The sequence below is a fragment of the Rana temporaria genome, chromosome 1 (genome assembly GCF_905171775.1).
Source record: "Rana temporaria chromosome 1, aRanTem1.1, whole genome shotgun sequence".
Taxonomy (NCBI): Eukaryota; Metazoa; Chordata; class Amphibia; order Anura; family Ranidae; genus Rana; species Rana temporaria.
The window spans coordinates 294,736,652-294,880,830 of NC_053489.1; the positions used below are offsets into that span (position 1 = coordinate 294,736,652).

The window sequence follows — 144,179 nt, forward strand, 5'->3', positions numbered from 1 at the left end:
CTGCCACCTTGATCAGGTTATTATTATTGGATATTAAAAGGCAGTTCAAATAAGATGTGGGTAGCACAAGGAATAACACCAACAAGCCCACAAACAGGTCAAGAAGGACTTGATAGACTCAGAGAGCAGCTTATGGCATCTTATGCCCAAAACTTGTATCTGAGGAGAATGTCCACCTATGCTTTAACAGAGAAGGGAGGAACCCTATCTTTCCAGTGGTCATACTTGCGGCCCTTCAGCTGTTGTGGAACTACAAGTCCCATCATGTCTCAGCCTGTGGGAGTCACGCTTGTAACTGTCAGCCTTGCAATGCCTCATGGGACCTGTAGTTCTGGAGAGCCACCAGTTTGACACCTGTGCTTTAGACTATAGGCTCTAATGAAAACATGTCTGATCCACCTAGCAAGGTAGAGTGAGAGGCAGGAAGACCCTTGTGGAAACCTTCAGGAAGAAGGAATACAATTTCCTATAAACAGCACTGCGTAACTAATGCTGCGTACAGACGGTCGGAATTTCCGATGGAAAAGGTAAAATGGGGGACTTTCGTCGGATATTCCGACCGTGTGTATGCCCCATCTGACTTTTTCTGTCAGAATTTCCGACGGACTTAGATAGAGAGCAAGTTCTCTATTTTTCCAACTGAAAAAAATCTGAAAATCTGTTCATCTATATGGAATTCCGACGGGAAAAAAACATGCATGCTCGGAAGCAATGAACTTCTTTTTCTCGCCTCGTCATAGTGTTGTACGTCACCACGTTTTAACGCTTAAAAAGTTCAGAGAACTTTTGTGTGACCGTGTGTATGAGAGTTATAATCTCACAGCGAGCAATGTGTTTAGACAGTGGAAAGTAATTTCACTACAATGTTTTGCAGCAGGACTGAAGCTAGGTTCACATATGTGCGATGCTAGACTGCACGCGTACCTGCAATGCATGAAAAAAATGTGCATCCCTTTTGGAGGTTTACAGCAATTAACTCCTAATGACACCTCAATGTCCCTTGCATAAAATCATGAGCCAGAACACATGAAAACAAACTACCATGTGTTTTGGTAGAAACCAATAAAAAAAAATCATCATGCACTTCTTTTGTGCAATTTTTGCTCTCAGGGCCCTTTAAAATACATGGGCTGCACTAAACAAGCACGCACCATCACACCTGCATAGGTGTGAAATAAGCCTTGAAGTAGGAGGGACAATAACCTGATCAAGGTGGCAGAGAGCCTTTTCAGGAGGAAGGTCTTGGGCCCCAAGACAACCATGTCTATGTGCAACACCAAGAAGGGTTCCCTACAAGATAAGACTTCAAACTCAGAGACTTTCCTCCCAGAGGTGATAACCACAGGAATGGCCACTTTACGGGAAAGGTCAGAGAGAGGAATATGCCTGATATGTTCAATGTGTGACTTTTGAAGAGCCAAGGGAACCAGAATGAGGTCCCAAGTGTCAGGTCACCTGTGGCCAGGTGACAAGTGCACCCTGTAGGGGTCAGGGATGCACCACAGGGAAGTGAACCCTATAGCCGACTACTGCTGGCAGGGAGGAAGCGTAACCCAAGATCACCCAGGGCGCGGAGTCTAAGACCCAGTTTTGTATTCACCAGAGCCCTTGGTGGTAGGGATGGTCTTGGCCGCAACTGGGTCCAGGTCGCGTTCCCGGGATTCCTCAAGTCACACTCCGCAGGGAGAAGGGGGAGGCAGCCAGCAGGACAAACAGTGGTGATGGACAGGCCGAGGTCAGGGCAACAGGCAGACAAGGATAACCGTGGAACATGCAAATAGTCAGGGGCACAGGCAGACAGGGAAGTCGGGGACAAGCCAAAACGGTACACGGAAGATGATCGTAGCACTCTGCAACCAGGAACTAGCAATACACTGCAGACAGGAAGTAAGCATAGGAACACTGTTGAACAGCACTGCAGACCTGTAGAGCAAAGGTTAATATAGGCTTCCTGGGATGGACTAGGGTGGAGCCATACAGGAAGAGGAAGTCATAAGAAGGGAAACCAGAACAAGATCTGCCTCTAATGAACAGATGGAGATCAGGTAGGCAGACAGACTTGATGCATATTCATGACAGTACCCTCCCTCTTACGAGGCCTCCCCCTTCCCTGCCTGGGTCCGGGTTTAGAGGGAAACTTCAGATGAAAATTCTTCAATAGACGAGGTGCAAAGACCTCTGATGCAGGAACCCAAGACCTCTCCTCAGGACCAAAGCCTTTCCAATGAACAAGGTACTGAAGAGCGCCTCTACAGAGTCGGGAATCCAGAACTTGACTGACCTCATATTCCTGATTCTCCTCAGAGACTGGTGCCGTGGTGGGGAGAGGACGAGAGAACCTATTAAGGACTAAAGGCTTCAGAAGGGAAACATGGAAGGAGTTAGAGATTTTGAGGTTTTTGGGAATCTGAAGTTTGAAACAAACTGGATTCAGCTTAGCCATTATGGTGTATGGACCAATGAATCTTGGAGCAAACTTCAGAGAAGGGACTCGGAGCTTGATGTTTCTGGTGGAGAGCCAGACTTTGTCCCCTGGTTGAAGAGAAGGCGGTTTACGCCTGCGGCGGTCAGCAAAGCCTTTGAATTTGTCGGCAGCTGCCCGGAGGGAATCATGGACGTCGCTCCAGATGGAATTGAATGACTCTTGAGCTGAAGCCAAAGCTGGAATATCCAGAGAACAGGTCATGGGAAGTGGAAGTTGAGGATGTCTTCCATAAACTGAGAAAAAGGGTGTTCTCTGCGAACTGGTATTTACATGATTGTTATGGGAAAATTCCGCCCATGGAAGTAGAGAGGACCAATCGTCATGATGAGCGGAGACTAAGGTACGAAGAAAAACCTCTAACTCCTGATTAACCCTCTCCGTCTGCCCATTGGATTGAGGATGGTAAGAAGAGGAAAAATCCAAAGCAATATTGAGGGATTTGCAAAAGGCTCTCCAAAAACGAGACGTAAATTGAACACCCCTGTCCGAAACAATATGAGAAGGAACCCCATGAAGACGGAAAATCTCTCGAACAAAAATGGGGACCAAGGCAGGAGCAGAAGGCAGACCAGGAAGGGGAACAAAATGTGCCATTTTGGAGAACCGATCGACTACCACCCAAATGACCGTATTACCGTCAGACAGTGGAAGATCGGTGATAAAATCCATGGCAATGTGAGCCCAGGGCTCCTTGGGAATGGGCAAGGGCATGAGGAGACCAGCAGGAGCTTGTGTGGAGGATTTGAACTGAGCACAGACATGACAAGCCTTGACATAGTCTTTAACCTCTGAGCGGAGATTTGGCCACCAATAGTGACGACTAATGAGTAGGAAGGACCGGAGGAAACCAGCATGGCCCGCCACCTTGGAATCATGTCCCCAACGAAGGATCTTGGCTCTTAGCTCAGTGGGGACAAAGGTCTTACCAGGAGGAATTTTTGAGTCCAGGGTGGTAGAATGGGCAACAATGCATGAAGTTGGAATGATCGGCTCAGGTTCAAGAGTGAGATCTTCGTCCAAGGTGTCAAAGGATCTAGAAAGCGCATCAGCCCGACCGTTGCAGGAACCAGGTTTGTATGTAATCGTGAAACTGAAACGGGAAAAGAAGAGACTCCACCTGGCCTGTCTGGGATTCAGACGTTTAGCATTCTGTAAGTACTGTAGATTCTTGTGATCGGTGAAGATCGTTATGGAGTGAGGAGAACCCTCCAAAAGATGACGCCACTCTTCTAGCGCCAATTTAATTGCGAGAAGTTCCCGGTCACCGATGGCATAATTTCTCTCTGCCTGAGAATTTTTTTTGGAAAAGAACGCACATGGTTGACGTCTCTTCTCAAAAAGTTGAAGAAGCACCGCTCCCACTCCCACTGAAGAAGCGTCCACTTCAATAAAGAATGCCTCCTCAGGGTTTGGTCTCCTCAAAAGAGGTCCAGAGACGAAGGCCTGTTTCAGATCGTGAAACGCAGAGACAGCTTCGGGAGGCCAGTCTTTGGCATTAGCACCCTTCTTGGTCAAAGCGATAATAGGCGCGGCAATGGAAGAATAATTCCTGATGAACTGCCTATAATAATTTGTGAAACCAAGAAAGCGCTGTGTGGCCTTGAGGCTAGCAGGAAGAGGCCAATTGGTAATGGCTAAGACCTTCCCAGGATCCATACGAAGGCCCAAGCTTGAAACAAAGCATCCTAGAAACAGGACCTCAGAACATTCAAAGGAGCATTTCTCCAGTTTGGCATAGAGATTATTCTCTCTGAGGCGCTGGAGTACAGTGCGAACATGGTTCCTGTGGACACGCAGATTTTCCGAAAAGATTAGAATGTCATCCAGATAGATGACAACAAACTGGTACAGCAGGTCCCTGAAGATTTCGTTTACAAAGTTTTGAAACACGGCTGGGGCATTACATAACCCGAAAGGCATGACCAGATACTCATAATGGCCGTCTCGAGTGTTAAACGCAGTCTTCCACTCATCACCTTCTCGTATTCGAATGAGGTTGTACGCTCCCCTGAGATCCAACTTAGTGAAAATGGAGGCACCCCTCAACCTATCGAACAATTCAGATATCAAGGGTAAGGGGTAACGATTCTTAATAGTAACAGCGTTTAATCCTCGATAATCAATACAGGGTCTCAAGGTACCATCCTTCTTGGCAACAAAAAAGAACCCTGCTCCTGCAGGCGATGACGATTTCCGAATGAAACCTCTGTCAAGGTTTTCTGCGACATACTCAGACATGGCCTGGGTCTCTGGGATGGACAAAGGGTATGTGCGACCCCTGGGCAGAATTGCTCCAGGAACAAGGTCAATGGCACAGTCAAAAGATCTGTGGGGAGGAAGCACCTCGGCTGATTTCTTACAGAACACATCCCGGTAATCGCTGTAAGCAGTGGGAAGATCCGAAGATACTGATGTGGTAGCAACCGGAAGTTCCCCCTTAGGAGTCACCTTGGAAAGACATGACGAGAAACATGAAGGACCCCAAGCCAGAATCTGCCCAGAAGCCCAGTCCACATGGGGAGAGTGGAGCTGTAGCCAAGGAAGCCCCAATACAATGGGAGTGGAGGCTTTAGGTAGAATGAGAAAGGATATCCACTCCTGGTGGAGAATCCCTATCGACATCCTAATGGGTAGTGTCTGGAAGCGAATAGGACCCCCTGGGAGAATAGTGCCATCAATTGCCGAGACTACCAGCGGCGTAGTGAGGGGTGAAAGGGTAAGCTTCATAGAAGAAGCAGTTCTCCAGTCCATAAAGTTGCCGGCAGCCCCGGAATCCAGATATGCAGAGATCGATAGGGGAGAAGTGCCTACATGAAGGGACACCGGAAGGAGCAGACGGGAAGGTGATGTTTCTGGGTCCAATACTCCACCTTCTAAATGTATTAGACCTGAGCGTTTCCCGGGCGAAGCGGGCAGGAGGCACGAAGATGGCCCTTGCCTCCACAATAGAGGCACAAGCCCAGAGTTCTGCGTCTAGCACGTTCTTCGGGTGTTAGTCTGGTCCGGCCCAGCTGCATAGGTTCCTCAGCAGGCAGAGGATGGTCCACGGGACGAAGTGAGGGAAGCACAGACTGACTACGACCTAGGGAGTGATGGTGTCTTTTCTCAATGGACCTCTCCTGAAAACGAATATCGATCTGATTGCACAGGGAGATGACATCGTCCAGACCGACGGGGATGGTTCTTCCCGCTAATTCGTCCTTCACTCGGTCAGAGAGGCCATGTAAAAAGGTAGCGACCAGGGCCTCATTGTTCCAGCTCAATTCAGCTGAGAGTATACGGAACTGAAGAGCATATTGACCCACTGAACGAGATTCTTGGCGGAGACGTAGCAGAGCACTGGCTGCTGAAGAGGCCCGAGCCGGCTCTTCAAAGATGTTCCGAAAGAGCTTTAGGAAGTTGAACAGGCTGGAAACTACCGGATCATTCCTCTCCCACATAGGGGCAGCCCAGGCTAAAGCTTCACCGGAAAGGAGGGAAATAATATAGGCTACCTTTGCCCGATCAGACAAGAAGTTTTGAGGCTGTAGTTCAAAATGGATGGTGCACTGGCTAAGAAACCCCCTGCAGGCCTTGGAGTCTCCAGAAAAACGGACTGGAGGTGGTAGCTTCAGTGAATGCGACTCTGCGACTGATGCGACGGGCGCAGCCGCTGGTTGTACTTGGGGTTGTAGATTCGGGGCTCCCAACGAGGTCTGGAGCTGATCAAAGCGGGAAGCCAGATCCTGAAGGAAACGCATCACCTGAGCCTGATTAGCTTCATGCGTCTCGAGTCTGTGAACAACGCCCTGTAATGGGTCATCTGCAGGAAGCGGCACGTCGGCCGGGTTCATGGCTGTTCAAACTGTCAGGTCACCTGTGGCCAGGTGACAAGTGCACCCTGTAGGGGTCAGGGATGCACCACAGGGAAGTGAACCCTATAGCCGACTACTGCTGGCAGGGAGGAAGCGTAACCCAAGATCACCCAGGGCGCGGAGTCTAAGACCCAGTTTTGTATTCACCAGAGCCCTTGGTGGTAGGGATGGTCTTGGCCGCAACTGGGTCCAGGTCGCGTTCCCGGGATTCCTCAAGTCACACTCCGCAGGGAGAAGGGGGAGGCAGCCAGCAGGACAAACAGTGGTGATGGACAGGCCGAGGTCAGGGCAACAGGCAGACAAGGATAACCGTGGAACATGCAAATAGTCAGGGGCACAGGCAGACAGGGAAGTCGGGGACAAGCCAAAACGGTACACGGAAGATGATCGTAGCACTCTGCAACCAGGAACTAGCAATACACTGCAGACAGGAAGTAAGCATAGGAACACTGTTGAACAGCACTGCAGACCTGTAGAGCAAAGGTTAATATAGGCTTCCTGGGATGGACTAGGGTGGAGCCATACAGGAAGAGGAAGTGATAAGAAGGGAAACCAGAACAAGATCTGCCTCTAATGAACAGATGGAGATCAGGTAGGCAGACAGACTTGATGCATATTCATGACACCAAGGGTATACAGAGGAACAAAGAGAAGAGATGTGAGCTAATGCTTGAACAAAGTCCTCCATTAAAGTGGTTGTAAACCCTTATATATAGTAAAGTAGCTTGCCGCAGGTGATACACAGAGATGAAAAACATTCTCCTGCACAAAACTGTACCTGTCTATCTACAGTCTTCTTTACATCTGTTCAAAATCCAGAATTTATAAAGGTTTTTTGAGCTGTCCAAAAAAGGGGGCGGAGAGCTGAAATTACACTCTGCAGAGCTTAAGGAGAGCTCTGAGAGCTTATTGGAGGGAAGGGGCACCCTCCCTTTACATAGCACACAGGAACAGAGCTGAGACTGTCAATCAGCTGGAGCTCGGGGGGCGTGGCTTGCGTGCAATCGTGATGGATGCCTGAGCTGACAGCTCTGACTGGCATCTGGGGATTTATCGGCTAATCCATCGTATTATCGATTATTTAATCATCTGAATCAGATATTCTGAAGGGGGAGACAACACTCGATGCAGTCCCGCAAGATGATTAAAGAGAATCGCTATAAAAAGCTGAGTGACATGTCTGATCTGTCAGCTGCAGTGGAGGATCAGTCACAAAATGGCTCCCACGGATCTGAGGTAATGCCATCCTCTTCTTATACTGATCTCCCTGATGAGATCCCGGTCCATTGGGATTCAGATTCTCATACATTTAATCCGGAGATATCTCCCCCACATAGTCCATCCTCTAAAAGCCCGGCTAAAGCTCGGATGAGATATGATCATTCAGAACAATCCCCTGTAATTTCAGCGACATCACTAAGCCAGGACCAAGTAGGCCTCAAAATGGTGTCATCAATAATCAGTTATCCTACCTCAGGCCAACCGGTCCTTGATACTACCATGAAGGATATGCTTTTATCTCTTCAATCGTCACTTATGGTGAATATTTCTACTATGTTCAACAACTTTTCTATTGAAATGAAAGGTTTGGGAGAGAGGATCCATCATGTAGAAAATAAAATTGAGAAACAATCAAAAACTGTGAACAATTTGGTTGATGCTTATAAGGACCAGATGGATGATGCGGATTGGATGCATGCTAAAATCGCGGATTTGGAGGATCGTTCTAGGAGAGTTAACCTTAAATTGAGGGGAGTCCCAGAATCTATTACCCAGTCAGACCTCCAAAAATATGCGGGAGATATGATGATGGCCTTGCTACCGGACTTATCCCCAATAGAAAGAATGATTGACCGCATACACCGCATCCCTAAACCAAAACATCTGGATGCATCCATCCCACGCGATGTTCTTATGAAAATATATATTTTTTCTACTAAGGAAAAATTGCTGGCTAAAGCTAGGTCCCAACCTAAACTCCCTGTGCCTTATAGGGAGGTCCATATGTATGCAGATTTGTCGCAGTACACTCTAAATATGAGAAGACAACTAAAAACTGTCACAAAAGCTTTAAATAACCACAAAATTTCGTATAAATGGAGACATCCTGCAACTTTGCTGATAACACACAATGGAAATAACATCGTCATATCCAAGCCTCAGGATGGGCTTCGCTTACTGCGCTCGTGGGGCATTGTTCCTGAACTTTCTACTGAGGAAAAACATGCTTTGGACGGTGTACATCTTGGTAAAGGAAACCACACTGATCATCACATCCCTGCTGCGAAGTGACACAATGAAAAAGTATTTTTGCTGTTGTTTTTTTTTCAATGCAACAATGTTCCCTGGATGCCAGTCTTTACATCCTTTTGCTGTTTGAACATTACCCTGTTGTATTGTCAGTTTCCTAATAACACCCGACATTGGTAACATTTGATTCAATTGCTTTAACATAGCTTTTTTTTCCAAGTCTGTAGGCTATATTTCAGTTTAAAGTATATCTTACCTTGAATATCCTACATCCTTGGATCTGTTTTTTTTTTTATTGAGCTACTTATTGGTACTTATTTTTTATTTCTTTTTGTTTTCATGTTTGTTTTTTTATCCCTTTGTTATTCTAGTGTGAAGCACGCTAGGTAGATATTTTCTACACTCCCAGGCTTTAGAATTTATTAGCGCATACCAATATATTGTATACGCTATTCACAATGTCTATTAATTTTCTTACACTTAATGCGAAAGGACTGAACCACCCGGCAAAACGTACTTCGCTGTGGAACACTGCTATCTCCCACAAATGTGATATACTTTGTGTGCAGGAAACGCACTTTGCTCAAGGGTCGACTCCCCAATGTTTTAATAAATCCTTTCCTTATGTTTTTAAAGCAGACTTTTCTAAAAAACAAAGGGGAGTCTTGATTGCCATCCGAGACACTCTTTCTTTTCAATTAATATCCTGCACTACTGATCCAAATGGAAGGTTTGTTATCTTAGTTTGTAAATTAGACGATGTATTATACACTATTGCAAACTTCTATGTCCCGAACCACGGTCAATTGAAATTTCATAGATCCGTGCTAAAAAATTTTTGGGAAGTACAGGAAGGTCATCTACTGTTATGTGGGGATTTTAATATTGTTCCGGATGTTACTATGGATATTTCTTCCGGTCCTAGAAGGATATCTTCCCCTCTATCCTCTTTTTTTAAGGAGAATGATCTCTTTGATATATGGAGGTGTTGTCATGCGGAGGAGAGAGACTATACGTTTCTCTCCTCGCGTCATAACACTTATTCCAGGATTGACATGTTCATATCTGACAAATGGTTATTGCAAAATGTTATAGAATCTCGCATCCACTCTATCACCTGGTCGGACCACGCACCTGTCACTATTAAAATAGCAAACAAAAATTCTAAACAGAACTCGTTCCTGTGGCGTGTTAATAATTATCTACTTCAAAAACCTCTTCATGAAGAGTTTCTCAAACAAAAAATGACTGAATTTTTCTCAAACAATGTAGGCTCTGTGTCCGACCCGACGGTATTGTGGAATGCCCATAAATCTTATATGCGAGGTTTCTTTATCCAACTTGGATCGAGAGCAAAAAAATTAAGAACTAAAAGGCTGGATGAATTATCGACAAAAATAGAGGAGGTAGACTTCAAGAATAAAAATTCTCCGTCACCTCACCTCCGATCCCAATTATTTAAGCTACGGAATGATTTGAGGTCCTTACTCCTTGAATCCTATGAACTTAACTTAAGAAAACTCAAAGCTACCTCCTACACTGCTAATAATAAATCAGGAAAGCTCATGGCTAACCGTATCAGAGGTCTTAGACTGAAAACCAGAATTCCCTACCTTTATCACCCAACTTCTGGTGAGAAACTCATTAATCCCCAATCCATTGCCGATGCCTTTGGTACTTATTATAATGAATTGTATAACCTCAAATTAGATACTGACACTCATCAACCAACATGCGAGGAAATTAAGTCTTTCCTCAGTCGAGTAAAATTACCTAAATTATCTGCTGACCATCTTGAACAACTGAATGCCCCTATTACCGAAAATGAAATCCGTAAGACCATTGATGGCCTGCCTTCTTCTAAATCTCCAGGCCCAGACGGGTATACTGGGGAGTATTTTAAATTATTTAAAGATTTGGTTGCTCCACACCTGACAACATTGTATAACCACTCAATTTCTGCCTCTGCTTTTCCAAAAGAAATGCTGTCGGCTATTGTAATCACTCTACCCAAACCTGGTAAAGAACCCACTTCTCCCTCTAATTTTAGGCCAATTTCCTTACTTAACGTTGATTTGAAAATATATGCCAAATTGTTAGCCAATAGATTGGTTAGGATTCTCACAAAATAGAAAAAGAAAAGTGTCCCATGCACTGACCTATTGTATGAAGTAACCAATAATGCAGAGAAGACCACCCTAAAATTTAAAGGGTTTTTGCCATAGCCAAAAGACCAACTGAAAATATATACAAAATGCCCAGACGGTGACCCTAAAGGGTAAGGTTACCTCTGGGCGAGAGGCTACTGTAGGCAAAATACGGACTATACTCAATTTATGCAAAAATATTAAATTTAATGGATTATTAATTAGTTACATAACATGATTAAAATCGATCAACTGTAAATACAAATTGAAAATGTGGCAGAGCTATTTGATGAAATAAGAAGCTCCCGCAATAGCGGTTGTGAAGTTATCAGACAAACAAACGTAAAACAATAACAGACATATAACAATAAGACTCAGACAGTCCGGACACAAAAAGTATCACTTCTGTGGTGACTCACCGGGGAAATTCCCTTATTAGTTAATTTAATGAAAAAGTTATAAACATATTTGTATTGGCATAGCCAAATAAATGGTGAGCAAACCACAGAGGTGACACTGCAGGGAGGGGGGAGCAGCTAACTACCCAAGAAAACCACCTTATGTGATTGATATTTTCTGTGATAGTATAAATTCCATTGGTGATGGTCTGTGCATACATCAAATGTCAGGGCCCGTAAATGGGGAGGAAAATATCCTATGATTGGAGAGCTATAGACCTATCGGCAATAAAAATGAGAGTGTCCTCAAAAGTAGCGAGTGAGACTAGAAACAAAACTGTTTATAGCATAATAAATAGTAGACCGCTAGGTCATATTTCTGGGTAGTCTCGCTCGTAGATCATAGATGTAACTGGACACAGTATCGTTTCCAGGAACGATACTGTGTCCAGTTACATCTATGATCTACGAGCGAGACTACCCAGAAATATGACCTAGCGGTCTACTATTTATTATGCTATAAACAGTTTTGTTTCTAGTCTCACTCGCTACTTTTGAGGACACTCTCATTTTTATTGCCGATAGGTCTATAGCTCTCCAATCATAGGATATTTTCCTCCCCATTTACGGGCCCTGACATTTGATGTATGCACAGACCATCACCAATGGAATTTATACTATCACAGAAAATATCAATCACATAAGGTGGTTTTCTTGGGTAGTTAGCTGCTCCCCCCTCCCTGCAGTGTCACCTCTGTGGTTTGCTCACCATTTATTTGGCTATGCCAATACAAATATGTTTATAACTTTTTCATTAAATTAACTAATAAGGGAATTTCCCCGGTGAGTCACCACAGAAGTGATACTTTTTGTGTCCGGACTGTCTGAGTCTTATTGTTATATGTCTGTTATTGTTTTACGTTTGTTTGTCTGATAACTTCACAACCGCTATTGCGGGAGCTTCTTATTTCATCAAATAGCTCTGCCACATTTTCAATTTGTATTTACAGTTGATCGATTTTAATCATGTTATGTAACTAATTAATAATCCATTAAATTTAATATTTTTGCATAAATTGAGTATAGTCCGTATTTTGCCTACAGTAGCCTCTCGCCCAGAGGTAACCTTACCCTTTAGGGTCACCGTCTGGGCATTTTGTATATATTTTCAGTTGGTCTTTTGGCTATGGCAAAAACCCTTTAAATTTTAGGGTGGTCTTCTCTGCATTATTGGTTACTTCATACAATAGGTCAGTGCATGGGACACTTTTCTTTTTCTATTTTGTGATATATGCTAGGGATTTTCTTTTGATCCGTTTCCTTGTTTCCCATGCCACATACCTCTATGTGGGAGAGCAATATATGAACAAGTTCCCTTGATATCCTTGGTATGCACACTATAGGTATGTCTATGTCTGGATATGAACAGTCCATAAAGGGTTGTTCCTTTTAACACTCATATCCTTAATTAATTATTTGACACTATTTTCACTTGGTTTATCAACATAACAGCTAGTTCTCTGCGAATAACAATACCTCTTAAAATTCCCCCACTTAAGAGCTTCCCTTCTTGTTTCTCTTTGATGGCTTTCACCCTGGGTGACGACATTGATGTAGAAATCAGGGAAGCCTTTGAGAAGGATGCGACTCAACTTCTTGATCAAGAAGAAGAAATTAAAAATGGTTTCAAAAACCATAGAAAATTATTAACCAGACACCTTAATCGGAAGTGGGACGTATCCTTCCTAGAAACTTATATTACACATAAAATAGTCCCAAGGGGTTTAAGGGACAGAACTGTCCCAGCAGAACATCTACAAAATTCCCGTTTCCTTCCCAAGTGGAAGGATTTATGTATCAACCATGGCATTGCGGTCATGACACTAATAGTTGAAGAGGAGAAACTGCAATTAGCTGAACTTAATGAACAGATCATTGAAAGTGCCACAACTTTAAATCTTATGAAAGAGGAGGAGGAATTCACCAAACAAAACGAGCTCCTTAAGAAAGAGATTGATAGAGCACAAAGAAATTTAAAAATCACTAAACAGTCTAAATACAGAAGGGACACACTTGATTTCGAGAAAGATCAAATTTTTGACCTTACAATAAGACGTGGAAGAAGTGGGTCATCTAGGAAGGGCTCTAGGTCATATTCCAGGAGTAGACGAGAGACCTCGCCTGGTAGCCAGGAAGAAGGTGAAATACCAAAGACCGTCACTTTTTTAGAGAAAGGGGGACTGGGGGAGGGCACCACTCACACCTTATCTCAGGAAACTTCCCAGCCCCCAAAAAGCTACATCTCGAAGGCAAAGGGACAGAGAGGAGGGAGGGGTGGATATCGCACACGGAGTCAGAAACTATAGACTACCAGCTCCCATTCCCCGGCGCAGATAATAAGATCATTAACCTCTCAGCGTTCCCCCTTGAAAGTAGACACCTTACATTACTCCAGAAGGGATTATCCTTCTCCCCATTAAATAATATGGAAGAGTTCACGGTCTATAAGGATATCATATTATTTCTCCGAAAAATCTTTTTTAGATCCTTATATGAGAAGGGCGACACACGAGACCCACCCCTAGACCCCGAAGACCAACAAGTCCTCGCCATCCTGAACTCCTTACTTGAGGAAAACGAAGGGGTCAAGGTTAGTAACCCAACTAGAAGGGAAGCAAAGATAGCTTTCAAATCTAATAAAATGCCACCCCTTAACAAAAATAAATGGCTAAATGTTTTCCTCGAGCTCATTCAGAATGACCTGGAACAAGTCGATTGGAAACTTAAAAGCACTGACAATTTATCAATCTATGAACGTCAGGCTCTAAAGGAACTCAGAGAAGCAAAGAATTTAGTCATTAAGAAAAGTGACAAAGGTGGGAATGTCGTCCTTATGGACGACACCAGCTATGAAGCTGAGGTGAGACGTCTTTTGGGCGACAGCAATACCTATTCAAGGATAGAGAGGAATCCTTTCCCCAAAATGGTTCAAATCTTGAACGACATGCTTGACAATGCGAAAGAGACAGGGATTCTAACTAAACGAGAATACGATTATCTCTTTGTCATTGAATATAACATCCCTACTTTTTATTGTATACCTAAAATACATAAGTCAATGGAAAATCCGCCAGGCAGGCCCATTGTGTCCGCCGTAGGAGGGCCACTAGAAAGAATTGGGAGGTATCTTGACCTCCTATTTAAGGACATGGTTTACCAACTAAAATCCTATGTACAGGATACAAGACATGTCCTTTCAAAGTTAGAATCCCTAACAGTGGAGGAAGATGTGTGGTTAGTAGGCATCGACATAGAGTCTCTCTATACATCTATCCCCCACTCTTGTGGTATCAAAGCTGTCAAAACCTTCCTTGACCAACACTTTTCCGCAATGTCACACCAAAATGAGTTCCTTGTGGACCTTCTCCAATTTGCATTAGCCAATAATTTCTTTCAGTTCGCCTCACAATACTTCCAGCAGATCAAAGGAACCTCTATGGGAGCTGCCTGGGCTCCCGCCTATGCCTGCCTGCATTTGGGGCTGTGGGAGGAGGAAGATGTTTTTACACTGCCAGAATATCATGACCATGTACGGACCTGGCTAAGGTACATAGATGACATTTTTGTCATATGGGCAGGTGACATCGACTCCTTCCACAGCTTCATCGGTAGGCTAAATGTCAACGAGCGGAACATTCATTTAACCCACACGATAGACAGGAATGTAATTCCCTTCCTTGATCTCAAAATTGGCCTCAAGGAAGGTAGAATCGTCACGTGTACCTACCGCAAAGAGACAGCGGCAAATACTTTGCTCCAGGCAGACAGCCACCACCCACCGTGGCAAAAAAACAGCATCCCCATAGGGGAATTTATCAGGATAAAACGAAATTGCTCTGATAAATCTAACTATGAGTCTGAAAGTAAGGAACTCTATAAAAGATTTAGGGAAAGAGGATATTCACACAAACAGATTAGACATGCCAGGAAGAAAGCAGCCCAACGAGATAGGAGCAGTCTTCTCACCACGAAACCCAAGATGTTAGTATCGGACAATAAGGACTCTAACCCCGTGAGGCTTATTACCACATACGGCCCACAATGGGAAAATGTGAGACAACTATTGGAAAAACACTGGGGTGTACTAGCCGGAAATAGGGTGCTCGCGAAAATTGTAGGCACAAGCCCTAAAATGGTAGCACGTAGGACCAAAAACCTGGGGGATCTCCTGGTCCATTCTGAGTTCACCAAACAACCACAGTTCTCCTGGCTATCGGAATATCCACGTAGTACCGGTATGTTCCCGTGCTCTAAGTGCCAGGTCTGCCCATATGTGGACAGAACCAAAAATTTCTGCGATGCTAAGGGTGAGAGGACTTTTGAAATTAAAGGGCTCATAAATTGTGCGACGGAAAGGGTTATCTATATGCTCACCTGCCCCTGCCCCAAGATATACGTGGGCAAAACTAAGAGACAGCTCAGGACAAGGATAGGCGAACATTTAAGGGACATTAAAAATGAGGAAAGGGAGGAAGAAAAACGAAAAAAGGTAGGATATACTGAAAAATACCGTGAAAGCCCACTAGCAAGGCATTTCTTGAAATACCATGGAGGCAGACCCGACGGTCTTCTGGTTAAAGGCATATACACACTAAGGCTACCTGCAAGACGAGGTGATTTTGACAAAGTATTACACCAGAAAGAAAAATGGTGGATATACACTTTGAAAGCTTTAGCGCCCCTCGGTATCAACACCGAATTAAGTATGCAACCGTTCCTCTAAATGTACGTCTCCAGCACTGTCCCCCCTTTAATAAGTCCCCTCATCCCTTTCTTCAGACCTTCCTGATATTTCTAACCTCTCGCAACACACTATACCACTATCAATAGGCATCACAGCAGCCCGGGCCCATTTCATGTGTCCGCAATCCTGCCAGTCCTAGATTAATTATATCTCCCACCTATTGAATGTGTGTACATATTTCTCTTTAAAAATCATTTACAGCATAACGCGGGCTATTAATAGTCCATACCCTTGGTATCAGAATGTATTCTTCGCATAATATGGAATCACTGTTTAATGTTGTCTTATGTCAATGGCCCCTCATCAAATAGATCTTAGTTAGCACTATATTATTGTTTGTGGGAACAAATCAATCTCCCTCTATTAATGCTGCCTCTAATGGGATTTCGTTTGCCAAGAACTCTGATAACATACCAGTGATTAAAGTGAGACAATGACACTAACTCGGCTTCCTATCAGCATACCATCAAGGAACCTATCAGTCTTTACAAACTACAGGAGACTAAATCAACAAACACTCAGAGATGAAACTTTGAACGTACAGTTCAGGAATGTGGGCGTGCATGGCATCATGCTTAAAAAGGAGTGATGCACGGCCCCTTACCAAGCGTCCAGACGAAGCTACGCAAGTCATTTGCGAAACGCGTTGACGTCACACGCTCAGACGTCGGACACACACACACCCCTTACCAGCTGGGACCAGGTGTGGGAGGGAGCGCTAAACCCGACAAGAAACCGATGATATCATCGTCAGCCTGCTGCATACCAGCACGTACACACGCTAGTATACCAGCACTCCAGACAATCTGATCCAGTGTCACGGAGATATTGATCTATATGAGGGTTATCCCTCGAGACGGTACCTTTTCACAAGGTGTATACAGTGTTTGATCGTGCTACTCAAAGCCTTATTAAGGAGCCATATATATGATCTATATATGTAGGATAAATCCTCTCAAAAGATATGGAGAATCTCCAACACAGCCCATCAACTCTAAACACGTGGATGTGGTAAGATCGTTCCACTAATTACTGTTTCAACACTAAACTGCCTTGATTCGAACTGGTTGCATCTTGAACTACACTTCAGAGTTGTACCTCTTTCCAGGAACGATACTGTGTCCAGTTACATCTATGATCTACGAGCGAGACTACCCAGAAATATGACCTAGCGGTCTACTATTTATTATGCTATAAACAGTTTTGTTTCTAGTCTCACTCGCTACTTTTGAGGACACTCTCATTTTTATTGCCGATAGGTCTATAGCTCTCCAATCATAGGATATTTTCCTCCCCATTTACGGGCCCTGACATTTGATGTATGCACAGACCATCACCAATGGAATTTATACTATCACAGAAAATATCAATCACATAAGGTGGTTTTCTTGGGTAGTTAGCTGCTCCCCCCTCCCTGCAGTGTCACCTCTGTGGTTTGCTCACCATTTATTTGGCTATGCCAATACAAATATGTTTATAACTTTTTCATTAAATTAACTAATAAGGGAATTTCCCCGGTGAGTCACCACAGAAGTGATACTTTTTGTGTCCGGACTGTCTGAGTCTTATTGTTATATGTCTGTTATTGTTTTACGTTTGTTTGTCTGATAACTTCACAACCGCTATTGCGGGAGCTTCTTATTTCATCAAATAGCTCTGCCACATTTTCAATTTGTATTTACAGTTGATCGATTTTAATCATGTTATGTAACTAATTAATAATCCATTAAATTTAATATTTTTGCATAAATTGGTTAGGATTCTCCCATATCTAATTCACAATGACCAAACAGGTTTTATGAGAGGCCGCCAAACTTCCGACGCCACTAGGAGAATGATAAATGTTATACACAGTGTGGAGCTGATGGGAACGCCTTCTCTGCTTCTTTCCTTAGATGCAGAGAAGGCGTTTGACAGGGTTAATTGGGACTATTTGACTTTGACTCTTCAAGAGTTTGGTTTTACAGGACCTATTCCTGAGGCAATACTAGCTCTCTACACTACTCCTACTGCCAGAGTTTTTACCTCCGGCCTTTTATCCAAGCCTTTTAATACTTCCAACCTAACCCGACAGGGATGTCCACTTTCCCCCCTAATTTTCAACATGATGATTGAACCCCTGGCAGAACACATTAGGACTAATTCCAAAATTTCGGGAATCACTATTAATAATCAAGACCATAAAATTAGTTTGTTTGCGGACGATATCATTTTAATGATAACTAATCCTTTCTCCTCTTTACCTGAAGTCCAAAAGATCCTATCCTGGTTTGGTGAGGTCTCTTTTTATAAGGAAAATACTTTGAAGTCACTCATCTTAGATATTGGAATTGATGCTGTGAATAAGAGCTTACTACAACATCAATTCCCATACACTTGGGCGGATTCCACCATCCCATATTTGGGCATTCATCTCACGAGGACCACTGAAAAACTATATGAATACAATTACCTTACCCTTAGGAGTGAACTACAAACCGACCTTCAAAAATTTATCAAATTCGAATTTTCTTGGTGGGGTAGGCTATCTGCCTTTAAAATGTTACATCTTCCACAAGTTTTATATTTTTTCAGGAGTTTGCCCATTCCTGTTCCCAATATATTTTTCAAATCCATGCAATCACTTTTGTCTAAATTTGTCTGGAACGGGAAGAAATCCAGGTGTACTCATAATAAGTTAATCAAACACAGATTGTATGGAGGAACTGGATATATTGATTTTCAGGATTATTATCATTCCTCCATTTTGACCCAACTCAAGGAGTGGTTCCTTGAACCTCCTACTACTCAATGGGGAATGATAGAGTCCAGTTACTGTACATATGGTCCTACTAGCCTGTGGTTATTTGGTTCTTTATTAGGAGTTAAAATTCCAATACACTTACCTCCTACAATGCTTGCTTCCATCCGAACATGGCAAACATTTATATCCTCCGCAAATCTAACAGGACCTGACGTCAGTGTTAGAATTCCTATCCAAGCATTATACTTTCTCACGATCAGAATGCCAATTGCTTTCTGGTACCAAAAAGGCATTAAGTATCTTGATGACTTTTATTCAAAGGGTTACATCAAAACCTTTTCATCTATCCAATCCGAATACGACCTCCCTCACACCAACAATTTTCAATATACACAGTTAGTACATTGTCTATATAAAATTGGACATATTTCCAAACAGGTTAACGTTTCTGCTTGGACCTATTTATCTTCGCCAACACAACAAAAAAAGGGTATTTCTTTATTCTATCAATTAATGCAGCAAAAGCAAATTTTTACTAAATCTGCCTCCCATCTTCTTTGGGAAAAAGATCTACAATGCTCTTTTACGAATTACCAGTGGCACGTGGCCTGTAAGGCCAATCAATCTGCTACTCATTGCACCTCCCTGTGGGAATTATCAACCAAAATCACTTTACGTTGGTATCTTACTCCGGTGATAGTTTCCAAATTTGACTCCCGAACCCCTGACTCTTGTTGGAGACTTTGCCTAAATCCAGCTAAAGGAGACATATTCCATATTTTATGGAATTGTCCAAAACTCACCGCTTACTGGGCAGGAATCTTCAATACAATATCTGACTTGACACACACGCGAGTGGCACCAGATCCGGCCTTGGCTCTTTTATCATTGGGAATAGAAAAGTTTCCATTCAATCTTCGTAGAACAATAACCCATCTACTCTAAGGCCCCGTACACACGAGAGGATCGATCCGCTGAAATTTATCCGCGGACCTGTTTCAGCGGATAGATCCCCTGGTGTGTACGATCCAGCGGATATTTTTCCGCTGATTTTTTCCCCCGGGGATGGATTTCCAGCGGATCAAGATTTCTTAACATGCTAAGAAATCTATCCGCTGGAATCCAGTCCAGCGGATTGATCCGCTGGTCTGTACAGACTCATCGGATCAATCCGTCCGATTGCATCCCTCGCATGCGTCGTAATGATTCGACGCATGCGTGGAATTCCTTATATGACAGCGTCGCGCACGTCGCCGCGTCATCATCGCGGTGACGGCGCCACACGTCACCGCGGAGGGAATTCCCGCGGGGATTTTGATCTCATGGTTAGTACAACCATGAGATCAAAATCCGCCAGAGGATTTATCCGCGGAAACGGTCCCCCGGACCGTTTCCGTGGATCGATCCTCTCGTGTGTACTAGGCCCTAGCGGCTAGGTTGTCCATTACGAGAAGGTGGAAAGATTCCAATCCACCCTCTCCCGATGACGCTATTGACCTCTTGAATTTACATAATTCATATGAAAGGATTTTAGCATCATCCCTGGGCTCTCTTCATAAATACACGATGCATTGGGACCCTTGGAACATCTGGTACAAAAACATGACATAGTTCAGCTTGCCTTTTTTTTCTTCCGCTACATTGTCTACTATTTGCTTAGGAGTTATAATGGGAGATAGCTCCCGAACACTATGATTCCCATATGGGGTGTTCGGGTGAGCTTGATCCTATATTTTATTTATTTATTTTTCCATTTGATGTTGAGATTTTGACTCTTATTTGCTAGATGTCACTAGGAAAATTATCTACCATCTTTATACAATGATTGCTGTTCTTATTTTACTTGACTAGCACTTACTTGTGTATTAATTGACATGTATTGTTTCATCCTACGTATACTGTACTACAATGTATACCATCTACTATTGTAATGCTTTAATTTTGTTTAAATGAAAACTTACAATAAAAATATATTGAATAAAAAAAAAAAAATCAGCTGGAGCTCCCTCTCAGCCACCTTTTTTCTCTGGTCAGTGACTCATGCTGATAGAGGAATGAAACAGCAGACAGAAATTACACTTGGTGCTCTTAATTCAGACAAGTACACACTATGGAGGGATAATGCTTTGTTCATTTTCATATTGTTCATATTTCAAGTCTGAGGTTTACAAACACTTTAAGGATTTGACAGTGCATCCACAGCAGAAATCCCAGTGGCTGCAGCAATGTAAGGTAAAGATTCTGGAGGAAAAGGCATAGTACTACACTTACAGCAATCATATTTGCAGGTTGGCTCATTTAAGTGGAGGAAAAGGCTTAGGTTCAATTAACTCCCCACAATCAGTTAAACAATGTAAGTCCATTGTTATGCGTACACTTTTTTGAAAGTGTGTCTGTAGATTTTATTCATTATAACACACAGCAGTCACGTGACGGCAATGCCGCTCAGTTCATACAGCTAGGGTGGCTGGTGGGCGTGTCCCCTTTCCTCCTGTCACAGGACTCTCATGAATGAGTATGCCTGTGCATCCTCATTCATGAGAAAATATATGACATAGATGGGGCTAGGAGGAAAAGGGTCTGGGCAGGGCCGGGTAGGTTGGGGCTTAGTGGAATTCCACTAGTATAGCTGCACAAAACTCTTCCCCAGATAAAGCAGATGAGAGGGGCACACCTGACAGTGCCTTTGGGAGACTTTAAGAAGTGAGATGACTCAAGTAAATCCATGCTATCTGGATCAGGTCCTCTAGGAGGGAACCCGCAGTGCAGGTCGCCCCTGGAACAGTTAGTGGATTGTCAGCTATAAAAGACCTGATGCAGTGGGACTGCTACCTTTATGCTTGGGATTGGACATGAAGTACTCTGTAAACAAGAACAACTAAGAGAAAACACTAGGTAAAACCCTTAGTTTATTCACAACTAACTGCTTGAGAAGAGGTTAAAAGCAAATAGGTAACTGTAGCTGGCAGCAATGACCAACTGAGGTGAAACAGTTTATCTTTTGCAGATAGGAGCAATGGCAAGAAGCTACCTCATGTTGAAGGAAAAAAGGCAGGAACACAGAGGGGAGTGAGTGCACTACACAGAACAATGTAGCATGTTATTGCTCATTATGTTCACCCTTTCTGCATAAACCGGTGAAAAAGGGGCTTACCATAACACCCATAGGCACAGGGGGCCAGATCCACAAAGCAGATGCGCCGACTTAACTCGAGATACGCGGCGTAATTGAAATTTACACGGCGCGTATATTTGCGCCTGATCCTCAAAACGAGATACGCCTTAAAATCATGTTTTTCCGTCCTACCTAAAAAAATTACACCGGCGCTTTTATGTGCGCAAATTACGCTAGAAACTCCGCTGTTTTGATAGGCAAAGATGCAAATGAGGGAGATAGGGCGATCCACAAAATTAAGTGTGTGCGCCGTAGATTACGCCCTGTGCGCTTCTGTTAGTTTCAATGTGTAAATTTACACTTTATAAAAGCAGCCCTAATTTTACACATGCCGTGTAAAGGTCAGCTAAAGCAACACCATTAAGGAAGAGCTGAGCACACACACTTGCTGGACTACAATCTGTATGCCAACATGCCAGGGGCATCCATGCGCATAGCTAGACTAGTGACTTCAGTGACCGAGGGTACCCCCTCTTCTGAGGGCCCAGCAGCCAGGAGACGCCTCGCAGAATGCATCTTTGCACAGTAAACACACACATTAATCATGGCACAATGAGAATGCATAAATGCACACCACTGTGGTCCCTAGCACAGATATATCACATGCACATCTAACTGGATTAGATCCAAGTACCCCCCCCAATTGGTACTTGGGAGCAGTAACGCCATGCCACAGCTCCAATTCTGTTACTGTGCATTCATACACCATTCAGGGACCTGGGATCACTTCTCCCTGGAGCAGTAACGCCATGCCACAGCTCCAATTCTGTTACTGTTCATTCATACATCATTCAGGGTCCTGGGGATCCCTTCTCCACCAAAACTGAGGGTGACACCCTTATTTAATCAGGAATGCCACCCCCCACATTCACACATCATTCACACACATAAACCAAATCATAAGTACAGTATACCAAACAAAATCATAAAAATATAAAAAAAAATCAAATAAATAAAAAAATAAAAAGTACCCCTGCAAATTAATTTTGGTGGCGATTGCTCCGTCTGGGCTGCCCACGGACACGGCCACCTGGAGGATCTTCATGGGGGGGGGGGTGTTAGCAGGGGAGGGAGTATCTTCATGGGGAGGTGAGTGAGCAGGGGAAGGAGGAGCCTCCCCTGGTGTCTGTCCTCCTGCTGGCCTGCCCTCCAAGGCCACTGCTATCCTTGTGAGACAGACAGTGACGGCAGCCGTATTGGCCTGGCCAGCCCGGGTATTGTCCTGGACAGCCCAGGTATTGTCCTGCACAGCCTGGGTCAGGGCAGTCACCTCCTGGGCCACGCCTGTTGTGGCGGTCTTCAGGTCCCACAAACATGTGATGACCGCCAATGAGTTTGTGGCCCCATCACCGAGTGACTCCTTCATTGCACCCAGGCTGTGCTCCATCTGGGTCAGAGTGACTTTTATCTGACCCAGAGTGCGGGTCTGTCCTTCTGCAGACTGGCCGGCAGACGCTCGGCCACCCCCCTGGTCTCCTGGGTCGCCATCCTGCCTGCCCCTGAGGCTTGTGGCCTGGGAGGAGGGGGGAGAGTGACTCTTGTGGGTTGCGGCCTGTTGGGGGAGGAGCTACCCCTGATGGTGGCCTGACTGCTGCCAGCCTCTGGGGTAGCCTCAAAGGTCATCATATCAGAGGCCAAAAGGACTTCCCGGCCAATTTGAAGATCTTCTTCCTCCAACCCCTCACCCTCCTCATGAGGGGAGGTTTGGCCACTCCCCTCCCCTGGGGACTCCTCAGCAGCCTCTTGTCCTTGGGGTGGTGCAGCAGCCTGGCCTGATGGGCCAGCAACCTCCTGGCCTGATGGGCCTGCAATCTCCTGGTCATCTGTGGAGGACACAAAACAATCACAGGTTTGAGGATCCACACACTTGGCACATCTTCCCTTCCCCCACCAACACATGCTAATCACCAGATAGAAAAACCCAAAACGTACCTGTCCTCACAGGAGAACCTGTTTGATAGCCACGCAGGCCCACCACCTGCTCTGGCTGGAAACACCGGGCCACTGCCCATTCCTCCTCACTCAGACGGATGGGGCAGGGTCCCCCTCCTCCAGTGCCCCTGGCATGGGCATTGATCTTAGCCACCTTGTTCCGGACCACGCTCTTTAGATCGTTGATCTTTTTTTGGATGCCAGCGGGGGTCCTCGTCTCCCCCCCCCCGCCGCATTGATTTGATCCGTTATCTTCTTTAGAATTGCCTTCCTTTGGGCCGGGGAGGTGTTCCGGCTCTCAGGCCCATGTAAATAGCGCCCATATAGGACGATGGACCTAGCAAAAATTTGCTTCTCAACCTGATTAAAATTGAGCTTCCTGCGCTTGGGTGCCATCACAGACACCACTCAGCAACAAGAAGAAACTCACAGGACAAACAAACAAAAATACACACACAACAAACAAACAAAAACACTCACAGAAGAAACACACAAAAAGCAAAACACACAAGCAGACAGCTACTACAAATTCAAAAACAAACACGCAAAAAACAAACACAAAATATAATCAGAAAAAAACGAGAAAAAGAAAATACACTAAGCAGAAACAAACACCAACTACTATCTAATACTCCTTCAAAACTTCTCTATCACACACAACTCACCAACAAACACCGACAAACATTCAGAGCAGAAGCAACTTTCTCTAGGAAGGGTAACACAGGGAAATACTTTTGCAAGGGAAGTGTGTTTGACTGGGGCTATTTATACACAGGGCGATCCTCAAACTAAGTACGCTTGGCCTTTTACCTATCTCACTGATTGCGCCGAGCAAAGTTCTGCACATGCCCAGTGAGCAGCAGATTCGTGCGTGCATGCGCAGTACGGCCGGCACTTCATTTGCATGGGGTCACGGCTCATTACAATGAAGCACACCCACTTCCTTCCCACTTGCAATAACCCCGCCTTACGCCTTAGGATTTAAGTTACGCAAGCGCAATTTTGTGCGCAAATGCGCTGTGGATACGGCAATTACGACACCAACTTAGGGCGCCGTAACTTAAATGACAGAAGTTTAGAGTAACTTAATTTGCGGCGCTGGCTGTGGATCTGGCCCAGGGTTTCCATGATGTCCCTATACCTTTGCGTGTTTCCGCCAAGTGGTGAACTTTCCTTTCACAACCTAAGAACTTGCTGATGGGTATTCTGATCTTAAACCAAATTGGGGGGTTGGGCAAAGACAATTTTGAAAAATTTATACTCTGGCATTTGAATAGGCCTTTTCTTTTTTTTTCTCCTCGATTGTTATAATGTGGACTGATACCACAAATAAGTTTGATAATTTGGACTAATGCCATAAAAAAAGTACAGAAAAGGTAGTGCTTGCAAGAAATAATGAGGTAAAAAAAACAGTGACTCTTGTTTATTTACTACATGCAGATGAGTCTGCATTAATGCTAAACAGTACACTGATCTGCAAAATACTTAAAAAACTATACATTATGTAAACAAAACATAAATAAGACAATGCTCTTTATACATATGGTTTAGTTAAGAATGTTAAAAGATAAAGAATATATACAAGTTTATATTTCGCCTAAACGTTCAGAACGCATAAATATTCATGAAAAAAATTGGTTTTCTTTACAAATGTAAAAAGACAAATACTGTTCTAGACAAACTCCAAGACGTATTGTGCAAATAGCTAGACTATCAATGTCAAACTATAAAATGGTACTGGCTGTTGAAAATGTACCTTCTTGTTCACAGAAAAGAAATTGAACTTTAAAACAAAACTTTAGGTTAACCATTTAAACTCTTCATGAACAACATAGGAAACAACCAAAAATACATTGTCAGTTTCGTAAAGTAAGTGCTACATAGTTTACTGTTTTCCCCATATTAAAGTCTGATTTACGTTGCTACAGTGTACGGCTTATCCGTTGTTAAGGACTGATGCCTAAAACTATCAGTATCTTCCCTCTTGCTCTCCGACACGGCAGATGCAGGCAAGAGATTGTTAGGAGGGCTTGCAATGTTCAACATAACTGCCTCCGTCAATGGTGTACCTTTGGATAATGGTGCCATGTTGGTTGCTTGTGGATAACATCCCCTTTGTATACAATGATCAAGAAGTGGTTGAAGTGCAGTTGTGGATGGGGTTTTGTTAACTGAAGACAGGGAGCATGGAGAGAAATCACCAGATGTTATATTTACAATCTGAGATGCAGGCTGTATATTATGTAGAGACCTGGACAAATCAGGTGCAGCAGCGCACGGATATGATTGTACTGGGTAACGTGGTGGTGACATGTTTTGTTTTAAAGCAGGTTGTGGTGCTGCTGTAGTACTAACAAGAGGAGACCCATGACACACTTGTGCGCTACCATATAAAGGAGGTCCTTGCTTAGCATTAGTTGACAGGAGCAGCACGTGACTGCCAGCTCCTAGACCTTGTGGAGGCACAATAAATCGTGTACCATTAATTGTGATTTGCGTTCCAGGAGCAAGCGGTGTGCTAGTGTTAATAACCAGTTTATGATGTGCTGAAGGTGCATTTATCTGTGGCCTAACTTGATTTAGAGTAGATGCAGGCAATGATGGCAAGGTCTGTGAAGAAGTATGCCAAGGCCCAGTTTTACATAATGTGGGTAGACAAGAAGATGACATTGCGGCTGAAGGGTTGGTCACATTTGTTGACACTACTTTATGAATGCTTTGAGATATGGAGTTGTTAATTTCACTTTTCTCTCTCAACGTTGGCAGATATGTAGATACAATAGGATTTGTGCCTGAGCCTGAAATTGGCCCAGGCAAAGTTGATGACACCAGCCGCTGCAATGATGACGATGCATGCTTTGTCATTGGATTAGTTGACAGCAGAACAGATGATGAAAGATGCCCAGTTTTCACAGTTGAAATGGCAACAGTACTCCCTAAACTTGTTGTAGGCAATCTGCTAGACACAGATGATAAAGTCTTTAAGAAGTCATTCCTTTTTCCTTCAGTGGCACTATACTGGACTGTATTGGCAGGTGCTACTACAGCACATGCCGCTGAACCCTTTGTAGAAGCTACAGTATAATCACAAGTAATATTTGAACTTGTTACTTGTTCATTGTATGCTTTTGAAAGAGTAGACGGCGTTATCACAGCAGAGTCTTTTCGAGTGCCTGCATCTCCTTTTCCCAATGTATTCTGCAAAATGTTAATTGGTAGAATATTTTTCATGCCAGCAGTATTATTAACAATAGTCTGCCCTATGGTTAGACCAATCTTTACATCTTTAACTTGGGAAACAATAGGTGGGGAGCTCATTTTTATTTGGGACCCCATGGTGGAAGGAATTAGGAAAACCTGCTGCTGTTCAGGAGGCCTGACATATGTTTTACCTATATTAGTATTAGTAACTTGCCTTGAGGCGGGTGATGTCATATTTGCACTTGAGGAACTGGCTGGAAGTTGGGTATTAATAAAAACAAACTTTTTTGATGGTACCTGTGTCAATGTTGGCGAAGCAACAATTCCCACATTTTGTGAAGTACCCGGTGGATGTATTGAAGGTGCTGTAAGTAACATGACTTGATGTATGGAAGATCCACTCACAAAATCACTCTTTGACTGAGTAGTACTGTCAGGCTGTACCACAGAAACACTGGCTGTCTTGGTTTCAGCTTGATTTAAATCTGTTCCAGCCTTCCTAATGACACTACAGTCCTGCCCAGTACTATAGCAGGAATTAGGAGTTACAGTCCCTGCTGCTGTATTAATAACAGAATTTGTAGAAGGACAAGTGCTTGCTTGTGAAACAATTGGAAGAAAGTTAGATTGCATAGGGTTACCAACAGTCTGATTAGTTACCCTAGGAGCAGGATGCTGCACTTGTGCCCAGTTAGTGTTTGATTCTGTCACCTGGTTTATACCAACAGATGCTGATGAGAACACTGGTTGGGTTTGTGATGTAGTAGTTACAGGAGTGAAAGTAGAAGTTGCTGAGGGTTTAGTTTTTGACATTAGGAATGACTGCAGCTGTGGTGTAAAAGTGAATATAGGACTTGGAGATATAACAGAAGGACCCTGATCTTGGCTTGATTGTACTTTTACAACACCAGTGTTACCACCACGCGTCCTCACAAGAATTGATTGAGAATCTCTAATGCATACAGTTCTTAATTCTTGCTTTGCTTCAGATATTTCCCTTTGAGGTGCTGGAGACGAGTTTGTCATTTGCACAGCAGGATTGCCTGTGCTTGATGTAACACGTCCAAAGTCAGACTTAATATGTAAGGACTGGCTGTAATTGGATGATACCACTGTTGCTAGAAAATCTGGAGCTCTGTTTTTATATGTTTCACATGTTGACATTGATGTGCTGTTTGCAAATGTGGATACTTGTGGCTGGGAAACTGGAAGAGTAGCACATTTAGTGGAACTTAAATCACTCTGCATTAAAGCTAATGGCAATGCCCTAGAACCAGTGTGGCCTGTGGTGGAACTGGACAATGGCACATTAGGAGCACAATGCTGTAGAGCTACATTACATTGACTCGGCTGGTTTACTTGGGGTGTTCTGTCATCTTTTTGCTGTATAAAAAGATTTTTGGGTAGAACCAGGACTTGCTGCATAAGCCTATCTCCAGTTTTAGCATCTACCACAGGCTGCATCTGAATCTTCACAGAAGAATTCTGAAGATCAACTGGGACACACTGTCCATCCGGGAGCTTATAAATCATCTGCAAGGGAGCTTTAAAAGGTGTCTGGCAAGAAATGGGAGATTTCACAGGGTTTGGGGCTGTAGGTGAAGATGGTGTACTTTCAGAACAAGGCACAGTATTGCTAATAGTGTGGGTTGGCTGACTCATTAAGGTCATATTCTTTGCCAGCAAAGTTTCAGTCAGCTTCGGTCCTTTATATACACTGAATGGTGAAGTACCAAAAGCTTCTCTGCTCATTTCTAGAACTCCTGCCTCCGTCTTTTGAAGATCACTGGCAACACTGTTTGTAGGTGTTTCTTCTTCTGTGGATGTAGAAGAGATCTCAGGGGTGCTTAATTTGATTTTCTTTTGTGCCAACATGCCTTCATCTTCAACATCTACTAATCTAAGCTGACGCCTACTACTTCTCCTTGTTTGGGATTTTGACAGATATTTTGAAATATATTCCTTCTTATGTATCTTGCCTTTCTCACAGGTGTCTGTCTCAGCATGCTCTAGTTTATCTGTAACACAGAAAATAAAACAATATTATGTTATAATGCTGTCTAAACATATATTCCATTTGCCCAATTGGTTTCATTGAGCACAACATAAGAACCATAATAGCTTTTCCAATTCCTGTATACTGACAAATTAGATATTGCAAGGTGAGGCAGTGAAAATGTCACGTTTGTGAACAATTCATTTTACATATTAAAGGGGTTGTAAAGGTTTTTTTTTTATTTTCTAAATAGGTTCCTTTAAGCTAGTGCATTGTTGGTTCACTTACCTTTTCCTTCTATTTCCCTTCTAAATGTTTTTTTTCTTTGTCTGAATTTCTCACTTCCTGTTTCTCCTCAGTAAACTTGCCCCCATCATCCAAGCTGTTCTGGCTGGGGGCTAATTAGCCAGAACAGCTTACTGAGGAGGAACAGGAAGTGAGAAATTCAGACAAAGAAAACAAATAAACAAAATTGTATGGAGGGAAATCGAAGGAAAAGCTAAGTGAACCAACAATGCACTAGCTTAAAGGAACCTATTTAGAAAATAAAAACAAACCTTTACAACCCCTTTAAGCAACCTACAGTATATATTGTTCCTTGGGAGACACTTTGCTTGTTTCTATATGTAAATAAAGACACAGCTTACATAGTGCCATTCCTTAAAGTATTTTCATGTGTTAGTTATGATTTTTATTTTATATAATCCTGAGTTAACTGCTGTATTTTGTGTAGACTTACGAAAGGTGTAGTGCACTGTACATTATTGGAATAATTAGCATAGTGCAATAGATACTGTATGTTCTTGATTATGTAGAGACTGCATTTTAGTTTATTAACCATGTCTTAAGCTGCTCTGTATGCAAGCAATGTTCACGATTGCAAAGCTGCAGTCCATTATACTGTATTTCTTTTCCCTTTTTTTTTTTCTTGTGTACTGTTTTTTTTTTTTCTCATTACTTTTTTTTGTGTTTTTCTTTTTTGTATGCAAGTTTTTTTGTAAAACCTACAAAAATTTCAATAAAAACGATTTGATAAAAAAAAAAAAAAGTATTTTCAATAATAATCATTACCCCATATCTGCCAGATGCAAACTTTTACTATTCAACTACAATTTTCAATTTTCCAGTGTATGTTTGAATCTGACTTGTTGTTTGAGACAATGCAGGCAGTTATTTATAATGCTTTGATAAATGAGATTAAAGTAAATGTAAAGCTAAAAAACAAAAAAAACAAAATCAAAACCATTAAATACTTACCTGCTCTGTGCCATGGTATTCAACAGAGCAGCCCCAAAACTCATTTTCTTGGGTGTCCCGCTGGAGCTCTCAGCTCCTCCACTTGTTGGTGTGCCTCCATAGCAAGCCACTTCATATTTTGGCCAACCTGCAGGCTTGATCCTAAGCGTGCTTCCTGCTTCGATAGACAGCTCTATCTGCCCACAGAATTTGATTGACAGCAGCAAGAGCCAATGGCTTCCATTGCTGCCTCTGTTAGCAGAGAGAGCCGCTGCAGATGGGCACAGCGCTGGATCGTGATCTGGCTCCGGTAAGTCTAAGGGGGGTGAGGGTGCAATACACATACAGGGACATTTTCTTACATTATTGCAGCGAATACAATTTTCATCGTTTTCATCGGACCAAACCGATCGTGTGTGGGCCCAATTGGTTATTTAACCATAAGTTAAAAAAAAGCAATCTTGTTTTAAATTTAACCGATGGATACCTAACCGATAAAAAAAAAAACTATCGTTTGTAGGCACGTCCATCAGTTAAAAATCCAGGCATGCTCAGAATCAAGTCGACGCATGCTTGGAAGCATTGAACTTCGTTTTACGTCACCGCGTTCTGACTCGATCGGTTTTTTAACTGATGGTGTGTAGGCACGACTGACCATCAGTCAGCTTCATCGGTTAACCGATGAAAACGGTCCATCAGACCGTTCTCATTGGTTTGACCGATCGTGTGTACGCGGCATAAGACAAAAAATGTCCAGCCTTCAAAATCACATTAAGGGCCTGAATTTGTCCGTAAATAGCTGCTTTTATACATCACATCTTGGAACTTTCTCTTGTCAAGGTGTGTTCCTTGTCTATTATGCGTTTACAGTTTATACCGCAACAACCAAGGTTAACCATTTGCTGAAAGGGGGAATATGCTTGCTTTGCAGTGATTCAACGGTCCAAAAATCATACATCTTACATCATATATTTACATCAGCACTATATTACTAGAGGAACTTTTGCTAGGACCTTAAATGCACAGTATTTAAAAATAAATATATATATATATATATATATATATATATATACATACACATGCGCACACACACATATATATATACAAAGACACACACACACAAACACTACCGTGCAAAATAAGTTTTACGCAGGTGTGTAAAAATTCTGTAAATGTTTTCAGAAATAGAAGTGTTAATAGTTTACTTTTATCAATTAACAAAATGGAAAGTAAGTGAACAGAAAAGAAATCCAAATCAAATCAATATTTGGTGTGATCACCCTTTGTCTTCAGCATTAATTCTTCTAGGTATACTTTCACACAGGTAGGTTGTTTTAAACATCTGCTGTATTCAGTTTCCTTGACCGACCACTGCATGCATCTATGGTCCCTAACATTGCCAGTCTCTTTGTGCTTCTTCAAAAGCACTTCAACAGAACATATTGAAACCCCAGTCTGCTTGAAATCTTTGCCTGGGAGAGACCTTGCTGATGCAGTAAAACTACTACCTTGTGTCTTATTGTTATGCTCAGTCTTGCCATGGTGTATGACCTGTGATGTTAATTGGTCTTCCAACCTCACTGTAGCAGAGTTTGGTTGTTCCTTACCCAGTTTTAAGCAGCTGTTTCTATTTAGTTTATTATAGTGTTTCAGCCCATATATGAAATTCATGATCATTAGCACCTGCTTGGTTAATCCTCCCCCCTCCGGTGCCACATTTGGCACCTTTCAGGGGGAAAGGATACCTGTCTGACAGGTATCCTGTTCCCACTTCTGGGAGCCACAGCCCTGGCTATCGACATCACCGCTCGGCTCCCTCCTCCTTCCCCTGCCATCGGGCCAGTAGGAGAGAGGAGTGGAGCCTTGCACATGCACAGTAGGGTTCCCGGAGTGAAGCCATAAGGCTACACTCCTGGGTTCTCTTACCCACAATGGTGGCGGCAGCACCCGACAGCTGATGGAAACATGGCGGCAGCACCCGACATCGCTGGACTCCAGGACGGACAGGTAAGTGTCCAATATTCAAAAGCCAGCAGCGGCAGTATGTGTAGCTGCTGGCTTTTAATTTTTGCAGCGGTGGGCGGAATTATGCTTTAAGGCATGTCTTGAAAGATACTAGTGTACCTATGTTAGCTCTCAACTGAACTAGCAAACCATCAAACTGCTGGTGTCATATCTGATCACATAAGCAGCACCACAGCAACTGAAGATAAAAGTAAGGCTAAAAGGGAACCTCCTGTGGCTGTAAAGGATTAGAGTGTTTAGTTTCACTTTAAGCATGCTGGACAGGAAAACGTGACACAGGAAAGTGCAGAACAGCAAAATTGAATACTGGCGATATTCCCCTAACTATAGAGTATTGCAGGACTGTCTGAAAGTAAAAACAAAATGAACGTATTTTAAATACTCTGCCATTCAAAACAGATCACACACATGTATATTTAGCTGTTTGGCTACAGTTTTGTTTTAAATCATACCATGACAATTGTTCTCAATTTCCTTGTGACAGACTTCAGATGATATAGGTACAGAAATTGGAGATTTGCTTGGCTCACAATTACCACGAGAAGATGATTCTCTAAGAAAATTGTCGGATTCTGGCAGCTTTTGGAAATCATCATAGTCTTTTCTCAGACGTGCACTGCAAGAGGACACATAAAAAATGTCAGCAACTACCACTCGTATGTGTTAATGCTGCTACCAATGCAACCAGAACTGATGTCTTATACTACATGATACAAAAGGTGAATAGCAGATCTGAATGTAGATACCAACTATATGTAGAATACAGCTCTACTGTATTGACAATTTAAAATAAAGTAAAATGCAATATCCACCTGCTAAACAGGAGAATACATACTATCTTTTGAGTAAGCAATGATCATATATGCTAGGTTTACAGTGTGTTGTTACCGATTTTTTTGAAAAGCCTTCAGTAGCTTTGGTTCCCATGGCAACAGTTCATTTAGCAGACGTGTCAAGGTGCCATGAAGCTCTTTTACAGCTTGTCTTCTTAAGTGCCATTTTCCCTAAAACAATAATTGAGGTATAAATCATTGCAAGAAAATGAAAAATATATATACATCTCCTGTTTGCAACCCTTTAAAAAAGGGGAACAAATCTGCAGGCAGCAACAAGTGGCTACGGCCCAGAAATGACCTTAGCTGTCAAATGCAACAGACAAAACTAAACTGAGAGATCATTATACAGACATTATACAGACAATGCATGACTTACATGTTATAACAATATACGTAACAACAATATCAGGTTGACAATGTTTCTGTGGATAAGTATTCACAGTTTATGAAACACAAGTACTTCACCAATATTATAACGACTTCCATACTGGGCACTTTTGCCCCCTTCCTTCCCAGGCCAATTTTCAGCTTTCAGCGCTCTCGCACTTTCAATGACAATTGCGCGGTCATGTAACACTGTGCCCAAATGAAATTTTTATCATTTTGTTCACACTAATAGAGCTTTCTTTTGGTGGTATTTATTCACGACTTGCGATATAAGTGGAAAAAAAAATTAAAATTTTAAAAAGAAACAATATTTTCTACTTTCTATTTGAAAAGAAATCCAATAAAATCAAATTTGGTCATAAATTTAAGCCACAATTTATTATTTTGCTACATGTTTTTGGTAAAAAAAATCCTGTTAAGTGTATAATAATTGGTTTGTGTGATCACAGACAGATGTATGCAGATGATCATGTACAGATGTGAGCAGATGATCACGGACATATGTATGTAGATAATCATTGGGACATATGATTTTACTGGGACATATGTGGGGGACAGGTGTTTTTACTGTGTTGGGACATGTGTGGGGACGTGTGTGGGAGACACTATTTTGATGACATGTGTGTTTACACTGTGGGGACACTGGGCCGGTAATCAGTGTGTAAAAAAACAGCTCATACACACTGATCACCGGCTGGCTACAGCGATCAGCCCTCCTCCCTCCACTGACAACTTCCGTGTGAAGAGAGGAGAGCCGAACGCCTGGGTGACACAAGCACATTGGGATAGCGCCACTGCGTGGGCACGCGTGCGTGATCCCCCTCCTTTTGAGAGATGTTTCTGAACGTCCACTAATAAGGAGGAAGCACCCACCCAGCCGTATATGTGCAGTGGCCAGGTGGGAGGTGGATAATAAAATGCAGGGCTAGACAACTTTTTACCAGATATTGGAACAAATAGGAACAGATATAGGAATTAAATACATATTGGTGAATTGTATTAGCAGTTTTTTATGTCGTCAAAAATGCTCTCACCGATTTCTTTTTGTTGTTTTCCAATGTTTTGAGCTCTCCATCAATTTTCTTAATCAGCTCCCTGAGGTCATCAAGATTCGTGCAGACTAGCTAAAAAGAGAAAACACTTATTATAAGGCATGTATATATAGATTAAAATCCTGACCTCTCAAGCACACAGCTGACAGGGTCTCTTACATACACAGTGCCACTTTTCTAAAGGGAAGTATTAAAGCATGAATATAGAAGTACAGGATCATCTAACTCGTTCAGACACACAAAAACTGACCTGTTATGCAATTATATTTATATTCCTTGATTTGCTGACTTAGGCCCCTTTCACACTAGTGGGCTGGCCGGGTGCGCCTGTCAGTTTCTCTGGTGGACCCGATCCGACCCTCCAGTCTCCTCTATGGAGCAGCGGGGGGTAAACGGACATGTGTCTGCGACATCCGATGGCGGTCTGTTTACATTTGACTCCACATGTGTCTGTGTTCGCTCTGCAGACACAGACCAGCCATCCCTCTACTCAGCGGGGATTAGGAGAGCCTGCTCTGTGTAATGTATTTGTACAGCTCCACTCCAGTTTAAAATTGTACAAGTAAGTTGTGCCCACAAGAAAGCTGCTGTTTCCCTTTGTAAAAAGCAAAGTCTCTCTGGTTTTGTTTAATTTTGTTATTGGAGCCAGAAATTATGGCAAAGCCCTACCAACCAGCCATTGGCTGAAAGCGCTGATTGGAAGCCGGTCGGTAGACTTTTTATGGTCATGAGCAGCTATTCGGCTGGCTTTAGTCAGACCGCTTGCAGTACACATGGGGCAAATGTCAGCTGGTTTCTATTGAACCAGCTGATACAGACCAACATTCGGCCCATTTGTACTAGGCTTTAGGCAGACTGTACATCAGACTATGTGTGTGGCTAGCTTTAGGCAAGACAATTACCGTATTTATTGCGGTATAACGCGCTCCCGCGTATACCGCGCACCCCTAAAGTGGCCCCCTAACCTGTGGAAAAAAAGTTTTTTTTGTACTTACAGTTTTGGTGTCTTGCGCGGTGTCCATCGGCGGCCTCGTCGGGACCGGCGTCCTTCTGCGGCTTCGGGTGTCCTATTCGGCGGGTCCGGCGTCCGTCTTCGGCGGGTCGGGTGTTCTCTTCGGCGGGTCGGGTGTCCTCTTCGGCAGGTCGGGTGTCCTCTTCGGTGGGTCCGGCGTCCTTCTGCGGCGTCCTCGCGTCCTCCCCGCTCATTTCCCGCCACGAGTTTGAATACTGCGCCGGCATATACCGAGCGCAGTACATTTGGGTATCTTCGGGCAGGCTCGGCAACTGTCGCGCTGACGTCCTGTACGCTCAGGACGTCAGTGCGAGAGACGCCGAGACTGCCCGAAGATACCCGAGTGTACTGCGCTCGGTATATGCCGGCGCAGTATTCAAACTCGTGGCGGGAAAGCGGGTATAGGCGTATATCGCGCACCCACGATTTTGCCCTGATTTTCAGGGCAAAATAGTGCGCGGTATACGCCGATAAATACGGTACTAGTTAAACAAAGTAGAGGTTCATGTTGAGTGACAGAAAATTACCTCCGCTACACTGGCAAATTAGACATTCTTAACCCCTTCAGGTCAGAGTCTCATGCAGTGCAGACATACCTTTGGATCTGTGCAGTGAGGTGGTTGCACCTGCTGTCAGAGGAAGGTTAGCAACAGGAGCTCAAATCGGCGCACATACCTAGGAGTAGGACGTGTGGCTCTTGCTCCAGGCAGGCAGGTTTCTCGCCAGTCAGCACCCAGGATCCAGCATTACGGTGTCCAGGACGGTAAAACCACTTTGGATTCTGCAGTCTCCTGTCTTTCCCCGGTCATCTCAGCCCCCCCAGGGTTTCCCCCATATCCAAACACTAGCCGACTGCAGCCACGGGGCTTTCCATGCACCATCTGTCAAGCCTAGCTGGTAGGACAGACAGTAGTGGCTGTGGCCGGCAGTAAACCCCCTTCTTTCTCTGCTCCTTCATCCCCTCCTTCCGCCCGCAGGTACCGCAAGTCTGGAGGCACAGATACCCAAGGATTAGGCTCATCGAGGTAAGCCCGCCATCTCCCGATCGCCACAACGATCAGGAGATTGCGGCCGCCTGCATTGACCACTGGAAAATGAGCCCCTACCCTGGACAGATCACCATGCAATAAAATTCAATATCACCACAAACGACCCCTTAAAAAAATCAATAAACCTGGTGACAACACACTGGACAAGATCTCAGAAGAAGCTCCAATCGGAACTCTTCAAAACTACATTATACAACAAAATAGAAATAATTAAACAACATCAAACAGCGACAGAAACACTCAACTCCATCAACAAGGCCCACATACAGACAGCTGACATAGTAGCAGAAACGCAGAACGCGCATCCGGAAAAACAACTCCAGCTGGTTTAACGACAAGCTCACGTTGTTAAAGCAAGAGCGTAGAAGAGCGGAAGCAGCCTGGAGAAGAAGCTCAACAGAGGAAAACCACATTATTTACAAGGTAATAACTAAGAAATATCACAAAGAAATTTTCAAAGCCAAAAAAGATCATTTTTCTAATATCATCACAAAAGCCAATGAACCGCCCTTGCAAACTCTTTAATTTAGTCGCTCAGTCTATGAACCCAGCCTGCCTAGAGTAATAATACCCCCTACACATAGGCACCCCAAAAAAGGGGGGGTGTTCCCTACTCTGTGGCCCTACCCTCCGTAACGAGGGCCACACTGAGGCGGGAGAGATCCCGCTAGGAGTTATACGTTCATACTTCAGCCGTGGGCTCTATCAATGCTTGGCCCTCAGCTGAGTATACAAAAACATTCCACAGTTGCCAAGTATTGGTGAATGTTTCCTGTCTGTTATGCTCTGTGAGGACTAGGTCCTCCATGCGTCGTATTTCCTCCACCTTCGCGATCCACTGAGGGATGGTCGGTGGAAGTGTAGTGGAATGCAGGCCTTAGCTGCATCCAAAAGATGTCTTATTACAGATTTTTTGTATACTTTCTCCGGGATGTTAGATGCATGCAGGAGGAAGAACGCAGGGTCAGCCGGAATAGCGCAATCCGTGAATTTCTGGGCCACCTCACAAATCACTCGCCAGAAGCGACCCAGGCTGGGGCAGGACCAAAAGATGTGCAGTAGCGTCCCCTTATCGGCTCAGCAGCGCCAGCAAAGGTCCGACGTCTCCGGGAAGAATTTGTGGAGTAGTACTGGAGTTCTGTACCATCTTGACAGGAGTTTGTAACTAGTTTCCTGGGTCTTGGCGCAGATGGAGGATTTATGCGTAAACCTCAGGATGCGCTGTCGTTTGGCCATATCGAACCGACACTGCAATTCCTCCTCCCATTTAAGTATACCCGGAAGTACAAGGTCCATGTGCAGAGCGTTTAAGAGACTGTAGGCTAGGGAGAGCGTATGCGATGTGATACCCGAGGTGTTGCAGAGGTCCTCCAGTGTTGTGAGAGGCTGGGTGTTGGCGGCCGGAGGTGTCAGAGAGCGATCTCAGGAAGTCCAAACAAAACAGGCCTGCGGGATCAGAAAGCTCCGCAATAGTGTTCCAACGCCCCCTACGCTAAAGTGGGAGGCCTGGTATAGGCCCGCCTCGCTCGGCCGCCGAAAGACCACATCCCGTATGCCTGGCGTAAATCGGGGGTTCTCTAAAATGGGATACAAAGGTGAGTTGGTTGAGGATACCAGCGACTGTAAAATGAGTCTGGCGCAGACCCGTATTGTGTTGCCAATCAGTGGATGGCGTTTGGACTCCACGGAAACGTTCAAGGAGCACCAAGGCGCTCTGTTAAGGGGAATTTCACTCTGGTCCTGCTCCATCCGCACCCAAAGCTTAGTCTCCTGGTTGCGACACCAGTCCACAAGCCTGCCTATGTGAACTGCTCAGTGGTAGGCGCGGATATCCGGCAGTGCAAGGCCCCCCTGGCATTTGGGTAAAACTAAAAGTTTAGTCGAGAGCCGCGGGTTCTTTTTAGCCCAGATAAATTCAGTGAGTGTGGACTGCACCTGTTTAAAATACGATGCAGGGACGCGTATAGGCAATGCTTGCATAAGATAGAGGAATTTCGGGAGGATTGACATCTTCACGATGTTGCAGCGGCCCACCCAGGAGTGTAGTCCCGTATGCCATTTATTCAGCAGTACCCTAATCATCTGCAGTAGGGGAGGGAAGTTAAGATCGTATACTTGTGAAATTGTTCGGGGGATATGTGTGCCCAAATATTTCAGTGCGGTAGTCATCCACTTTAGTTTGAATCTGGCTTGCAGGTGTGTGAGTTGTACGTGCGGTATCCCCACGCCCATGGCTTCGGACTTGGAGTAGTTGATTTTCAAGTTGGAGAGTACTCCATAACGTTCGAATTCCCCTAAAAGGGTCGGGAGGGAAACAGTGGGGTTGGTGAGGGAGAACATAAGATCGTCGGCATAGGCCGACGCCTTATGTTGGGTACGGTGTATTGTCACACCTGATATATCCGTGTTAAGTCTCACGTGACAGAGAAATGGTTCCAACAAAATGGCAAAGAGGAGGGGTGACAGCGGACAGCCCTGTCGCGTTCCGTTAGTGATCGGGAAGAGGTCAGAAGACACTCCATTAGCCCGGACTCTGGCCGTTGGTGACACATAGGTCGCCGATATCCAGTTCATCATTTTACTGCCCAGACCTACATGTCTTAGCGTAGCGAGCATGAAGGCCCAGCTAACGCCTTCTCTGCGTCGGTGCTCAGGAAAATACTATGTCACAGTAGCGTATCTCCTTTACGCTACGCCGACGCAGCGCAGAGAGGCAAGCATGGAATTCACAAAGCACTTACTCCCAAAACTGCGCTGGGTTTCCTAGGCGTAAGCCGGAGTAGGTGGAAGTGGGCGTGAGCCATGCAAATGAGGTGTGACCCCATGCAAATGATGGGCCGAGCGCCAGACAGATATGTATAACGAACAGCGCATGCGCCGTCCGTGGGCGCATCTCAGTGCGCATGCTCACAATCACGTCGGAACAACTGCCTAAGATACGCCGGATCACTGCCTATGGCGTGAACGTAACCTACGCCTAGTCATATTCATGTCCAACGTAAACTACGTAAAATACATGGGCTTGTGTTCCCTGGTGCAGCCCTTTGCATGGATGCTGCTGAGTTACACCTCCTTTATGGGGCATAACTTTACGCCGTACGTACAACTTACGCGCACCAGTCGTAGCCTGCGTCGGGCGCAAGTAAGATCTTGAATCGGCGTATCTCCCTCATTTGCATATTTGAATAGAAAATCAATGGGAGCGCCACATACGTCCAGCGTAAATATGCGCCCACTCTACGCCGGCGTAGGCAAGTTACGTCGGTGGAATGAAGCCTGTTTTTAGGCGTATCTTAGTTTCGTGGGCACGGCGCACAGATACGACGGCGCATATTTGCACTTACGTGGCGTATCTTGAGATACGTCGGCGCAAGTGCTTTGTGAATCTGGGCCCATGTGTCTTAGTACAGGTGGTGGAGTAAAGCAAGTTCATAAGCTTAGTGGTGTTGTCCCTTGCTTCCCTCGTAGGGACAAAGCCCACTTGATCTAAGTGGATAAGGCGGGGGAGGTGACATTGTAGCCTGGTGGCGATAAATTTGGTGAATAATTTAAGATCCGTATTAAGGAGGGAGATAGGACGATAACTCCCGCAAAACGTCGGGTCCCTGCCCTCTTTGGGGACAACGGAGATCTGCGCTTGTAATGTAGAGGCGTGTAGTGTTTCCCCCTCGGTAAGTCCATTAAGCATCTTCACCAAGTGATCACCCAGAGAGGGAAGCAGTGTCTTGTAGTACTGAAGTATGAGACCATCTGGTCGCCTTTCCCAATTTGGTGTTGCTCACTGCGAGCTGGAGCTCAGCTAACGTGATGGGGTGTTCCAATAGAGCGCGTTTCTCTTCAGGAAGGGTGGGCATGCGTGATGAGGTTATGTAGTCTACCATATGGTCTGAGGAAGGAACCGTCGTGGAAAGGTTGTAGAGCGACTCGTAGAATGACTTGAATTCCTGTGATATGTGCTGAGGCATAGTTATTTTCTGGCCCATCGGGGAGTGCACAAACGGTATATAGGATGCCGATTTCTGGTCGCGTAGGGAATGTGCTAAAAGCCTACCACACTTGTTGCCCGACTCGTAAACTTTTTTGCGGGTAATTTGCAGCGCCAACTTAGCCTTAAAATTAAGTAGGTCAGTGACATGCGCGTGTACCGCGCTTAGCTCTGCCTTCAGCGGGCCCGTCTGGGATTGTTTGTTCCCAATTTCCAGGACTTGAAGTTTGTCTAGTAGGGATGTCAACTGGGTCGTCCTCAGCCGTTTAAGTCTCGCACCGTGCTTTATAAGAGTGCCCCGGATCACCGCTTTATGAGCCTCCCACACCAGGCCCGCCCCACTGTCCGCGTCGTTGTTAGTACGGAAATAATTGGTTATTTCACTAGTCACGTCAGCCAGTATCTCGGGATCATGCAGGAGACCCTCATTGAGCCTCCACGGCCTCCTCTGACCTCTATAAAAGTTGTCAGGGCATACTGCATGGAGACCACGTAATGGAACCCAATGAGACTCATCTGACAGCCTGCAGTTGGTTGTGGGGAATAAAAATTTAATCTATGCGCGAATACATGTTGTGTGGGCGAGAAAAGAAAGTGTAGTCACGCTCACCAGGGTGGAAGAGGCGCCAGGTGTCAATAAGCTGTGATGCGTGTAGAGCTAGATATATGGCCTTACGCGCGCCCCGGGAAATCGAGGAGCATCCCGTAGAGGTGTCCTCGTCGGGGAGCAAGGGGGTGTTGAAGTCCCCTCCTAAAATGAGCTGGCACTCGGAAAATTTACGAAGGGCGGCTAAGTGTTTTTTAATGAAAGTGTCTTGTTGACTGTTCGGAGCATAGAGGCTGGCAATAGTAACCTTTGTGACGCCTATCAGGCCTCGGAGGTAGAGGAATCTGCCAGCGGGTCCGTCCGGACCGCTGACAGGGTCCAAGGTAGTTTTGCTGAAATCAGGACAGAAACTCCTCTAGATTTAGCCTCCGAGTATGCGGAGTGGTACACTGTCGGGTAGAATCTATTCTTGAGGACTGGAAAAGTATTCACCCTAAAATGCGTCTCCTGCAGGAGCACAATATCCGCGTTTAGGTGTCTCATATCATTAAGCAGCATCCGCCGCTTCTCAGGTGTATTAAGCCCCTTCACATTTAGCGTGACTACCGGGATCTCGTCCATTGTCGTAGAGGGCGTCAGAGGAGGGGCGGGCGACAAACAGGGGAAGGAGGGGGTGGGGAAAGGGAGAGCAAAAGGTAGGAAAAGGAAGAGATTGAGAGAGATGAAGAAAGGAAGTAGCCCCCTGTGGGTGACCAGTCCCGCAGGGAATGTAGAGCGTGCCCGCTGAAGGGGTAAGCCCGCAGCGGGTGCTGACCAGCTTAGCTGGCTAAATAAAGTACGCAAAATTTTGCAAGAACGCTCCCCAGTGTCACCTGGGTACCGAGCGTCGTCCTAGGTGGGAGTGTGTTCAGCAAGGGCTCATGGGGTACTCTCAGACCCTTCCCGACCACCACATGGAAAGAGGTCGCGGGCCCCCCGAACGGGGACCCCACGACCAGATTGCGTGTGGAGAGTAAGAACAAATAGATATATACAGGACATTCAAATCACCCATCACATCAACAAACTTCAACTGCAATACATGTAAACATATAAAACCCAGCAACCAGGTCGACCGCCAACCCAAATATAACTCCCCAAGGCACACCCACCCCAACCCCCCGGGCCAGAAGAAAGAAAATGAACAAAACAAAAAATGCATAGGCCCCTTACCCAGGTCCCCCCGCCCGACACCAACCCTGCACCCCGAGGTGGGCATGAATATGCACCCCCCCCGGGGGCAGGCACTCCAGACAGACCATAGCAGTCAGCTCCCCACCCCACCCCCCCAAGACAGCAACCAGTCTCGTGTTCCGGTAGTGTGGGGGTTCAGGTCACGTTCCTCAAAGGCCCAGATCCCTCCAAAAAGAGTACAGATTATTGGTGCCCCCTCCCCACAGTCCAATGAATCCCACATCAGCCCATAGTACTCACGCTACCCGAATCCACGCCGTCGTGCGGCTCTTAAAGCTCCCAGGCTTTAGGGGGGGGGGGGGGGAGTCACAGCCCGGGGTTCTGGTGATATGGGGCCACAGGTGCGCCCGAAGACCAAATGAGAGAAGGGGAACAGGAAGGCAGGACAGATGGGTCCAGACGTTGCGTTTCCACACTTTGATGGCACGGGGGAGGGGGGAAGCGGAGCATCCCAGATTCAACAATGTCTGCAGGGTTATACAATGTCAAAGGCCATGGGCCTGTCCATCTGAGCAAACTCGTCCAACCAAGCAGGGGGGGAAAGGGAGGCAGGGGGGAACCACACCCCCGATAGCGTCCGGACACAATCCGGAATGGGGGGGAGAAAAACACAGCAACCCCAGCCCCCCCCCGGCTCCTCAGGTCTCAATCAGGTCTCCAGAATCGCAGGGGCGGCAGCAGGGTGGGGGGCCCACGATGCAAAGCATCCACAATAAACAGAAAGGACAGGGCAGGGGGGCACACCAAACTCAGCCCGGGTATCGGGGAAGGGGGGACAACAAAAGGCCGAGGCCATCTCCGTCTGAGGAACAGGGCAACTAAAATGTATAAACAGTCGACAGGTAGCCTGGGCACAATGTCAAGCAGGGTGGCTGGGAAGTACTCAAGACTCACGTGCCTCCACATTGGATGGGGCCCTCATCCAGCCTCGGGACCTCTGAGAGCGTGCAGGCAGGCTATGACGACCGGCGTTTGTTTAGGGATTTGTCGCAGCCAGTTCGGAACCGGAACTGGCTCCACTCCCATGACGTCGAAAAGCTCAGGTAGGTCCGCTGGTGTGCGCAGGGTAAAGGAGGTCTGGTCTGTATGAAAAGTAACCGCTAACGGGTATCCCCAGAGGTAGGTGCAGCCACGTCTCCTCGCCAGTTCCAGCACCGGTTTCAGCATCGCGCTTCGCTGGAGTGTGGCCCTGGACAGATCCGGAAGGACCTGAATACTCGCCCCGTCAAAGTCCAGGTCACCTAGGTCCCAGGCCCTCCGCAGAGTTGCCTCTTTCTGTGCGTATCGATGCAGCCGGCACAGGACATCACGCGGTCCGTAGATTTGGGGCCCAGCATGCGGTGGACCCGGTCCATCTCCAGCGAGGGCGGCGGGGTCTCCAGCAGCCGGTGAAAGATGGCCGTTACAGTCGCTGCAAGGTCTTCAGGGCCTGTGGCCTCAGGAATGCCCTGCAGCCGCAGGTTGTTGCGGTGGCTACGGTCCTCTATTTCCTCCAGGTGCAGCTGCATTTCCTGGGCCTTCCGACGTGTGGGATTCGCAGGTCCGCTCAAGTGCCTGCACCCGGGACATCAGCGTGGCAACAACCGTTTCCCCAGACGTAATCCGGTCCGCGACTGAGTGCAGCTCCGTCCGCACCTCCTGAATGTCCCTGCTGTGCTCTTCCGCAGGATTAGGGCCTCAATGTCAGACCTCGTGGGGAGGGCCTGAAGCATACTGCGGAGGTCTGCGTCCAGCCGGCTCTGGCTCAGAGTAGGGTCCGCCATCTCCATCTGGAAGGTTGTCGGCGTGGCTGCTAGGGGATCCGGCTCCTGTGAGGGAGTCGGTGCGGCCATCTGGGCTGTTGCAGGGGTCTGCTCCGTGCGGGATCCACGTGGCGCCGCCACTATGGCTCCCGGTGAGAATCTCAGTGGGCTCCTGAAATAAGCGTGAATGCTGGATTGCGAGCTCAGCGAACGGGACCCCCGGGATGCCGATCGTGTCCTGCATCTGCTAGGGGTGGTCATACCGTGTCCACATGCGGGGAAGATGTAGTGGCGGCCGTTGTAAGCCGGGTCAGGACGGGAGCTCCTCTATTGCATGTCCTCACTCGGCCATTGCTAAGCCTTGCCCCCCCCAGACTTGGATTTACCCTGGTTCTCCTTCTTCTTGGAAAACCGATCTCAAATAGTGAAACTAGGCCCTTTCACTTCTGAAAAACGCACAGTGTCATGCAGAGTCCCTCAGGGATCCCCCATGTTGCCTGTACTATTCAATATCTATCTCCTCCCTCTTTTTGAAATCATCAGTAACCAGAAGTTACTCTACCACTCCTACGCGGATAATACCCAACTCTACTTTCGCATCAGCAACAAAAGGGATCATTATCTCGGACTAGAGAAATGCCTTACTTTGATAGAAAATTGGATGATGGAGAGTTACCTTAACCACTTGCCGTCGCCGCACCGTCATTATACGTCCACAAGGTGGCTCTCCTAGGCGAGACCACGTAAATGGACGTCCTACCTCTTAGCCGCCACTAGGGGCGCACGCGCGCCCCCCGCTCGCCCCCGACTCCCGTGCGTGTGCCCGGCGGGCGCGATCGCCGCCGGGCACACGCGATCGCTCGGTACAGAGCGGGGAACGGGAGCTGTGTGTGTAAACACACAGCTCTCGTTCCTGTCAGCCGGGGAAATGCTGATTTTCTGTTCATACAATGTATGAACAGAAAATCAGTGTTTCCCCTAGTGAGGCCACCCCACCCCCCACAGTAAGAACACACCCAGGCATACTTAACCCCTTCCCCGCCCCCTAGTGTTAACCCCTTCACTGCCAGTGGCATTTTTATAGTAATCTAATGCATTTTTATAGCACTGATCGCTATAAAAATGCCAATGGTCCCAAAAATGTGTCAAAAATGTCCGAAGTGTCCGCCATAATGTCGCAATACCGAAAAAAAAATCGCTGATCGCCGCCATTACTAGTAAAAAAAATATTAATAAAAATGCCATAAAAATACCCCCTATTTTGTAAACGCTATAACTTTTGCGCAAACCAATCAATAAACGCTTATTGCGATTTTTTTTACGAAAAATATGTAGAAGAATACGTATCGGCCTAAACTGAGGAAAAAAAATGTTTTTTTATATATTTTTGGGGGATATTTATTACAGCAAAAAGTAAAAAATATTCATTTTTTTCAAAATTGTCGCTCTATTTTTGTTTATAGCGCAAAAAATAAAAAACGCAGAGGTGATCAAATACCACCAAAAGAAAGCTCTATTTGTGGGAAAAAAAGGACGCCAATTTTGTTTGGGAGCCACGTCGCACGACCGCGCAATTGTCTGTTAAAGCGACGCAGTCCCGAATCGCAAAAAGTACTCTGGTCTTTGGGCAGCAATATGGTCCGGGGGGTAAGTGGTTAAACTCAATAGCTCAAAAACAGAACTTCTTCTGCTCCACGCCAACCGAAAGAGAATTCCTGCAACAACATGGACACCCCCGCCCATTCTGGGACAAACCATCATCCCTAGCACCAAAGTCAAAAGTCTTGGAGTCACTTTTGACACCCACATGACAATGGATGCACAAATAAGTTCAGTAGTCAGCGGATCCCACCATCTGCTACGCCTGCTACGCAGACTTATTTCCTTTCTCCCGAAAGAAGACACTGCAGTCGTGGTGGGAACAATAATCAACTCCAGACTCGACTATGCAAACGCCCTTTACCTCGGACTCCCAAAGTACCACATCGCTTGTCTATAAGTCGTTCAAAATACGGCGGCACGACTTGTGACTGGGAAAAAACCCTGGGAATCAATCTCGCCCTCCCTGAGATTCCTTCACTGGTTACCACTAAAAGACCGAATTACATTTAAGGCACTTTGTCTGATGCATAAGTGTGTTCAAGGAAGTGCCCCCCCAATATCTATGCGAAAAATTTAAATGCCACAACCCCCATCGCGTTCTCTGATCCACAAACCAAAAACGACTCCAGATACCCAAGGCCAGATACAAGTCCAAAGGAGAACGAAGATTTGCAGTCCAAGGACCTAGACTGTGGAACGCACTACCAACCAGCATCCAAATGGAGGTGAATCACCAGGCCTTCAGAAAAAAAACTCAAAACACATCTATTCTGAAGGCAAAAAAATAAAGTAAGGAATGGATACATAGGGCAAGATTCACGTAGAAGTGCGGCGGCGTAACGTATCGTAGATACGTTACACTGCCGCAAGTTTTCATCGCAAGTGCCTGATTCACAAAGCACTTGCAATGAAAACCTACGCTGGCGGCCTCCGGCGTAAGCTCGCGTAATTCAAAGGGGCGTGTGCCATTTAAATTAGGCACGCTCCCGCGCCGGACCTACTGCGCATGCTCCGTTTCGAAATTCCCGCCGTGCTTTGCACATAGTGACGTCATTTTTTCGAACGGCGACGTGCGTAGCGTACTTCCGTATTCCCGGACGTCTTACGCAAGAAGGAAACATTTACAAATTTCGACGCGGGAACGACGGCCATACTTTATACAGCACATACGTGTGCTGTGTAAAGTTAGGGCACCAAAAACGACGACTAACTTTGCGACGGGAAACTAGACTAGCAGCGACGTAGCGAACGCGAAAAACCGTCGTGGATCGCCGTAACTCCTAATTTGCATACCCCGACGCTGGTTTACGACGCAAACTCCCCCCAGCGGCGGCCGCGGTACTGCATCCTAAGATCCGACAGTGTAAAACAATTACACCTGTCGGATCTTAGGGCTATCTATGCGTAACTGATTCTATGAATCAGTCGCATAGATACTCTGAGAGATACGACGGAGTATCTGAGATACTCCGTCGTATCTCCTTTGTGAATCTGGCCCTAAGCGCCCTAAAGCGATTCAGTTCGCATGTGCTGCGCTATATAAGTTTCTCACTCACTCACTTCATCTCCATTCTGAAGAGAAAGAAAACACATGGCAGGCTGCATAGTGACTTCTCATTGTGACAGCCAAAGGTTAGTATGAGACCAAGGGCTCTCGGCGAGAGCGGAATGCTCCCAGCTCAAACACAGGAACACATTATATGCAGTGTCCAAGTTTAAATCCCAGCTCCTGGACGCCGCATATATGTGTTACTAGGGTTAATATTCTTTTTAGCGCATTGTTTAAAGGCTAAATAAATGTATATGATTTAAAACTGAACTCCAGACCCTTGTATTAAAGTAGAACTACAGGTAAATTATTATTTTTTGGATAGGGTAAGGGACCCTTGGATTATAATTGTTTTGCCATCTGTGTCCAATGGGCAATGGGGGTGGTTTCCTTTCACTTCCTGTCCCATAGCCAAAACAGGTAGTGAGAGGAAATCCCTGCAAATTAACTGCTTCACGACCATCGCACGACGATATACGTCGGCAGAATGGCACGGGCAGGTTGAAGAACGTATATATACGTCCCCTTTAACCTCTTGACCACCGCCCCATGTCAAAAAGACGTCCTCTTTTTAAAGTTGAATATCTCGATAACGGCAGCAGCTGCTGCCACAACCGAGATATTCATCTTTTCAGGGGGCGGTGGTGTACACGATAACGGCGGTCTCCGCGGCGGATTCGCCGCGAGATCGCCGTTATCGGTGGCGGGAGAGGGCCCCCCGCCGCTCTCCCGCGCCCTCCGCCGCTTACCGGAGCCGTCGGTAGCGGCGGAGGGGATCGGATGTGTCCGGCAGCTGAGCGGGGACGAGACTGAAGGAGAAATTTCCTTCACCCGTCCTCATAGCTCTGCTGGGCGGAAGTGACGTCAAAACGTCAGTCCCGCCCAGCCTCTTAAAGAAACATTTTTTTTTTTGTCATTTGAAAAAATGACATTTTTTTTTTTTTTGCATTTAAGTCTAATTATGAGATCTGAGGTCTTTTTGACCCCAGATCTCATATTTAAGAGGACCTGTCATGCTTTTTTCTATTACAAGGGATGTTTACATTCCTTGTAATAGGAATAAAAGTGATCAATTTTTTTTTTTTTTTTTTTTCAGTGTAAAAAATTATAAAACTAAATAAAAATAAATAAGAAAACCCAAAAAAAAATTTTTAAAGCGCCCCGTCCCGACGGGCTCGCGCGCAGAAGCATACGCGAGTAGCGCCCGCATATGAAAACGGTATTCAAACCACACAAGTGAGGTATCGCCGCGATCGTTAGAGTGAGAGCAATAATTCTAGCCCTAGACCTACTCTGCAACTCAAAAAATGCAACCTGTAGAATTTTTTAAACGTCGCCTATCGAGATTTTTAAGGGTAAAAGTTTGACGCCATGCCACGAGCGGGCGCAATTTTTAAGCGTGACATGTTGGGTATCATTTTACTCGGCGTAACATTATCTTTCACAATATATAAAAAAATTGGGCAAAATGTATTGTTGTCTTATTTTTTAATTCAAAAAATTGATTTTTATCCAAAAAAAGTGCGCTTGTAAGACCGCTGCGCAAATACGGTGTGACAAAAAGTATTGCAATGACTGCCATTTTATTCCCTAGGATGTCTGCTAAAAAAAATATATAATGTTTGGGGGTTCTGATTAATTTTCTAGCAAAAAAATTGTGATTTTCACATGAAGGAGAGAAGTGCCAGAATTCACCTGGTGGGCAAGTGGTTAAGAAGCGGCATTGTGGAAGCGTGCGCCCGCCACGAGCCTGACCACGGGCTTGATGTCCGCAGGGATACCCGCGATCGTCTCACGGTGAGGAAGAAGGGGGAAATGCTGATGTAAAAAAGCACTTTCCCAGTCTTCCTAGTGTCAAGGACGCTGGTCACCTCTTCCTGTAATCGGAAGCGGTGATCAGTGTCGTGTCACACACAGCCCATCCCCCCTACAGTTAGAAGAAATCCCTAGGACACACTTAACCCCTTCAGCGTCACCTAGTGGTTAACCCCATTCACTGCCAGTGTCATTTTCACAGTAATCAGTGCATTTTTATAGCACTGATCGCTGTAAAAATGACAATGGTCCCAAAAATGTGTCAAAAGTGTCCGCCATAAAGTCGCAGTCATGATAAAAACTGCAGATCGCCGCCATTACTAGTAAAACAAAATAACAATAATAAAGATGCCATAATTCTATCCCCTATTTTAGATGCTATTAGGCAGATTCAGAACGACTAAGCCTAAGTCTGAATCTGCGCCGACGCAAATGTAAGCGTATTCTGGTAACCAGATATGCTTAAATTAGTCTAAGACACGAGCGGCGTAAGTGTCTTACACCGTCCCATCTTAAAGTGTAATTTTTAGGCTGGCCGCTAGGTGGCGCTTCCATTGCGTTCGGCGTAGAATATGTAAATCACTAGATACACCGATTCACGAACGTACGCCCGGCCGACGCAGTACAGATACGCCGTTTACGTAAGGCATTTTCAGGCGTATAGTTATTCCATCAAATAGCTGGACTAGTAATGTTAAGTATGACCGTCGTTCCCGCGTCAAAATTTGAAAATTTTACGTCGTTTGCGTAAGTCGTCAGTGAATAGGGCTGGACGTAATTTACGTCCACGTCGAAACCAATACGTGCACACTGGGATATGTACACGGACAGCGCATGCGCTGTTCTTAAAAAACTTCAATCACGTCAGGTCACACTTCATATACATAAAACACGCCCCCCACATCCTCATTTGAATTAGGCGCGCCTACGCCGGCCCCATTTACGCTACGCCGCCGTAACTTAGCAGGCAAGTACTTTGTGAATACAGTACTTGCCTTGCAAACTTACGGCGGCGTAGTGTAAATACGATACGCTACGCCGCCGCAACGATGCGCCGCCGTACCTGAATCCAGCTATATAACTTTTGAGCAAACCAATCAATATACGCTTATTGTGATTTTTTTAACAAAAATATGTAGAAGAATACGTATCGGCCTAAAGTGTGAAAAAAAAAATTATTTTTATAGATTTTTGGGGGGTATTTATTATAGCAAAAAGTAAAAGATATTGAATTGTTTTCAAAATTGTCGCTCTATTTTTGTTTATAGCGCAAAAAACAAAAAATGCAGAGGTGATCAAATACCACCAAAAGAAATCTCTATTTGTGGGGAAAAAAAGGACGTAAATTTTGTTTGGGAGCCACGTCGCATGACCTTGCAATTGTCAGTTAAAGCGATGCAGTGTCGAATCGCAAAAAATAGGATTTTTGTACTCACCGTAAAATCCATTTCTCTGAGTTCATGGACGGACACAGCAGCCTTTGACCTTAGGGTATTATATCCTTCCTTCCTGGAGAGATTAGGCAGAAAACAGCACTTTAAGTGTTAAAACACTTTCCTTAGTACAGCTCCTCCCAGGGGGCGTGGTCCCCCGGGTATAACCCACACTCTGCCTCAGCAGCTCCAGTTCGTAACAAGCAGTACAAACAAAAAGGAGGGGTGGGTGCTGTGTCCGTCCATGAACTCAGAGAAATGGATTTTACGGTGAGTACAAAAATCCTATTTTCTCTTCCGTTCATGGACGGACACAGCAGCCTTAGACCTTAGGGACATTCTCAAGCAGCGTCAAAAAAATTTGAGGGGTGGGAAAACAACACAGCAAACCAAGCTACACCCCAAACAAAAACCGGAGTTTCTCAACGGAGGAACTCCAACCTTAAACTGCCGCCTGTAACACCTTGCGGCCGAAGGAGGCATCCGAAGATGCACTCACATCTACCTTGTAAAATTTTGAGAAGGTGTGGATTGACGACCAGGTCGCTGCCTTACACACCTGTAACACAGAGGCTTGATGACGGAAAGCCCAAGAGGCACCGATCGCCCTGGTCGAATGCGCCGTAACTTGAAAAGGAGGCGCCCGCCCCTTCAGGGCATAGGCCTGAAGCACAACCTGTATGATCCACCTAGAAATGGTGGCCGACGAGACCGCCAGACCTTTTTTAGGACCATTCACCGACACAAACAGTGAGTTCGACTTCCGGAACGGAGCCGTAGCAGATAAGTACACACGTAGGGCCCGAACCACATCCAGGGAATGTAAAGTGGCCTCCTTCGGGTTTTTCAGCCGAGGACTCAAGGATGGTAACACAATGTCCTCATTAATGTGAAAAGCCGAAAAACAACCTTTGGGAGAAAAGACAGCTGCGGCCGCAGCACCACCTTATCCTCATGGATGACCAAGTAGGGAGCCTGGCAGGACAAGGCCGCCACACCCGTCTGACTGAGGTAATTGCTACCAGAAAAACCACCTTCTGTGAGTCAACAAAGGGATCTTCCGAATGTCCTAAAAGGAAGCTTGTTGAACCCCCGAGAGGACTAAATTCAGGTCCCATGGGGGCAGTGGAGGACGCACAGAAGGGGCCACATGCCGGACCCCCTGCACAAACGTACGCACCAAGGAGTGCGCTGCCAAGGGTCGCTGAAAGTAAACAGCTAGAGCCGAAATCTGACTCTTAACCGTACTCAAGGCGAGAGCCTGATCCACTCCACGCTGTAAGAACAGCAGAATCCGGGACATCACGTATGTACGGGGGTGCCATTTCATCTCTTCACACATAGAGATGTAAGCCTTCCTTCGTGAAGTAGACTTCCGTGCACGCAGCATGGTAGAGACCACCGAGCCTGACATGCCCCGGTCCTTCAGTACCTGGCTCTCAACAGCCACGCCGTTAAAGCAGGGTGGAAGATTGGACCCTGCGACAGAAGATCTTCTCTCAGGGGTAGACGCCAAGGGGCGTCCGCCACCAGACGCACCAGTTCCGGTAATCCAGAGATGAAGGGAGCTTGTCCCAACGTGACAAAATTTCCTTCTGTAGCACTCGGGTGTGGAATTGGGCATACGGAACTGCCTCGAAAGAGGCCACCATCAGACCCAGAACCCTCATGCAGAATCGAAGAGATGACCACTTCTGGGTCAACAACTGCTGCACCGCAGATTGCAGTGTCTGAAGTTTCCCTGTTGGGAGAAAAGCTCTCGCCTCCGCGGAATCCAGGATTAACCCCAGGTATTCCAGTCGCTGAGACGGAACCAAGACTGACTTCTGGATATTCAGAAGCCAGCCGAACTCTCGGAGAGTCTGACACGTGATAGGCACGTCCTCTTCTAACTCTGAGCTTGAGGAAGCTCTCAGGAGAAGGTCGTCCAGATATCCTACGATATCGATCCCGCGCTGCCTCAGCAGGGCTAGGATCGGGGCGAGCACCTTGGTGAAAACCTGTGGTGCCGAGGCCAGGCCAAACGGTAGTGCCACAAATTGAAAATGGTCCTCCCCGATCGCAAAGCGCAGAAACCTCTGGTGCTTTGTGCATATGGGAACATGTAGGTATGCGTCCATGATATCCAAGGACGCCAGAAAGTGAAGGAGCGCTGCCACCACCGAGCGAATCAACTCCATCCTGAATTTTTGCACTTTGACAAAACAATTGACGGCCTTGAGGTCCAGGATTGGACGGACACCCTTCCTTCTTGGGGACTACAAACAGATTGGAGTAAAACCCCTGAAACCGTTCCATCAAGGGAACCGGCACAATCACTCCCCTGACCAGAAGATCCTGGACAGCCCCTGACAGATCCTTCCGGCGATCCGGAGGAAGCTGGAGGTTGGAAGGAAAAAATCTGTTTGGTGGACAAGAGAGAAACTTAATGCGGAAGTAGGTTTGTCCGCAGGCTTGTTAGGCTTGCTGTACCAGGTGTGCTTCTGCCCTGCAGCGGGGGTCTTAGCACCTTGAAAACCTTTTCCTGACGCACTGGGCGGGCGAAAAAAAACACTTGGGGGTAGTAAAAGAGGGCCCTTGCTTACGGCGAGGCTCCTTGCCCTTCCCAGACTGTGGGAGCAGTGTGTTCTTACCACCTGTGGCATCCTTTATGATGTCATCCAGGGACGCCCCAAAAAGCTGTTCACCCTTAAAGGGTAAATCCACCAAGGCCTTCTTGGAGGACTGGTCCGCAGACCAACACTTCAGCCACACAAGGCGGCATAGTACCACTGCGTAGGCCCTGGAAAGCAAGGGAAGCGTATCCAGGGCCGACTCACAGACAAACTTCAGACCCTGAACCAACTGTTCAGCCAGGTCCACACAGGTCTAGGAAGCACCCTGCACCTCCAGCTCCTGTAGCAAAAACTTTGCCCGTTCGGTAAGTGCCAGAGTCCCGGCCAAAACCGGTCTTACTGCCGAACCCACTACTGTGAACATGGAGCGGGCCACAGCCTCCACTCTCCTGTCTTCGGGGTTCTTAAAGGCGGGAGCCCCTTCCATAGGCAACGTGGTGGCTTTGCTCAATCTGGACACGGGAGGGTCCACTGACCGTAGAGAGACCCACTTTTTTAAAAAGTCCTCCTCAAAGGGATAACGGGTCGCAAAGTATTTTGGAACACAGCAAAAAACTTTCTGCGGCATATCCCATTCCTTGTATAACAACTTGTCCAAATATGGAACACAAGGAAACACTCTTGCGGTGCGGGGTGGCTTGCGGAACCCAAAAGGGACCGGCACATCCGATGCCTCCGCCAAATCCTCAAGTTTCTGAGTATCCCGCACCACAGAGATAAGAGCTCCAACAAATTCCTTATCATGCACTGACCCTGAAGCAGAGTCATCCTCAATGTCCGCGTGGGTTAAGCCCGCATCATCTGACATGACAGAACCAGAGCCAGACGTAATAGCAGGGCCTGATTCTGTGTCAGAGACATCCCCAGAAGCAGGCTCAGGGAGGGGGGTGCTTTTTACCCCCCTTCTGGCAACTAGTCGCTTCGATCCTGGCGAGAAACGCCTCAAGGACTGCCGTCATAGCCTCTACAGAGGCGGCAGGGGCATTAAGGGTTAACTCAGGCATTGCTGGGGTAGAAGCTCTTGGTTCAGGCTCCATGTTGCCCCCACCGCTATGCCTCCCTAGCACTGCAAGGCAGAAAAAAAAACACTGGTCACCTCCCGGCTGCAAAACAGAAAGCAGGGGACCCTGAGGCCTCGTACACACCACCGGATCTATCCGCTGGAATTGATCAGTTCCAGCGGATAAATCCGGTCGTCTGTACGGCCTAGCGGATATTTATCCGCGGAGATTTGTCGGCCGGATCGATTTCAAGCGGATATAAATTTCTTAGCATGCTAAGAAATTTATCCACTTGAATCGGGTCCAGCGGATTGATCCGGTGGTCTGTACAGACTCACCGGATCAATCCGTCCGCTCCCCTCCCTCGCATGCGTCGTAATGATTCGACGCATGCGTGGAAGTACTTACCTTCCAGCGTCGCGCGCGTCGCCGCGTCATCATCGCGGCGACGGCGCGACACGTCACCGCGGAAGAATTCCGCGCGGATTTTGATCCGATGGTGAGTACACGCCATCGGATCCAAATCCGGAGGAGGAATCTCCGCTGGAAACGGTCCGGCGGACCGTTTCCAGCAGAGATCCCCTCGTGTGTACGGGGCCCCAGGGAACTCACCACCCCACCCGCTTGCAGTGTGAGCTGAAGCGCTGAGAAGTTCTGGCTGCACTGCGCTGTCCCTCAGGGAGAGATTCGCGGTCTTTTGCTTCGGTATTTCAGGCACTAGAGGCCAAGACTTTTCCAAGATGGCCGCCGTCTGATGTAAAAAACACCATGCGGCTACAAGAAAATGGCCGCCGAACAATGCAAACCGCGTCTGCGGCAAAATGGCGGCCATACACAGTTTAAAAACACAGTGACATAGTAAAAAACACGGCCAGCACATACAGCAACTCCCCAAACGCCACAAAAAAAACACAGCACCCTACAACACACGGTTCCTGGTAGCGAGAGAACCCCAGGAGGGCCCCCCCCCCTAACAGCCGCCACCCAGCATGGGGAAGGAGGGAGAGGAAGGGAGAGAGGAAAGCAGGGCGGACCCTCATTCGACCTCCCCAGGGAAGCACCAGCCATACCACCTTGCCAGGGCAAGGGGCCTACTTACCCGTCCTGCGACCACCGGCTGGAGGCATTCCTGACAGAACCAACGCCCGCTAAACGGCATGGCTGTCGGCCAGACACACTGTGACAAGGCCATGGAGATCGGTCATATGTGTGCCCTGGAACATGTAGTTCCCCGGCCACCCCTGGAGCAACGGGGCATGTCGTGGACGACCCAGAGCTGAGGGCCGGGGGACCACGCCCCCTGGGAGGAGCTGTACTGAGGAAAGTGTTTTAACACTTAAAGTGCTGTTTTCTGCCTAATCTCTCCTGGAAGGAAGGATATAATACCCTAAGGTCAAAGGCTGCTGTGTCCGTCCATGAACGGAAGAGAAAGTGCTCTGGTCTTTGGCCAGCGAAATGGTGCTGGGCTGGCTAAGGGAATGCATTGGGGCCCCCAGGTCACTAGTGGCTCCATTGGAAGATTTCCGCCTCTATTACTGTTCTGGGGATGGGGATGTGGGATTTTCTTTTACTTTCACAATGACGGTAACCAGGACATATAGGGAGGGTGAATCTCCCTAAAAGGGGCAGAGGTAGCCATAAAAACAGGCAATCTAATCCATCTACACTCTATCCAAAACTAATAACAAAAAAAATTGCCTTTAGTTATAGTTTAAAAACTGTAGTTGAGAAAAAAAATGTTCTGTGCAACAGCTGCAGCCAAATGTCAGAGTTCCCCTCACATTTATGCCCCATGCACACGAGACGCTGGTAAACGCGTGTTCAGTTGGACAGCTTTTTCAACTGCTCCTGAACATTCAATGTTATCCTATGTGTCCATGCACACAGTCACGTTTATTGCCGCTTTTAGGCAGTTGCGTTTAACCTCGTTTTTCCAGAAGCAAAAAAATGGGTTCAGATGCAAAAGTTTTCGCATTTCAGATGCAAAACGATGCTAAACGCGGCAAAACGCGGTACCGGCATTTTGCCACGATTTTGTCTATAGGCGTTTTTAAAGGTGACCTATTTTTTTACATTAGAAATCTCAAAAATGATGGCAAATGATGAAAAACCATAAAAAAAACCTAAAGAAAATGTAATTGCTTGCATTGCATTGTGGACAATCCACAACTTGTGGCAGGTGACGTGGCAAGTGGACAATCCACAACTTGTTGCAGGTGACATGGCAGGTGACGTGGCCAGTGGAAAATCCACAACTTGTGGCAGGTGGCGTGGCCAGGTGACGTGGCAGATGACGTGGCAAGTGGACAATTCACAACTTGTGGCAGGTGACGTGGCAAGTGGACAATCCGCAGCTTGTGGCAGGTGATGTGGCAAGTGACACGCTAAATACAAGTAAATACAAGTACACTGCTGCTCTCTCAGCTGCTACTCACTCTGGTCTCAAAAAATGGCTGAAATGGTTAAATAATACTGTTTTTTGAGCTTAGGGAGGGTCTTATGATGTTTCTTAACTAAACGCTTATAAACGCAAATGCGGTAAAACACAGCGAAATTCGCGGCAAAACGGGCGTTTTTAAACCGGCGTCCCGTGTGCATGGTGCCTTAGACTGGGTAGGTCTGTTTCTGAGGCATGTGGTGTGTGACTTTCTATCTGCTTGGTGCATCCCCTATCAGCTTCAAACTTTTTGAATTGATTTAGTATTTTTTATGCAACTCCTGGATTGTAGACCTTTGGAGTAGTAATGTTGCTTTAGAAATATATTAAAACAAAGTGGCTGCTGCAACTGCAGTCATATATTACCTGGAATTCTGGAGTAGCAGATGAAGCCACAGCACTTTTCTTCTTCTTTACAACCATGTTTGTAGAAACTGTTTTTTTTCCTTCCAAGAATTAATAGAGAAATACCCTCATAAGTATTCTGTTACATCAAACTGGTCAATTCTTACACATTTGTTAATATCAAATAGTCAGGAAAAATAAAACAAATCATGAAACATGTTTTCAAATGTAAAAAGGTGCTTTAGATGCTGCAGAGTCAGGCATTCCATTATTCTGTGTATCTACTGTGCAATGCTGTGAAATCAATATGGCGCAACCAAAGATAATGCCTATTTACACATACTAAATAGCAAATACATTTTCCAAAACAAGACTTACAATAGCCAAAGAGACAGGTAGCAGATATACTCACCTAATTTTCCCATCTCGCTGACACTCTGACTCTCTAAGATGCTCTTTTTATGCCCAATTATTTTACTGACCTGTTGCCAATTAACCTTCTTTGTAAGTACCACTTACTTTGCCAGATTTTTGTTGCCCTGTCCCTACTTATTTTGGACATGTTGCTGTCATCAATTTCAAAATGACCTAATTTTTCTCTTAAAATGGTCAATTTCTCAGTTTAACCACTTAAGCCCCGGACCTTTAGGCAGCTAAATGCCCAGGCCAGCTTTTGCGATTCGGCACTGCGTCGCTTTAACAGACAATTGCGCGGTCGTGCAACATGGCTCCCAAACAAAATTGGCGTCCTTTTTCTCCCCACAAATAGAGCTTTCTTTTGGTGGTATTTGATCACCTCTGCGACAATTTTGAAAAAAATTGAATATTTTTTACTTTTTGCTATAATAAATATCCCCCAAAAACATATATAAAAATATTTTTTTTCCTCAGTTTAGGCCGATACGTATTCTTCTACCTATTTTTGGTAAAAAAATGGCAATAGGCGTTTATCGATTGGTTTGCGCAAAATTTATAGCGTTTACAAAATAGGGGATAGTTTTATTGCATTTTTATTAATTTTTTTTTTTTTACTACTAATGGCGGCGATCAGCGTTTTTTTTCGTGACTGCGACATTATGGCGGACACTTCGGACAATTTTGACACATTTTTGGGACCATTGTCATTTTCACAGCAAAAAATGCATTTAAATTGCATTGTTTATTGTGAAAATGACAGTTGCAGTTTGGGAGTTAACCACAGGGGGCGCTGTAGGAGTTAGTGTTCACTTAGTGTGTGTTTACAACTGTAGGGGGGTGTGGCTGTAGGACTGACGTCATCGATCGAGTCTCCCTATATAAGGGATCACTCGATCGATGCAGCGCCATAGTGAATCATGGGGAAGCCGTGTTTACATATGGCTCTCCCCGTTCTTCAGCTCCGGGGAGCGATCGCGACTATAAACGAATAGCCACGCCGTTGTCCTGGATCACTCCCCGCGGGAATCCGACCGCCGCATGTAGGGGGGGGGGGTCACCGATCGGACCCCCCACCCGCTAGAAGGCAAGGACGTACATGTACGCCCATTTGCCTGTACGTGCCATTCTGTGGACGTACATTTACATGCGGCGGTCGGGAAGTGGTTAAACATTTGATGTGTTTTCAATTGTGAATAAAATATGGGTTTATGAGATTTGCAAATCATTGCATTCTGTTTATATGTAGATTTTAAACAGCGTTCCAACTTTTGTTTGTAAATAATCGGTAAATAATTGGATCTTGGTGATATTTTGAACTGTTTTCCATTAGTATCAAACAGCTTTAATCATTTTAATTGATCTGACAGCCTATTTACATGGAGAAACAGTCTGCTTTTTTATATCATTATGTGCACCACACTGAACATGGACCAAATAAAGCAAAGGAAAGAGTTGTCTGAGGAGATCAGAAAGTAAATTATGCATAAATTATGCATGTCAAATGCAAAAGCCATATACAACCATGTCTCAGCAGCTTAATGTTTCTGGGACTACATTTATTACCCTTCACGCCGACCGTACGCAAAATTTGTGTTCATGGCTTGAAGAGGTTAAACATGGGTGATGCCTGCAGCTGAAGGCATCACCCCGTTACGTTTTTTTAGAACCAGCGGTTAGCTTTTTAGTGATAACAACCGATCCGGTTAAAGGTCGCTCGGCTGGTATCCTGTAGGAGCGGTAGGGGACGTCTACCCCTCTCCCACTGCCTTCCGCCGATCTTCCCAGGCCTCCTGTTCCCCTGAGAGACCCGAGCCACCAGCCGGCGCATCCACCGCCTAGGCTAAGATGTTTACATTCCTGTGACAGCAATAAAAGTGATCAGAATTATTATTTTTTTTAAAGGGATGTTCAAATCACACATGTGAGGTATCGCCGTGATTGTCAGAGTGAAAGCAATAATTCTAGCAAAAGACCTCCTCTGTAACTCTAACCTGGTAACCGTTAAATTTTTTAAGCGTCACCTATGGAGATTTTTAGGTGCCGTAGTTTGTCGCCATTCCACGAGTGTGCACAATTTTAAAGCATGACATGTTAGGTATCTATTTACTTGGTGTAACATCATCTTTCACATTATACAAAAAATTTGTCTAACTTTTGTTTTTTTATTGTTCACGAAAGTGTATTTTTTCACAAAAAATTGCGTTTGAAAGACTGCTCCGTAAATACCATGTGACATTAAATATTTCAACGATTATTGCCATTTTATTTTCTAGGGTCTCTGATAAAAAAAAAAAAAATATATATATATATATATATATTTATATATATTTTTTGGGGGGGGTTCTAAGTAATTTTCTAGAAAAAAATATGGATTTTAACTTGTAAGCAACAAATGTCAGAAATAGGCTTAAACATTAAAGGGTTAATATTAATATTATTAAAACATTTAGGGTCCATGGGAGTGTATCTAAGCACCCTGAACATTGCCACAAGAGGAAAATCGACCCTTAACCTATACAATTTTCTTTAGATTTACCAAAACCATATAATATGAGCTCAAACCTAAACATTTTCGGGGCGTGGCCTGACAACGCATGGAGTAGGACGCATTCACGAGGAGCTCAGTCCATTACTCCTTATACATCGTGATCCTGTGACTGCTAAAAGACCCCTTTCATCCTAACTTGACTCTCACATAGCCTGGGATCACCGGCAGCATGTCCCCGCTGAAAAGCCAGAAGTCTGCGGCCGTGGCAAAGCTAGATCAATACCGCCACCAGGACAGAGAGGAAGGAGATGAAGATGGCGCTTCTGTGAGGGCGGGAGGTGAGCGGCCGGCGGGAGATACTGACAGGCTGCTGGAAGCAATCACTCTCTGCCGTACATCACTGACGGCCCAGATTGGGGAGGTTCAGGTAGATATCTCCCTAATTAGGCAGGACCTACACAAGCTCTGGGACCGGGTCAAGACGGCAGAGACCAGGCTGAGCACCGTGGAGGAAGCTGTCCCCCCCTTGCAGGAAAGCACAGACCGCATGAAGCGCCAGATTCATCAGCTATTTACCAAGCAAGATGATAAGGAAGAAGGAGAACAGGTTAAGGAGGTGCAACCTGCGTTTCATTGGTCTGCCCGAGGGTGCGGAAGGTAAAGACCCTACAACATTTCTTGAGCAGCTGCTTCTCAACACCTATGGCAAAGAAGCCTTCTCTCCCATGCTGACGGTATAGAGAGCCCACCGCATGCCTGCAAAACCGCTGCCACAGGGAGCTCCCCCTCACACCTTTATAGCTAAGCTCCTTAATTATAAAGACCGAGATGCAGCCCTGAGACTGGCTAGAGAAAAGGGCAACATACCGCTGGGAAACGTTAAAATTGCCATATTTCCGGATTTCTCTGCTGAGATCCAGCGCCGTCGACAGGGATTCCTGGAGGCCAAGTGTAGGCTGCGCATTCAACACCTCAAGTACGCCATGCTCTTCCCCGCACGCCTTAGGGTGGAACAAGAGGGACGAGCGTATTTCTTTGAGGATCCTGAAGAGGTGATCGCTTGGTTGGAACGTCGTGCTGTGCCTGAGAATGCAGACTGATACTACTGTGAGTACAGCTATTGTCACTTCCCCTTCTACTCTTGGCAGTAGGCTAGCTCCTTTACCACGTGTATGGCTGTCCAGTACTGCGCGCCATGTTTAAGCACCAACCCGAACGTATACTGTAACTTTTTGTTCATGTACCTACGCTGCCCCCTAAAACAGGGAAAAGGGACAAATTATTAATTTTGCTTTTTTTTTCACCCGGCCTTTCCCCGTCTGCTCTTTTGGATGGTCCAAGGTTTTATGCCCCTTAGCCCACTGCATTGTAAGACTCCTTGAAGATGCCTGCCTATATGGAAGCTCGAGTTAGGCTTATCTTGCTTTGAGAGTCAAAATGGGAACTCCACTCGGGGGGGAGGAGGGGAATCTGATTTTATCTTGGCTTTGCAAACTTTTTTTTCTCCATTTCCCCTTTCTTTGCCCCCCTTTTTCTTTTTTCTCCCCTCCCGTTTTTTTTGTAATCCTCCTGGGTCTTAAGTGACCAACATGTTGTAACAGAGGCCGGAGCCTCAGGTTTGCACTAGTCCTACCTACCACGTGCAAAGTGCAGTGAGACTTTCCCCCATCTGGCACTAGGGAAAATGGTTATGTTGCATGGAGTCACCGTAGAGCGGAACACCGAGGAGCCGATGTATTATGGGACCCCCCAAGAGCGGAGAAGACCTCCCGGAGAGCGGAGAAGACCCCCGGAGAGCGGAAGAGAACCAGACGACGGTGAATAAGCCCCCCCTGCTAAAAGAGCTAAAGAAGACAGGGGGGCCCCCGGAGCAGACTAATAAATTATTTTTAAAACCCTGTCGTGTTTATTTACTTTTACACTTTGCCTCCAGGTGAATGGGTAGGGGTACGATGTACCCCATATTCATTCACCTAGGGTGGGGGGCCGGTATCTGGGGGCCCCCTTATTTGAGGGGGCTCGCAGATTCCGATAATCCCCCCGCCCGCAGACCCCGACAACCAACAGCCAGGGTTGTCGGGAAGAGGCCCTGTCCTTATCAACATGGGGACAGGGTGCTCTAGGGTGGGGGGGCCCCGCAGTGCGCCCAACCCCCCCCATGTTGAGGGCATGCGGCCTGGTACGGCTCAGGAGGAGGGGGGCCGCTCGCTCGTCCCCACTCCTTTCCTGGCCGGCCGGGTAGCGTGCTTTGGATACGGGTCTGGTATGGATTGTAGGGGGACCCCCTACATCGGTTTTTCGGCGTAGGGGGGGTCTCCTTACAACCCATACCAGACGTAAGGGCCTGGTATGCTCCTGGGGGGGGACCCATGTCGGTTTTTTATTTAAAATTTGGCGTGGAGTTCTCCCTCTCAGGAATGCATACCAAATGCCGCAGCTAGAATTGGCGGGAATCCAAGTCGGATCTCCCGTCGCTTCTATGACGGCTTTGTCTCCATCGCGGCAAGCCAGCTCAGCGCTGGCTCCCGCGATGGGGCTCGTAGGTGGTCAATCTCGCAGAGAAAGGGAGCGAGATTGACACAATATCGCGGTCACCTACTGTATGTGCCCAGTAAGCAAGTGGTTAAATTAGGCAAATTATCAAATATTAAAACTAGTCCTTAAATGAATGATCAGTAAATTACAGGTGAAACTACAAAAAATTTGAATATCGTGCAAAAATGCATTTATTTCACTATTGCAACTTAAAAAGGTAAAATTAATATATGAGATAGACTCATTACATGCAAAGCAAGATAGTTCAAGGCGTGATTTGTCATAATTGTGATGATTATGGCTTACAGCTCATGAAAACCCCAAATCCACAATCTCAGAAAATTCAAATATTACATGCAATCAATAAAACAAGGATTGTACATAGAACAATATTGGACCTCTGTAAAGTATAAGCATGCATATGTACTCAGTACTTGGTTTGGGCCCCTTTTGAAGCAATTACTGCCTCAATGCGGCGTGGCATGGAAGCGATCAGACTGTGGCACTGCTGAGGTGTTATGGAAGACCAGGATGCTTCAATAGCGGCCTTCAGCTCTTCTGCATTGTTTGGTCTCATGGCTCTCATCCTTCTCTTGGCAATGCCCCATAGATTCTCTATGGGGTTCAGGTCAGGCAAGTTTTCTGGCCAATCAAGCACAGTAATTTCAGGGAGCTGCGGTGGCTCAACGCGATTGCCACTGCGCTGACAAGCCATTCACCTCTGCAGCTAGGGGTTCGGATCCCGGTCTCGGCTACATGTGAATTGAGTTTGGTGGTCTCAGCCCGGCTCCCGGTGGGTGTGCTATGCGAGGTAAGCCTGCGCTTAGTACGCCCACCCCCCTCCCACAAAAACCGCCACACTTACACGCACTCTAAATTGGGTTAACATGCACGCACTTTGACCACACAGTCACTAAAAAAAAAAAGAGAGGCGAAGGACTAACGGGGCTGGTTGAGCGGGCTAGATCCTCTCACTCCCTTATAGGGAGTCCCTCTGCCCCGTTGGGCTTCAAAGCGGCAGCAGCCCCATAGAGCTTGTCTGCGGAAGGAAGCTTGAAGTGCTACAAAATCTCCTGGGTGACGGCTGCAATGAGCCTGGACTTAATGAAGCACAGTGGACAAACACCAGCAGATGACATGGCTCCCCAAATCAACAACAGACTGTGGAAACTTAACACTGGACTTCAACCATCTCGCAGTGTGAACCTCTCCATTCTTCCTTCATACTCCGGCTCCTTAGTTTCCAAATGAGATGCAAAATTTGCTCTTATTAGAAAAGAGGACTTTGGACCACTGAGCAATAGACCAGGTGTGTTTTTCTTTAGCCCAGGTAAGATGCTTCTGACTTTGTTTGTTGTTCAGGAGTGGCTTGACAAGAGCAATACGACATTTGAAGCCCATGTCCAGGATCCGTCTGTGTGTGGTGGCTCTTGTTGCACTGACTCCAGCCTCAGTCCACTCCTTGTGAAAGTCCCCAACACTTTGGAATGGCCTTTTCCTGACAATCCTCTCCAGGCTGCGGCCATCACTGCTGTTTGTGCACCTTTTTCTTCCACATTTTTCCCTTCCACATAACTTTCTATTAATGTGCTTTGATACAGCACTTTGGGAACATCCAACTTATTTTGCAATTACCTTTTGAGGCTTTCCCTCCTTATGGAGGGTGTCAATAATGGTTTTCTGCACAACTGTCAGGTCAGCAGCCTTTCCCATGATTGTGATTCCTACTGAACCAGACTGAGAGACCATATAAAGGCTCAGGAACCCATTGCAGTTGTTATGGCTTAATTAGCTGATTAAAGTGGGACACTTTTAGGTAGATTCACAAAGAGTTAGGCCGGCTTATCAGTAGATAAGCCGACCTAACTCAGAATCTAAGCCGCCGTATGTTTAAGCGTATGCTCAAACAGAGATACGCTTAAACATATTTAAGATTGCAATTTTTCGGATGGCCGCTAGGTGGCGCTTCCATTGCGGCCGGCGTAGAATATGTAAATTAGTTTCTACGTCGATTCCCAAATGTACACCCGGCCGCCGCAGTCGCTTTACGCCGTTTCCGTAAGGCCTTAGGCGGCCTAAAGTTATTCCACCTATGAGGTGGAATAACAATGTTAAAGTATGGCCGCCGTTCCCGCCGCGAGGTTCGAATTTTTTACGTCGTTTGCGTAAGTCGTCCGCGAATCGGGATTTATGTTGTTTACGTCCACGTCGAAATCAATACGCCCGTATGACGTACTTAGCCGCAATGCGCACTGGGAAATGTAGGCACATGCGCAGTAACAAAAAACTTCAAAAACGTGAGGTCAAGCCTCATTACCATACAACACGCCCCCCTCCAACCCATTTGAATTAGGCGCCCTTACGCCCGCCGCGTTTACACTACGCCGCCCTAAGTAAGGAGGTAAGTGGCTTGAGAATCATGTACTTGCCTCTCTTACTTAATGCGCGTAGTGTAAACACGCTAGGCTACGCCGACCTAGTTTTGCGCGCCCCTACCTGAATCTACCCATATGAGCCTAGAATATTGCACCTTTTCACAATATTCAATTTTTCTGAGATTGTGGATTTGGGGTTTTCATGAGCTGTAAGCCATAATCATCACAATTATGGCAAATCACGGCTTGAACTATCTTGCTTTGCATGCAATGAGTCTATCTCATATATTAGTTTTACCTTTTAAGTTGTATTAGTGAATTAAATTAACTTTTGCACGATATTAAAATTTTTCGAGTTTCACCTGTATGTGACAGGTACTTTTCAATCGTGCAGATCACAAATTTATGCATGTGATGGTGGTTCACTATGGTACTGCACTCACCAGAAAGCTCTACCCTCTAGGGGGTATCTAGAGGATAGCTCACCAGATCCAAGCCTTTATGTATCTCTCCTCTCCTCCTTTACAGTGCCTTGAAAAAGTATTCATACCTCTTGAAATGTTCCACATTTTGTCATGTTACAACCAAAAACGGAAATATATTTTATTGAGGTTGTATGTCACATGTGTCAAACACACGACCCGCAGGCCGAATATGGCCCTCCAGGACATTTCATGTCACCCTCGCACCTCTCCTGCAGCTGTAGGAGAGCTCTGTCCCTACTCTGGTCCTCCTCCAGACCCTTACTTTCTGCTTTCAAGCAATGCATCCAGCTTCTTCCTAGCAGCAGCATACGGAAAGAGGATGCACTGTGATGTAAGGGACAATGGGGGAGGAGATGCGCTGGACATCTAATCTTACAGATACAACTGGCCCTTTTGAGGGCAATCATAATGCTGATGCGGCCTACGATAGAAATGAGTTTGACACCCCTGTGTATATGATAGACCAGCACAAAGTGGCACATAATTGTGAAGTGGAAGGAAAATGATAAATGGTTTTCAAAAATGTTAACAAATAAATATCTGAAAAGTGTGTCGTGCATTTGTATTCTCCCACCTGAGCTGTGAATCTATGCTTCTCCCCCAGAGTTACCATTGGCCTCTTGGCTGCTCCTCTGATTAATGCTTTCCTTGCTCGGCCTGTCAGTTTAGGTGGACGGCCATGTCTTGGTAGGTTTGCAGTTGTGCCCCCACTCTTTCAATTTTCGGTTGATGGATTGAACAGTGTTCCCTGAGAAGTTGAAAGCTTGGGATTTCTTTTATAACCTAACCCTGCTTTAAACTTCTCCACAACGTTATCCCTGGGCTGTCTGGTGTGTTCCTTGACCTTCATGATGCCATTTGTTCACTAAGGTTCTCAAAGCAAACCTCTAAGGGCTTCACAGAACAGCGTTATTTATACTGATATTAAATTACACACAGGTGGACTCTATTTACTAATTAGGTGACTTCTGAAGGAAATTGGTTCCACTAGATTTAATGTTAGAAGAGTATGAGGGATGAATGTGAGGCAATTAGGACCCTACAAAAGGTATCACCATCCCATATAAAACAATTACTGAATGAGAACAAAAATGGGGTGGGACTTTACATGTACCTTGCAGGGTCTAATAAATACACATACCAAACAGGCTTAAAAAAGAAACTAATCTTTAATTTCCATATACAAATAGTTAGCTTTAAAAAAGTTGAATACAACTGGTTAAAACCACAGTTACTGTAAGTCTATCCAGGATGTGCAGGTCCTGGCTGAAGAATCGAGAAAACTGGCAAGTTTACTGACATATAATCACACGCATAGGTTGGACTTGATGGACTTGTTTCAATCTCACCTACTATGTAACTATTTGTATATGGAAATTAAATATTTGTTTATTTTTTCAAGCCTATTTGGTATGTGTATTTATTAGACCCTGCAAGGTACATGAAAAGTCCCACCCCATTTTTGTTCTCATTCGGTAATTCCACTAGATTTTAGTCAGGGGTATCTCTATTTGTAAAAAATCTTTGAAAACCATTTCTCATTTTCCTTCCACTTCACAATTATGTGCCACTTTGTGTTGGTCTATCATATAAAATACAAATAAAATACAATTACGTTTTTGTTTGTAACATGACAAAACATGGAAATTTCAAGGGGTGTGAATACTTTTTCAAGGCACTGTAGATCCTTTAGTGCTGGGTTTCTCAACCCGTGGCATGCGTACCCCTGGGGGTACATGCACCACGGGCAGGGGGTAAACCAAGTTCTCTGTCCCCCGAGTCTCGCCTCCCACGCACACAGTCCCTGGCGGCTTGCTGTAGCCTGTTGCGCGGGACTGTGCTATCAACGGGAAGCAGTCCCCAGGGAGATCTCTGCACCTCCTGCAGTAGCCCTGGATCGGAGTAGGAGACCGGGCAGGAGTCGCGTGACAGGCCTGAAGATGTAAAACTGTATTTACAAGCTTCATTTTAGAAAAACATTTACTCTGTGCGTTATACCTCAGTATAACAGAGGGGCTGGCTGTGACAATTGGTAATCTTTTACTTTTTACTAATAGCGGCAGGAGGAGAGGGGGCAGAGACAGAGACACAGATATGGAGCTGACAGGCAGAGAGGAAGGGGGGGTGAGGACAGAAGAGATCTGCGATTGATGGAGGCACGTAAGCTGACTACTGTAGTCAAGGCTCAGCAGCCATGATTATCGTGGTCAGCTCACAGAGGGGGCCACAGGAAATGGCAGGATCAGTCAGGTTTCTTTTACAGTTCAGAGAGGGGCAGATTAGAAAGCACAAGCATTGTGCTGTTTAATCTGCTATAAGGGAACAGAATCTCTTTTTTTTTTTTTTAAAGCTACACTTTAAATAGAGCACCAGAGATTTATATTTCTTTCACTTTTATTAACCACTTAAGACCCGGACCAATATGAAGGTAAAGGACCTGGCCAGTTTTTGCGATTCGGCACTGCGTCGCTTTAAGTGGCAATTGCACGGTCGTGCGATGTGGCTCCCAAACAGAGCTTTCTTTTGGTGGTATTTGATCACCTCTGCGGTTTTTATTTTTTGCGCTATAAACAAAAATAGAGCGACAATTTTGAAAAAAAAAACAATATTTTGTACTTTTTGCTATAATAAATACCCCCAAAAAGATAAACTTTTTTTTTCCCCTCAGTTTAGGCCGATACGTATTCTTCTACATATTTTTGTAAAAAAAAAAAATGCAGTAAGCATTTAACGATTGGTTTGCGCAAAATTTATAGCGTTTACAAAATAGGGGATAGTTTTATGGGATTTTTATTAATATTTTTTTTTTTTACTACTAATAACGGCGATTTTTAGGGGCAGCAGTTCTCACAAAAATAATAATTAACCAACAGCCATCTGTGCGGAACCCCCTCTTTTGGGTTTTGATACGCTTTAAGGATATTATATTTGCCATTGTCATTTGTTTTATCCAACATATTCTGTTGAATCGCAAGAAAAAGGGAAGCAAAGTCTGATTGTTTATGAAATATAAAATAAACACTGATGGCTGTGGATGGCTTACTTCAGTAGAAAATTGTGGGTTCTTTTTTCGTGGAAAGGTACCAACAAATTTTTCCACGTTTGTATGCATTTGTGTATATACATTAATATTAATTTTTAATCACAACGGCTACCTCGATCACAACCTGAAAAAAAAATAAGGCAAGATAGTGTTCACTAAATAATTTTTACAAAACTTACCAGACTTGTGCTTCTTGTGCTTGGCTCTTTTTTTGTTAAGCAACAATTTGTTATGCATTTCAGTCTTAAAGGATTTAAATGTGTTTTGAAGATTTTCATATCTACCCTGTGTATTTTCTGCCAAAAGATCTTTCATTTTTTTCTTTTTCTTCTTCCTTTTTGCTCTCCGAAGTTTCAGTTTTTCATGGTTCAGTGCAGAATGATCTAAAATAATATCCATTGCCACTCGGTGGCAAAAGCCTTCAGTGTTGTTGGTGTGGTTGCCATTCACATGGACTTGAAAAGTTTTAAGTGCATTTTCTTTCAGTGGACTAGTGTCAGCTTTGAGAAGGGCAGTATCTGAATATTTCTCTACATTTTCCAGAACCCTGATTTCTCCAGGACTCAGAGGTTCTCCGTAACCCACTAGTTCTCCAGGGCTACTAGGCTTTTCTATGTTCTCTTTGCAAGAGCCAGGCTTATTTATTACACAAGGATCTCCATCTTCATGCTTCCTGATGGTCTTTGCATTATGCTTTGTGCTACTCACACAACTGTCCATATGACAGTTTCCAGGGTAGGCAACATCTAGCTCCACATTAGTCCTTGAGGATGGAGCTACTACTGGCTTAACGGTTTTAAACTGACCGTTTTTCTTTTTTGTAAATTTACGTTTGGATCTACGGAATCTTGCTCGCTGTATTCTTTTAATTTTAATTGGAGGGATAGGAAACTCGGGGGCTTTCAATGGCCTTTGTTTGTATACTCGCACATCTGCACCACAAAATTGTGGGAAGTGAATATAGGAATTTTCTTGAACATCATAACCTAAAATCACTTCTCTACATTCATGGATTGGCTGTCCAAGTACCGCATCCTGTACTTCGATCTGTGTTTCATACACAAAGTCACAAAGACCTTTAAGTAACCAGACCTTCTGCTGAAATGTCAGTTCATGAAATGTTTTTTGCTCAAGAGGATTAACTTCCCCAAGGACCTTAAAGAATTGAGAACACAGTCCAAGCTTCTCAGCACAATTCTCAGGGTTCTCTGACTGACCTATAACTGTATACCATTGCTGAACCTTCTGCCTAAGTGCTGCTTCCCAAGCTCGATATAGGAGATTAGGCCTACGGTGTAAAGTCGGTCTGCGATGTGGAGGGCTTAATAAAGAAGTCATTATCTTTGACAAAAATACATTGCACTGAGGCATGAAAAAACATCTTTCTAGTTCATAAAATACTATTTCAGGAAGATTTAATATTTGTTGTGCTAAACAAAGGAAATGACCTATGGCTGGTATTTCCCACATTATCTCCATGCATGAAGGTGCAGCAAGAGCCAGGAGGTTTTTGTCCCATTCATCCATTTCTTTTTGGCTAGCTTCCTCTGCTTCCTTGCGCTCTTGTTCCTTAAGTCTGTGTAGACATAAAAGACAAAATACAACATGTCTGTATATGTTTTTTTGCATTTCTGTTCATACACCATTGTACCTTTGTATAAATAATCCTGCATGTGGTCTTCCACCCCCATCCCCCTTCACTATTATAGCATTTATCAGACCTCAGATGAAGCACAATCCCACTTTACATTGCCCAGCTTTCTGCTAAGTAGACAAGGTTTACATTGAATTCTCCTCTGGTCGCTTGTGCTCCAGTGATCAAGCATAACTACAAGTTCCATAGAGATGAGAGCTTGGAGTCACACCTGAATGGGTCAGACTGCAGATAAACATCAGCAACCGTAAAAAAAACAAATAGGCCACCTTTTAGAGAACAGACAGCAATTTAACGTGTTCATGACCACGCTATAGCCGAATGGCAACTACAGCAGGGTCGCACTTTTCCAGGAGACCGTCATATGACGTCCTCCCGCACTCACATTTCCTGCCTGCCCGCCCCCCGCGGCATGCATCGGCAGTGATCTGAGATCGCCGTGTCCTTCTGACGCAGCTGAACACAGATCGTGGTAAAGAGCCAATCACGGTCGGCTATTTACCACATTATCAGCTGTGTCCAATCACAGCTGATCACAATGTAAACAGGATTTGCCAGTTATCAGCAATCCTCTCCTTACGCTGAAAGCAAATCCACACAGGGGACATCTACACTGATAATCAGGGCACTGATCATCAGTGTCCTGATGATCAGTGCAACCCCAACAGTGCCGACCAGTGCTGGCAATCAGTGATGCCTCGTCAGTGCCCACCCAGCAGTGCCGCCTCAACAGCGCACATCAGTGATGGAGAAAAAAAAATGAGTTTTTTTTGTTTGTTTAGAAAAAAAATAGAAAAAACCCCAGTGGGGATTAAAAACCATCAAAAGACAGTTCTGTTTTTTTTTTTTAAAAGATACAAATTTTTGGGTACCATGTTGCATGACCACGCAATTGTCATTTGGCCAATTGGCCTGGGTAGGAAGGGGGTATAAGGGCCCAGTAGGCAAGTGGTTAAACAATGGAACACCCGGTATATCATTTTAAGATAATATTAGTATCAGTAATTAATAACTGCTTTTATTACTTATTCTAAATGCTCTGGGTAGATTGAATGGTATGTTTTGTTGGTAGTCTTCAAAAAAAAAAAGAAGGGAAGAACAAAGCATTTGGAAGGTGCACCAGGTCTTTAAAACTGCTGGCTAAGGGAATGTTAAAGTAGAACTCCAGGCAAAAATATAATCTCAGGATTTCACCTCTGTATCGCTATGCTGCGAAAACAAAGCTAAATGGCAAGTCTAGGAGTTGAACCTTGTCAACCTCTTTCATTCAAGTCTATTAATGGAACAGGGATTGGCAATGTGTGTATTAACACCTGGTCCATCTAATCCAAAATAGACAGTCAAAAAGAGAAAACCTGGTGCTCAAGGTACGGTAATACCCCTCTGGATTTTTAAAGACAGACCAGGTAGTATAATAAAAAAATTATTTATAATGAACATACAATAAAATTGCAGTAGTAAAGGGGTAGAAAATACATGATAAAAGTGTATATATGTAATAATGACAAGTAAATGCAATACAACCTTGGCATGGATCTCAGCTGCCCTGTATACAATGTTGGGCTAGCGAGAATACATACTAGGAAATGACGCCTAACATGTTTCGGACCCTGTAGTCCTTCCTCAGAGGCTTATTGTCATTTTGAAAAGATCGTAAGTGATCTATAATATAAATATAATTAACATTAGTACAAAATAGTAGATTGATTACAACATGTTTCAGTACTGAATTAACATGAAAGTTTTAGACATCACAGCAAATGAGATTGTACTTACATGGATGAGCAAATCACTGATAAAAACAACCAGGGAAAGATGTTATTCCTAACTGGATTTCCGTGGACTGGCAAATTCAGCCGAAGCAGGTCCCAGACAGCACTCAAAAGGGGGACAGACCCACAACTGGGGCCAAAGGAAGGAGAGGGGGAAGCACCCATCCCAATTGCAAGAACTCCAGGCTAATGGAGAGCAAACTCCTGCCAAAATGCCGACCACTGTGTAATAAGGTGTGGATGTTGCTGCAGAAAAGTGCAGTTGATGCATCTCTCTATCAGTGGTTCTCAACCTGGGGGTCAGGACCCCCCTCGGAGTTCAAATGATGATTAGCCAGGGGTCACCAGATCCTGGGCTGTTACCGAAGCCCGCACCACTCTCTCTCCCAGCCTTTTTGCGGCTGCCCACTCACCGTTTTTGCAGCCGCCCATTCAGTTCACGGCATGGCTGGGGGGGCAGAGACTAGAGGTCAGCTGGCTGGTGAGGAATGTGAAGTGGGAGGGGCTGGAGAAGACCCTATCTCCTGATTTCGACATAGGTGTCAATGCTACGAGACACCACAAAGTCGGAGACACAGTGAAGCCGGAGACAGTGAGTAACACTACCTGTGATTATAGTTGCCATTAAAAGTCCCCACTACAGTACTCAGATCAGCAGATGACCATGATCAGGAGCACCTAAGTTGGCCAATCAGAACTCCCTGCAGCACTGCCACTCATCCCTAATCCCCCCCCACCAGCACTGCCACTCATCCCAAACCCCCTCGCCAGCACTGCTGCTTATCCCATACCCCCCACCTACCCACCAAGGAGTAAGAGAAGGAAATAAAATAGAGAATACAAGAAAGGGAGAGGAAAAGAGGGGGAGGAACAAATAAAAAGGGAGAGAAAGAGCAAGAAAGACAGCTAGAGAGGGATGGGGGTAAAAAAAATAAAATAAAATTAGGATAGAGAGAGATAAAAGGGAAAGAAAGGCGAACAAAGAGTGGTACAGCCTAAAATGTACCATAAGGGTTTTAATACTGTATAAGTGGAAGGGTAGGTCTCGGGAAGCGCTAAATGTTCGTGGGTTAGGAGCGCAAACTACTTGTCTTGCCTTCGGTGCTGTCAACCCACACTACGAAAATAAGTTTACTGTTATGCCGCGTACAGACGGTCATTTTTTGTGATGAAATAAAATGACATTTTTAAAAATGTCAATTAAAATGATCGTGTACGGGCAAAATGTCATTTTATGTCTTCTGAAAAATGACAAAAAAAAAATTCGAACATGCTCGAATTTTTTGTGTCGTTTTTCAAAATGACATTTTTTGTGTCAATGAAAATGATAGTGTGTGGGCAAAACAACGTTTTTAAACCCGCACATGCCCAGAAGCAAGTTTTGAGACGGGAGGTAAAACTACCATTCATAATGGAGTAAGCACATTCATCACGCTGTAACAGACAAAAAAGCACGAATCATCTTTTACTAACAAGTAACCAGCTAAAAGCAGCCTCAAGGCGAATAGAACTTCCCCTTTAGAGTGCCGTCACTTTGTTCATCATTTTTCAAAATGATGGTGTGTATGCTACATCGTTTTTGAAAATGAAGTTTCAAAAATGTCGTTTTTTTTCATCACTTCAAACGTCATTTTTTTTTCATCACAAAAAATGACCGTCTGTATGGGGCATTAGAGGTCCCAACAACTTGGGAAATTTTATCAAAGTGTCACGGCACTAGAAAGGTTGAGAACCACTGCTCTATATGGATGTAAAATTAAAGAGAGACAACAAAGGACAATGAAGCCTATCTTAAAAATCAAAAAAAAAAAATCAAAGGACAATGAAGCCTATCTTAAAAATCAAAAAGTAACTAGCCAAAGTTGATTAAAGGGGTTGCAAAGGTTGGAGTATTCTTTTTTTAATATAACAAACATATCATACTTACATCCATTATGCAGTTCCTTTTGCATAGTGTGGCCCCGAACACCGTTTTCTGGGGTCCCTCGGCGGCTCCTCCCGGCATTAGATAACCCCACCTAGGAGAAGCGCTCTCCCGGGGGGTTACCTTCCAGGCACGCTCCCAAGTCCAGCATTTGCGTCCATAGACAAGAATGCCAGACTCGGCCCCGCCCCTCGGCGGCCGCGTCATTAGATTTGAGTGACAGCAGCGGGCGCCAATGGCTGCGCTGCTATCAATCTATCCAAACAAGAGCATAGGATGCATTAAGGTGAAAAAACACGAGCCTTTACAACCCCTTTAACTGATGTGTCAATCAACAGCGTAAATATGTAAAGTAAAATAAGTAATGTCAAAGACAAAGTAAATAGAGGTTTGAAGAGTAAGGCCCCTTTCACACCTGCGGACCGTATGTCTGCTTTTTCATCCATCAGTTTGCGGATGAAAAAAGGACATACATTGGTCCCTATGAGATTGCGGGTGTCAGCGGATGAACATCTGCTGACACCCGATCTCATCCGCCTCCACAATGATCCGATTCTGCAGACGGAAGAAAACCCTTCCGTCTGCGGATCGGATGAACACGGACACACGGTCCATGTTCATTTGATCCCCCCATAGGGGTATCGCCCTGTCATCCCCTGGCTCAGCGGGGATCAACGGAGCGATCCCCGCTGAGCATATGGAGGCGGATTATTACTGATCCGCCCCGTGTGAAAGGGGCCTAACGATATTGCATGCTGCTAAAGTACTTCTCTCTGGTGGCCTATATGAGATCGTCCCATCACAGCATCGCTGTGGATGTCTGGGGTGTGGGTGAATATATAGCTAGTGAGGCAAGCTGAAATCAATTGCATAATGACAATCTAAATCAGCTGTAGCCGGTATGACAGATCATAGGGCCAAACCAATGGCAGCATCAATCCGTCAAGGAGTCCCCTGACGAGCGGAGCGAGCAAGCCCACTCTGGGCGCCGCTGCGTCACAGGCACGCATGCAGCCTACCTGTCTGCGCCTCACAATGGAGCGCAAACAGAAAGGAACCTGTCAAAGGCAGGTTCCCAAAGGCAGGGAGGTCCCAGGTATGGCCACCGAAGTGACCGGAATCAAGAGACCCCCGCGTGTCGGCCAGTGGGGAAGGGCACCACAATCTCGACACCAAGAAGTTAAGGCCGCCCAGGCATTGATTCATCCTCCGAAATACCATCGGCCACAAATGTGAACAGTCCGGTGGGGATGGTGGTCAACAGGGAGAGGCTCATCCATCAGTCTCACAATAGATCACTGGCATAAGAAAAAAATGACAGAGTGATAAATCTGTTGATAAAAAAGATAATGATAAATATCAGTTAGCAAATAGTTACTTGACAATGTTGTATTTTGAAGTGGAGCATGAAACACAAAGAAAAAAGAGGTAGCATAAGCAAACATACATAATTCCAATCATTACAGTGCCAGTGTGACCATAAGTGGAATATGTGCCCCTGTGTATGGCACAGATAATGGTAAGTGTATTGGTCTCTCCGAAACATGTATACTATATTACTCCACCTAAATGTCCAGTTCACATACGCCTGACTGAAAACCCTCCAGATATGAATGCTGTGGTGGTGATGGGACGATCTCATGTAGGACACCAGAGAGAGGTACTTTAGCAGCACACAATATCGTTACTCTTCAAGCCTCTATTTACTTTGTCTTTGACTTTACTTATTTTACTTTATATATTTACGCCGTTGATTGACACATCAGTTTGGGTAGTTACTTATCGATATTTAAGATAGTGCTTCAATAGTACCCTCATTGTCCTTTGTTGTCTCTCTTTATTTTTACATCCATATAGGAGACACATCAACTGCACTTTTCTGCAGAAACAACCACACCTTATTACACAGTGGTCGGCATTTTGGCAGGAGTTTGCACTCCATTCGTCTGGAGTTCTTGCCCCCAGTTGTGGGTCCGCCCCCCTTTCGGGTGCTGTCTGGCACCCGCTTCGACTGCATTTGTCAGCTCACAGAAATCCAGTTAGGAATAACATATTTCCCTGGTTGTTTTTATCAGTGATTTGCTTATCCATGTAAGTACAATCTCATTTGCTGTGATGTCATCTTATGTGTGCAGACATGCATTTTTTTTGTTCAAAGTAAAACTTTCATGTTAATTCAGTACTGAAACATATTGTAATCAATCTACTATTTTGTACTAATATTCATTATATTTATATTATAGAACACTTAGGATCTTTTCAAATGACAATAAGCCTCTGAGGAAGGACTACACGGTCCGAAACCTGTTAGGCGTAATTTCCTAGTATGTATCCTCGCTAGCCCAACATTGTATACAGGGCAGCTGAGCTCCATGCCAAGGTTGTATTGAATTTACTTGTCATTATTACCCTTTTATCATGTATTTTCTACCCCTTTGCTACTGTACTACCTGGTCTGTGTTTAATAATCCAGAGGGGTATTACTGTGCCTTAAAGCGGTTGTATACCCGCTGTCATTTTTATTTTATTCAAACCTTTATTTATTTCAAACCTGAAAAGCAAAAGCCATAATCAGCCAGTATGCACCGCATACTAGCTGATTATGAAATACTTACTTTGGAACAAGGCGAGAGGAACTTACCTGGTCCACGCCGAGGGAGATGTCATCTTTCCTCTGCGTGTCTTCCGGGTATCGCCGCTCCAGCGCTGCGATTGGCTGGAGCGGCGATGTCGTCACTCCCGCGCATGCGCGCGGGAGACTTCTCTCCGGCAAGGTCTGGCAGCTGCCGACCCTTTAGCCAAGGATCCCCGCTGTGCATGCGCCGCTGCAGTCAGCGGCGCAGCGCGGGGGGAATATCTCCTAAACCTGTAAGGTTTAGGAGATATTCTTTATACCTACAGGTAAGCCTTGTTATAGGCTTACCTGTAGGTTAAAGTGGTAGTACAGAGTTTACTACCACTTTAAGCACCAGGTTTGCTCTTTTATTCCAGTCTATAGCAACTTGACAAAACACATCTGTGGTGTTTATTAAATATCAGTAAGTTGGGGGGGGGGGGGGGGACACTTGGAGGGCATCGAAAAATGTGCATTAACGCTATAGGGTGCATTGATTTGCATTAGTGTCAGCATTAGAGTTTTTTGCAAGTATTAACTTAGCCTTGGTCACCTTTTCTTCCCAAGACTGCGATTGGACAACAGAAGAATGGCAGCACATTGATAAGAACATTCCTTTGCTCTCCTCTCTTAAAAGAGAAGTATGTTTTTTTTTGTTTGATGCTGTCAGTCAACATGGCTTCTGATCTACTTCTCAGCGCTCATTGGAGCGCTAAGCAGTGGAAGGGCGGGGAGAGGTTGTCTCAGTGGCTCGCTGAGACTGTCATCAATCAGGGCAGCTGGTGGATCCCGACTTGGAGATCGTGATGACGCGCTGCCCCGACTGATGGCAGTGACGTCAGCGGAGAGCGGACTTCAGACCACTCTCCGCTGAAAACGGGTCACAGGAGTGCAAAACAAATTGCACTCCCGTCACCCTTAGGAGAAGCCCAGCCTAAAAAGCTCAGGCTGGACTTAAGGAGAGGAGGTTCAGTTCAATGTTAAGCCGGCCATAGATGGTTGGAATCTCGGCCAGTTCAGCAGGAACCAGCTGAGAATCGAACCATCTATGGGCATGCAGATTGTACCAAAGTTGATCAATCAACTTGGGTACAACCAGCATGTCAGACTTTTACATACAATTATTTGCCAGCAGCTATAGCCGCTAGCAATAGTTACTGTGTTCTCCCCGGCAGGGATGGCTCCCTGAAACCCCCCCACCTCCGCCGGGAGAACACAATAGTTCCACAGGAGGAATTCCCCCATCAACACTGACTGTGTTGATGGTGGAATTGAGCAATTTTCTTTCCTGCAACCTGTGGTTGAATGAAAAAAATATCAAATAATCTATGGCCTGTGTTAGGATGACAAATTTTGTACAAAGAAACTGAGCCTTATGCTACCCATCCATCCTCTAGAGTGAGTGGTTTTAAATTACAAAAGAAAGCTTCAAGACAAATTGTATTTACAAATGCATTTAATGAACAGCTGAACTGTATTATAGCAGATCAAGGGTCAGATGCATTTCCCTAATCTTCTTCCAGGACAGCTTCCTGAGAAATAATAGGCTGCACCTTCAACAGGAAACACGAATTGAAAAAGAGCTTAAAAGCTCCTCCCACTGCACTTTTTCTCAATTTCATTGGGCTTCTGGCCATCCAGGAGTGCACATCATAACATTTATTTCTCTGGGTCTACTGAATGTGGTCATCTGCCCCCCTCAATGTCAGGTCCCAGTCTTTGAGCTGTGTCTTACTTTCTTATCGTAGGATTCTCCTTTCTGCCAGGCTGGACCTTGTCTCCCTTGTGAAGTGTTGGGGTAATTTCCGGCATCCTTGCTGGCTGTGATCCACATATTTCCTCCGGCCTATTGGCAGTGGAACAAGTGGTCCCTGCTTTCCCTAGTGGCAGTTTGGTGCGGTGCGACCTGGTCAGCAGTTCGGCAAGTTGGACATATAGTGCAGACTAGAGTGAACCAGAATGGTGTTCATATCGATTTCTGGCAGTGGAGAATGTTGCATGTCAAGAAAGCAGGTGATGCACTTCTGGTAGGCGGCTTAAACAGCGAGGCAGCCTTGCTTTACCTGGTCAGGCTACAGAAAGTCTCCTAGGGAGGAGGAGTGTTGCTGCCACTTGGCCTTCTGTCTGCCCTCGCTTGGCCATGATACACAGCAGCTCCAGTCTTACTGCACTCCAACCACGAATGAGGAAGGGAAAAAGGATGCAGAAGCAAAAAGGGACTGTTTTACATTCAAGATGTAGTTCTGCCTTAGCTTCTAGATCTTTGATGTGTGAGGTATGCGTATGTTTTTTTGCTGCATATTGGGGGTCTGTCTTTCTGTAAAAGATTTTGGGCTTTTGTTAACTAGAAGCATACAGTGCCTTGAAAAAGTATTCCCCTTTTATTTTACAAGTGTAAATGGAATTTTATGCAATAGACCAACACAAAGTGTGAAGTGAAAGGAAAATTATATTCAATTTTTTTTACAAATAAATATCTGAAAAGGATGGCATGCATTCGTATTCAGCCCCCCTAAATCAATACTTTGTAAAACAACCTTTTGCTATAATTAAGTATTTTTGGGTATGTCTCTACCAGCTTTGCACATCTTTGCCCATTCTTCTTTGCAAAATAACTCAAGCTATGTCAGATTGGATGGAGAGACACTGAACAGCAATTTTCAAGTCTTGCCACAGATTCTCAATTGCATTTAGGACTGGACTTTGACTGGTCCATTCTAACGCATGAATATGTTTTGGTCCATACCATTCCATTGTAGTTCTGGCTATATGTTTAGGGTTGTTTCTCCTGCTGGAAGGTGAACCTCCAACCCAGTCTCAAGTCTTTTGCAGACTAATGCCGCGTACACATGATCGGAATTTCCAACAAGAAAACCTTGAATTTTTTTCCAACGGAATGTTGGCTCAAACTTGTGTTGCATACACACGGACACACAAATGTTGTTGGAAATTCCGACCGTCAAGAACGTGTTGACGTACAACACTACGACGAGCCGAGAAAAATTAAGTTCAATGATTCCGAGCATGCGTAGGATTTTTGTGCGTCGGAATTGCATACAATCAGAACTTTTGCCGCCGGAAAATTTGAGAACCAGCTCTCAAATTTTTGCTGTCGGAAATTCTGACAGAAAATGTCCGATGGGGCCTACACACGGTCAGAATTTCAGACCAAAAGCTCACATCGAACTTTTCTTTTCGGAAATTCCAGTCATGTGTATGAGGCAGAACAGGTTTTCCTCTAAGATTGCATCTTTCCATCAACTCTGACTAGCTTCCCTGTAGAAGAAAAGCATTCCCACAACATCATGCTGCCACCACGTTTTGCGGTGGGGATGGTGTGTTCAAGGTGATGTGCAGTGTTAGTTCTCCACCACAAATAGCGTTTTGTTTTTAGTCCAAAAAGTTCTCATCTGACCAGAGCACCTTTTCCCACATGTTCGCTGTGTCCCCCACATGGCTTCTCGCGTACTGCAAATGGGACTTCTTTTGGGTGTCTTTCAACAATGGCTTTAATTTTGTCACTCTTTTAAAAAGACCAGATTTTTGGCATGCACAACTAATATTTGTCCTAAGGACAAATTCTCCCACCTGAGCTGTGGATCTCTGCAGCTTCTCCAGAGTTACCATGGGTCTCTTGTCCGCTTCTCTGATTATTGCTCTCCTTGCCCAGACTGTCAGTTTAGGTGGTTGGCCATACCTTGGTAGATTTGCAGTTGTGCCATACTCTTTCCATTTTCAGATGATGGATTGAACAGTGCTCTGTGAGATGTTGAAAGCTTGGGATATTTTTTTTTTTTTATAACCTAACCCGGCATAAGGCGCGGTTCACACCGTTGCCGCATGCGGCTCACAGCAAGGGGTCCAGTGTGTGCTGCTTCATATTTTTGGGTCCGATTTCAGCCCGAATTTTGGGCTGAGATTGAACCTGAAACGCACCAAAAAAGGCACGCATTTTTCCAGCACACCGCACCAGACCTGCTGTGGAGATATGTGAACCGGCTCCATAGAGAGACAGTCACATGTGAATTGGATGCGGAGAAACGCGCATTCAATTAGCATAGGTGTGAAACAAGCCTTAAACTTCTCCCCAACTTCATCCCTGGCCTGTCTGGTGTATTCATTGGACTTCATGATGTTGTTTGTTTACTAAGGTTCGCTAACAAACAGCTGTATTTATACGGAGATTAAATTATACACAGGTGGACTCTATTTACCAATTAGGCGACTTCTGAAGGCAATTGGTTCCATTCGATTTTAGTTGGTGGTATCAGAGTAAAAGGGGGATGAATACAAATGCACGCCACACTTTTCAGATATTTATTTGTAAAAACAAAAATTGAAAACCAATTATCATTTTCCTTCCACTTCACAATCATGTTCCACTTTGTGATGGTTTATCACAGAAAATCCCCAAAAAATTAATTTACGTTTTTGGTTGTACCGCGACAAAATGTGGAAAATTTCATTGGGTATGAATACTTTTTCTGTTTTAATAATTTTTATTACGATTTTGAGAAGAGTAAAAGCAACAAGAGCACTGTGCAGAGCATCAAACAATCCTTGCATGCTCTGTATAGACAATAAGAATTGGTACATGAGTTGGGGGAAACAACAGCAGAAAATCTTGGCTCCCAAATGAGCATTTGACCACCAACAAAAGTGGACACGAATAACATATTTTGTGTTATAAAATGGATATAAAACAACAAAACATTGTGAACACTGGGGAAGTGGTCATTCATACCATCACCCCTTGGATCATAAAGTGGGATGATAAAACCCAAGATTTTGAGGTCGAGACCACCTTAAATCGTAGGTAGGAAAGCCCACGTCCAACAACCACTGTTCACAAAGTATTACTCGTTGCCAAGTATTGTAACGGTCCCACAAAAGGGACTCCAGGCCCCCAAATATAAACATCCATTTAAATAAAAAAGGAAAAGAAAAAGTTAGGAGAATATGATGCCAAGACTGGCAGGAGTTAAGGAAACAAATAAAGAGATAAGAAGAGGAAAAGAGAAGAAGAAAGGAAATAGATTTGTCTGGGGATCCTGCATCAACTTATTCGTACAATAAGATTCATTCATCTGGGACCTGCAAGAAGGCAGGGGGGACCATATTTTGTCGAAAATGTATTGTTTATCTCGTAAGACACTCACAATTTTTTCATTCAACGTGATTCATATGAGTTTTTGTTTTACCATCGCAATGTCTATGATAGGCTTTTTCCATGCCGTTTTGCAATAGCGATTTTGGCTGCTAGAAACAAAGTAGATTAGGGTCCGAGTATGTTGCAGATCATTTTTAACAGGCTTATTTAGTAGGGCAATACTCGTATCTTTTAGTGATGTTGACCACCGTGACTGAAAAAATAAATGAATGAACCCTCATACAAAAAACGACTAACCTTGGGACATGACCACCACACCTGCAACGGAGAGCCTATCTGGCCACAGCCCCTGAAACAGGTAGCCAAGGTACATTTTTGGCAGGCGCTTCGGCACTAAATACCACTTGGTGTGGACTCTGTAACCTGCCTCAATCAAGGCAACATTAATGATCCATTTATGGATTTGTGTACTCCATTTACACCAGTCCTCCCCCTTAGGGGCTATGGACAAATCAGAGCTTTCCTTCTGCAAGGATAGGAGAAAGTGGTAAATTTGTTGCAGCAGGGGGGGGGGGGGGGGATCTCCAGACTTCCCGTGAAATAGGAAAAGGGGGGTGTATGCACCTATGATCGAGATAGTCACCTATACGGTACAATGCCTTGTTCAACCACCAGCCAAACCTTTCAGGCTGAACACCTGGTGGAAACAGGGGATTGCCAAAAAGGAGGAGCTCCAGGGATATGGGCAGAGCGCAAAGGCCACCTTCTACAGCTTGTGTCCCTCACATTTAATGAATGGGAAAGCATAGGGCACAGTATAGCTTAACAATGTTTTGGTGAAATCCAAAAGGACAAGATTCTTTTGTAAATGGAGAGCACACCTAGGCATCTATAGAAACCCAATCTGGTTGATTATGTTGGCTGTGAAGTTTGCATAATTGGGCGAGCTGTGCAGCCACATAGCATTTCCTAAAATCAGGTATGCCTAGTCGGCCTGAATCCATAGGAGCATACATTGTGGCCCAAGCTATTAGTAACCTAGGTAGAACGTATCTTCACGGAGGCAATTCTATCCAACCATGACAGATTCACATCAGACCATGCATGCACATCCTATAATAGCTTATCGAACAAAGACAGATAATTTGCTTTGTAAAGAGAAGAGATGGTGGGAGTCAGTCGGATTCCTAAATAGGGAACAAATCTCTGCTGCCACTGAAAAGGGTATTGAGTCTGGATACTCAAAGTCGAGATTGGCAAGTTGATATTCAGCGCCTCCAATTAAATCATGGTTGACCATGAGCCCCGAAATTTTCCCAAAATGTTTCGGTACGAATACTGTACATATACATCTTTTTTAAACTAACTTCATTGATAAAGCTGTTAAACCCAAGAAAAGTACTTGAAATTCCAAGCTTTTTAAGCGTATAGAATTTTGGCTTTATGTGAAGATAGTATCATGTGCCTGCCAAGATCAGAGGCCCTGTCCTACCCTGAGTTCCTCCTGGTGGTAGCACCCAAGTTCCTTTTCTCTCACAGGGAAGCCTTGCACTTTGTCAAATGAAAGTTTAGAATTTTGGGCAGGATGAGATGGATTCCGTCTTTTGCTCCTTCAGATCAGTTATCTCAGACCTAGTGCTCTCCATATCACAATCTGTTCCTCAGGTAAAGACACCAAGGGAGTTAGTTACGAAAGGCAAATGCACTTTGCACTACAAGTGCACTTGGAAATTCAGTCACTGTAGATCGAAGGGGACATGCAAGGAAAATAAATAACAGCATTTTAGCTTGCACATGATTGGATGATAAAATCAGCAGAGCTTCCCCTCCGATCTACAGCGACTGCACTTCCAGTGCACTTGTAGTGCAAAGTGGATTTGTGATTGGGGTTGATTTACTAAAGACAAATCCACTTTGCACTACAACTGCAGTCGCTGTAGGTCTGAGGGTGACATGCAAGGAAAATAAAAAACAGCATTTTTGCTTGTACATCACAGGTGTCAAGCACAAGGCCCGCGGGCCAAATCCGTCCCTCCAGGCCATTTCGTGTGGCCCTCACACCTCTCCTGCAGCTGCAGGAGAGCTCTAGCCCTCCTCTGGTCCCCCTCCAGACCCTTAATTTCTGCTTTCAAGTAATGCATACAGCTTCTTCCCAGCAGCAGCATAAGGTAAGGGGGGTGCACTGTGATGTAAAGGAGAGTGGGGGTCTCAACTTCTGATGGTGGGGTGGCTCTTGACATTCAATGTTAGAGAAGGGGATGCGCTGGACATCCAATCTTACAGATACAACCAGCCCTTTTGAGGGCAATAAGTGCTCATGCGGCCCACAATCAAATCAAGTTTGACACCCTTGTTGTACATGATTGGATGATAAAATCAACAGGGCTTCAAGCATTGAAGGTTCCATAGCCAGATGGATTAAAGAAGTGATCCTTTCCACATATAATAGGAAGGGTCGTCAGACTCCAGCCAAGAAAGACACATTCGACAAGATCTTTGACAAATTTTTTAGTTTGCATTCCGAGTTGAAGGTGGAGTCAATCATCTCTCAGGCAGCCGACACCTGGAAATACCATTATTAGTAGGTCTGTTTTTGTTTTTTTGCTTTTAAGTTTTGGGTAGAGTAGGAAATGGATAAAATATCTGCTTTTATTGGTTCCTGTCCCTGACTAACAGGCAAAGTTTTCCTTAGCTTCCTGTCAATACCTCCTAACTTAAAGGGAATACCCTCTTTCAATAGGTGTCCCCATTTATAGAACCTCCTCCTCTTTATCATTTTGGCAGATGAAATAAAAATACTCACCTAACTTAGTCATCTCTGTGCCTTTTCATTGCAGCCTGTGGGAGCGATGACTGGCAGATTTGCTGCTGCAGTCTGTGATGGAGTAAATGGTCAACACTGTGCAGCATAAAAGGGACCCTACCACTTAACAGCAAAAAAAAAAAGAAGGAAGCTGGCTGAGATTTAGCCTAAAGTGTTTTTTTTTTTTTGCCTAAAGTTCAGCTTTAATATTCAGTATATCAATAGGGTTAAGGAGTTTTGTTTGTAGTTTGCCAAACACTATTAACAGGTGGCTTCACAGTGTCAGATAACAAAATTGGCCAACATCTGTTTAGTGCGAGGATCTACATAAACAGTAAAAAAAGATTGCGGTTGATAGAACAGGTCAAGATCTGAATGCATGGCATTACCTGACTGTACAATCTTATTTAGATTTACAAAAAAGAAACCCTGCAAGGCCCTTCCTACCCAATTAAATTAAATTTATATCCATGCAAGCCCTTGCACTACATGTACAATCTGATTGCAATTAAGTTAAAATGTGTTGCCCAATTACTGGATATATTTTATACCTTTTTTCTTCTTTTGCCCTTAAAAACTCAGCTTGCTTTAGAACCTGCACCATTACAGATTCCATTGCACCCGTGTTAACACTGGCTAAACTTCTTGCCGACGATCTCCGTCTTGTTAATGCATACTCTGATGCTTTATCTTCCTCCACTCCACAAAGACTTGAAGATGATGCAGTTGACAATGTTCTATCTCGAAGGTTCCTAAAGGATTGGAATATATACATTCATTAATTGCTTTAAGTAGGGGGAAAAAATAGACATTGGTATTTTTGCTGCTTATACCTAGAATGAAATCCAAGAAACACTGCAAATAGAAAAACTGAACTGAAATCGTTTAAATAAAAAAAATAAAAAAAACACAGTACTAAGAAACAATGATGAGTTTGGTGCTAAATATCGTATGTATAAACAGTTTTCCTTGTGGGGTCCAAACTTTTTGTACTAAAGAAATTATGAAGATTTAAAAAAAAGGGGATACATTGCCACAGATTGACCTTTTTCTTCCTTATCTGCATCTACTGGGTGAGTGCTGTCGGCAACAATTGGTACTCTCATAGGAATAATTTTGAACAAAAACCCAAAATGACATTAGGCTGCATTTTAGGTGGAGTTTAGTGATTCTGGAGTAAATTGGTGTGAGCTGAAGGGACTTTAGTGCTGTATAGTTATTTGGCTCTGTACTTCTGGAGAGGGTTGTTCATAAGCCTCATGTCAGTAATTCATGAAAGCAGTTTTATTTTAAAATGAGAGTGCACTTAAGGCCTCCAACACTTGTGCGACCTGAAAGTCATGCAATTTTGATATGACTTGAAGCAATGCCTGGGGAATCTTGAGGTTTATAGACCTCAAGTCGCATTAAAGTCGGATCAAAGTAGTGCAGGGACTACTTTGAAGTCGCTGCGACTTAAAGTTGCACAGATATGAAAGGTAATCATTGGAGATCATGGGGTATGACTTTTCATGCAACGTTGCAGTCCCAAGTCACAAGACAAGTCAAAAAAGTGGCCTTATTAAAATTTTAATAAATCAGTTTTCAGCAGTGAGCACTACATTTTTTTTTTTTTTTTTTTAGCATTATCTTTGGGAGCTTCTCCTTGGGTGGCTTTACCTTGCTGGATGATTATTGAAGCTGTTCCTTGTAAGCCTAATGGAATAAAGCTGTTAGTATATGACTGAGGCAGACTGGAGGGTTACTACTACTACGCACCTTGCTGGATCCTGATATAATAAAGATCTACGCTGTGACCTTTGTAATCAAACGTTAACCACTTAAAGGATCACTAAAGGAAAAAAAATTTTTGGCTAAATAGCTTCCTTTACCTTACTGCAGTACTGGTTTCATGTCCTCATTGTTCGTTTTTGCTTTGAAGTAGCTGTAATTCTGCTGTGATCTCCACACTTCCTGCTTGTCTGGCTCCTTATGAAAAAACTCATGAGAGCTTCTCACTGTGGTCTAAGCTGTGTGTCTAAAACTCATCAGAACCAATCAGATTCATTTTAAAAAACAAAACACTGCCCTGGATTTGTTTGTTTTTGTTCTGTGGGTCTCTTTACTTCACATAAACATGAAACCAGTTTAAAACCGAAAGTGAAACTAGAGGCACATTATATGATAGAATTTAATCTATTTATAATCATTTTTAAAAGGAATCAGTTAACTTTTATGTCTCTATACCCTGTAAACAATCATTTCAGCAAAAAAAAAAAATTTCCTTTAGTGACCCTTTAACCTCTTGACCACTGGGCACTTAAACCCCCTTCCTAACCAGACCAATTTTCAGCTTTCGGTGCTCTCACAATTTGAATGACAATTACTCAGTCATACAACATTGTGCCCATCTGAAATTTTTGTCCCTTTTCCCCCACAAATAGAGCTTTCTTCTGGTGGTATTTGATCGCCTCTGGGTTTTAAATTTTTTGCGCTAAAAAAGAAAAAACACTGACAATTCTGTAAATAAATAAATAATAATCTTGTTTCTGTCATATTAGCGGGTATTGCGGAGTATTGGCGGTATTGCAGAGTATGGGGGGGGTTATTGCAGTGTATGGGGGGGGTTATTGCAGAGTATGGGGGGGCTATTGCAGAGTATGGGGGGGGTTATTGCAGAGTATGGGGGGGGTTATTGCAGAGTATGGGGGGGTTATTGCAGAGTATGGGGGGGTTATTGCAGAGTATGGGGGGTATTGCAGAGTATGGATTTTATTGCAGAGTATTGCGCAGGGAAGGATGGCTGGATCTGTGACTGCATTTGTCACAGATCCAGCCACAGCAGCTGCTGCTGCTGCTTCCGCTCTCCCCCCTCTCCTCTCACACTGTACCGATCGGTACAGAGAGGAGAGGGAGGAACCGGCGTCATGACATGACGCCGGTTTGTTTACAAGTGATCATTTGACGGAGCGATCACATGGTAAACCGCCGCTATCAGCGGCGATTTACCGCGATCTGTGATGCGCCGGGTCTTCTAGACCCGGCGCTCACAGACGATTCCGGGAGCGCGCCCCAGGGGGCGTGCGAGTGAAGGATTCTGGAAGGACGTCCTCCCAGAATAACTCCACCGCGCTGTAGACGTCTTTTGTCTATGGCGCGGTGGGGAAGAGGTTAAGGAACCAGCCTTTTTTTTTGCTATAGAATTACTTATTTATTTTTTTTAGCAGAGATCCTAGAAAATAAAATGGCATTTTTTTATATCACATGTTTTTTGATGAATTACAGGTACATCATCCAGCCTGGACATGCCACCCAGATGTGGCAACTCGCGACGCGCTGTATGCGCCGGTCGAAAGCATGTCAATCAATTAGGAGCGCTCAGTTCCGCAGATTACATACCCAGAAGCCGCGGTGAAAATGTACATAAAACGTTATGTACGGCAAGGATTAAAAAAAAAAAAAAAAAAAAAAAAAAAAAAACAGCCTAATGTCATTATCACAACTCGCCTGAATGTAATGTTAAAAAAAACGTTGGGGGTAAACCCCCGCTTTAAGGTTTGCTAAAGTAAATAAAATTTGACAGATACAGGACCTCGCTGCCTCCCTTCATCACTGGGAAAGAGGTTCTAGGATACATGAATTTCTCAGGCTGCTTTCTTATATTCGTCAGCCTATCAGGACTTGCTGAACTCTCTCAGCAAGGATTAAAAACAAAAGTGTGGCCTCCTACCCGGAGTGTGAACCCAGCCTCAGTAAAGCATTGCAGTATCCATTTGTGGTTTTGAATCAAACATAATTATGGTAATGCAGATGTAATGCAGTAATGCCTGCTGTGTGTTTTTTGCAGTGTATAGTAGAGCTGCACAATTAATCGTTAAAAAAATCATGATTTCGATTCAACCCCCCCCCCCCCCCCCCCCCCCGACGATCTCCAATGCAGACTTTGATGATTTTTTTCATATAACAAGTGGAGAGACTATCTGCTCACTCAAAAGAAAATATCTGCCAGTCTGCCAAGTTTTTAATGGAAACATTGTAACTAATGCTTCCTTCTTAGATCAAAGGGATAAACTTCTGTGTGCGTAAAGAAAAAAAATCCGTCTGCCAAGTTTGTAACATGAAACACTGTAACTAACTTCCTTCTTAGAGCAAATTTATGTGTGTAAATGCAGGAAGTTTAACCACTTAAAGTCTAAATCTTTTTCTGACACTTGTTAAAGTTAAAAATCAATATTTTTTTTGCTAGAAAATTACTTGGAACCCCTCAACATTATATATATATATTTTAGCAGAGACCCAAGGGAATATAATGGCAATTGCTGCAATATTTTATGTCACACTATCTGCCCAGCGGTCTTTTTTTTTTTTTTTTTCACGTCAGACTCTGCTCACATATGGCTGCGAGACTAGCTCACGGTTCGACCGCCCATAGCGTCTCTCTTGTGGCTTCGCATCATCCGTGGGTTTTTTTTTTTTTTTTTTTTTGCTCCCCCTCGTTTATTTTTTCTTTTTTTCTTTTTCTTTTTCTCCTTTCTCTTTTTTTTTTTTTTTTTGCCCAGCGGTCTTTCAAATGCAATTTTTTTGGGGGAAAAAAATTCACTTCAATGAAAAAAAAATAAAAAATAAAAAAAATAAACATTAAAGTTAGCCCAATTTTTTTATTTTATTTTTTAATGTGAAAGACGTTACGCCGCAAGAATCGTGAGAGAATCGTGATCCATCTTCTAACCAAAACAAATTGTGATTCTTATTTTAGCCAGAATCGTGCAGCTCTCGTGTATAGCAGGTGTCAGTATAAGAACTCCTTCCCGGTCAGGCTGCCAAGCATGTGTATGTGAGAAGTAGGTAGGTGTAGGACAGGGATATGCAATTAGCGGACCTCCAGCTGTTTCAAAACTACAAGTCCCATCATGCCTCTGCCTCTGGGTGTTATGCTTGTGGCTGTCAGTCTTGCTATGCCTCATGGGACTTGTAGTTCTGCAACAGCTGGAGGTCCACTAATTGCATATCCCTGGTGTAGGAGATAACTGGTACTACTCAGAGATTTTGCAGGTGTCAGTATAAGAACTCCTTCCTGGTCAGGTTGCACAGCTGTGAGAAGTAGATGAGTGAGGCTGCCCATTGATGAGATGTACACAGTATAGCCTTCCACCCTGGTCAGGTTGCCCAGCATGTGTATGTCAGAGGTGTGTAGGAGATGACTGGTACTATTCATAGCGCTATTGCAGGTGTCACTATAAGAACTTCTCCCTGGTCAGGTTGCACAGCTGTGAGTGTATGTGAGAAGTAAATGAGTGGTGCTAATATCATTGATGAGATGTACACAGTATAATAAGCCGTCTTCCCCAGTCAGGCTGCCCAGCATGTGTATGTAAGAAGTAGGTAGGAAATGACTGGTACTACTCATGGATCTATCACAGGTGTCAGTATAAGAACCCCTCCCTGGTCAAGAAGTAGAGAAGTGGTGCTGCCCATTTATGAGCTGTACACAGTATAGCGGTCATCCCCAGTCAGGTTGAAGAGCTGTGAGAAGTAGATGACTGGTACTACTCATAGATCTATCACAGGTGTTAGTATAAGAACCCCCCCTTTCGCAGTCAGGCTGCCCAGCATGTGTAAGAAGTAGGTAGGTGGGGCGCATGCGCGGCAGCGTCCAAGATGGCCGCGTAAGCTTGGAGCTCCGCACCACCTCAGCCATCCGGCAGCCATAGAACCAGACTCGCGGCAGCTGAGCACTCACCTGGAGGGAGTACCGCTCGGGGAACACCCGGGCATCGGAGATATGTATAGCGGCGCGGTCCGGAGGGGCCTAACACCACAATTCGCCGCTGAAAACGAGCAGGCCGAATCCAACATGGCGGCCACGCCTCAGAAGCAGGACTCGCTGACAGAGGGATACACAGAAGGAAGGCAAGTTCTCATTCCTGATACCCGGGCCTTTCCCCCCTCAAGCTAATGCTGGCACTATTTGCCTCATACCTCCAGCTTCTGCCTCCACAGAATCTCTCTCTGAGAGCCCATTACCTCACTATGCTTTCCCTCCTCTGGGAACAGCACTGGTACACCCAGAAGCCATTATCCCCTCAGGCAGCCTAGAACATGCTATACCCCAGAATGCAGGAGAACTTTTCTTGAAATTTTCAGAATTATTGGAGAGGGGTCTTGCTCAAACAGCAATTAGAATTACAAATGACATCCGCTCTGACTTTCAAATTCTGGGCTCAAGAATGGAAATTATTGAAAATAAGCTGGACATTACTGTTTCCAGGGCCAACCAAAATACTGATCACATCCATGTTCTGCAGGAACAACTAGATATCGCTCTAAACCGTATTGATGACCTCGGAAACCGTTCAAGAAGGGATAATTTTAGGGTCAGGGGTATCCCAGAGACCATTCAGGACACCCCCAAGGCGGTCCAGGAGCTGATTAAAGTCCTGATCCCCTCCATTACCCCTTACAAACTAGAGCTGGACAGAGCACACAGATCGCTGGGTCCCCTCAGGAGAGATGGTTCTCCCAGAGATATAATAGTAAAACCGCACTATTATGCAGTTAAAGAGGAAATCATGAAGATTTCAAGACAATCTCGGATTGTGTTCCAGGGACATGACATCCAAATATTCGCAGATATCTCCCCTATGACTATTCAAAGGCGCAGAGCCCTTAAACCCTTGTTAACGGTCTTAGCACAAAAGGAAATCAAATACTAGTGGGCATTCCCCTTTGCTCTAAAATTTGCTTACAAGGGAAAAACCTATTCATTCACCACACTCTGAGGGAGAAAAAATCTTGCTAGCCCTAAAGTTCATAAAGCAGGATCTGGCGATAGACACATCCAATCTGCAAGCGGGATCTTCCAAACGTCCCACACCGACTAGTCCACTCTCTTCTACACGGCAAATGAATAAAAGCAGACGCACTAAGGATCCAGTAACTACCTGACCTCTGAAAAGTGACTGATTTTTCTCTTTTCCATTCACCCAGGAGAATTCCCTGAGGTGATGTCCGTCTGCATCCCTTCTCCGTGTATGGGGATCCTTACAACGATGAACTTCAATGTTATTTATCTCTACCTACATTGTTTATACCTGCAGGAATGTCTTCACAGCACCCTGTTTTTGCCCCTGTTTCTTTAAGGGAGGTTGAGCCAGTTGATGTTACTATTTCTATAAACTTGATATGAGAGGCTACAATCAAGGTTCTTTCGGGACTCTGAACAAAACCCCAAAATATGCTTCGGGGACCATTTACTTTTGCCCACCCTCTGCTACGGTTTAATCCAAAAATATCACTTCAGATTCTTATTTTTATTTATTTCCTTGCAGAGAAGGTAGAGGTGGAGGGAAGAAGAGGGCGGAGGGAGAAGTAGGATAGGAAAAAGGGAACAGTATCAGATCGTGGACCATTGACTGTCTATGTTTCCTCCCGCTCCATTTGCATTTTTCAACACAGAAAAGGCTCATTACTTCTTTTTTTGTTTTTTTGAGTGTTACGGCTGACCGTGATCTATTTATTATAGATTGTTACAGTTTTTTCTTAATGATATGATTCATTGATAACTACGTTACTTTTTCCTTGACAACAAGGATGGCTGTGGCTGAGGCGGCTGCCTTGCGCCTCCGTCTAACTCTCGGCTGTGGATTTTCAGCGATCGGGAGCTGGTCTTGTAGCCCTTGATAGGGGCTACATTGGTTTAGTATTTGGCGATAGTGGGTCAGAATTTTTGCTCTCCCATTGTCGCTGGCATAGATTAAGCTATTTTGACATATATTTTTCTGTTCCTTTTCTCTTTTTATTCCTTTCTAACCTTTTTTCTTTGATTGCCAGACTACAGACAGTATTTCGTGTGCTTCGCTCCAGGTCCAGATCTCGTTCATAGGTCGTGCCTCCATTCATCGTACCTCTCGTCCTCTGAAGTAAGTGATAATGCATACACATGTTCCCGCTCATTCTATGATCATGCCTCATAACTCTCCGCCATCCCCCTCACTTAGAGTTGTCTCCCATAATGTACAGGGCCTGAATTCACCTGTTAAGAGAAGGAAGATGCTTCAATCCTATCATTCCCAAAAAATGGCGGTTGTTCTTTTACAGGAGACCCGTTTACCTATCAGTTACTCCCCCGCGTTCATTCATGCTCATTATCCCCAATTTTTTCTAGCAAACGCCGAGGATAAAACGAGAGGGGTAGCAGTTCTATTTGCAAAAACGTGTAGATTTAAATCTATTTTCGTACGTACAAGACCCGGAGGGCAGATATATTTTGGTCAAAGGAGTAGTAGATGAACAATTAATGTCATTTCTCTCATATTATGCCCCCAATAAAGGCCAGGCTAATTTCTTTCAAGCTATGTTTGATGTTCTGGTGCCACTCCTGGAGGGGACGGTAGTATTTGGGGGTGACTCCAATGTTGCGTTTGATCAGAGTTTGGACAAGTCCAGACCACTTTCATCACAGCTAACCCGCCCCTCTAGAGCCAGCTCCCGGATAGCAAAGTTGATATTTCAACAGGGTCTTGTAGATATTTGGAGGGAAATCAATCCTACAAAAAGGGATTACACCCACTTCTCAAATCCACATCGATCCTACTCTAGAATCGATCACATATTTATTTCCTCCAGACATATCCCTCTAGTTAGTAAAGCTTATATAAAAGATACGGCACTGTCAGATCACTCGATGGTCATATTATCCTTACAGGGACAACTAGCCATAGCAGACTTGCCTCATTGGAAGCTCAATGAAAATTTATTGAATGTCCCTTACATAGTCACAGAAATCGATAGGGCTTTGAATGAATACTTCAGTTTGAATGATGTTGATGGAATCTCGGCTGAGATGCTATGGGCTGCACACAAAGCTACGATCCGAGGAAAGCTTATTCAGGTTGCTTCCAAATTTAAAAAAGACAAAGCCGCAGAGGTAGAAAAACTTGAAAATGAGTTTACGGCCTTATGTAAAAAACATAAAAAAGATCAGACAAAGGTCACTATTTCTCAGCTGGATGCGGCCCTCGTGGCATTGAATCTAGCCCTCACGGTAAAGGCCGAAAAATCAATGGGCTGGAGTGGCGCAAGATTCTACCAGCATAAAGATAAATTGAGCACGATGTTAGCCACTAAGCTCTCACCGAGATTCCGCACATTTACACTCCCAAAGATTAGAATTTAGGATGGGTCTGTAACTCTTAATCCTAAACGTATACTTCATGAATTCCAAACCTTCTACTCTACTTTGTACCAGGCAACCAACGGTGCCGAAGGGTCTGACATTACGTCCTTCCTAGACCAGCTGCCACTTCCTAACCTCCATGAGACCCATGTGGACCTTATGGAGGCTCCGATCTCAACGGAGGAAACCCTAGAGGTAATTAAAAACTTGAAGGGGGTTCAGCGCCGGGACCGGATGGTTTCTCGGCGCCATACTACAAAACTTTTGCAGATACCCTTGCCCCCCGGCTTACAATTTTTTTTTAATTCCAAACGGAAGGGGGAAGCTATGCATCCTCATTTGAATGAGGCCTTTATTTCTGTTATCCCCAAACCAGATAAGGATCCTGAACAGGTGGAAAACTATAGGCCCATATGATTGATCAACAATGATCTAAAAATACTCACCAAAATTTTAGCCAATAGGATAAATGATTTTATTAATCATTACATTCATAAAGACCAGGTTGGTTTTATACCAGGTAGGCAGGGTCCGGACCAAGTCAGGCGAGCGGTTGATATCATCTCGATCCTTCAGTCGGGCTGGGATGGGGGCGTCTCCCAGGAGGGGTTTCTCCTGTCATTGGATCTCCAGAAGGCCTTTGACTCTCTTTCTTGGCCATACCTTTTTTCTGTCCTGAAGCACTGGGGGTTTACTGCGCTCACTATACTCTGCACCAAATGCGAGGATCAAACTACAGGGTTACTATTCAGACCCGATTGAGATTGCCAGGGGCACTAGGCAAGGTTGCCCACTATCCCCATTGATTTTCGCCATAGCGATTGAGACGCTTGCCATTGCCATCAGAACGGATCACAATATTAAGGGGGTACAATGTGGGCAACAAGTGCACAAATGCGCTTTATTTGCAGACGATCTCCTTTTATTTGTCACCTCCCCAATAACCTCGCTTCCAAACATTTGCAAGATACTTAACTCCTTTGGAAATGTATCTGGTTTGAGGGTTAACATGGGCAAATCCCAAGCATTAAACGTCTCAATTCAAAGTACAATTGTTGATCGGTTGAAATCCCTTTATGAATTTAATTGGGCAGATACTTCTATTCGATACCTAGGTGTAAACCTAACTCCTAAATTTGAACACCTTTACCAAGTTAATTTTCCCCCCATGTTTCGCAAACTAGAAGCTGACCTCCAGACGTGGGCACAACATAAAATTTCCTGGGTGGGCAAAATCAACTCTGTAAAAATGACACTATTACCTAGATTACTTTACTTGTTTAGATCCCTTCCGATAGCGATTAAGAGAGATCAAATCAGGTCTTTTCAGGGTAAAATACTTAAATTTATGTGGGGAGGTAAGGGATATATAGATTAGCACAAAATGTTCTATACGGCCCAAAGACAAAAGGAGGACTTGGTCTCCCGCACCTGATCAAATACTACCAAGCAGCTAGACTAGCACAATTATCCAGGGTGTACTCAACACTTGAGAAGCCTGATTGGATTGAGATAGAGAGACAGGCAGTTCCTAATCACTCCTTAGGCCCCGTACACACCATAGAATCCATCCGCTGAAAAATCTCAGCGGATCAGTTTCAGCGGATAGATTCTATGGGGTGTACATTCCTGCGGATATTTATCCGCAGGAATTTCACGATTCCAGCAGATAAAAATTTGTAGACATGTCTACAAATCTATCCGCTTGAATTGATCCCAACGGATTGATCCGCTGGTCTGTACAGACTCACCGGATCAATCCGTCCGAAGGGATCCCCCGCATGCGTCGTAATGATTCGACGCATGCGTGGAATTCCTTATATGACAGCGTCGCGCTCGTCATCATCGCGGCGACGGCGCGACACGTCATCGCGAGGGGATTTCGGCGCAGATTTCGATCCTATGGCGAGTACACTCCATCGGATTCAAATCCGCTGAAATCCTCGAGAGGATTTATCCGCGGAAACGGTCCGCTGGACCGTATCCGCGGATAAATCCTCTCGTGTGTACTAGGCCTTAGAGGAACTGATGTGGTGTTCCCAGAAGTCCAGGCCTGCAATAATGTCACCTGCACTGTCACAATCCTTTAGACTATGGGACGAATTGAGGCATCTTCCTTCCTTAATATCAAATGTTCGCCCACTGGCACAAATCTTTCATAACCCCCAGTTTGTCCCGGGAATGGATGCCAAAGAATTTCAATGGTGGATAGACAAGGGGATTTACAGAATCGGGGACTTTTTCCTCTGTCTCTGGTCCGCTCTCGTTGAAACACTGTGTGGAGAGGTTGAAATTACCGGACTCTGAGAAAATACGATATTCCCAAATTTATCACTTTGTATCATCGCTCTGGAAAAACAAGTCCTCTCCCCCGATCTTCACTCGCTACGAGCAATGGTGTAGCCAAAAGGCGGAGCAAAGGGGAGGCATATCTATAATATACACATCCTTATCGGAACCAACGTCCAAATTCTCGTACATGGAGGCTTGGGAAAGAGATCTACAAGAGACCTGGGACCTGGAGGAATGGCACAAGGTAGGAACGAGAGCTTTCAAAGGACTTGTTAACATTTCTCTAATAGAAGCTTATCTGAAAGTTATAATGCGATGGTATCTGGTACCTAGTAGGGTGGCGGCGATGTTCCCGACCGCCTCACCGCTATGTTTTAGGGAATGTCAAGCCCAGGGCTCCATGCTACATATTTGGTGGGAGTGTCCAAAAATTAGAGGATTTTGGAATAAAATCTTTCACCTACTCAGAAAAGTAACGGGCTTTCCGGTGGTGAAGTCCCCTCAGATAGCGTTGCTTGGTGTCCGCATCCCACAAGCCCCCAAAATTACTCAAAAACGGATTGATTTTATGCTCTTAGGGGCAAAAACTACTTTAGCTGGGGCATGGAAACAACCTACGGTATCTGTCTCGGCGGCCAAGAGGAAAATATCTTGGATCATGAACCAATAGAAAATGATTAGCTCAATTCTAAACACTACTAATCTATTTGAGGCGATTTGGGAGCCCTGGGCTAGACATATTGGTATATCCCTCACGCTGGAACCTTAGGCGAATTCTACAGTTGTTTACAGTCTGTAGCTGGCAATATCCTTCTTTCTTCTCCTTTTCTCTTTTTCTGCTCCTATATCTTTAGGCTATCTTTTTTTTTTTTTATATATTATTTATTTCTGTTGTTCTCACTAATACAACGTTTGATAGCAGTCACTGTACCTCGGTCTGCTTTAGCTAGAACTTGATGCTCATACAGCTCTAGGACCACAGGAGCTTCTGTATGCCTCGGTAGGTATCGTTAGGATTCTCCGAGGAGGAAAGAACTACTAGATCCTAGTATTAATCTCCTCACTTTAGAGCTCTCGACCGACTCTGGAGGTTTCTGTTATTCTGGAGCCGCGAGATGAGTTCTGTATTTAAGAATGTATCTCCTGAATTTATCGAATTAGCCTGTCCCCGACACAGTTTGTGCCCATAGGGGGTGTCGGGACTGGCAATAGAATTAAGTGCACTTATAGGGGATACCTGCTTTTATGTAATTGTTAGCATACGAAGTGGGTGGGTGACCTGGGTTTTTTTTTTTTTTCCCTCTAAAGATAGTTGTTTATCTGACATGAATACTTTGACAAGCATTGTACGTATTTAATACTGGCCCCAAAATGTGCTGGCGGCAATAACGTGTACTGTACTGCTCTTCAATAAATTTTAAACTGAAAAAAAAAAAAAAAAAAAAAAAAAGTAGGTAGGTGTAGGAGATGACTGGTACAACTCAGATTTATCACAGGTGTCAGTATAAGAACCCCTCCCCAGTCAGGTTGCACAGCTATAAGAAGTATACGAGTGGTACTACTCAGATCTATCACAGGTATCAGTATTGGAACCCCTCCCCAGTCAGGTTGCACAGCTGTAAGATTTATATGAGTGGTACTACTCAGATCTATCACAGGTATCAGTATTGGAACCCCTCCCCAGTCAGGTTGCACAGCTGTAAGATTTATATGAGTGGTACTACTCAGATCTATCACAGGTATCAGTATTGGAACCCCTCCCCAGTCAGGTTGCACAGCTGTAAGATGTATATGAGTGGTACTACTCAGATCTATCACAGGTGTCAGTATTGGAACCCCTCCCCAGTCAGGTTGCACAGCTGTAAGATGTATATGAGTGGTACTACTCAGATCCATCACAGGTATCAGTATAGGAACCCCTCCCCAGTCAGGTTGCACAGCTGTGAGAAGTATGAGTGGTACTACTCAGATCTATCACAGGTGTCAGTATAAGAACCCCTCCCCAGTCAGGTTGCACAGCTGTGAGAAGTATGAGTGGTACTACTCAGATCTATCACAGGTGTCAGTATAAGAACCCCTCCCCAGTCAGGTTGCACAGCTGTGAGAAGTATACGAGTGGTACTACTCAGATCTATCACAGGTGTCAGTATAAGAACCCCTCCCCAGTCAGGTTGCACAGCTGTAAGAAGTATGAGTGGTACTACTAAGATCTATCACAGGTATCAGTATTGGAACCCCTCCCCAGTCAGGTTGCACAGCTGTAAGATGTATATGAGTGGTACTACTCAGATCTATCACAGGTGTCAGTATAAGAACCCCTCCCCAGTCAGGTTGCACAGCTGTAAGAAGTATGAGTGGTACTACTAAGATCTATCACAGGTATCAGTATAGGAACCCCTCCCCAGTCAGGTTGCACAGCTGTAAGAAGTATGAGTGGTACTACTAAGATCTATCACAGGTATCAGTATAGGAACCCCTCCCCAGTCAGGTTGCACAGCTGTGAGAAGTATGAGTGGTACTACTCAGATCTATCACAGGTGTCAGTATAAGAACCCCTCCCCAGTCAGGTTGCACAGCTGTGAGTCTATGTGAGAAGTAGATGACTGGTACTACTCATAGATCCATAACAGGTGTCAGTATAAGAAGAACCCCTCTCTGGTCAGGTAGCACAGCTGTCAGGCTTCCATGTGTTGTCTATGAGAGCAGACTCACCTGGGCAGCAGTGCCAGCTTCTGCTCCAGCACTAGCTCAAGTTTCTGGGCTTGCTTGGACAGCCAATGGTCGGCGCCGTAGAGCCGGTAGCAGCCCTCCAGCATGCTCCTGAAGTCAGTGACAAATTGGTCTATAGCGCGGTACTGGCCCGAGAAGAACTTCTCTTCTATCTTGAGGAGAGACATGGTGCCCGCCTCCTCCTCCTCCTTCGCCCGCCCGGCTGTTCTCGGACTCCCGGGAACCGGCTCGGTGTCGCCTTCCTCACACGCCGAGCTGCTGACCTCCTCAGCAGTCCCGGTGCCGGGCGTCTGCCCCACCGCCATCTCTTCGCCATTCTCTAAAGGTGACAGCGCCGCTCCCGGCACCTCAGCCATAGCGGAACAGCTGAAACATCCGCTTCCGTCCCGCACTGACTCATTCCTACGGGCAGCCAAGCCACCGGAGCCGGTACAGCGCCGCCACACACAGAACAATCCGGTGTACCGGAAGCACTGAGGTGAGGAGCTAAACACTTCCCTGCTGTCTCCCTTGCCCCGCCCTCCGCGCTGCTCACAGCCAATAAAGAGCTTGGGCGCCGCCTGCCAATCACAGTACGTCATTTACCCGCGGCAGCTAGGTGAGAGGAGAAAGCTGATTGGCTGAGGCCGGCTTGTTTTGGCAGCTCTCACCTTGGCATTGCTAGGACAGGTGCGAGAAGGCAGCGATGGAATAGCCGATCGGCTGTATTGAGAATGGCAGGAGTGTAACGAGTGCGATTATAAACCGAGAGAAATATGTGGGCCTTACATTCCTGACCTGGTTCTGAAAATATAGTTTTCTGCCTGTCTCCAGTCCTAGAACAAGCATGTAGCAAGTGAAGCAACAGCGGTTAGAACATACATTGATCTGCATACTTGATTTAGGTCAGTGACTTCACACAGCACCCAGTAGTAAAACACTGCTGTCAGTCCAGCTGCAATGTGAGCTGTACTATGAAGTCTGCTTTTTGGAGAGGGTTATGAAAAATGACCCTACACAAACAGGATATTTCCCTAAACCTGTAGGTCAGGGCTGTCTTAACTTTCTGCTGTAAAACATATCCATTAAATATATGTAAAAAAAAATCTTTCTTCGTAAATAAAAAACAATTTAGCGTGAATTGATTGGTTTGCGCAAAAGTTATGGCGTCTACAAACTTTGGGTTATTTTAATGGCATTTTTATTTTTACTAATAATCAGTGATTAACCTGTCCAACAGTGGCCCCACTGTTAGACACTATGGAGTAAACCTCAAACAAAGCTGATGTCTCCACAAACCCTGGAATTGCCAAGATCTCGTGACTGCAATTCTACTCTGGAACAGGCTTTGGAGATCATAAATGCATGTATACAGTCTCTGATACTCTAACTTGTCTGCAGGCAGACTGGCCTGCATGGCCTGAGTATCCAATATGACCCCCAGGAACGTAAGTGCAGTCACCGGGCCTTCCATTTTCTTTACCGCCAATGGGATGTTAAGTGCAGAGAAAACTGACTCCGTTTCTCAAGATCAGCGGGGGTCTGTTTGGAACTTTTGGATGAGAAGGAAATCATCTAGATAGTGGGCGACTTCTTGACCACGTTCTATATGGGTGAGTATCCAGCTGAGTGCCTGCGCAAAGGTATAAAACAGCCAAGAGCTGCTTTTGGACCCAAAGGTAAGTTTAGTAGCAAAATAATACAGACCACTCCACTTTATACCATGCCACTGCCAGAGTGACAGCAGAATCAGAAGTTGTCAGCTTTGGACAGCCAAGCGCCTTCCCCGGCCCGATGATACTTTGTATAGCCTGATCTACCGATGTATACTTGAGTGAAAACTCCTCTAATGGAATCAAGGGGCCAGATTCAGAAAGAATCGCGTATCTTTCTGCGGCGTAGCGCATCTCATATGCGCTACGCTGCCGTAACTAAGTCAGGCGAGTACCGTATTCAGAAACAATTTGCGTCCTTAGTTATGGCGGCGTAGCATATATGGGCCGGCGTAAGCCCGCGTAATTCAATGTAGGTTGGCAGTGGGCGTCTTTTATTAAAATGAACCGTGACCCCATGCAAATGAGGGGCCGAGCGAACGGCGCATGCTCACAGTCACGTCGCAAATACTCCCCAAGATACGTTGGCTCAATGCTTAGTCGATGTGAACGTAACTTACGCCCAGCCCCATTCACGTACGACTTACGCAAACGACGTAAAATACGACGCTGTTCCGACGTCCATACCTTAACATGACTTACCCCTGCTTTATGAGGGGTAAAGTTACGCCGGACCGACGCCTTACGTAAACGGCATAGCTAAATCCGATGGGCGCAAGTATGTTTCTGAATCGGCGTATCTACCTAATTTGCATATTCGATGCGGAAATATATGGAAGCGCCCCTAGCGGCCAGCGTAAATATGCACCCAAGATACGACGGCGTAAGAGACTTACGTCAGTCGTATCTTGGAGAAAAACAAACGTAAATGCCTTTCTGAATAGGCGTAAAGATGCGATGGCGCGCATTTTTAAATTACGGCGGCGTATCTGGAGATACGCCGCCGTAAATCGTTTCTGAATCCGGCCCACGGAGTTTAGGCTAGCATGAGGGGCGAACAAGTCGTAAATCAAACGTAATTTATTAGAAAAAAAATATTTAACCAGGCCAAGAGGGTTGACCCTCTAATTCCGGAAAGGCAGTGTTGAAAATGGTCCTATGACAAAACCCTTCTCTAGTAGACATGTGAAATTTCATTTAGTTCCGAATTAGACAAATAAGTTATTTCTGAATTTCCGAATTTTTCAATTTCCGAATTTTCGAAAAATTCGAAATTCGGAGATTTGAAAAATCGAAATACGAAAATTAGAAGTTAGGAAATTCTTAGGGTTAGGGGGTTAGGTTTAGGGTTAGAGGGTTAGGGTTATGGCTAGGGTTAGGGGTTGGGATTAAGGTTAGGGTTAGCAGTTAGGGGTTAGGATTAGGACTAGGGTTGGGGATTAGGGGATAAGGGTTAGGGTTAGCAGTTAAGGTTAGGGTGTTAGGTATAGGGTTAGGGTTATGACTAGGGTTTAGAGTTAGGGTTGGGGGTTAGTGGTTAGGGCTACAGCTAGGGTTAGGGTTAGAGTTATGATTAGGGTTGGGGGTTAGGGCTACAGCTAGGGTTGGGGGTTAGGGTTATGGCTAGGGGTTAGGGGGTTTTGAGTTAGGGTTAGGGGTTTAGGGTTGTAAGAAAAAGGGGGTAAATACTGCGCTAATGGTACAAATATGACAAAATTAGATTAAGTGAAAAATAAGCTGCGACACAAAAACATGTGATAATCATGTGAAAACAACATGTGCAAAAGGGAATAGTCGCACTATAAAATTAGAAATAGAAGTTGTGATGTCAATGCGTCGCCCGTGCCCTTTGAAAACATAATTTCTGACGAAACTGGTCAGGGTGGTGCTACGTATTGTCGTCACCACGTCCCCACATGACCCCGGAAGCACGGGCGTGTTTTTTTAGCTAATGCTTTTTTTGCAGATTTTACTTAATTTTATTCATTGTATCGTCCGTTTCTCTTTATAATAAATGATCCAGATTTGGCGACTGCTTCCCCTTTACCTCCGACCACAACTGGTTCACAGGTCTGGCTGAACTTTCTCAACTCGGTTGGACTCCAATACTCCAATCCTGCAGTCCCAACCCTACACTGCTTCTCCTGCTCCTGGATAGGTCTCACGCAGCCTAGCAGCCAGGTGTCCCCGGAATAGGCCTCTGGTCTCTGGCCTAGCAGCCAGGGGCAACATAACACACGTCCACCTAGACAGCCGTCCAGGTGGCACAGAACCCCGATCACCTGACTCTACCCAAATAAATAGGCTCTCCCAACAGGCCAAGGGACTAAAAAAAAAAAACTGTCTGAAACACCACATCCATTCATAATCTGACCTTGCTATGCCCTTGTTGATCTAATGGCACCAGCCACAGTGCCACCTAGTGACAGAAGAGAGAAGGTGCAGCAATTCCAGAATTAGAGAGGAATCTGGATCTTCTAACAATTAGCCAGGACAATTACTACCTGGAAAATGACATTTGTTAGCAACCCTGCCTAAACACCAGGGTGCTATACTGGTGATCTGATTGATGTATAGCGGTGAACACGACCTGCTGTAATACAACACACACCTCAAGTAGACATGAACACTGTGAATCTAACATGGCTCCAGTAATAAGACACCATGCCCCACAACTGACCTCCAATCTTCATATTTACCTCAGCCTATTGTCCCATCTCAGCCTGTCTACCCATATGCCAGTCACAGTGGAGGATGCGTGCGCTGGTTGCACCATCCCTCCTGGAAACAAGTGTATGAAGTTTAATTCCAAGCTGCCACAGGGGATCCTCTCAACCGAAACACACCAACAGACCCCAGCTCCCCTGAATGACAAACTCCCCCCTGCCAAAAACAAACTTCCCCACCTTGAGAGGAACCCCCAAACAGCACCCACCTCCCCTCCGGACACCATGCGGAGTGAGCCACCAGAATTGATTAGATGGGATAGAGCGTCCCCCACTTACCTTCTTCCGTAACAAAAAACTCCAGAGCTGTAGCCGCAAGCTACCGTAGCTTGAGACAGCTTGGAGAACTATCCACGTTCTGACATCACACAACCGTAAATATCGCCTACATGTGAGAAACGTTGACAGGACCTAAGGATTAGAGGGTAGGCTTTTTGCAGCTCCACCTCCTCCTACAAATCTCTCTAGGGTCTCCATTTTGTGCAGTCAATTCCAGAACCACACACACACACACACACACAGGCAGCGCATGAGACCCAGGAACTTTAGCCACACCTCTCCTTCCCTACAGTAGGGTGACCAGACATCCCCAGTTTCAGGGGACAGTCCCCAGAATGAGGACACTGTCCCCACCCCAAATCTGTCCCCAGATTGGATTTGAACAGGGGCTGGGGCAATTTCAAAGACAATTAGTGCAGAATTAAAAAAAAAAAATCTGAATTGCATACCCCCACTCCTACTAGCTTAGGGGGTGTATTTTTTTCCATTATCTGTGCCCCTCTCTGATGATGATGTGCTGGTCGGAGCGGAGGGAATATTTCTTCAGTTTCGGGTGCCCATTTAGCTCCGCTCGCATGTTCTTCTGCCTTGGCTCAAGTCCCGGGCCAGCCGCCTGCCTACTTATCTCCTTGCCTTCCCTGGCGGAGTGATCTTCCTCCGCTACCCACCCAGTAGTAGCCGGGGGTCTGGAGAGTAAGATTTGGCAGGTTGTGAGGGGGGCGGCGACAGGCAGAGAGTCGCTGATTGCCGCCATTACTAGTAAAACAAAAAAAAATATGTCCCCGGATTTCATTTAAAAAAATCTGGTCACCTTACAGTGGTTATGGACTCTTGAGCTGTGTCAAAAGCATACCTAAAGTTGGGAAGCATGGCTGGGAGAGAGTATGAGGGGCAGACCCTGAAGAGAAAAAAAATAAAAACGTGATCATGTAAGGCCCGCTATCAGCATTTCGGTAAAAAATGGCTTTAATATTACTTGAAGTAAAAGACAAACAAAATTAAAGGCCAACACCAGCCACAGACTTGTATCCTCCATGGAGGGTTAAACTGTATTGCATGTGCCTTGGTAAGCCTATTAATCTGTTCATACCCCTCCCTATCTTGTAAATTAGAGCTGCGCTACCTCCACAGGGGGCTCTATCTCCCTCTTTTGCTTATTTACCACATACCCATTTTCTTCTTCTCTTTCTTCCTCTCCCCCTTCCTCTCTTCCCCCTTTTCACTCCTGATCTCCATACCCAATGTGATCCCTTCTATTTAAACAGATTGTCATGACGTTTGCTTGCAATCATCTATGTCAGTTCCTCCAATGCACCTTTAAGTTAAAAACTCTACTATTCTAACTAGCTGACGTTACTAACCAGCAACAGCCTGTATATGGGTTGTTCTACTACTTTCATGTATGCTCATGTACTAGATGGCTTCTTCACTGCCTACCTGTTCCTATGTTTTCTGTTACAACCAATACACTTCTACAAAAAAAAAAAACTGCTTTGCATGTGTAGCGCTACCCCCGCAGGAGCTGCTTGAGGATGTTTGCTTCTGTACTCTGCCTCTCAAACCCAAGAACAGTCTCAGCCCCTCTGGCACACCTGGCAATAATATTGTGAACACCACAAATAAATGACTCAAGTTGTAGTAAAACACAGAAATGGTCTTTACTGTGAAATTTCTTTGGAGTGAAAACAAACCGTAACAGTATGGCTGAACAGTAGGCAAATATATCTCAAGTAGGTTAACCGTGTAATAATGACTAAAAATCAAGAGTAATAAAACTCAATGATACTGTCTGGTTGCTTTCAGGGGACTCCTCGAGACAAATAACCCAGAGAGCAGAGGCAAAACAATTTAACAATGACAGATCATAAAAGGGCAAACACTGTGATTGATTGACCACTGCTTTACTTAAATTGGGCTCTATGGCCCAGATTCTCATAGGACTAACGACGGCGCAGCGCCATGTACGCCATCGTAAGTCCTAATCTGAGCCGTCGTATCTATGCGACTGATTCTTAGAATCAGTTACGCATAGATATCCATTAGATCCGACAGGCGTAAGTCTCTTACGCCGTCGGATCTAAACTGCAAATTTAGATTCCCTGTCGAGTTTGCAAATTAGCTTGCGACGTCATTTGGAGCAATGCACACTGGGATATTTTACGGAAGGGGCATGCGCAGTTCGTTTGGCGCGGGGACGCGCTTAATTTAAATGATACACACCCCCTACCCGCCGAATTTGAATTCCGCCGGGTGATTTACGCTACGCCGCCGCAATTTTACAGGCAAGTACTTTGTGAATAGAGCACTTACCTGAAAAACTTGCGGCAGCGTAGCATAAATCGGATGCGTTACGCCGCCGCAGAGATACGCCCAGTGTACAAGAATCTGGGCCTATAAGTCCAAGCAGGAGGAGGGCAGAGGAATGACCCCTTCATATGTCAGACCTCTCCCTTCTATCTCCTGACACCACAGTCCCACATAACTGTAAACATTGCACCTTGTTCAGTGTTCAATAGCGTAACTCCCAAGCTCAGATTACCACTCTCATACACTACATATACTGAGCCCTGTGTGTATGTGTTTGCCTGTATGGCAACAGTAACTTCAGTCCTGTCACTTACCTTGTGGCAGAGCCAGGTGTGTAGAATGAGACCTCTTGGACAGCCCCAGCTCAAAGGCCATTGATGTTGCGACAGTGGCCGCGAGAGTGTGGTGAGGTTGAAGTGCCTGCAAGATTTTCTGTTGGTTGCACAGGTGTGTGGCAGGTGCATCACCAGAGCTGAGCTGGATGGCTGAAGCAGCAGATGGCAACAGGAACAGTGGATGCAGACACACAGCGGATGTAGGACCTGCATCACCAGGCACTATGAAGAGCAGGACAGACAGATAACTGGATGTAGGGTCAGACAAGTCAGGTTAGCAATGGAGGATCAGATATGAACATACTGTAAACATCAGACAGAGAATAGTCAAGATGCAGGCAGAGGTTGGCAACAGGATATCAGATAGAAGGTATAAGAAAGTATTTAAGGCAAGCCGGGGTCAGGATAGGTGCAGAGCAAGCGTGGTCAGGGTAAGCCAGGTCAAACACAGGAATCAAGCACAGATAACAGGAATCGGTATACGGGGAAAGCAGATCAGACAGCAATTCACCAGTGCAGCTTCTGCCCTTATAGGCCATTTGGCGTTCGCCTGTGTGTGCTAATATTTTCGCCTACGCCCAGCAAGACGGCACCTGCATAAGCGTGTCTGCACATGTGCATCCACCTCCGACTAGGTGGATGCGCAAGTCCCTTGGAAGAAGAAGGCCTTGAATCTTCATTTATCTACTTGGTGCACTTAGATATTCTGTTTGGTAGGAGTGATGCAAAGCGTACCGTGTAACTCCTGAAGCAGAAAGAACACTTTTACTTTACCCTTTTTCACAGTTTCTAGGTGTACGTTTCCTCCTCTTATCTCTGTGGGCTGCTAGGGTGTTTAGAGTTCCTCCTACAGATTACAGTGGGGCTGCCTGTGCTGGGGACTACATGTCCCAGAGTTCCTTGCTACTCCTCATAGGTTCCCTTCCCCTGGGGAAACAGGGCAGGGAGCAGTGTGTGCAACAAAGGCTGTGAGTGTCTCTTGTCTGAGTGGCCGAGCCGCAATGATGTCACTCCTGTGTATTCACATGGGAGTCTCAGCCGCAGCACACAGCTCTGAAGATACAGCATGGGTATGCGTTCCTTCAGAGTGCATTCTCTGGTGACGTCACCAGCTGCTGCACGCTAGAATATCCCCTGAACAGTGGACGTTTAGGAGATATATTTATTTTACCTACAGGTAAGCTTTATTATAAGGCCTACCTTTAGGTAAAAATACTACTACTTTAAGGAGGGAAGCTAAAAACAGGTCTCGACCATGCATTTTAATGCCCCCACCTGCAAGTCTAAACAAGCCCTCACTCTATCAAAAATGAAAGAAAAAAGTTTTGCAATGTTCTACTTTCTGAGGATAGAAAGAGGGAAGCCACCATAAGGAATATGTTTTATAAGGCTTCATTCACATGGGGGTAATTATGTGTACACTTGTGCGAAGGGCTGTCTTTGTCCGCATGGAATGCGCATGTGTTCCATGCATCCGCACCGCAAATGCTGCACTTCAGCACTCTATCTCCATCTGAGTCTACATTTAAGAAGAACACTAGAGAGCAACTTAGTAAACAGAAGTACAGCTATTACACATTACCACTTCAGACCTCAGATCATTCCCCTCTTCCAGAAATTACCCCTTCAGACCTCGCTTTGAAGTACCTGGTTTAGGTACATGGGGTTAAACTTTATACAGACCAATACATGCCTCAGGAATTTCTATGTATGTTTAAGTACACAGATATGGGTATTTGTGATTTGCCATTATTTAATTTAAAAAAATTATAAAATCTTTATGATCTTTTTTTAGCTGATTCATTACTCAGCTATCCATTTAGAAAGCAAGCTATTGGTATCTTATAAAGTTATACTGGTATCTAAACAGGGCGGTGAAGACTGTTACAATCTGGCTAATTGGGAATTCATATTTTCAATCCTAAAGCCTGGAAAATTGTATTTTTGTTCAACCTGGTGGGCTGAATGAAAAAAAAACTGAAGAGCTCAGGAGGAGTCGCTGTACTAACACGAGAACACAACGGTCAGCACTTACAGCCATCGGCCGCCAGCTTTGATTGGATGCCGACAGGCAGACCTTTTTTGGTCATGCCCCTTCGACAGAAACTGGACATTTGGCCACCTTCTGTTGGATCGGCTGCCGTACACACGGATCGAATGTCAGACAGTTTCTATTGAACCAGCCGATACCGTCCGATATCCAGGCCATGTGTAAGGCCTTGAAGGGGCCTGTAGTTGTAAGTAGGGATAAGGGCAGGAGTGTTCAGATCCTAGTCTGAACCCACCTGTCCCACCAGGAAGTTGTCAATGCACAAAGCCAATCATAAGTAAAAGAGACATCCCCTGCCCTGCAGCTATACATGCCCCTTGAATTCATGCAGCTGTAGGATGGGGAATGATTGGCTTTGTGCGATGACCTGCTTCCTGGCAGGATATTTCAGGAGGGTTTGTCCTTTTTTCACCATTTCCTTTGATGTCTTTCCATATAGCAAATGCAGTCATTTAAAGTATGAATGAATGGTTAAGCCTGGTTCACTCCTATGAGTTTTTATTGTGTTTTCAGTTTTACAGAAACACACTACAGTCTATTTGACATGGTTTCCTATGGATCATGCTCACATCTGTGCATTTTATGGAAAGGCCGCTTTCTTTTTCAGGTTTTTGGTTCCATAGACTTCAATAGATCAAAAACGTGTATTGAAAACCGCAAAATGCACCTGGACTATGCAAACAGCAACCTGCATAGGTGTGAACCAGGTCTTAAAGAGGTAACTTCACCATTATCTAAAAAATAAATAAAACAAAAGTACATAAGAAGTGTTTAGTAATGGGAATTCACAAATAACAAATACTTATAAATAATTGCAGACCTACGTTTCTTTGCATATCGTCTTTTTTCTCCCATTCTTTTCACACTGGGCATTTTCACTAAAGGCAGGGGAATTATATGGGGGATGAAATTTGCAAAAGTTGTATATAAAGCATAAATGTATTATGATTTTACATGGTACTTATCATTATTGTATCTATCCACATTATTTTCTCTGTTCTATTTCTCCAAACTTTAGCAGGTATTTTCATGAATGACCACTAGATGGCGATCTATGCTGGTTTTATTACTAGCCGAGACATGATTTGAACCACAAATTTTATACACTGCTCAAAAAAATTAAAGGAACACTTTGAAAACATATCAGATCTCAACGGGCAAAAATCTCATGCTGGATATCTATACTGATATGGACTGGGTAATATGTTAGGAATGAAAGGATGGCACATCATTTGATGGAAATGAAAATTATCCACCTACAGAGGGCTGAATTCAAAGACACCCTGAAAATCAAAGTGAAAAAATTATGCAGCAAGCTAATCCATTTTGCTGAAATTTCATTGCAACAACTCAAAATGCTCCTCAGTAGTTTGTATGGCCCCCCAAGTGCTTGTATGCATGCCTGACAACATCAGGGTATGCTCCTAATGAGACGACGGATGTGTCCTGGGGTATTTCCTCCCAGATCTGGACCACAGCATCACTGAGCTCCTGAACAGACTGAGGTGCAACCTGGCGGCACCGGATGGACCGAAACATAATGTCCCAGTGGTGTCCTTTTGGATTTAGGTTAGGTGAGCGTGGGGACCATTCAACCGTATCAATTTCTTCCACCTCCGGGAACTGGTTGCATGCTCTCGCCACATGAGGCTGGGTATTGTCGTGCACCAGGAGGAACCAGGAGGAACCCAGGACCCACTGCACCAGCGTAGGGTCTGACAATGGGTCCAAGGATTTCATCCCGATACCTAATGGCAGTCAGGCTGTCATTGTGTAGCCTGTAGAGGTCTGTGTGTCCCTCCATCGATATGTTTCCCCAGACCATCACTGACCCACCACCAAACCGGTCATGCTGAACGATGTTAAAGGCAGCATAAAGTTCTCTGCGGCTTCTCCAGACCCTTTCACATCTGTCACATATATGCTCAGGGTGAACCTGCTCTCATCTGTGAAAAGCATTGGGCACCAGTGGCGGACCTGCCAATTCTGGTGTTCAATTGAAAATGCCAGTCAAGCTCCACAGTGTCCGGCAGTGAGCACAGAGCACACTAGACGTCAGGCCCTCAGGCCACCCCCATGAAGTTTGTGTCTGATTGTTTGGTCAGAGACATTCACACCAGTGGCCTGCTGGAGGTCATTTTGTAGGGCTCTGGCAGTGCTCATCCTGTTCCTCCTTGCACAAAGGAGCAGATAGCGGTCCTGCTGATGGGTTAAGGACCTTCTACGGCTCTGTCCAGCTCTCCTAGAGTAACTGCCCGTCTCCTGGAATCTCCTCCATGCTCTTGAGACTGTGCTGGGAGACACAGCAAACCTTCTGGCAATGACATGTATTGATGTGCCATCCTGGAGGAGTTGGACTGCCTGTGCAACCTTTATAGGGTCCAAGTATCGCCTCGTGCTACCAGTAGTGACACTGACCCTAGCCAAATGCAAAACTAGTGAAAAGTATTCAGAACAGATGAGTAGGGAAAAAATTGTCAGACACCTCCACCTGAAAAACCATTCCTGTTTTGGAGGTTGTCTCATTGTTGCCCATCTAGTGCACCTGTTGTTAATTTCAATTAACAGCATAGCAGCCGAAAGTGATTAACAACCCCCTCTGTATACACCCCTCCCCCTCTACTACTTAACTGACCAGATCAATATCCCAGGAGTTCTGATTCAAAAGTGTTCCTTTCATTTTTTTGAGCAGTGTATTTACTGTATAAGAAATTTTGTTCTCCTGAACATAAAAACAGTACAAATCATTATCATTATATTATATAAACATACATATACATGCCAATTGGTATTATGGAAAAATATATATAATATACAATATAAAAACTGGCTTGTATACACAATAGGTTAAAATGAAGAGGAAAACTATTTTTGAAAATATTCTAAACCACAGATTAAGCCTGACAAAAATTAAAGACAATTACACCTGATGGTAAATAAGAACCCTTTTCCTTACCTTTTTCCTTTTCCTTTTTCCTGCTGCGCTTTTGTTACATATTCATCCAAACATTCTCCTAATCTACATTAAATAGAAATTATAATGTACTTTCAGGAAGTACACATTTTGAGTTATTATTAAAGTGGTTCCAAAGGCAGAAGCTTTTTTTTTTACCGTATTGCACTTTGCATGCAGCTTCCCCCCAGTACTTGCCTGGGCCTGATCTCGATCCAGCAATGTGCACGGGAGTCGCTGCTCTCCCACCTCTCTGTCTCCCTATTGGCTGAGACACAGCAGCAGGAGTCATTGACAGCCAGTGAGGAGGGAGTGGGGGCTAAGCTGAGCCCTGCTCTGTGTTTTTTCGGGAGTGAGCACGCACGAGTGCCTGCATTGCAAGCTGCTTGCTATGGGGCAGTCAGCAGGGGGGGGGGATCCCTGAGACGAGGAGGACCTGAGAAGAGGAGGATTGGGGCTGCTCTGTGAAAAACCATTGCACAGAGCATCTTAGTATATTGCTTGCAATGCATTGTGGACAATCCAATGTGTCTGAATCGTGGAAAACTTTTGCGTCTGAACCCATTTTTTTGCTTCTGGAAAAACGAGGTTAAACGCAACTGCCTAAAAACGGCAATAAACGAGACTGTGTGCATGGACACATAGGATAACATTGAATGTGTTCAGCGGCAGTTGAAAAAAAGTGTATATTTAGTTAAGAAACATCATAAGACCCTCCCTAAGCTCAAAAAACAGTATTCTTTAACCATTTCAGCCATTTTGTGAGACCAGAGTGAGTAGCAGCTGAGAGAGCAGCACTGTACTTGTATTTAGCGTGTCACTTGCCAAAAGCTACGGATTGTCCACCTGCCACGTTACCTGGCCACGTCACCTGCCACAAGTTGTGAATTGTCCACTTGCCATGTCACCTGGCCATGCCACCTGCCACAAGTTGTGGATTGTCCACTGACCACGTCACCTGGCCACGTCACCTGCCACAAGTTGTGGATTGTCCACTTGCCACGTCACCTGGCCATGTCACCTGCCACAAGTTGTGGATTGTCCACTGGCCACGTCAACTGGCCACATCACCTGCCACAAGTTGTGGATTATCCACTTGCCAAATCACCTGGCCACATCACCTGCCACAAGTTGTGGATTGTCCACTGGCCACATCACCTGGCCACATCACCTGCAACAAGTTGTGGATTGCCCACTTGCCACGTCACCTGGCCATGTCACCTGGCCGCTCCACCTGCCACGTTACCTGTTCAGATCACCTGACACGTCACCTGGCCGCAAGTTGTGGATTTTCCACTGGCCACGTCACCTGGCCACGTCACCTGCCACAAGTTGTGGATTGTCCACTTGCCATGTCACCTGGTCACATCACCTGCCACGTCACCTGGCCACGTCACCTGCCACAAGATGTGGATTGTCCACTTGCCACGTCACCTGCCACAAGTTGTGGATTTCCACTGGCCACGTCACCTGGCCACATCACCTGACCACATCACCTGCCACGTCACCTGGCCACGTCACCTGCCACAAGTTGTGGATTGTCCACTTGCCATGTCACCTGGCCACAAGTTGTGGATTGTCCACTGGCCACGTCACCTGGCCACATCACCTGCCACAAGTTGTGGATTGTCCACTTGCCACATCACCTGACCACGTCACCTGCCACATCACTTGGCCACATCACCTGCCACAAGTTGTGGATTGTCCACTTGCCACGTCACCTGGCCATGTCACCTGACCACGTCACCTGCCACAAGTTGTGGATTGTCCACTGGCCACGTCACCTGGCCACATCACCTGTCACGTCACCTGGCCACGTCACCTGGCCACAAGTTGTGGATTATCCACTGGCCACATCACCTGTCACGTCACCTGGCCACGTCACCTCGCCACAAGTTGTGGATTGTCCACCGGCCAAGTCACCTGTCCATGTCGCCTGCCACAAGTTGTGTATTGTCCACTTGCCACGTCACCTGGCCATGTCTCCTGGCCACGTCACCTGCCACAAGTTGTGAAGTGTCCACTTGCCACGTCACCTGGCCATATCACCTGCCACGTCACCTGCCACAAGTTTTGGATTGTCCACTTGCCACGTCATCTGCCACAAGTTGTGGATTGCCCACTTGCCACATCACCTGGCCATGTCATCTGGCCACGTCACCTGGCCACATCACCTGCCACAAGTTGTGGATTATCCACTTGCCACGTCACCTGGCCACATCACCTGACCACATCACCTGCCACGTCACCTGCCACAAGTTGTGGATTGTCCACTTGCCATGTCACCTGGCCACAAGTTGTGGATTGTCCACTGGCCACGTCACCTGGCCACATCACCTGCCACAAGTTGTGGATTGTCCACTTGCCACATCACCTGACCACGTCACCTGCCACATCACTTGGCCACATCACCTGCCACAAGTTGTGGATTGTCCACTTGCCACGTCACCTGGCCATGTCACCTGACCACGTCACCTGCCACAAGTTGTGGATTGTCCACTGGCCACGTCACCTGGCCACATCACCTGTCACGTCACCTGGCCACAAGTTGTGGATTATCCACTGGCCACATCACCTGTCACGTCACCTGGCCACGTCACCTGGCCACAAGTTGTGGATTGTCCACCGGCCAAGTCACCTGTCCATGTCGCCTGCCACAAGTTGTGGATTGTCCACTTGCCACGTCACCTGGCCAGGTCTCCTGGCCACGTCACCTGCCACAAGTTGTGAAGTGTCCACTTGCCACGTCACCTGGCCATATCACCTGCAACGTCAACTGCCACAAGTTTTGGATTGTCCACTTGCCACGTCATCTGCCACAAGTTGTGGATTGTCCACTTGCCACATCACCTGGCCATGTCATCTGGCCACGTCACCTGGCCACATCACCTGCCACAAGTTGTGGATTATCCACTTGCCACATCACCTGGCCACGTCACCTGCCACAAGTTGTGGATTGTTCACTGGCCATGTCACCTGACCACGTCACCTGCCACAAGTTGTGGAATGTCCACTTGCCACGTCACCTGGTCACATCACCTGCCACGTCACCTTGCCACGTCACCTGCCACAAGTTGTGGATTGTCCACTTGCCACAAGTTGTGAATTGTCCACTTGTTATGTCACCTGCCACAAGTTGTGGACTGTCCACAATGCATTGCAAGCAATTACAGTTTTTTATGTTTTTTCATCATTTCCATCATTTTTGAGATTTCTAATGTAAAAAAATAGGTCACCTTTAAAAACGCCTATAAACAAAATCGCGGCAAAACGTTGGTACCGCGTTTTGCCGCGTTTTGTGTCTGAAACGTGGAAAACTTTTGCGTCTGAACCCTTTTTTTGCTTCTGGAAAAACGAGGTTAAACGCAACTGCCTAAAAACGGCAATGAACGAAACTGTGTGCATAGGATAACATTGAATGTGTTTAGGGGCAGTTGAAAAAAAGTATCCAACTGCCTCTGAACGCGCGTTTAACAGTGTTTAACAGCGTCTCGTGTGCATGGGGCCTTACCCTGAACCAAACACTAACCTTGGCACTGACCTAGATCAAACCTAGGTATTTTTCTTTATTTTTTATTTATTTCATTTTTTCTTTCTACAAGGAACGAGAAAGATACAATGAGGTTGATTTACTAACAGCAAATAAGTTGTTCACTTTGCAAAGGTAGTTGCGTTTTGCAAGGGAATTTTTCCCAGAGCTTAGTGAATGAGGTTAAAGTGATTCTAAAGGCAGAAGTTTTTTTTTTATCTTAATGCATTCTATGCATTAAGATAAAAAAACCTTCAGTGTGCAGCAGCCCCCAATACTTACCTGAGCCCATCTCAATCCACGAGTGCCTCGACTATCCAGGACACAGCAGCAATGCCATTGGCTCCCGCTGCCAACCAAAGTTAGTTAGTCGATCAAGAGAGAGAGGAGGCAGGGCTGAACCGTGACTCAGTGTCTGAATGGACACACAGAGCTTCGGCTCGGATGCCCCCAGAGCAAGCTGCTTGCTCTGGGTGCACTTAATAGGACGGATGGGCCAGGAGCGCCGGCGAGGGACCCGAGAAGAGAAGGATCTGGGCTGCTCTGTGCAAAACCACTGCACAGACCAGGTAAGTATAACATGTTTCTTATTTTTAAAGAATAAAAACAAGACTTTATTATCACTTCAAGTTCTGCTGATTTTGATCATCCAATCATGTGCAAACAAATATATTTATGTTTACAATTTTACTGTGACTGTATTCATTGAAGTAAAACTTCACCATAACACTAAGCTCTGGGGCAAATTCACATTGTGAACTGCAACTTCCCTTACACAGTGAACAGATTATTTCCTTTAGTAAATCAACCCCTATATGTGGAGAGTATATTACTGACTATGTTGACAGTATGTTATGAAGTTGCATGGAATGGTCTGCTCATTCTCATTATCTGTGACCTACAAACTTGTGGATAATCAAAAACAAAAGTAAAAAAAACTTTGCAACTGACAGTAGTATATACAGTATACTCTAAATGGCCATCCAAATGCAGGCCATGGGTGTTATTTACAAAAGGCAAATCCACTTTGCACTACAAGTGCAAAGTGCACTTGAAATTGCACTGAAAGTGCACATGGAAGTGCAGTCACTGTAAATCTGAGGGGTAGATCTGAAATGAGGGGAAGCTCTGCTGATTTTATTATCCAATAATGTGCAAGCTAAAATGCTGTTTTTTATTTTTCTTGCATCTCCCCCTCGGATCTACAGCCAAATGCACTTTGCACTTGTAGTTTGCACTTGTAGTTTGCCTTTAGTAAATAACCCCCCATGTCACTATCTCATTTGGACCGCCGGGGTACCACCATTCAGATCTTTATCATTTAGGATATGCCAATGGCGTTGTACCAATTTGGCCACTTCTTTATGTTGGACATTGTAGTCCAATATCAGACAGGGTGCATCTTATTGATGTTTTACTTTGATCTTATTTTGTAGCATATAATTTCTATCCATGTCTTGTACATGTCGGATTTGTTCTTTGATCCAGGATTCGTCATATCATAGTTAGTCAGGTTGAAAAAAGACACAAGTCCATCCAGTTCAACCACAAAAAATAAACAAACAAAATAAAAAACACAGTACAATCCCATACACCCAACTCCATACCCACAGTTGATCCAGAGGAAGGCAAAAAACCCCAGCAGAGCATGATCCAATTTGCTACAGCAGGGGAAAACATTCCTTCCTGATCCCCCGAGAGGCAATCGGATTTACCCTGGATCAACTTTACCTACAAATCTTAGTACTCAGTTATTTTATGTACATTTAGGAAAGTATCCAGGCCTTTCTTAAAGCAATCTACTGAGCTGGCCAGAACCACGTCTGGAGGGAGTCTGTTCCACATTTTCACAGCTCTTACTGTGAAAAAACCTTTCCGTATTTTTAGGTGAAATCTCTTTTCCTCTAGACGTAAAGAGTGCCCCCTTGTCCTCAGTGTTGACCGTAAAGTGAATAACTCAACACCAAGTCCACTGTATGGACCTCTTATATATTTGTACATGTTGATCATATCCCCCCTTATTCTCCTCTTCTCAAGAGTGAATAAATTCAGTTCCTCTAATCTTTCCTCATAGCTGAGCTCCTCCATGCCTCTTATCAGTTTGGTTGCCCTTCTCTGCACTTTCTCCAGTATCCCTTTTCTTCAAATCTTTTCCCGATCAGTTTGGCCTGTTCATAAAAGTCTTCTTCCTTGGTGCAATTTCTTTTTAATCTAATCAACTGTCCTTTTGGTATGTTGTAAAGCCAAGGTTTATGATGACAGCTCTCTACTGACAGGTAACTGTTGGTATCCACTGTTTTAAAGTATGTTTTAGTCGTGATCATATTTTCTTCTAGCGTTATACTTAAATCCATGACAGTCATTTTCCCACCATAGGGATTGGTTTTTTATCCATTATACAACTATTTTATTAATTACATATTAATACTATCTGATACATTTGAATAATATTTTATTAATTTACTATACATCCTAATACATTTTCATGCACTGTAGCTGCAATCCATTTACAGTATTTGTGCAGTCTAGAGATGGCTATTTTATAGATGTCTCAGGCACTAGAAATTCAGGTTTAAGTAATGAGTTACATTACCATATGGGATAATATACATATTGTGATCTTTTATCCCTATTTTATTGCCATTTCTTTTGATTGTATTTTTATTCTAAATATTGGTGCATTATCATCAATATTTATATTAATTGCCATAATCTTCTAGAGCGTCGAATAAAACTCAGTATGCCGGTATATTGAGTGTAGGTCGCCATTTAATGTTGTACTATGGATTATGATCCACTGAATTAGCATTAGAATTACCAGTATTACTTGTAATACCTACGTTCTTGCTCTCCAAGGAAATGGCAGATCACTTAATAGCTATTCCACCATAACAATAGCCGCGCTGTGAGTCTGCTATAGACCACAAGAAAATGGCGGAACGTCAACTTCCGGTTTTGAGAATATATATACAGTGACCCGATAACCAATCAGGTTCCCCTGATGAAGTCACGAGGTACGTGACGTAACGACTATCGTAAGTCGGAGGCTATCAGAGGAGATGTAAGACGGCGCTATGGACGCCGAGTCTTGTTTTATCAATGCATGATTTTAATTTTTTCAATGTAAGAGTCCATTTTTAGTCAGCCAATAAAGATCCCTCTATTTTTACTATATTTCACTATTGGAGGCATCCCTTTCTCTTTTCCTCCCTCCCCCTTCACATATACGGAGCACTGAGCACTTTACAGGTACATCATCTACTGAGACCAGCACCACCACTAGGTGAATGAGGCAGTTGTAGAGGAGAGAAATCGGGAAAGGATTGAGCCACGCATCCCATGATACGCTGAAGCCCCATACACACTATCAGTTTTCCTGCAGGTTTTCTCTTCAGGTTTACCAAAACCATCTAATATGAGGTCGGTCAAACCTCAAGAGTTTCAATTTGTATGCAATCAGACAGGCCCTTGCACTACATGGTTTTGGTAAACCTGAAGACAAAAATCTGCTGGAAAACTGATAGTGTGTATGGGGCTTTACACTCAAGCTACATGCACTACTAACAGCAGCAAGGTGAGAGTTTTTGGAGACTGGTTACAGATATCCATTGCCATATTTAGATGCACCATTAGGAATTCCAGGGAAGATTGAGATATTATTTGATCACCTCACCCTTTTGAAGAGGACAGTTTCCATTTTTTAAAGAACACAATTTTTCTTCCATTTTTGTCCTATAGGATTCACTGGAGATTTTTCATCACTGCTTGTATGGTATCACCATTATTGATTTATCTATTGATTTATTGATTTATTATTTTTTGTGGAGATTTTTTTTCTGGACACCTACCTCAACTACGGTTTGGAGCGCTTATCACTTTTTTTATTCCATAGAAAACCATGTTAGAAAATTTCCCTGCATTTCTGCAAAATGCATCAAAAAAAGCATTAGTGTGAATGGAGCCTAAGACAAACATGAGCGCTGAAAGAAATATCTGCGGTGAAGTAAAGATAGTGGAAAGCCACAGAAAAACAGCAGAGTGGGGCTTCCGGAGAAAAACAACAGGAAAAAGATCAAGCAGAATAACAATACAGTGTGAAGCAAGGGGCACCAAGAGGAAAGAGTGCCAAACAAAACTAGGGAGTTACATTTCAATGCCTCATTACATGCTCCAGTGTATTGGCATGACCTGCTCCAACATTCATCAAAAGCTGTATTGTTCACAGTTGCTAGGAGTGTGAGCCATTAATATCTGCTTACATTGCTGCAACGTTAAAGCAGATCCTATCCATCTGCATTAATAAATTCTTAATATAGAGCAACAGTATAGTATTATTTAGTCATCTTTTATCAATAATAGCCAGTGATTAAACTCCAGTCATGTCACCATACCTAGGCTTTAGAGATGCAGTTTTAACATACTATGCAAGCAGTAGGAAAGCAATCCTCAGGGCCTTTTTATCCACGATCTACGTTTATGTCCATTTTTAGGCAAGAAACATTTCTTTTTTATACTTTTGTCACCTATGATTCGTTTCTGCAAGAAAAAAAAAAAAAAAAGCAATAGAAGTTAAAGTTAGGGATACATACTAAAATAGAGCTGAGAGCTAAAGCCAAACAGACCAGGATCACTGTGGTGAATAGTCCAGAGCTGGAATGTCCACCCAGCCGGTTTATGTGTGCTGTCAGCCCGACAATTGTGGTAGCCAATAGGAACGTGTTTTGGAAGCAAGCCACGCCTCTTTCATCAGCCAAAGGTAACGTTACTAACAACCTTGTCCCTGTTTCTAAAGACCTTCAACTTGGATGGACTTTAAATTTAAATTTGATAGGCAAAACAAATCTGTTGAAAATTATTTTCTTTCTGAAAATTCTTTATGTGCTGGTCAATGTGTCCTGCAAAATACTTATTGAACAATTTCCTAAGATAGACTCTAATTGATCCTCTTTTTTTGGCAGGGTAAAACCCCCAGAATTTTTCAGAACAACTACTTGTTATGAAGTGAATGTTGAAATTAAAATAAGGGGGTTGATTTATCTAACACTGGAGAGTACAAAATACTAAGCAGCTCTGCACAGAAACAAATCAGCTTCCATTTTTTTTTTTTTTTTTTTTAGTCAAAGCTGAATTGAATAAGCTGAAGTTACAAACTCATTGGCTACCATGCAAAGCTGCATTCGGATTTGCACTCTCCAGTTTTAGTAAATAAACCCCAATGTGTTTAAAAACCAACAACTACTACAGCTCTTTAAATTTTCTGTTTCCCTGGGTGGGTTGTTGTGGTGGACGTGTTTTTTTCTTTTTTTTTTCTTGTGTGGGGGGGTGGGGAAGAGGGCGCAGTCACCTGGGAAGTACAAACATCCCCACCTGATGCTGGCACCTATATAAACACACAGCACCCTGGGAACAGATCATTTGAGCTCCCATGGTGGACTGTGATGGAGGGACACACACTCAGCTGACCAGGACAAGTAAGTTATGGCCTGACCCCCTTTTATGGCTTGATTCCTGAATGTCTGTATGCTTTTTGAGCAGTACTTCCTTTATCAACAACATGGCCAATCTTTGTGTTTTTTTTCTATACACAGATCCCAGTGACTGCAGGCTCTTCGATTTGCCCAATCCCTTTATAAGGGAACATGTGGTTGAATTCTTACATATTTTATACAACACATTGTTGAACAAACTCTTTAATCTTTCCCATTCATCTACTTCGACCAGGTAATCCCCTCCCCTTTCTTTTTTTTTTCTCTTCACACATTGATATTTACCTGCACATCCTATCCCAGCACAACAGATACATCTAACACACCCCATGTTTAATTCACCTACACACACCTGAGCACTAGTTCACTAATTACCATTCACCACACACTAAGAGACTCAGCCGCCTGACAAGTTGTGTCCCATGCTATTCAATAGAACCGTTCTAATAGGAGCGACGCAAGTCGTTTCGACTTAGAAAAAAGTTCTTGTACGACTTCGGGGGCGACTCGGGGCAACTTGCATTGACTTCCAAACAGAAGTCATTTTGCAAGTCGCCTCTGAAGTCGTCTTTAGGACGCCTTGCCGAGTTGCCCCCGAAGTTGTGCCGCCCCAGTGTGAACCGGCTCCAACATTGTCCACACTTGCACATTCCAATTTATTTATACATTTTTTATTTTTTATCACATTTTCACTTCATCAATTTACTTATTTGGCTTTGGCTCTTCACTGTATGTGTGCAACCATTCCCACATCATCATTTTATCACCCACACATATTAATTTCCATCCATCACTTCTATCATTTCTATTTTTTTTCTTCTGGGCCCGTCCTGGGCTATATATGGCTGTGTATATATATATATATATATATATATATATATATATATTTTTTTTTTTTTTTCCGATTAACATTTTTTGTTTAATATATAGACAGGCAAATATTTGCATGTTTATGCTTACTTTTGTACAAATCTCCCTACAGGGTTACCGGTTACCGGTGGACAGTCTTCCTCCATTTTTGGTTGGCCTGCGCCCCTTGGCCCCCCTTCCCGCTTACTGGCCCTTGGTGGCTGATGCCTCATCCCCTGCTCCTTCCCCCCCCTTTTTCCCTGGGTCCTGCCTGGCGGCCTCTGCCTCCACCCGCTCTCCCCCCCCTTCCTGGCTCCGCTGGTGTGGGGCTTCAGGTTGCGGCCTCTTGTAGGCCAGGGGGCGATGCTTTTTTCACCCCGTAATATTTTGGTCTTTCTATCCACCTGACCATCCTCCCATCCGGCTGGGCCATCCAAGGGCTGTTCCTCAGCATTTGGTTACTGGATGACTGCTGTTCTTGACCTCTGACAGTCTCCTGGGTACGTATACCTTGGCAGTGATGTCATTATATGTCAGTGATGTCATTATATGTCATGTGTGTGCTGCTTGCAAAAAACGTGGATATAATGTTTAATATATATGTATTTTATTGGAGTACTTATGGTCACAAATCTCGTTTACCCTGAAGAAGACCGCAACTTTTGTAAAAGGTCGAAATGCGCTGGGGCCTTGCGTTCTCAGTAATCATTTTTATGTTACACTTAATTTCCATGGCTGCCTTTTGTATGTATTAGCCCTTGTATTATGTTTCTTCCCTGGAGCTCATGTCCTGATTCCAATTAGATTTTTTTTACTATCTATACATATATTTCTTTGATTCCACTCGAATGTAAATAAACTTTATACTTTTATAAAAACATTTTTTACTTGATCATTTTGTTATTTTTTGCTGCAATTTAAAGTCCCTTAGGGTACTTTTTCTATTTCTCAATTTCTATTAGGGGTGTGCTGCGTTTTTTCCACAGTTGGTATCGCTTTTCCTTTGCTATAATTTAAAACTATCCTTGCTGGAGCCTAGGTTCACATTGTAGTGATTTGTCATCAAATCGCATGACAAGTCGCAGCTTATTGGAGGCAATGCCACTGTTCCAATCAGTGCGACACCGATTTTGCGGAGCAGCACCGATTTGCAAAAGAAGTTCCTACACTACTTTTATTGATTTCAGATACGACTTCAATAGACATCTGTGCATGAAGCCACACAGATGGCCATCAAGTAGCACTTGAAATCGCGCTGACCTTGCTACTTTGAAATCGCACAACTTCAAGTGAAGTAGCGCGATTTCAAAGTAGCATCAATGTGAACCAGTGCTTATTAGTTCATCTACAGCTCTAGGGAAAAACCTATTCCACAATGTACAGTTGCAATAAAAAGTATGTGAACCCTTTTGGAATGGTATGGATTTCTGCACAAATTGGTCATAAAATGTGATCTGATCTTCATCTTAGTCACAACAATAGACAATCACAGTGTTACATGTTACCGTGTTTTTATTGAACACACCATGTAAACATTCACAGTGCAGGTGTAAAAAGTATGTGAACCCTTTGATTTAATAACTGGTTGAACCTCCTTTGGCCGCAATAACTTCAACCAAACGTTTCCTGCAGTTGAAGATCAGACGTGCACAACCGTCAGGAGTAATTCTTGACCATTCCTCTTTACAGAACTGTTTCAGTTCAGCAATATTCTTGGGATGTCTGGTGTGAATCGCTTTCTTGAGGTCATGCCACAGCATCTCAATCAAGTTGAGGTCAGGACTCTGACTGGGCCACTCCAGAAGGCATATTTTCTTCTGTTTAAGCCATTCTGTTGTTGATTTACTTCTATGCTTTGGGTCGTTGTCCTGTTGCAACGCCCATCTTCTGTTGAGCTTCAGCTGGTGGACAGATGGTCTTAAGTTCTCCTGCAAAATGTCTTGATAAACTTGGAAATTCATTTTTCCTTCGATGATAGCAATTCGTCCAGGCCCTGACGCAGCAATGCAGCCCCAAACCATGATGCCCCCGCCACCATACTTCACAGTTGGTATGAGGTTTTGATGTTGGTGTGCTGTGCCTCTTTTTCTCCACACATAGTATTGTGTGTTTCTTCCAAACAACTAAACTTTGGTTTCATCTGTCCACAGAATATTTTGCCAGTACTGCTGTGGAACATCCAGGTGATCTTGTGCAAACTGTAAATGTGCAGTAATGGTTTTTTTTTGGACAGCAGTGGCTTCCTCTATGGTATTCTCCCATGAAATTCATTCTTGTTTAGTGTTTTACGTATAGTAGATTCGCTAACAGGGATGTTAGCATATGCCAGAGACTTTTGTAAGTCTTTAGCTGACACTCTAGGATTCTTCTTAACCTCATTAAGCAGTCTACGCTGTGCTCTTGCAGTCATCTTTACAGAACGGCCACTCCTAGGGAGAGTAGCAGCAGTGCTGAACTTTCTCCATTTATAGACAATTTGTCTTACCGTGGACTGATGAAAAGCAAGGCTTTTGGAGATACTTTTATAACTCTTTCCAGCTTTATGCAAGTCAACATTTCTTAATCGTAGGTCTTCTGAGAGCTCTTTTGTGCAAGGCATCATTCACATCAGGAAATGCTTCTTGTGAAAAGCAAACCCAGAACTGGTGTGTGTTTTTTTATAGGGCAGGGCAGCTGTAACCAACACCTCTAATCTCATCTCATTGATTGGACTCCAGTTGGCTGACACCTCACTCCAATTAGCTCTTGGAGATGTCATTAGTCTAGGGGTTCACATACTTTTTGACTGACTGGGGCTAAATCCTATGTAGTCTGTGGGGTGTAATCATTTGTCTCTAGAGGATATCGCAATTTTGGAACAGTTCTTGTGAAAGTCTTCCTAATCCTCTCTGTCCAAGGTGGGTATATCTTTCACTGCTCCCATGGTCAATCAAGTTTAGGTAAATGAGTACAGAGAAGTGAGGCATACAAAGAGGAAAGGGGTTTCTTAGGTTCATTACTCATTAACAGTTGTTCAATGGTGTCAGTGACTCAGCCTGAAGGATAATCGGATGATGAAACTGGAATCGAGAAGTATGGCGCAACTGTATCAAAAAATCATCCCAATGGGCAAATTATTTTTAATAGCAAGTTCCTGGAAAGTTGAGATATCATCATTAACCTGTCTTCTACCTGTAGGAGGAGCTCAAAATGACGAGGGTGGCCTCTTGCACAATTCCTATCTCAGCACCCCTGGAAAAGCTAGGGCCTGCAGGGATGATAGAAGGGCACAAGTGCCAAGTGCCAAGGAGCTGGAAACAAAGACTGGAGCTTGGGAGTGCTGGTATCAGATGAACCTGTAAAGCACTGTACCGGTGATCAGTGGATCAGTGGTGCAAAGTCAAGCTCCTGCAAACAAGCCCTGCAGCTTTCTGCCCGTACCATCATATAAGCTATATGTTGAAAGCTGCAAGGCTTTTGAATGAACTACAAGGACATTGATCGGCACCCTTGCAGTTCATTTAGAACTACAAGCTATCAGCTTCAGTGATGACAGCACTTGTAGTTCATTCCTTCACAGGAAACTTCTTGCCATCTGTATTTATCTCACCTTTTATCGACACCACACACACACACACGCACATGTTTAAGTTCCCACTGACAGCTAGGACCAGCCCAGATTTGGTTCATGTATTGACAGGCTGAGCTTACCCAAGTGGATCCATCGATTGACTTGTACAACCATCATGACGAATTGCTAGCATGCGATTAATTCCAGGGGCTATAGCCACTAACAACAAAAACCTGGGGAATGCCCATGGAAAAACCAAGCCTACTTACCGACCAGCTTGCAGAAAACCAATTAATCTGTCTACAGCAGGGGTGCCCAACCTTTTGAAGAGTAAGGTCCACGTAAGGAACTTGGTAACCAGTCGCGGGCCACAATGAGCGGAGCAGGCGGATGACAGGTCACAGCTACTCTATAGGGCCTCCGATCTGATCCGCCCAGATGGAAGGGTATGAATTCCCTTCCATTTTTTTTTAGAGGATCGGATTGGAGGTAGGCGGGCGTAAACGGACAAAAGGCTGTTTACATTTGCCGCTCTGTAGAGGTGAATTGAGGATCCGATTAGGTATGGACGATCGTGTGAAAAGGGCCTAAGACTGCTTTTCACACTGATGTGCTGCGGTTTACCCACACCGTGGGTGCAGCGTAGTGCACCTATGTCTATCCTGCGGGTAAGCTGAACTTTGCCATAGACTCCACCTGTGGCAAAAGCCAAGTCTATACAGGAAGCATCGGCTTCCTCTACCACCAGCTTCATTCACAACACTGATGCTGTGGTATGACGGGTTGTCAACCTGCAAACTGGGCTTGTCAAGCCGCCATTCCAGAGCAGGAGGTCGCCGGGCCACATCAGAGGGCTCTGCGGGCCACTGGTTGGCCACCCCTGGTCTACAGTATGCGTTAAAAACAGGGGTTTGGTCCGCACGCATTTGCAAACGCATGCGTGAGCCACAGAGCCACGCCAAGGCACCCTGTAATCTGTGGTCCTAACACTAAACAATGAGCGTCCCCACAGTGGAGGCACATGCATTTAAATGGATAGACAGGGGCAGGTGAACTGAAGGGAAGCCACCCCTCCTTAAAGGCACAAGAGCACACCAAGCACCCAGCATGTAGCACAATGGCTGCAAAGGTGTTGGTGCCCTGATGGACCAATATAAACACCACAGGTGAAGCATAAACATGTCCACTGCCCCCATCTATAGCTGGCCATAACAGTAAGTAGCATTGGAAGGCTAAAGCAGATAACAACAAAAACCTGGGGAATGCCCAGGGAAAAACCAAGCCTACTTACCGACCAGCTTGCAGAAAACCAATTAACCTGTCTACAGTATGCGTTAAAAACAGGGGTTTGGTCCGCAAGCATTTGCAAACGCATGCGTGAGCCACAGAGCCGCGCCAAGGCACCCTGTAATCTGTGGTCCTAACACTAAACAATGAGCGTCCCCACAGTGGAGGCACATGCATTTAAATGGATAGACAGGGCAGGTGAACTGAAGGGAAGCCACCCCTCCTTAAAGGTACAAGAGCACACCAAGCACCCAGCATGTAGCACAATGGCTGCAAAGGTGTTGGTGCACTAGCCACTAGCAATAAAGACTGTGCTCTCCAGGCAGGGACAACTCCCTATGCCCCCCCCCCCCCTCTTCAACAGAACACAATAGCTCCGCGGAAGTAATTCCCCCATCAACACAGTCAGTGAATCAAGCAATATTCTTTCCTGCAGCCATGGGCATCATCTATGGACTGCCTAAAAGTACACAGCCAGCACAGCGCTGAAAAGATTTCACATCTAAGTGTCATGCTTTTGGTAGCATTCAGCAGAAAAGGGAGTGCATTTGATTTACTGTATACTATATGAACCTATAGATTCTTAGGTACTGTGAAAGAACACTAAGAAGGGGTTACAAAGAATGTTCCATGTGATCACTTCAGATATAGTCAAAACTTAATCTTAAAATTAACAATTCCACCAAAAGTAAAAAATATTCCTCCTTAGACATGGGGATTGATTTACTAAAGGGAAATTCACTCTGCACTACAAGTACATTGCAAGTGCGCTTGAAAGTGCACTTGTAAGTTCAGTCGCTGTAGATCGCTGTAGTTCTGAGGGAAAGCTCTGAAATACACATTAAAATAGAATTCCCAGAGTGTTTCAACAGTAAAAATTCAACAGCAAGGTCCTAAATTGTCTCTTAGTTGCTCTAAAGGGGACAGTTAAGCATAGACTATGCACATATTGATTTGCTCAATATACCTTCAATTCAGAATCTTTGTCAAGGGAGTTGCCTTATGGTATATTTTATAATGAGATACACCTAACATATCTTTTTAGCTAACAGTATGTCCATCCACTGGCATATTTCTTTTAACGTCCAAAATCAAACTCAAAACCATTCTTTATACAACATAAGTAATCAGTTATACTCAGATTTCTTAATTCCTTAAAGTGGAGTTCCATCCAAAAACTTGTTTTCCTTTATAGTGCACATTATACCTAAACAAGAAAAATAAATAAAATTGTTGCTATGCTGTCCAGTGAAATCTGCCTTCGGATTCACCTAGGATCCTGACGTCAGCTCCCTCGGCTCCTCAGAATGCTAATGCTCCTGGGAAATGTGTGTCATCATTTCCCAGGATGCAGTCCGCTTCCCCTAGGGCTATCGCGGGACTTCAAGACAGGAACACAGTTTGTGTTTTTATCGTTGCCATCACAACGAGGCGGCCATTTTCGACGTCGCCGCCCGTTGTGATGGCAACCCGAGATGTTTACGGCGCTGCGTTGTGCTTACAATGCCCATGCGCGAGATTGGGGCGGGACGGGCGGTGCATGATGGTCACCGCTGGTCTGCGGTAATCAGGAAGTAAGTGCTTGTGGGCTTCACATGCCCACAAGCAAAATGACAACTTGAGCAATATATTTCACTTTACTGAAAAACTCGGGCAATCTGCTGCGATTTTGGACACAGTGGGCCAGATTCACGTAGATGGGCGTATTTGTGGGCGGGCGTAACGTATTTGATTTACGGTACGCCGCCGCAAGTTTATCAGGCAAGTGCTTTATTCACAAAGCACTTGCCTGTAAAGTTGCGGTGGCGTAGCGTAAATCACCCGGCGGAATTCAAATTCAGCGGGTAGGGGGCGTGTTTCATTTAAATGAAACGCGTCCCAGCGCCGAACGAACTGCGCATGCGCCGTCCCTAAAAAATCCCGGCGTGCATTCCCTTGAAATGACGTTGCAAGGACGTCATTGGTTTTGACGTGGACGTAAATGCCGTCCAGCCCCATTCACGGACGAGTTACGCAAACGACGTGAAATTTTCAAATTGCGACGCGGGAACGACGGCCATACTTAACATTGTATACGCCACCTAGGGGGCATGTTTATCTTGACGCGGCGTATCTCTTACGGAAACGGCGTATCTTTACTGCGACGGGCAAGCGTAAGTTCGTGAATCGGCGTAACGACTCATTTGCATATTCTACGCCGAACTCAATGGAAGCGCCACCTAGCGGCCAGCGTAAATATTGCACCCTAAGATACGACGGCGCAGGCCGTCGTATCTTAGGCATGTTTAAGTGTATCTCAGTTTGAGCATACACTTAAACATACGACGGGCTTAGATTCGGAGTTACGTTGGCGTATCTACTGATACGCCGGCGTAACTCTTTGTGAATCCGGCCCAGTAAGTCTAATTATTTGTAATATAGAATTTACTGATGAAAGATTATTTTTAAAAATTGCAAAATGTGATTGGAACCCCACTTTAATTCTCGAAGATACTAATGCAGCATTTGCCTTCAGAGATATCATATCTTTCTTTTCATTCTTAGAAAAATCTGCACCAACTTCTATGTTACTAAAAACCAAGGAACATTATTCCTTGCTAATACTTCCTAGCCCCTCTGCTGCTTTTGCTACCATGGAACACATTTTTTTATTGTAAACCCCTAGGCTTCAAAATTCAGAGCAATGCTTTAGTCTAAATCTCTTTTTACCTCTACAGTTGGTCACTAGTGTTTCCCATTCTGATTAAAGACACTCTTTTTGTTCTCTCTCTGTTGGTATCTCAGGGATTTGTCCTTGGTTCTCTAATCCTCTATTTATAACAATATGGCTGTAGACAGATTATTCATTCCTGCAGATTCCAATAACATTTCTTTTGAAATGACACTCTAATCTCTTTTTTCCTGTTTTTTTTTTCTTAACGCATGTCACTGAATGCCCATTGGCCATATTGTCTGCCATGTCCTCAATATGGAGAAAATTTAATTTATTGTGTTTCTACCAGCCAATGCTACTTTTCTTTCTGACCTAAAAAATGCAATGGGTAATGTTGGGATCAAAGCACACAGGGAGCTTTATGTGTTGCATACAGTCAAAAGGGGGTAATTTATGGGATATTTGTACTGTCCTGGCATTTTTGGGCCTTAAGAGGCCGTTGGTACATCAGATTGATCAATTTTCAGATATATACCATAGTTTGTGGACACTATAACTTTCCTACAGACGAAATAATATACACTGATTTGGGTTATTTTCACCAAGGAAATGTAGCAGTATACATGTTGGCCTAAATTTATAAATATTAATTATTTATTTAAAAAATTGTATAATTGAAACAAAGAAAAACTGAATTTTTTCAAAATGTTCAATCTTTTTTCAGTTACTGTATTTGGCGAAAAATAAAAACCCAGTGGTGTTGAAATACCACCAAAAGAAAGCTCTATTTGTGTGAAAAGAATGCAAAAAAATTCATATGGGTACGGTGTTGCATTACCGCACAATTGTACAGCCTTATTTCAACAGACGCTGCTGTCTACGAGATGCCTCCCTGATCCTGCTTCAGGGTGTGAACATCAGGGTGTCACTCTCCATCCCATTGGATCTACCTGAGGACTCCTACTTCAGCGTGACTGTCCCCTCCAGCACATGCACCTCACCAGATACAGAATAGGCCAGTGGACCACAGCAAGCCTGTTCCTCACCACCCCACAGCGATACTCCGATCCCTGAACACACCTGCCAATCACCAGTGCCTCGTGCCCCCTGCCGTGGAGTCCTTCCGCTTGGGGGTATCTCACATCTGGGCGCATACTGGTCGCCGGACCTTGGGGCACACTTATCGAAGCAAAGGTACTCGGCTGTTTTTAAACGGATGCAGTAATATGACTTTCAGGCAACTACATATGGTCAGCAACTTTTATATATTTGAATAATTACAATAATACTGTGTACTAACCTATCATGTATACCTGTTGTTCACTAATGTCTTTTTTTAATTATAGACATGCTAATCATTGCTGATACAATCACTTTCTCTGAAGAAGAAAACTTTTTTCAAAACACGTTGGTTTCTCATCGTTTTTTTGTCTGCACATAAACGGTGCCTCTGATTGCCAGCCTTATGTACTGCATGTCACTATGTTTGCATCCTTTCATGTCATACAGTTGTTGAATGTAATGTATATCTCATCCATCTACCACCCTGCTTTGACAATAAATACCCTTTATTCTACTTCATTTTTTACTTCTTTACTACCAGAGTTTCTTTCCTTTAAAGTCCCACAAGAGGAACCCTTTCTGTTCAACTGCACAATTGTAATTCAAAATGTGACAGTGTTGAAAACTGGCCTTAACAGGAAGAGGTGAAAGTGCCCAAGTAGTTAATATCCACAATATCAACTCCAGAAGGTTCTACCCCCTTCCTTGCCAGGTCTTTTATTGCTATTTGGCACTGCACTATTTTAACTGGTAATTGAATGGTCATGCAATGCTGTACCCAAACAAAATTTGGGTTAGGAATGATCCTACTTTCCGAAAAGGGATAATTTGGGGGGGGGGGGGTTGTGCTATTTTGACATTTCAGGGCCTCCGAAACTGTGATAGGTAGTAAGGAAGTGAAATGAGGAAATAACGTCCTCTAAAAGCCTGAAGGTGCTTATTGTATTTCATGCCCCTCAGCAAATACCTTAGGGTGTCTACTTTCCGAAAAAGGGTTCATTTGGGGGGGGGGGGGTTGAACCGCCCTGGCATTTTATGCCTAACATTAGAAGCTTACACCACACATCACCACTTGAAGACCAATACTTTTCTGCCACTTTTTGTGCACATGAAAAAAAAAAAATTTTTTTGCTAGAAAATTACTTTGAACTCTCAAACATCACTTTTTTTTAAAAGCAGAGGCCCTACCGAATAACATGGTGGGTGTTGCAATTTTTTTTGTTATACAAAAAAAATTGTACAAAGGAAATAGTCGCTCTAAAATAACATTTAGGCCCCGTACACACCATAGAATCCATCCGCAGATAAATCCCAGCAAATGGGTTTCAGCGGATAGATCCTATGGTGTGTACACGCCAGCGGATCTTTTTCCGCGGATAAATCTCCCCTGGGATGGATTCCAGCAGATCGGATATTTGCTGACATGCACAACATATCCATCTGCTGGAGTCCATCCCAACGGATGGATCCGCTGGTCTGTACAGACTCACCGAATCCATCCGTCCGAAGGGATCCCCCGCATGCGTCGTAATGATTTGACGCATGCATGGAATTCCTTATATGACAGCGTCGCGCACGTCGCCGCGTCATAATCGCGGCGACAGCGCGACACGTCATCGCCAGAGGATTTCGGCGTGGATTTCAATGCGATGGTGTGTACACACCATCGCATGAAAATCCGCCGAAATCCACGAGAGGATTTATCCGCGGAAACGGTCCGCTGGACCGTATTCGCGGATAAATTCTATCGTGTGTATGGGGCCTTAGAGTGGAGACGAGGAGGACTACAGGAGTAGGATGATCTCGACATTGTGGAAGAGTACTAAGACCCCACAGAGGTTCATCTGCAAGCCTCTACGACCTTGCCCTAGGAAGGTCCACCTTATCTGGTAAGGTTCAATTTTTTACCTGTGGGTATCCCTTTCTTTCTTTCTTCAATTTTAACGTATATGGATTTTCCATTGTGGGAGTGGAATTTTTCTTCTTCTTTTTAGATATATTGGACTATTTTTATTGTCATATTTTTTACTCACTATATGTTACATTTTATTATTCCATTTTTTTACACGCATGAACATTGGCCATCTTTATTCACGGATTTTTGTTTCACGCAGAAGGGATCTGTGTGATGGTTTGCATTTCAATATATTTTGCGTTTATATACATTTGGTGCTCTTCACTGTATGTCACTTATCTGTGTAGCAGTTATATGCACTTGTTTAACCCCTTAAGCCCCGGACCATTTTGCAGCTAAATGCCCAGGCCAGGTTTTGCGATTCGGCACTGCGTCGCTTTAACAGACAATTGCGCGGTCGTGCGACATGGCTCCCAAACAAAATTGGCGTCCTTTTTTCCCCACAAATAGAGATTTCTTTTGGTGGTATTTGATCACCTCTGCGGTTTTTATTTTTTGCGCTATAAACAAAAATAGAGCGACAATTTTGAAAAAAATTCAATATTTTTTACTTTTTGCTATAATAAATATCCCCCAAAAACATATATACATTTTTTTTTCTCAGTTTAGGCCGATACGTATTCTTCTACCTATTTTTGGTAAAAAAAAATAGCAATAAGCGTTTATCGATTGGTTTGCGCAAAATGTATAGCGTTTACAAAATAGGGGATAGTTTTATTGCATTTTTATACATTTTTTTTTTTTTACTACTATTGGCGGCGATCAGCGATTTTTTTCGTGACTGCGACATTATGGCGGACACTTCGGACAATTTTGACACATATTTGGGACCATTGTCATTTTCACAGCAAAAAATGCATTTAAATTGCATTGTTTATTGTGAAAATGACAGTTGCAGTTTGGGAGTTAACCACAGGGGGCGCTGTAGGAGTTAGGGTTCACCTAGTGTGTGTTTACAACTGTAGGGGGGTGTGGCTGTAGGACTGATCGAGTCTCCCTTATAAAAAGGATCACTCGATCGATACGCCGCCACAGTGAAGCACGGGGAAGCCGTATGTAAACACGGCTTCCCCGTGCTTCGGAGCGGCTATAAACGAATAGCCGCGCCGTCGTCCCGGATCGCTCCCCGAGGGAATCCGCCCGCCGCACGCAGCGGAGGGGGTCCCGATCGGACCCCCCACCCGCTAGAAGACAAGGACGTATATATACGCCCATCTGCCTGTCCGTGCCATTTTGCGGATGTAAATAGTCGTGCGGCGGGCGTTAAGGGGTTAACATTTATTTTATTAGAAATAGAATATTTCCATTTCATATTTTAACAAGCACCTGGATTTTTTCTATATACACTCTAAAGGTTCGTACACACGGTCGGACATCCAACAAAATTTCCCTTGGATTTTTGACTTAATTGATTTGTCCGATCACACCCATAGCATACACACACTCAGACTTTTTCGGCAACCAACACGAACGTAGTGACGTTTTAACGTACTGCCACGCAATTCAAAGAGGAAGTTCAATTTTCGTACGTCACGCGTTGCGTTCCATCAGCTACTATATAGTTAGTTGACGTTTCGTGTGAGTGCTTTCCCGATTTCCATTTTCGTGCCTTTTTGGTCGTTACTTTGCGTGCGTTCGCTCGATAATGATATGTTGTGGAATCCAGCGAGAGAACGGGCTGTTTATGGTCTTGGAGTTCTGGCTATTGCTTAAGCCCGGACCAGGACCAGGAAGAGGAGGACTGTTTGGACCAAAAATTGGTTGCTTCAGCGGGACCAATTTTCCCATATGTCATTGCTGAGGGAGCTGCAAGAAAACAATCCGAATGATTTTCGGAACTATCTTCGGATGTCAGATGCCTGCTTCCAGCGTCTTCTAAACTTGCTGTCCCCATATATTAGCAAGAAGGACACCTGTATGAGGCCTGCCATTCCTGCAGAGCAACGGCTCATAGCCACTTTGCGTTATTTGGCCACAGGAAGAAGTCTTCAGGACATCAAGTTCACCACTGGGATCTCTCCCCAGGCTCTGGGACACATAATTCCGGACACTTGCTGTGCCATTATTCAAGTCCTGCAGAAGGACTATATTCGGGTAAGTTGTTTTCTTTGTTTTCACATTTGATACACTTCATGATTTCTCCAAAATATTTTATTTGTACTTTGTCTTATTTGTATCTATTATGTTATTGTCTACCCTCTGGTGTGACAATCACAAAAACCCAAGTCGGTTGCAACCTGATCCTTCATTGGGTCACCATATTGGTCCCATGGAAAAGGAGAGAGTTCTTAACACTTGCCAAGCTTTAAGCATTCAACATTATCTCCCCAAAATGTATTTAATCTGCCACCAGAGGGAGTCAGGAAGCATATTATTAGCTCTGCTTGTTAATTTTTATTCAACAAATGTTTGGATATATTTTAGTGTTCTCTTGCCCCTATAATGTATGTTTTAAAAATGCTGATACTATTTTGTGCTCAAGTATTAACTAATTTTTCTTTGCTTGACTCCACAGTTTCCTTCAAACCCTGAGGAATGGCAGGATGTTGCGGCCCAGTTTGCCAATCAGTGGAATTTTCCCAACTGTGGGGGGTGCCATTGATGGCAAACATGTCCGAATTGTTCCTCCACCGGCCTCAGGCTCTTATTTTTATAATTATAAGGGCTTTAACAGCATAGTTCTGCTTGCTATTGTTTCTGCCAATTATGAGTTTTTATATGTTGATGTCGGTATGAATGGTCGTCATTCTGATGGAGGTGTCATGGCTCATACCGTCAGCGTCTTACGTCTGGCACCTTACATTTGCCACCTGCGCAGGACAACGTGGAGGGCCTCAACTTTGTTTTTGTGGCAGATGAGGCGTTTGCTCTTGGGGAACATCTTTTGAAGCCCTTTCCAATGAGGAACCTCACCCCTGAGCAACGGATATATAACTATAGACTATCTCGTGCCAGAAGGGTGGTTGAAAACGCCTTTGGCATTTTGTCCTGTCGTTTTCGGCTTTTTCTGACTGCCATTCACTTGGCGGAATACAAAATTAATCATGTGGTGTTGTGCTGCTGCATCCTCCATAATTTTCTACGGAGGAATGCTGCTAACTACATTGGTTCCGGCCACACTGATGACCCCTCAGGTGGACGGCCAGCTTAAGACGCAGTGATGCCAGCCCTGCAACTAACTAGACCTGCTGTCTCCTCCCAGAATGCCCGTCTGGTGCGGGAGCAATATATGGACTATTTTGTGGGTAGAGGGGCAGTGCCTTGGCAGCAAGATCTCCTGTAGTTTTTTGAGAAGCTTTCTGATGTTCCTTTTGAAAACCCAAATTTCAGTTTCAAGATGCTGTTATGTGTGTTTATTAATATTATTTTACTGATTAATGAAATGTTGCTGTGATTAGCATTAAATATTTTGAACCAAGCAAATGTTGAATTAGCCTTTCTAAATTTACAAACAGCTATGTGTATTATTATTATGCCTTTTGGTTCTGCTACACCCCTTTTCCATATGCAAATATACTGGTAGTAGTGATTAGATAAATAATAAGCCACAAATTCTTTGAAAAAATATAATTGTTCAATCCTGCACAATCCAATGTCACTTTTTGGCAGTTTACAAAATACAAAAACATTGGTAGTTCAGGAATAACACAATTGTGTATTTTTTTGGTTAAACGCTAAACATGCATCTTTTAAAACACAGCCCTAGACATTGTCAAGTGTTTTGAGAAGAAATGTAACCATTTTCAGCTTTCTTCACGCAACAAAATCAAATTTACTAATGTAAATGTCTGTCCAGATGCACTTTTGTTCATTCTGTGTTCCATTTTTGGGTGTGGCAAAAATGCATGCACAGTGGTCTCCATGCGCTCCGTGGGTTGTGGTTGGCTGTAGCTCACAACATGTAGTCATCCTTATCACCGGAAACGGACTACCATGTTGTGAGCTAGAGCCGACCGGAACCATAATGGAGTGCATGTCAAACACTGTGCCTGCATCTTTGTCGCATACAAAAATGCACACCAAAATGAATGGAACTGCGTCTGATGTGAACTGACCCTTAGCACAGTCTTTCTCAACTCTCCTTCTCCTGGTGCAATCCCAGGGTCAGAATGACAAGTTGTTCCACTTTTGTCCTCGATACATTGGGCATTTTTGTATGTGCATTTTTGTCTGATTTTAAGGTCTAGCCCTTAAAAACTAACAAAATGACATTTGTAGGCACCAGGAGAAGAAGAGTGGATAAACACTCAGCTGAGACCCTGAAATCACACATAAAGATTGTCATTTTGTGGTAATGACCAACCAATTAAAGTATTGTATTGGCGAAAAAAGTCACATGGTCAAAAATGTGCGTAGTGCAAATAGAATTAGTGCAAATTCTTTGAATTCTCACAAACTGAGCATGTGCAAACAAGGCTAATTACAAATATTTCCATGATAAAAAATCCTTGAACACGAGGGAACGTTTGTAATTAGAAATGTACGATAGAAAACAACTAAAATTTTGCTAACAGGTCGTAATAATCCCGGATTCGTCTCTGAACACCAGTGGCAGCCTCCTTGAGATTTTCCAGCTCTGTCATTGCCTGCAGCATATCAGCACTGATCCGACCAATAGTGCATCCTGGTAGTTGGTGGCCTTGGAAAAAGACAAAAATTTTAAATGGGTTTGATGGTCAAGTGACTGAGGCAATCCCAAAAAATATAAAATAAACAATCTGGTCTATTTTCATGAAATACTTACCAAAACCTAGACACTCAATTAGTCCTAACAACCTTTTTCATCTTCATAATACACCTACACTACTAGTGAATGTACACACTACAGATAATACTCTGTAAATCTTGGGCCAGGTGCATATCCATGTGTCTTCACATGCATCTACCTAAACACCACTGCCACCTCTCCCTTCTACATGCTCAAATGTTGAATACACTAAATAATTTGCTATTGTGGTGTAGGCGTGTGTGGTGTGGACCTAGAAACAAGAAACAGGTGTTGATTTTGCAAGGCACATGTTCCAAAAACTTACTGGGGCAAACAACAACCTCCGAAGGCTCATCTTGCATTTCTTGCACTCCTTCACCCTCAGCATATCTGGTGTCTGGGGATGTGCTGTCGACTGGTGGCTCTTTGCTGGGTCCAGCACTATCCTCCAAATCCTGCAAAGGTTGGTGCTGAGCACACTCACAATCCTCTAAAATGAAAGAATAAATCATCTATGAATCCTCGCCAAAATTACATTATATTAACATAATCACATGTGCTGCTTTTAAAGTACAACAACCTTGCCCTGGTGAACCAGTTTGCTCCACACTAGTGCACTACACTATGCATTATTAAAATAAACGCAATGCTAGGGAACAGGAGTATGATGTCATTAAAAATGTGTGAATACATGTCTATATATTGGCCACATTAAACATTAAACAACTCAGACAGATGACACCCATCACTCTTGTTTGCTATGGCAATATGGTTTATATGATGTGAAATCTACCAGGCGTGACTCTGCGTGACTCTGATCCCCAGGGCCTCTCCTCTACCCATGTCTACCCTGCAAATGTGTCATTAATGGTCAGTGATGAGCCACGCATCTAACATAAAGTGTAATTTGTCCTACCTATAAACACCCCTGTCACTGGCAAAAGCACATTAGGATTTTTATTAACTTACGTTTTGGGGCAGATTTTGGGCCTGTTGTCTCCCCTGTTCTCTCCCCTGTTGGAGCCCGGCCAAGGGAAGCCTCCCTTTGTCCCCTGTGGTGTCTTTCTCTGTGCCTTTGTCCTGTTGAAAAAATTAGAATACAGTATATTAAGGATTTGACAAAAGTAGCCAAGACATAAGAACAACTTTACAATTATAATGAACTGCATGTAAACTTGCATTAACTTCTTCTGTAGGCCCCACCAGAAAAAAAACACATTCAATTTCATCCATCTATAATGTACAGCCAAATAATTATCTAATTACATGTACTTACTTCTTTTGATAATGGTGCGGTGAATGGCTTCAAAATTTTCTTGCTCTCTGTGCTTCAAATCTGACCATCGTTTGCGGATTTGGTCTTCCGTTCGTTGGACACCATAATCTCCTTCCAATACCGCGAGGACCTTCTCCAGAACCCAGTCTTTATGGCTGTTGGGCCTATCATAATTTTCGAGTTTACAATCGTAATCGTACTTCTCAAAGATGCGAACCATCTCCACCATCTCCCCCTTGCTCATGGGGGTGGCCTTGTGTTTTCTATAAACGCCTCCACCGCGGGGCCTATTCGTTTTCGTGGGTTCCGCCATCACGTTCTCCCTCACACATCCCAGAATGTCGCATGAAGAAAAAGGAATGTGGTCCCGCCCCAGCGTCATGACGCACGTAGAGCGAAGCTTCACGCATGCGCAGGCTATATAAATCAAGAATGAGCGCTCGATGTCACGGACGCATGCACGAACCTAACGGAACGACTCTACGTGCAGCCGAAGGTATACGCGGAACGAAGGTAGGTGAATACATTGGGACACTAGTGGTTACTGCATGATTTAGCTTAGAGCAAACAGAGATTGTATAAGCAGGTTAGGAAGTTAAAGCAAGCACTTATTGGTTGTATTGTATCCTTTATTGCAGATATCTCATAAAAAACATGCCGAAAGCAAAGGGTGGAAAGCTGAATTCAAAAGCCTTCATCACAGCTTTTATTGATCTCTATAGATCTCACACATGTCTGTGGCAGGTAACCAATAAAGACTACTCAAATAAAAATAAAAGGCAGGCAGCAATTGATGAACTGGTGGCAGAAGCAAAGACTGTGTACCCCAGGGCCAACGAGACCCAAATAAAAGCCAAAATTGGGAGCCTGAGGAGCACTTTTCTGAGGGAGCTCAAGAAGATTGAGGGTTCAAAAAGATCGGGAGCTGCAGCAGATGATGTGTATGTGCCCAAGCTATGGTACTTCAGCAGCCTGATGTTTTTAAAGGACCAAACTGAGCCACGAAAACATCTGTCCACACTTGCATCCGCATCAGCAGAGGCCACAGATACTGAGGCTGAACCAACTCAGGATGAGGAGGAGGAGGAGGAGGAGGAGGAGCTCAGCTTGACACAGGTATAGTATTCCTGAAAATATGTGCATTCAGATATACTATGATGTTAATGTGTTGTTATGATGGCAAGAAAAAAGAAATGATGCTCCTTTTTCAGACACAGGACGTTGCCAGCCAAGAAGAGGCTGGGCCCAGCAGATAGTCCACACAATGCAGAATCCCTACACTGAACCCTCCTAGGAAAAGGACCAAGAAGAGGCAACACCTAGATGATGCAACAGCCGAATTCTTGAGTAGGGCCACATTGGTCATCACCACAGCACCCGATAGTGCAGAAGGGTTTGGCTGTTTTAGTGCAGAAGGGTTTGGCTGTTTTATAGCAAACAAACTACGGGAAATTGATGCCGATCAAAGGGAGCTATGTGAGGGGATCATGGTCCAGCTCCTTAGCAAGGCCAGGAAACGGGAGCTAACCCCTATTTCACATGTATGTGATTTCGAACACGCACCTCCAGCCAATGTACAACAGGCCTACCAACCACAGACAGCCTACCAACCCCAGACAAGCTTCCAAGCACACCCAGCCTACCCACACCAGCCAACCTACCCACACCAGCCAGCCTACCCACACCAGTCAAACCTACCCACCCCAGCCAACCTACCCACCCCAGCAAGCCCACCCACCCCAGCAAGCCAACCCACCACAGCAAGCCAACCCACCCCAGCAGCATGGGGGTCAGTGGCCAACTCAGAGCCCAGATTTCAGGGGATACTAATTTGTATTGAAATATTATGATTTGGAACATATTTTTTCTATTATTTGTAGTTGAGTATGTCATTTTAGGTTTGGCTTACCAAAAAATGCTTGAATAATGGCATAAAATCTTTAGTTTTAATCTATTATTGTTTTTTGTATTGTGGTGGGAGTGCTAAAAAATATAAGGCCTCAGCTGATGAGGTGTGAAGTGTGGAGAGTGTTGGTCGTGGTTAAGTTTGGTATGCAGAAATATCAGCCTGTTGAAGTACCACAGCCTGGGCACATATATGTCTGCTGCTGCTGCTCCCCATCTTTTGGAGACCACAATCTTCTTGGGCTCCTTATATTTAAGTTCATGCTCAGGTCCCCAAGTTTGCAGATTCTAACATAATTTATGTATGCCCTGGGGTACAGAGGCTTTGCCAAGTCAACCAGTTCTTCAATTGCTGCCTTCCTGTTGTTTTGTATTTGGATCTGTCATTCTTTTTCCCATCATTTTTTTTTTTAAAGCATAGGCCCTACCGAATAACATGGTGGGTGTTGCAATTTTTTTTGTTATACAATAAATAAATAACATTTAGAGTGGAGACGAAGAGGACTACAGGAGTCAGATGATCTCGACATTGTGGAGGAGTACTAAGACCCCACAGAGGTTCATCTGCAAGCCTCTATGACCTTGCCCTAGGAAGGTCCACCTTATCTGGTAAGGTTACATTTTTTACCTGTGGGTACCGTAGGAGGAGGATTACATCTTGGTGGTGGTGAACAGCCATTTTATCCCTTTCTTTCTTCAATTTTAACGTATATGCATTTTCCATTGTGGGACTGGAATTTTCCTTCTTCTTTTTAGATATATTGGACTATTTTTATTGTCATATTTTTTACTCAATATATGTTACATTTTATTATTCCATTTTTTTACACGCATGAACATTGGCCATCTTTATTCACGGATTTTTGTTTCACGCAGAAGGGATCTGTGTGATGGTTTGCATTTCAATATATTTTGCGTTTATATACATTTGGTGCTCTTCACTGTATGTCACTTATCTGTGTAGCAGTTATATGCACTTGTTTAACATATATTTTATTAGAATATTTCCATTTCATATTTCAACAAGCACCTGGACTTTTTCTATATACACTCTAAATGTTATTTTAGTGCGACTATTTCCTTTGCACATTTTTTTCCACATGATTATCACATGTTTTATGTCGCAGCTTATTATTCACTTAGTTTAATTTTGTTATATAAGCACCACTAGCGCAGTATTTACCCTTTTCCTTACCACATACCAAAAAAATTGTTATACAGTATTTGCATGTAGCGCCCCCTTACTTTCAGTATGGGCAATACGCTAAAGTTAGTGGGGAATGGGAGAATTATTTTGCTCCCATTTGCAATTTGTTAAATTTAGGCTGCTGTCATTCCTGAACTGTCCTGTAGGTCAGTCTGCGCTCCAGGGGTGTCATTTCACCCCTGGGCGACAGGTGGCGCTAGAGGGGTTCTGGCAGAGCCACATTTCCCCAGCAGCCAATTAGAGGAGTTTTCCCTCGCGGAGCATGCTGGGGAGGAGTATATCTGTGGCAGACGCCATTTTCCTTGGTCTTTCACAGGTTTCAGGTTCCAGGTGCGGCACCCACCTTTAGGGTGTGCGCATCCAACGGACCCGGGCGATGGTCTACCAGGCCGGGGTCGCATTCTACGCGGAGTTCCATGTTCCTGAGAGGGGCCCCAGTGACTTACTGGGTCCCCAGTTCTATTGAAAGGATCCCAGGCTGGGTGCCGCTCGATTGGGAGTCGGCTTGAGGAGAACCCAGAGGCAGGTTATCCAACAGGGCTTGAACGAACCATCGGGGATCTGGTGACCGGAATGCTGACAAGTACACTTTGCTGTCATCCGGTGACCTATGCTTAAATCTACTGGGAGGATTCGCTCAATTCGTCCATTTAGCTCATTCAAAGTAATAGGCCTGTGGCAGAGGCCCTAGAGCCAGGCCTGTGGCAGAGGCCTGTTCCTCCCAGCAATCTAAAGTGACACTTCGGCTGCCAGACTCGTGGCAGGAGTCTGTCCGAGGGCACTTCACCCACTCTGGCTAGAGTGGCGACGAACTGAAAATGATACTACTGAGAGCAGGATTGCTCGGTTCATATCCAGGCCTGATACTGCAAAGTTCTCTCTTCTGCTTCATCAACCTTTTCTCCCTATTTGATGTTGATCTTGGCCCTGTTGGGCCTGGAAATAAAGCATTTGAAAACCTTTATTCATTGACTGGACATTCGCTCACTACTCTACTCATCAGCTACACCCCTAGACAACACCGAAAGGTAACTTAATATGCCAATCCCAACAACAACCAGCGGCTCCTGAGGGGGTAGCGCTACATGCACATCGATTTTTCAAAAAGCAAAACTTTTTAAGAATTTTAATGCACAAAATACAATATATTACCAAATTGTTTGGTAAACAATAAAAAGATGATTTTACACCGAATAAATAGATATCAAACGTGGCATGCTTTAAAATTGTGCATGCCAGTGAAGCGCCGACAATCTACGTACATTTTTAAAAGCCTTTACATGTTACCACTTTAGATTTACACAGGAGGTCTATTGCTAGAATTACTGTGCTTGATCTGACGTTTGTGGTGATACCTCACATGCATGGTGAAATTGCTGTTTACATACGACACAAGACCAATGCTTGCATTCGCCTGTTCGCATGAGCATGTGGGGGCGGGAGTGCTTTAGTTTTTTTTTTAATTTTTACACTGTCTTTTTTTTTTTTTTTAATACTTTTATTGTTATCACAACAAATGTAAATATCCTGTGTGATAACATTAGGCAGTGACAGGTACTCTTTTGGGAGAAGTCAGGGGTCTATTAGACTCTAGATCTGCCCTTAAATCATCTGACCACACCAAGATCGGTGTGATCAGATGCTTTGCCAATTAAAATACGGCGCTGTTTCTATCCAGGGAAACCGAAGTAATGAAATGATTGTAGCTTCCCGCTTCTTAGACCATATAAATGATTGGAGCCCCTCCGGTCTATGATCAGCTCTATGGTTAACTGTCAGAACTGCCAGCTGCATTCTCAGGTTCCCCAGTGTGTCTGGAGATCCTGAGAAAACCGTGGAAGGCTGCGGGAGACGTCCCCTCCAACTGCTTGTAAAAGCAATCTAGCGGCTCAGATAGAAATCTCTGTCAAAAAAAGTTTAAAAAACATATGCCGAAACTGACCACCCCAGGCATATACATTTTTTTTGTAACTGCGGTGGAGAAATCTCCTTCTACAGTGCTGTAATCACTGATGTATGTATTCTGAAAGCACACCCTGCTGCTGTCAGTATAAACAGATCAGTGCTGCAGCTGAATGGCGTTTCTGCAACACAAACAACGGTTAATAAAACACAGTAAGAACTGAACATTAACTCAATAACACAACTTTTTACTGAAATCTCTGCCAGAAAAAGTGTTTGGTATGCCCACCATTAGAATATATAAAAAAAAAAAAAAAAATATATATATATATATATATATATATATATATATATACACAATTTCCTGTGTTTTCTGGGAATTCAGTAGGGTTTTACTTTTACATTGGGTTTTGTCATGCTCGATCACCCTTGCCAGACCTGCCAGTCCTGAAAATATCTCCTTTCTCTGTTAAAACTCTTCTACTTGTTTGTTACTTGAATAGGATGGTTGTAACTGGGACAAGGTCCACCCCTACAGAGAGCTCTGATTCTACCTCAGTCTTGGCAGCTACACGCCAAGGTGTGATGCCGCATACACACGATCATTTTTCAGCATGAAAAAAAAAACTACGTTTTTCAGCATGTAGAAAAAACAACGCTTTTCCAACTTCATCATTAAAACGACGTTGCCCACAAACCATCGTTTTTAAAAAATGCTCTAGCAAAGCGCGGTGACGTACAACACGTACGACAGCAGTATAAAGGGGAAATTCCATGCAAATGACGCCACCATTGGGGCTGCTTTAGCTGATTCCGTGTTAGTAAAAGACGATTCGCGCTTTTCTGTCTGTTACAGCGTGATGAATGTGCTTACTCCATTATGAACGGTAGTTTTACCAGATCGAGGGCTCCCATCTCATAACTTGCTTCTGAGCATGCGCGGGTTTTTAACGTCGTTTTAGCCCACACACAATCATTTTTTACAACCCGAAAAATTACATAATTTAAGACGACGTTAAAAAATGCAGCATGTTTGAAAAAAATAATTGTCGTTATTGCCATCCAGGCAATAATTCATTTCTTATTTAAATAAAACAAATGTACGGCCATCGGACGCTCCCTCTGGTGGTTAAAATTCATCATACACTTTATCGGAAATATTAATATTGTATCATCACACCATTGGGACAAGCAGGAGCACCCTCTAGTGGTCCAATAACAAATGATAAATATCAATAAAATAGTGCATCCGATGGTCCTACCATATAAAATATTGTAGAATAACAAGGTTTATTGTAAATAAAATAATAATTATAATGATGTGCTCATCCTCATCATAAAGGTTAATAAAATAAGTAATTAAAATAGAAACATCAATAACCCCTATGGCTATGATAAATAGAATAAAACCAATAAAACTCCATAAAGGGCTAGCTAAATGGATCAAGAGCCTAACAATACAATCACATATTGGAGATAATAGCTAGATTACCAATTAAAATCGAATAACCTCACAATGTCTTAAAGTAAATGTGTAGAAAGTGAGAGAATATGAGATATCAGGCTCAGATATAGTGAAAATGGGGCTAAATAAAGATAATAATTAACAGTGGTAGTTGGTGTATAAGACATAATTGGAGATAAAACAATTTAAATCAAAGTCCACGTTGTGCCCATGGGGTGCTAAAGTGCAAAGTTCATGTATCCAGCGGGATTCTGCCTGACTGATTTTTTTGACCATATTATCCCCCCTCCAATGATGCTTGTATTTCTTAATACCCCATACTTTTAAGGACGAGGGGTCTCTATTGTGGTAACGGTCGTAATGACGAGATAGGCTGTGCTTTGGAAACCCATTTTTTATATTCTGTGTATGCTCACGGAGTCTTTTCGAAAGCTCCCTTTTAGTTCTTCCTACATACTGGATCTTACAGGGGCACTCTAGGAGATAGACTACCCCTTCAGTCTTACAGGAAATGAAATCTTTGATTTTGTACTCATTTCCTGTGAATGCAGACTTAAAGCTTTCCTTTTTCTTTTTACTTTCTTTCGTATGTCTACAGGTAAAACAAGTCTTGCATGGATAAAAACTTTTTCCATTCAAAAATGTAAATGCCTTCTTCACAGGGGGATCCAATACATTTTTAGCAATCATATCCCTTTAGGGTAGGGGCCCTACGATATGTAAACAAGGGTTTCTCGGGCAGTATTGTTCCTAGATGGCGGTCAGCTTTAATGATGTTCCAATATTTCCTGCAAATGGTCTCAATTTGTTTTTGCTGCACACTATAGTCCATTACAAGAGGAACTCCACCAGTAAATGAATTGTTTCTGGTTGAGTCTTGGATTAACGTATCTCTTTCTAAAGCAGAGCCAGCTTCTATTT

The 144,179-nt window shown here is 44.4% G+C and overlaps 1 protein-coding gene across 1 annotated transcript; it reads right to left on the reverse strand.

The window, feature by feature from the left end:
• Positions 1-25,181: 25,181 nt before the first annotated feature.
• On the reverse strand, positions 25,182-98,807 carry KIAA2026 (KIAA2026 ortholog). Its single transcript, XM_040357569.1, has 8 exons — positions 98,265-98,807; positions 84,658-84,858; positions 68,409-69,805; positions 56,908-56,987; positions 34,504-34,593; positions 33,135-33,250; positions 32,699-32,862; positions 25,182-29,007 (listed from the first exon to the last, which is right to left on the reverse strand). Exons 1-8 carry the CDS (start codon positions 98,636-98,638, stop codon positions 25,703-25,705), a joined length of 5,727 nt encoding a protein of 1,908 aa, XP_040213503.1. The 5' UTR covers positions 98,639-98,807; the 3' UTR covers positions 25,182-25,702.
• Positions 98,808-144,179: the final 45,372 nt, after the last annotated feature.

Excerpts from the sequence above, each read along its gene's own strand:
- KIAA2026 (XM_040357569.1), bottom strand. The coding sequence starts at position 98,638 with ATGGCTGAGGTGCCGGGAGCGGCGCTGTCACCTTTAGAGAATGGCGAA. Across the intron at positions 33,251-34,503 it reads AAAACAACAAAAAGAAATCG|GGAAAATGGCACTTAAGAAG; the intron begins GTGAGAGCATTT and ends TTATTGTTTTAG. Across the intron at positions 29,008-32,698 it reads AATTGAGAACAATTGTCATG|ATAAACTAGAGCATGCTGAG; the intron begins GTATGATTTAAA and ends TCTGTGTTACAG.